Source organism: Sphaerodactylus townsendi, unplaced genomic scaffold (assembly GCF_021028975.2).
Source record: "Sphaerodactylus townsendi isolate TG3544 unplaced genomic scaffold, MPM_Stown_v2.3 scaffold_18, whole genome shotgun sequence".
NCBI lineage: Eukaryota > Metazoa > Chordata > Lepidosauria > Squamata > Sphaerodactylidae > Sphaerodactylus > Sphaerodactylus townsendi.
This window is the reverse complement of record NW_025950341.1, coordinates 1145311-1288946: the sequence shown is the minus strand read 5'-3', so window position 1 is coordinate 1288946 and position 143636 is coordinate 1145311. Positions and strand designations below refer to the sequence as shown.

General features: G+C 41.8%; 1 protein-coding gene across 1 annotated transcript; it reads left to right on the top strand.

Moving 5' to 3' along the window:
- The first annotated feature begins 35554 nt into the window (after positions 1-35554).
- Positions 35555-141312, top strand: PLA2G4A (phospholipase A2 group IVA). Its single transcript, XM_048482461.1, has 18 exons — positions 35555-35684; positions 59974-60106; positions 77583-77664; positions 85695-85843; positions 88484-88597; positions 93220-93257; positions 95131-95272; positions 103189-103325; positions 106761-106983; positions 108644-108758; positions 115822-115959; positions 117174-117266; positions 119594-119662; positions 121534-121776; positions 130890-131074; positions 135855-136050; positions 137172-137329; positions 140289-141312. Exons 2-18 carry the CDS (start codon positions 60074-60076, stop codon positions 140415-140417), a joined length of 2244 nt encoding a protein of 747 aa, XP_048338418.1. The 5' UTR covers positions 35555-35684; positions 59974-60073; the 3' UTR covers positions 140418-141312.
- The last annotated feature ends 2324 nt before the right edge of the window (positions 141313-143636 follow it).

Below are 143636 nucleotides of genomic sequence, written 5' to 3'. Positions count from 1 at the left end.
ACTCTGGCAAAAGGCTGAAGGGGAAATCTCAAAAAGGGCTGCCTGAAAACTCCAGCTGATCTCCAAGCTCCGGCGTCAATCTCGGGCTGATTTCAGAGCTCCAGCCTGAAACTCTTTACACAACTTTAAACGCCCAGAAAAGGAATCTATAGCCATTCTTCCTCTTCCCTCTCCTGTAAACAAACATCAAGTCTGATTAAAAAAACCCAAACATCTGGGGACCGCTAAAGGTTGCCCACATTTTTTTTTGCCATTATGGTTGATCTTCCTAGGATGGCATTGGATAATGTTTGGTTTTGGATTTTGCTTTGGAGCAACACGACTACCTACATCAAGAATGCAGTTTAAGTACTGTCCTTTGAGTAACTTGGGTTAAGAATCACAGTCCAGTTATTTTTGAGACTTGTTGTGGGGGAAAAATGTATTTTCCCTGAATGAGGGGGAGGAGTTGCTTTGCCTCCTCGCTTGAGGTGAGTGGTTCTCAGACTGGAACCCAAATTTGAGTCATGAGTGAATCTTCAGGTGGGTCTACAGGCTAGGAAAAAGGAACCAGAGGAACAGACTGAGCTTCAAAAGGAGACACTGAGAGACCAGGATACAGATCTGGTTTCTGTCCAAAAATAGCCATGAAATGCAGCTTCCCATTCTGTAATTCAGGGTCTTTATTACTAAACACCAAAAATGTGCTCATCATTAACTGATGTGAGATCTCTGCATTTTGTGTTGCATGCCACAGAGCTCTTTTCCAAAGGGATGCCAAAAATCCAGTTAGTTTAGAAGTTGGGCACACTTCAAAAAGTTTGAGATGCTCTGTCTTAAGTGATGATTTGGCCCACTATTGTAAAGGATTCAATGGTGTTGATGAGAAGGGCAGCCGCCTGGCCTTGAGTACATTCCACAGCCCGGGCGATGGGCCAGCTTCTCCGGCGGAGACCTTATCTCTGCGAGGGAGATGAGACCTCCGTTCCCATGGGAATCCGGGAGGGGGGATGGGATGGACAGAGTTATAACCTGTGTTTCTGGCGGGAGATCTTATTCCTGCCACTGCGTGTACTTGAGCTTTCTAAGATGTCTGAATAAACGGTCTTTTACACCAAAGAGCCTTTTATTTCTGCTTCTATGGAATTCCTTACATTGTGGCAGGAATCCTAAATCATCTATATTCCTAGTGCAGTGGACCTCTGGTGCCTCGGCATGGAGAGTGTTGGATGTTTCCTGGGGAAGGTGCGGTAGCCTCTAAAGAGGCCCACCTGGGTCCCTTCTGGATCTGGAGGAAACCGGCGGGAGAACGGTTCTCGCTTTGGTGACTCTTTCCCGCCCTCAGATCAGCATCGAAGTCTTCCTTTACTTCGCTTTTCGGAACGGTGGACGTGTAAGACAACCATGGTGAATTTCTAAGTATGAGCCGCTTTTCTTAGCGCCGAATTATGGATCGAAATACCGTGGATCGGATATATCTACCCGCCAGATGGGATTGGCAAACCTCAGATGCAACCTACGGAGGAGATTTGGGATTTCGACTTACCTTTCTGGCGGCAACTCCAGGAGTCCATTGAACGATTCCTTTACCCAGATTTTAGTGATGCTTCTAAAGAAATCCACCGTGGCATGTTAATTAACCGGCGACTTTCACCGCATTAATTGACTATACTAGGGATTGGGAGGGGTATCCGTACAGATTGCCTTCCGATCGGACCCTTCTGGATCCCGGATCATTGCTGCACCTGAGGATATTCCTGCGGAGCCACCGGTGGGTATGATGCCCTACGCGTCCAGATTTTAATTTATGGAGTCCGGAGAAAGCTCTGCCCTCCCAGCCGGATCTTGTTCCTCCCATCGAAAGAGAGCTTGGATGAGGAGGTATTGACTGCAAGATGCCTATATACAAGAAGCTATTACGGGCCCTTGAACGCCAGCCATGGGAAGAGGAACGGGAACAGCCGCAGTAAGAGTCGCGAAAACCTGCAGAGAGACTGAGCAGCGCAAGGAAGTCCAACTCGAACTGGACTGCGCTAAGGGATGCGCTTCAACGGTAATATGAGAATCTATCAGTCCATGATAAAGTCCTGGAACACTCTTAACTGAACTTATAGCGCCAACGCGAGATACCAGGCCTGGCGCACTCAAAGTGAATCCTACTGCAGCTGTTCAACGGGACGAACTACTAAACCGAACGAGAGAAAGCAGCTTTTGGTATTTACCATTTTGTGATGCATTGACTCCGCATGAGAGAGCTGGCTGCCTTGGAGAGGGAACTGATAAAGCTTGTGCAGACCAGGGCAACCTGGAGTTGGAGTTTATTGTCATTGGTACAGACGGTGTTCGGCGGGCGACGCTTGTTGGGGTCCAGCCACCTTCCAAGGACCGGTTCGAAATACTCCAGCGGCACGGGCGCTTGATATTCCTTCCACTGATTCCGCCCTTAAATCAGCTTCGCTTCAGCCCGCTTCACCTGCTACAACCGTACCTGCGGCCGTGGAAAGGGGTTAATACAGACCCCCCAACACCTGCCCGCTTCGATGGGGACCATTCTAAACTTCCCTACTCTATCCTGCAACCTCGATGCCCACATACGGAGGACTATGATGACGATACCTGGTCTGATTAAAAAATACGGGACATCGGCCCAGTTCCGGATGCAAAGTACGAATTGGTTTGTGACTCTTTTGAACCTGCAAGATGAAGATTCTCGCGACGGTGCCCGTGATTCCCTCCAAGCCTTGAGGGCTCGCTTCTAAGATCCGTAAAAGCGCAGGAAAATGAAGTTTATCCGCATCTATCAAAACTTTATCCAGCAAGTAAACTACTACGGCAGAATTTTGCCCGCGAATTTGCGTGCGGCGGCTGCCTCGACTTCCAGAGTACCTGAGCGCATGAAATGCTAATACTTCTCAGATACCGTCGATATAAGCTACAGAAATAGTGTTTTTAATTCGGGTCCCCCGCATCATTGCTGATTGGATTACATTGGGATCCTAAGTATGGCCCTGGCTTTGAGTATTTCGCATTGAGGTTTTACCGGTTTACCGCGCCCACTGCTTCGCTTCCAGCCTTTACCGAGACTACCGCCGGCTGGGATTGTGTCTTAATTGATATCCCAGCCGTTCACTTAACTGCTGTCTAAAACAGAAGCCAGTCCACTCCGTCATACAAGACCTTATCTCCGCTGCTTTCACCAGTAAATCTGGGCCAGCTCTCAACGGGCTCATCCAAAGCAGTCATCAATGGCTTACCCGGAGGAGGTGGACGATATAGCCTGTCTTCTGTTCTATCGGACATGGGTTCCACTCCAGACGCCGTGAGTGAAGGCAGCCCTAATATAATCCAAGCTGGCTTCTGGCCAACCTCAATAAGCATGCTAACGGCATTATATCCCCAGCCCTGGATTCCCAGCTGCCCCCATTGTTTTAATGCGGTCCCAGCATGGAGGAGCTTTAGGTCTAGACTCAAATCCTCTATTAAGCCTATACCCTTCACCCAAATGGATCGCAGTCCTCGAGTTTCAAGGACCAGCCCAGTCTAAAATTTAAATCGGTTCTCCTCCTCACTAAGTACTGTAATTCATCAGAGAGAAAATTAGTTTTATCCTGGAATTTAGTGGCCAAACACTCCATAGTTCCAAGTATTAAGGTTACATGAACCAAAAATCCTTTGGAAAGAAAGGATCTTGGAATTCACTGGACCTCTACAAACACACATGAACTGGGGGGAAAACTCGTACTTCTCCTTGACACACATTACAATTCCCTGGCTTCACTAAATATCATTCCCGCATTCCTACCGAATGTATGGTCCAAACGGGCGCACTAAGATCTGGCCAGGGCATTTCAGGTGAGCGCAACGCGCGATCAGCCGCCACCCCATAGAGACACTCGACTGCAAAATCAGATACATTGGCATTTCAGGGCTTAAACTGGCTCCAAAGGCAGAATCTACAGTATGAGTCCCGAATGATGAGAAGGAACTTCGCGGCCCTCTTAGATAAGAACCTCGGCCAGCGTCTATACGGCGGGCTACTTCAAATATACATATGCTGCTTCTGGCTCTTTGTTTGTAAAGAAAGATGGGTATTCTACGGCTCTGCACAGATTTCACTGAGGTCTCAATGCAGTCTCCCTGTTCCAATAAATACCCTTTGCCTTTTGATCAAGGACTCTTTAGACGCATTGGGCAAAGGATGCATCTTTACTTGGTTAGTTGGACTTGAGAGTAGCTTTCTACTACAGGGTCCGAATTGCTGGCTAGTGAACACTTGACTGCACGTAATACGGCAAAAGTTTGGACAGTTTGAATACTTACGCCATTCAAGGGATTCCAATATGGCCCTTTACTTCAACGAAGCTCTAAGGATTTATTGTACAAGGGAGTAGCGTATACTTGCATTAATTTAATTATCCGTTTACTAGCATGAACCGGAAGTACTAAAACGCTTTTGCTCAACAACTCCCTCTCTACAAACTTTCCGCGTTGGTATTTCCAATTTCAAACCTCTATTAATTCATTTTAAGCTACCGGATCCTCGCCGGTGGGCCTACAAATGGATCCTGCTAAGATTGATGCAGTCCTCCTTAATGGCCGGCCCCCACTCAACCGGTACAGAACCTAAATCTTTTCTGGCTCTTTTGCTTAATTTCTATCGTGGATTTTATAATTCTGCATCTAGCTGAACTGACTTCTGCTGCATCTCTTTGGCGCACTAAGGGTAAAGTGATCCGTACCGTCCGGGCTTTTCCGGGGCCCCTCTTTCCTGGTCTGAAGAGTGTCCGCCAGCCTTTCAGCCTTTTAAAGTCCGGTTTTACCACCGAACTCTATCCTAAAGCAATCTCTTGGACCTAGATCTCCTGCTTGTGGTTCACGTGGATGCCTCGGGATGTGCTGCATTTTGAGCAGCTCCTAGTTTGCAGACGAAATAAAGATGATAGGCTGGTTCCGCAGCTTTCTATTTATCAAAGAAATTCTCTGGCGCTGGAACCTAACTGGATCTGTGATAAAGCAGACTGCGGCCATTAAAGTAGCCCTCTCCACCTTCATTGAGGGTAATAAACACCCCTTTCAAGTTTGGTCGGATCGACAAGAACTCTGGCTGCCCTCTCCACTTCAAGATGCCGTCCGCAAAGCAACTTCGCTGGGGTCAGATTTCTCTGCTCGTTTCTTCACGGTCCATTTTTTTCCCCCCGGAAAAACTAATAAACTGGCTTTTTATCTTTCTTATTCGGGGAGGTGGAGCAGGCTTACGGCACTTTCCACGCACTGTTCCCAATTGGGGCTGGCTGCTGTCACCCGGATCTCAGATATTCTCCGCCAAAATTTTACTCCGGAAGCCTGGTCTTCCTACGGGAACTTGAGGAGGCGGGCGTTTCTCCGGGCGGAGGCGCGACTTTGCGCTGGCGCTTTTGAGAATGGCGCTTAAGGCGGGGGGGGGGATTGCTGGTATGGTGCTCTCCCTCCCTCCGCAAGGTTCTCGAGGTCTCCGCCACGCATGCCCGCTTCGGGCTGGGATATCTTTGGCTTTCTAAAAATTCTGCACGGTCTGGCCACACTTCTGGTGGCGCTGCGATGCGTATGAGACATTGAGGACGTATATTAAAGGTTGCTCTGTTTGTGCATAGCTTTGGCGACCGCTCCGGGAAAGCCCTATGGTTCGTTGAAAACTCTCCCGGTGGCCTACCGGGAAGCCTTCTACATGGATTTTATTACAGATTTGCCAGAAACTCATGGCAACACGCAACTTGTGGGTGGTGGCGGACCTATTTTCTAAACAAGTTTCCATTCTATCTCCATGTGCTTCCTAATCCCCTCCGGCCTTCGGAAAGCTCAATTGCCTCTGTTCATTCCAGTATATTTTACTCGCCTACACTTCTGCTTAAGGTGGTCTCCGACCGCTGGCCCTCACCCATTCTGTTCAAAGTTTTCGAAGAAAGAATTTCCGGCGGTTGCTTCTACCACGCCTTCAAAGTGACGGTGAGTCGGAGAGAACGCACAGAACTCTAGAGTAGTATTTACATTGTTATACCCAACTACCACTAAGCATAATTGGTGCGAGCTCATTCCGCTTATGGAGTACGCCTTTATACACAATGCGCGGTCATTGCAGTACAGTATAAAACCCCTTTGAAATTGTGTCTGGTCGCTCCTTCCCACTGCTGCAAATCTAATTCGGAAGCATTTGATCCTCCAGAGTTTCAACAATGGATTTCCCATCCTTTGTGAGGGGTGGAAATCGGTCCAGACCGCCTTTACAACAGGCTGCTAAGGACTCTGCAAGCGGTATGGATAAGCACCTCAGCTCGGATTCTCCTTATGCGTGTTCAAGTGCATTTGTCTACCAAAAATCCTTGTGAGACGCGGCATAAATTCTCTCCAAAACCAGGCAAAAGATCTGTGGGACTCCTTTTCTAGGATTACTAATGGGATTACCGATGTCACCGCCCGATTGGATTTGCCTAACTCTCTTAGGGTAAGTAATATTCATCCTAGTTCTCCATTCCAGTTTATCTCAAGGAGGCTCCTGCTTCTCTGTATGCTCTGGCAATTTTAATCTACTGAGAGACTTCTAATCGTATCATTATTGATGGCCACAAGCATTACGAAATTGATTTTATCCTGGAATCTCTCATGACCTCGCAAAACGCTGTACATATTTAGTCTCCTGGGTGGGATATTCCTCTGGGCATAATCAATGGGTTTAGTTCCGAAAATATTGATCGTTTCCCGTACTCTTTATTTCTGCCTTCCACCGCTTCCATACAAAACTCAGGGGAGGGTCTTTAAGGGAGGCAGAGTGCAAAGGATCTAATGGTGTTGATGAGGAAGGGCAGCCACTTTGGCCTTGAGTACATTCCATGCCAGCCAGCTTCTCAAGCGGAGGACCTTATCTCATGATGAGACCTCCGCCCCATGGGAATCCCGGAGGGATGGGATGGATGCCAGGAGTTATAACCTGTGTTTCTGGCGTGAGATTCCCATTCCTAAGTAATTGCGCAGGTAATTTCTGAGCTGAAGATGTCTGAATAAACCCTGGGTCTTTATTAATCTCAAAGAGCCTTTTATTTCTGCTTCTATGGAATTCCTTACAACTATCCCCTGGTGCTCCTTCTCTGCCTTCTTTCTCTCCCCCATGCTTCCTTTCACTATCCCCTGGTGCTTTTGCTAGCTGCTCCTTTATTCCCTTTGGGGTGGGGGAGGTCCAATTCCATGGGCACCCAAGTTTGTTTTGCTTTTTTGGGTGGGAGCTCCCCACCCAAACTTCACCAAACTTTGGGGTTTCTCCCAAAGAGAGTCATCTGCAGCTGTGTTCCAAATTTGGTACCCCTCCCTAAAAGAACACTCACCAGAGCCCCCTCCATCTCCAGCTCAGTGCAACGGGAACAAAACTGCAAGCCCCTCCTCCTCCTCCTCCAACTGTTTCCAATAGAGGAGAGAAACAGCATTTTTTCCTCCTGGAGAAAAGCAGAGAAGCATGCCCTCCCTTTCTGATGCCTCCCCCACCCCTACAGCCAACATCATAACAGAGCCACAACAAAATTAACCCATCCACCAAAACTAACCACATGACAACCAACACATTACAAACCCTCACAGAATCAAAACAATACACACACAAACAATACAACAGTCCATTATGCATGCAAGGCTTACCTCATGAGCTCTTCACTGCACAGTGGGCTTGTAGTGGGGTCTCCTAGTGTTTCTTTGTTTACATGCAAGGAGGCAGCCTGCAGTGCAGTTTGTCTGCTGAACTCTGTCAGCTCTCAGCTCCTGGCTATCTTAATTCCACCCATCAAATCAGTCTTATTTACATTCAGTCAAATCAGTCTCATGTTTGCATTTTACTACAGCACACAGGGCTGTCACACAGTAGGGCAGGGCAAAATCACTGATTGCCACTGCTTTTCTCAGAGTTGTTATGAAGAGCTTACATAAGACAGATAGCTCTTTACTTCAGGAACTTCATAGTCCAAAAAGCCTCTCAGATTTTTCTGCACAGGGAGATATCCTCCTCCCTCCTGAGGCCATCAAGATAGTTCACCCAATCTGAGTGCAGTGTTGCCTCAGCCATCCCTGTTTCTAGGTCTCTATGTCTTCTCTGATTGTAAAGAATAATTACTCCTGATGGACCTGTGCTTTAAAATTAACTTTTCCTCTGCAGTCCATCACAGATGGCTTTCAAAAGAGACAGATTCATGGAGAAATAGGTCTCTCAATGGTTATTAGCCATGATAGGTAAAAGGAAATCTACATATAAAGAGGAAATGAACCTCTGAATACCAATGAACCTCTGAATAGCCAAGATGCAACATCACTGAAAATTCTTGGTCTCTTTACACTGTCCAAGGAAACTGATTGAAACAGGATGGTAGACTATATCAACCACTTGTCTGACCAGCAGGAGTCTTTTTATGTTCTTAATGTTGCTAGATACTGTACAGATCTGAAAAATCGGCCCATAAAAACAATTCACTGTAGACAGAAAACTTCATTTGTAAGGGGTGATGGGTTCTCATTTGCTTTCTGCTTAATGAGCTAGTTTCTTAATGTAAGGATTTTTTTTAAAAAAATGTGTATCTTCTTTTAACAAACTGAAGTGGTATAGTCCTTGGAAGGCTGTATCACATGCTTTCCCCCACTGTACTGATTGGCTGAGAATTATAACATTTGAAATACACAAACTGAATACACAAATCCTTCTGTGGATGCTCCAGGAAGAGAGGCAAGAATCATGTGAGCATATACTGACTTTTATGTAGATATCTTGTGACATTAGTCACTTTAAGTCAGGGTCTGCAACCCATGGTTCTGGACTCAATTGAAGCTCAGTATGGGAAGAAGAAGAAGAAGAAGAAGAAGAAGAAGAAGAAGAAGAAGAAGAAGAAGAAGAAGAAGAAGAAGAAGAAGAAGAAGAAGAAAGAAGAAGAAGAAGAAGAAGAAGAAGAAGAAGAGTTTTGATTTATATCCCTCCTTTTTCTCCCGTAGGAGACTCAAAGGGGCTTACAATCTCCTTTCCCTTTCCCCCTCACAACAAACACTCTGTGAGGTGGGTGGGGCACTTAAGAGAGCATTTAAGAAAAGAAAACCTTTGAAGAGGCATAGGCGAAATGTTAGAATAGTCAGTATGCGAAAGGAATGCTTCTGATTTTTAGAGATGCTTTAGAGGAATGGAAATGACACAGGTTGAACAATTGCTAGTAATCAAAGTATGAGCCCAACTCAGGTTTATGGGAAAGCAGATAAACAATCACTCAGAATGCTCTGGTGTGTATTTATTATTGTGAAACTTCACGAGTGCTTCTTCCTGATGAAAGACACTCAACAATCTGCATTTAGACTGCAAAAACTTTATGGATTATTAGTCAGTGTGTCAGTTATGCAAACAAGCTTTGTTACACTGGCTCTTTGTTGATCTCTTGTCCTGATACAGTCAAACCTCGGTCTTCGTTGCCCTCGGAGATCGATGGTTTCGTTCTTCGCTGATCGCCCCTGGCCGTTTGGTCATTAAGCTCCTTAACTATAAAAGTTGCTGACCCCTGATGCAGATGTGTGCTAGAGGGGAACGATCCAGTACTGCTTACCACATGCTGCCAATTGCCACTGGCAGAGATCTGAACTGATACATTTTTTTTTCTGCAGAAACGATCTTCTCTGCCAACATGAGTAGAAACAAGGGAGGAGCTGACTGAAGGGGTAGCAATCTGTGCCAGCACCTTCTCTGGAAGCCTCGTTTTGCAATTTACTTAGAAACTGGAGCCTGTAGAAATGAATGAAGTAAGCGCTTTCTTTTTTACGAGTTTTCAGACACATCTCTGAGTTTCTGCAAAATGTGTAATGCACTCTATGCAGCTCAAATATGACTAATATTCAACAATTGCCTAGCAAAAAATGCAGCTATGGCGGTGGGGAGTGGGAATCCATAACACATATGCACATACCATTTCAACACAGAGAAAAAAATCTCTCCTGCCAGAAGGCAAAGCACAGGATTGTTGTCTTCTTGCTGAAGAAATGCTTTCTCTTCTAATTTTAGGAGTATCCTGTCAGGCTGGTTGATAACAAATGTTTATACCTACCATACCTGCTTTAGGTTCACCTGGCCCAGCCTACAGGCAATCTTCCCAGCACATTCGTGAAAGACTAAAAACAGAAGTTCAGCACTAAGGTGGGGTCCTCCTTTGCTTGCTCCAGATACCAGGATGGGGTTGTATTTTCAGGTTTATAAAGGTCTGTGAGGACATATGCAGTTTAATAGTATTGGAGAAAGCCTTTGGTTGGTGATGCAACCCTCCCCCCCCCCTTCCATTGTGCACTGAAACAGGCACTTCATTCAGCCTTAATCTGGTACACTTTGTGAGTTCAGATTACAGCGAATGGTTATGCTGTTCAGCATTATGTAAGGAACATCACACCTCTATGTCTGATTCAATCACATGGCCCAAGGAATTTACAACCATAAGGCCAGTAGGCCACCAAAAGAATTTTATTTCTTCGAACAAGAAACCCAGTACAACATCTTACATTCATTTATTTGGGTTTTTTAAATTTTTGATGTAAGGTAAATTTTTTAAAACAATGTCTTTATGTATCATTGGGGGGCGGGGGAATTCAAATGGTGTTATTCTTCCCTGCACAGGCACAGAAAAGGGTGCGTCCCACCATGACTAAAGACAAATTGTCTTTCCATTCTTGGCATATGCAAATGGGAGACATATACATGCTTCCCATATCTCCAACCTAGCCCACTAGTTACATACACTATAAAGCTCATTCCTTTTATAATGGTCTTTGGCACCAATTGCACGTGGGCTGAGCGGGATGTGTGTTTATAAAGAAAAATGGCTCTGCCAAACCGTGTGAGCACCCTTCTACATGTAGGTGCTATGCTTGCTGCTGCATTGAAGTTTTTAGACAGTCTTTCAAGACAGCCCTGAATACAGCATTACAGCAATTGAATCTGGCTGTAATCAGAGCATGTGACCAAATTGTGGCCAAATCACACTTTACATAGAAGGCCAGCAACTGCACCCCTGATCTATTGGTTGAAGACCAAAAAAGACCTGAGATTCCCTCTGTGAATGCTGATCTGATAGCATCTACAAGCTATGAAAGAGAAGTACCCCACCCCACCAACCCCAGCATAGGCTGACTTGTCTTCAACTCTCAACTAGCTATGCTGTTAGCTAAACAGATCACAGCCTCCCATTCTCTCATTCAGAATGTGCATTGTCTTGTCTGATTCAGATGAAAAGGCCATGATTTGCCATGGTAGGCTGGTATGTGTCTTCTGCAATACATCCCAGGAACCACAAGTAAATTGTGGGGTAGTAGAAGTGAAGAATGGCTAGATGTATACAAGAGAGATGCACAATGACTTTCTAACTCAAGTAATGGAATAGTGGAACCTCAGTTTACTATGCTGCCCCCTTCCCATCCTTTCCTTTCTTCTGGCAGCCTCCATATCTTTCCCTTTCATAGAATCACAGAATTGGAAGAGATCACAAGGGCCATCCAGTCAAACCCTCTGCCATGCAGGAACACCATCAAAGCACTCCCAACAGATGGCCATCCAACCTCTCTCCAAAAACCTTCAAAGAAGGAGACTGCACCATCCTCCAAGGCAGCATATTCCACTGTCGAACTGTCCTTACTGTCAGGAAGTTCTTCCTGATGTTTACATGGAATTTCTTTTCCTGCACTTTGAATCTATTACTCCTTTAGTCTCTGGAGTAGCAGAAAACAACCTTGCTCCCTCTTCAGTATGTCATCACTTCAAATATTTAAACATGTCCATCGTGTCATTCCTTTACCTTCTCTTCTCCAGGCTAAGCATACCCAGCTCCCTAAGCCTCTCCTCATAGAGAGTCAGGTGGTGTTTTCCTAGAGGGGGCCTAGGGACCACACCCTATCAAGTTCTCTGTCAGCACAATGGCCAATTGCCCAGCCATGCTGGTAGGGGCTGATGGGAATTGTAGTTCCTGAACATCTGGAGAGCCGCAGGTTCCCTACCCCTGTCATAGAGCATGGATTCCAGACCTTTTATCATTTTGGTTGCTCTCCTCTGGACATCTTGAAGCTTGTCAATTTCTTTCTTGAATTGTGATGCCCAGAACTGGACACAATATTCCAGGTGAGGTCTGATCAATGCAGAATAGAGTTGTACAATTATTTCCTTTGATCTAGACACTATATTCCTATTGATTCAGCTCAGAATTGCATTGGCTTTCTTAGCTGCCACATTGTACTGTTTCCTTGCTTCATTCTTTCCTTCCCACCTAACAGTTTCCATTTACCTACCTTATCTCCTCCCAAGCACCTTTTAGCTATAGTTATTATTCTGGTAAAGGCAGGGATAAAAAATGTATGATAAATAAATAAATCGACTGGCACTCACACAGCAACCCTGTAATGTAGGTTTGGCTGAGAGTCTGTGACTGACTCAAAGTCACCTAGTGAGTTTCCACATAAGATTGCGGATTCAATCTGGGTTTCCCAGTTCCAAATCTAAAACTACACTGCAGTAGCTATTGTGCTGACCCAGCGTAAGTCATGAATGTCGTGTGTTAGCAAATCGTCTGGTGATTGCTGTTGGGACTGGCCCGATGAGTCCCTGCCCTTTACTGGCAGAAACCTAGGATGGAAGTCTGGCAATATTGTTGGGGTTGCTTAGCAATGGCCACTGAAGGCAATCATTTCTTAAAGCTACAGACACCACTTTTATAATTTTGGAGGATTTAACCCCCGCATTTAAAATTTTTTATTATTATTGGTTGATTTCACAGCTGCCAGTTCTTTAGCTGGATGTTGGCCTTCATTACAATTCGAGCCTCACCCAGAGGCCTAGCAAGTTGTAATGTATCAGCATAGTATTCTGTGCAGATCCCAGCAGGGCTACCTCTCTGAATTTGGATGGATGTTAATTTTAACAACTAAGATGTGTTCTCAAATGCTACACATTATTATTGCATTATTATTATTTTACCATGACACATTATTATTATTATTACATATTATTTTACATACTATTAGTAGAAAAGTAGTATAGTGCAGTGAAAGTAGTAGTAGTAGTAGTAGTAGTATTTTTAATTTTGCTTACTATCACAGATGCCAGTTGTTTAGCTGGTTGTTGGTCTTTCATTACAATTTGAGCCCCACTCAGAGGCCTAGGATGTTGTAATGTATAGGCGTAGTATTCGTGTGGATCCCAGCAGGCTTGCCTTCTGAATCTGACATGCTGATGTTGTCAATTTGAAGATTTCAAGTGCTGCCTTATTGTTGCTGTTGCTGTTGTTATTATTATATTTTTCTGCAAACCTGATGCTTTTCTCAGGTTTGGAGAAAGATCTACCTTACCTGACTTCAGGATCTGCATTTTAGTATTGATATACATGGCTATATTGAGAATTAGATATATTGATGTTGATGATGAGTGAGATGATGATGTTAGGGTCACAGTTAGGATGAGATGATGATGTGTTGATATGTTGATGATGTGTTGATGATGTAGTAATGTGAGAAATAAATTATAGTGCTTGGATATCTTAGATTTGAGGGTCTTAGGAAAGAGATTGTAACTCTGTAATTTATAATGCCAATAAAGGCTTTGGAATTGGAAAGAGATTGCACCTAATTCCTAATACAGTAGATTGTATGTTGGACTGCAAAAAGGCTCAAACTCGCACAGTCCTGAGGCTGTACGTCTCAATCCTACTATGATTCAGTTTTTTTCCAAGTCAGAAGCACTGATTAGAAACCCTGTTGCACAAAGTAGTTCATTGGAGAAAGTGGGAATAATCAAAGATAGCATTAGAGGATTTCTATTTCTCCAAAGAAATTGCTATTGACTATCCATACAATCTTCTAACTCCCAGTTAAGTTCTTGGAAAGAGGACGTAAAGAAGCTGTAGTATAGCATACATTTGAAGTTCAGGCTGGGAAGAAAAAATGCCTCCCAAGAGAGCAAAATCCTGCCCTATGCCAGTATTGCTATATTTCAAAGGGCAGCTAAGACCAATTCTGAAAATATAAGCTCTTTGTGGCTTCCCCTTGTTTTCTGTAGTTCTGAACAATACTGTCTGTATTGTACTACGACTTGTCCTAGGTGCCTGATAGTGCCCCTTAAGTAACATGAGTAGGGTTGGTGAGTGAATTGTAAGGGAACTGTGCAGAATGGAAATTCCTATTTTTTTTTTCAGTATTTGGATCCAGATTTTTTCATCTGGTAAGGAAATTAAAGGATTTCTTTCAAAAAGAACTTTTTTTTACATTTGACCTATGTCTGAGATTTATTTGAATTGAATTTGTGAATCATAGATGTGCACATGCTTCATATCACAGAAATGATCTGGAATTTTGTCTTCCGTTGTTCATTGACATCTCAAATATTCTCTTCTATATACCCTTCTTTGGCTTTTATTTCCAGAAGTGGTTGAATCTGTGGCAGGCTTATCCTAGCACAAATCCTGAAGAGACTCCTGAGCAGCTCCTGTTGTGGAGCTTGTTGTAATAATACAGGATGTTGTGCTCTTGGAAAAGTAGCAACATTTCTTTACAAGGACAGAAGTTTCCCTAAGTAACATCCAATGCCAGATAAGCAAGTTTCTCTTGTCTGTGTTTTGAATGTATTCTTGATTTCCACTCTACACAAATGTCTGGGTAATCGCCTGGAGCCTATTTTATATGCCTAATAAAGGTTGTTGTTGTTGTTAATTGTGGCAGGCATAGAGGCAGACACAATGGGCAAAGTTTTCTGTGGAAACCAAAAACAACTTAAAGATTGTTACTGCCCCCTTCTGATAATTTTTTGTTTTGTTTTACAATGTGAAAATAATATAAGTGATGGCAAAGAACCAGGATTTGCTGTGGACATACCATGCTATTTCCCTGGGTTGGAAGTCCAGTGTTCATCACAGATTAATTTACAATTTGCATCAGTCAAAAGGCAAGGGAATGCTTGTCCACAACTGGCAGCCATTGCATCAGTCCATTGTTTGCATCAGTAGCTGTAGAACTTCACTTTGGATTCTTTCCATTGACCAGGCTGAAGCAGGGAGAATGAACTCGGTTGTTATCCAAAAATAATTTGTATGTGCTAGATTATTTTTGATGTCCGCTGAACATTTGGGAAAACGCTCTAATAGCTGCAATTTAGTCCCAAGTTTATAGCGTGTTCATATGTGCAACTTGTGTATTTTCAAGTCCTGGTAACAAGAATCTGGAGAAAGATTTTAGATATTCCTAAAGTTGGGATATATAACCCTGAATGTGGGATAATAGTTTTTTTAAATGAATTTTCTTCTTTGGGAACCACTGAAGAGCTTTCCACACAATGACAACAACCTTTAGGTTTTTTTTTTAATTGCTGCCGTGCCTGAATGCTCAGTGCAGCTATAATAAGGCTTTCTCATAGCTTCCCTGCCCAGTTCCTGGCTGGCAGCCATTCTCTCTCCTGCTGAACAACCAGGGCATTTGGGGGTTTGCTTTTTTTTAATGCCAACTTAATATTTACATGCAGATGTGCCTGTCCACATATATCTCTGCAATGAAAGGGGCTAGACACTAACTTAACTTTTTTATTATATTACATTTCTAGACTGCCATCCCCCTTTTGGGGAATTCAGAGAACCCACTACGCATATTGTTATGTTGATATAACAATATTCGGTTACAACAATATTTGGTGTTAGTAAAGCACATTATAATTCTCAACCATTTATTTCCTCAGATACCACTTGGGCCAGATTGCTGAGAGATAACTGGGGGATAAAAGCATTTTCAGAATGGGATCTGGCAATTTCAGTGTGTTATTGGACAATTCTGCCAAGGGCCAGTTATTTGCTATATGCTCATCACTTCCTTATGATAGTGGAGACTTAGAGCTGAGCAGTCTCACAAACATCCTTAAGCTGTCCTAGGGTGCCATCTTACATTCCAGATGGCCAGGACTCCAACACAGTAAGTATTGGGATATTTGGTTAATATACCAGAGTTTGCCCAGTCATAGACGTTTGATAATGAGTGCAGCAAATTAATCCCAAGAAATATGTTGCAAAAAGTAAAACTTACATTTATTCAAGTAGATTCTGTTCATATTCAGGTTGCAGTCAAAAGAAAGAAAGAGAAACCTAATCTAAATAATAACTTTCCCTGTCACCAGTGGCCAGCTGATCTGGCATCAAGTATACAGAAGTATGAGGCATTATTTCTACAGTAGAGACTTGTGAGTCCATGATAAGCCATGTGAAAAGTAGTAAGAACAATGGACACAAAAAGAGAGAAGAGGTCAGAGGACAGCTCGCAGTATAAGACAAAAAGAGAAACAACCAGTTCAAGAAGATAACCCTTATTATACACACTTATAACTCTTATACACGCTTAGAGTGGAGATGGTCCAAGCATGCTGAATCACTCACTCTAACAATAAGATAATAATGGAAATGTAGAAGTGCCACTGTTCCTGGCTTCAGATGACAGCATTGAGATGTAACTTAAACAAAAGCCATTGCCCACTGTATGAGTCGTATCCTGCAGGCTATCTTTATTTTATCATGCATAAATTTAACCACATACTGTATTTAGATAATCACACTACAGAAGGATTTTGCTAAGCCCCTAGCAATGATTGCCCAACAGAATTCCTGGGTTTTACTGTATTTTGAGCTAAGGCATTTAACTTGCCCCTCCCATCAGTTTCATATAAGCAGACATTTCTCAGATGATGTTACACAGCCGATCAGCTTTGGTCAAGCAAGTGTATAATGCTGGAACTTGTCTGAATTCTGTAGATTTCCATTAAACTGAAGCATTCATGTGGCACTAATAAACCGTACTGCAGTTTAGCTGCTTATTGTTTCCATAATTACAGTCACATTCAAAGTAGCTGTTAATAGTTAATTTGAAGTTCTCAGGGAAGACAACAGAAGGAGTCCTGACAAAAAAGAAAGCTGCATCAAAAGTGAGAGACTTTAAAGTTAATTTTAAAAATGCAAATAGTAATAAGTCACGAAGGCAATTGAATTGTTAATGACATTTTATAACATTGTGTTGGACCCCGAACACCACCAGTGGAGTGAAACTGATAAAGACTTCTATGCAGCCCCCAAGCATCATAAACTTTTGCTCCTGAGAGGATCTAGGGACCCTTGTGAATAATGTGGATAAGACTGTCAACAAGCTTTAAAAATGCCCTGTCTCTTTAATGGAGGCCTCATGTGTGAAGCTTTTCATGGTATGGAGGCAGAGGGGGGAACCAGCAGGTTCTCACAGGTTCCCAAGAGTAGGTTACTAATTATTTGTGTGTGCCGAGAGGGGGTTACTAATTGGTGATTTTACACGGATTTTGCCTTAGTTACACCCTCTTCCTTCAGCAGTAGCACCCAGAACTTGAAGCAGTCTAGCAGGAGATGCACTGCATGGCAGCCTGCGCCTCTGCATTCGCCTCCACCTAAGGATTGCATGAAAGCAGCTGCTGCCCTGCCACAGCCCTGCCCAGGAATGCCCCACCCTGGAATTCCGGCCACGCCCCTGTTGTGCCCCGCCCAGCCCCATTGGTGCTACGCCACAGTTTGAATCCCACCACCATGGGAACCTGTTACTAAAATTTTTGGATCCCACCACTGTATGGAGGTCAATAATAATATCCCATTAAGCTGCTATTAAAGGGATAGTGTAAAAGGGAAGGTGACATGGTATAGCCCACTCCTGTCAACCGGGAAACCAGTAAAGAAGATTTACAGAAGAGGGCTATGGCAAACTACCTCTGCTTCTTACTTGCCTCGAAAGCCCCTTGCTGGGTTGACAGAAGTCAGCTGTGACTCGACAGCACTTTAATTACAAAAAGGAACAATTTCAGAAAGTAGACATGTTGGTCTGCAGTAGAATAGCTACATTTGAGTCCTCAGAGAACAAAAAGATTTCGGGGGTATAAGCTCCCTTCACCAATTTTTTCTCCAGGCTGTTGGCAACACTAAATATGAGGGCAAATTGTAGATCTACACTGGGAGGAGGGTTGCCTATCCTTTGCAAATTGCCTATCCTTTCTCCACCGCAAACACACTGTGGTGCTGAGGGAATGACACCTTTGGTTCCACTGCATTTTCTTTCAGTTGTACTGATGATAAAGCTCTAAAGCAGTAATTTCAGATCCCACTCTGCTTATTATCTGAAATCACAATTCCAAGATTACCATTCCCAAATTTGTTGAATGAGCTAAGAAGAAGAAGGAGAGGAGGAGGAGGAGTTTGGGTATATACCCTCCCGTTACTTTCCTGTAAGCAGACTCAAAGGGATTACAATCTCCTTTCCCTTTCCCTCCCCACATCAGAAACCTTTTGAGGTCGGTGGGGTTGAGATAGTCCCGAAGAACTGTGACTAGCCCAAGGTCACCCAGGAATGTAGGAGTGGGGAAACAAATCTGATGCAGCTGATAAGAGTTGGCCACTAGTATGGAAGAGCGGGGAATCAAACCCAGTTCTCCAGATTCATGTCCACTCTGCTCTAATCATTACACCAGGCTCCAGACCTGCGGCTTTCTTCAGATGCTCATGGACTACAATTCTCATCAGCCCCTGCCAGAATTGGCCATGGTGGCAGGGGCTGATGGGAATTGTAGTCCATGAACATCTGGAGAGCCGTAGGTTGCAGACCCCTGCACTACACCATGCTGGCTCCTTACACTGTAATACTTGATGCATCTTTTTTACTCCTGAAAATCTTTCAGGCTGAAAGCTCCTAGACTGGCAATTCTCTGGGGTTGTATCATAACATGGTTTATTATTTCTTTAGTTATTAAAATGTTTATATTCTGCCTTCCCCTTGTGAGTAGAAGAACTGTAAGTTCTATCATGTTCTGGAGTTTTTCTAAAATATCTGGCAGAATAATGTGAGAATTTCTCTGTGAAGGTAACAGCAAAATGAATGCTGGTAGATGAGAATGGGTACTATAGACTGAATGTCTGATGCTAATACTCTCTTGATCCTTTCTCGCATTCTGGTAAAGTGCATTTTTCTGCCTTGCTCATCCTTTTCAAGGTCAATTTTGATGTTTGAGAGGATATCAACATTGTATGTGGAAAAAACGACTTGGACACAATTTAAATAATAAGTACCAATAAATAATAAAGAAATAAGTATCCATTTCACCAACTGTGAGTGAGATGATTTTTTGAACTTGTGATGCTGATTAATTAGAATAACGTTCAACTTTCCCCATGGATTGCAATTTGCATTTCCTCAGTTCTCACACCAATTCTGTAAAGACTATCCTTAAAAATTCCTTGCCAATGGATAACTTAATTGAAGTATGACTCAACATTATTTCATTTTTTTCCATCCATTTCTCATTTCCTCGTATGGTATCAGAATAAGTCATGAAGTTATTGTACAGGCATCTAGAGGCACATCTTATTTCTTCAGTCTGTGCTTTTCCACATCTTGTTGCTATTTTTTATTTCCAAGTGTAGAAAATGATCATATTTCTTTCTTTGTTTCTTTATTTATTTATAGTCTGCCTTTCTCACTGAGATTGAAGGTGGATTACACAATATAAGAATGCAGTCAATAGATGAGACATCCATAACGCCTGTAATTGGATTAGGACTGTGGAAATTAAAACAAAGAAAAAATCTGGGGCAAAGGTTAAACAAAGCATAAACATTAAAGAATTCAAAAATTACATAAAAGGGTAACATATACAGCAACAGAAAGTACATGCAATGATTATTAGTATAGCCCACAGTATCTTTCTCTCTATTAAAGCATTTTTCTTGAATTATTCTAATAAAACCCCAATAGCGATGAAAATATTTCCTTCTTTTTTTTCTTTCATTCTGTTTCAATATGTTGTCTTTGAGAATCATTTAATTTCACCCATTTAAATTGCTGCTATTCCCAATCTACTTTTTAACATGATTTTTACGACATCGTCACCATTTTTATGCCATTGATATGAAATTGACACAAAAAATAACAATGGGCAGCCCCATCCAAGAGCCAGGCACCCAGTTGTAGCTCCTTATGGCAGGGCAGGCTCAAAAAATGAAAGAGCTTTACCGCCACAGGGAAAGCCTCTATGGGCCTTGTAATATATACTGCCACTTAAGCTAATTCTAAGGTTGTGAACCTAAAGGGCTATCAGAGATCGCAGCTTGATTGTCTACAGAGGATTCTGGGCATTCGTAACTCAAAGGCAGTTGGTGTTGAGGAAAGAACTGTTGGAAACATTAGAGTGAGCCCGTTATTTTGAGATAGATCTGTGCTCTGGAGTCTGAGGGCCAGTTCTGTGAGAGCTGAACCACTCAGTGTAAGGGCCAATAAGAGCAGATTTCTGTGGAGGAATCTCACAAAAGTCTTGTAGGTAACCATTACACAGAAATCCTAATTAATCACACCAGTGACTTGGTTTAGTGTCTCCAAGAACTCACCCAGATATGGGGCAGTGAATCTCCTGAGGGTCATGGCAATGTAAATAGAGAAGGGATTAGGCTTTCTGGAGAAAAAACCACAAGTCCTTCTCTTGTAAGCTCCTCGTGAAACCTACACAAGGGAGATGGTGTAGGAGTTAACTGTTTAGGACCTGTGCCAGTTACGCTTAACTGAAGCGAGGAATTGTTGCCAGCACTGGAATGAAAGATTTCTGAACACTAAAAGAAACCTTTTCAAGGACTAGGGTCGATTCCCCACTTCAAAAATCAAAGTAGATACAAACCAGTCCGGTTTGATTTGGGACCTTTGGACCGCGCTTTCACGGTCCCCACTGCAGCTTGTGGCTACCAAACGTCCCTGATCCAGGCGACGCAGCAACCAGGCAGAATTGCCCACTGATTGCGGATCTGCTGTGTGATCTGCTCAGGGGCTTTTCTGATTGGCTACCGCGTTGAGCTGGGGCGGGATTTTTTTAATTCTCCGCCCATCGAATCTACGTCTGCTTGTGGCTCCAGTCTAGTTTGTAAGAAGTAACTTCATTGGGCTTCTAACAGCGTGTGCACAGAACTGGGTTTCTCTGCTTTTGTGCTGCTCTCCCAGCTCGAACTGGCTTTAGAAGATAGGTGCTGTGTGAGCTTCGAAGGGTGGTGCTGCATTCTAGTAGTATTTCGCCTTCGATTAGCTGCCAGATACTGTGGCTGGCATCTTCAGAGGAAGATCCTCTGAAGATGCTGCGCCACAGATGGTATAAAACGTCAGGAGAGAATGCTGCTAGAACACGGCCATACAGCCCGGAAACCACACAGCACCCAAGTGATTCCGGCCGTGAAAGCCTTCGACAATACATGTTTCTGTACACTTGCCTAGATGTGAATCTGCCATGGGGAGTTGCCTCAGCCTTGGCCTCCCGAGAACCGTCACGGCAGCCAGCATGCCTCTGCTTCAGACCCACTTGCCCTGCGTATGAGGTGGAAGCCTATCGGAGAGGCTGCCTATCCCCCGTGAAGCGAGGAGGGAGGAGGAGGCACGGGGAAGCAGCTGGGGCCATGGCGCGGCCCCAGGAGCGAGTAGTTGCGGCGGGGCAGGCATGCACAAAACAAGCGATAACGAGGACGGCTCCCTGCAGAGGAAACAAAGTGGGGAAGTCCCCCTTGCCTGTTCCTTGCCTGCTCTCTGCTCCTCTCTGCTCTCTGCTCCTGCCAAGCTTGTCTAAGTGCTCGGTCTGGCCATTTTAATTTCCCCCTCAGCGCTAGTCTCTATAGCATCGCTGCAAGTGATTCTCTTTCTGACTGACACAAGTTTAAAAAACGCTTTCTAGACCGGTTTTTACTGGGAAAATCTTTCCAAGCCAGCCCCACGTCTCCACGTGTACACGTGGATTTCGGCTCCAAAAGTGTTATGGTAATTGAGGAATCACATATTGTTATGTGTCACTCACATATTGTTATGGTAATAATTGTGATTTGAAATTTAGGGAGTGAAGTGGAGACAAAATATTGTGTTTTGTGTAAGTTGTGCTTTCAAAGCTTTTTGATCTGTCACTTAATCTGTACAGAAATCTAGTCACAATGAAGATGGAACATCTTGCCATTAAATTAAAGGAGTACGTGTAGAGGTAAGGGAGTCAGATACAACAGAGGACAGAGCTCCAGCAATTGTATAAAAATTAGGATTTCATTAAGGTGGAGGTTAAAATAAATCATCATGTTGATAGACCTGTTTTGACTCCGCTGTTAAAATTACAGCATTCCAAATATATAAACTCCAGTATTGTTTAGGCCCGTGGTGGCAAACCTTTGGCACTCCAGATGTTATGGACTACAGTTCCCATCATCCCCTTCCAGCATGGCCAATTGTCCATGCTGGCAGGGGCTGATGGGAATTGTAGTCCATAACATCTGGAGTGCCAAAGGTTCGCCACCACTGGTTTAGGCTGTTTCTGTGTAATTATATTAACATTACATCGATGAAGGATAATGAACTTCATGTGTAGTAATTTTCAGTAGGTGTGTAAAAGTGTTATTTATTTATAAATCCAGATGTTTTATTTCCAAATAACCCTTTCCATTTCGTTCTGATTGCTGCAAGTTCAGAATGTTGAGGATAGTTATATATTGTCGACATGCATTTTGAACTCTCTCTCTCTCTCTCTCTCAGTGTGTGTGTGTGTGTGTGTGTGTGTGTGTGTGTGTGTGTATATATATATATATATACACACACAAACATTGTTGCTTAGAATCTTTTTCTTCTGTGGTATGTACTGATAAAATTGCCAACGTTTAATCCTAATGCCACTCCTGTACCTTTATGTGACAGCAGCCATGCCACCAACAGGTGCAGGTTTACTTTGCATGGAAATGCAGAGACAGGTCTATAGGAGCCACCACCCTAATTATGCCATAATGATGTCATTCTTGGTGACCAACTATCTGTGTTGGGCAAGTCATGGCAAAATAGGCATCACAAAGGTGTGAGCTTCCTCTTCTAGCATTAAGCCCTAGGTTATTCTTTGAATAAACATCTGGTTAGACCCACAGGACAAAGATCTCTCTGTTGTATTGAAACTGGGTGTGAAGAGGAACATTTTTATCATTTCCCTATGAAAATTCATTGCAAATACTGTCAAGCCAAAATGCACTTGTTTCCTTATAAGCCTGCAGAAACACAGGCTAACTGTTGGAAGAATGCTGCTGAAAGTAAGTGAAAGCAAAATGTCTCATCCATCTTTCCCCTCTCTGGTTCACATATTTCATTACAATATAGCAGTTTATTAATTCTATGCACACTTACCAGGGAGTAAGAAGTTAAACAGTGGAGTTTGCTTCTGAGAAAACATCCATAGGATTGGGCTGCACATTTTAAAAATGGTATTGCTCCTTTGTCTCTGGAGCTTAACATGCAGAAATGAAGCAGAAAAAATGATATTTTTCCATCATGGAGGCAAAGTAATGGAGAAAGTTTAATTTCCTAATTTCTAGTAACACTGATTCTTGGCGATTTTATAATCACTATTCTTGGCAGCCATGCCATGCTGCCTGAGAATGGCAACACATAGATTTGAAGCTTTGGAACACAACAACCAGAGCTTTAAAAGTCAGGATTTCATGTAATACGTACAGAGACTGGGCAGAATCCTCACATTGCCCCATTTAGAGAACATGGCAACCATGCATGTTGGGAGAATCACAGGTAATATGCACTCCTGATACACATGGTTGGAAGGCTTGATTGTAACATCTGAGATGGGCTACTGTACCCTACTTTCTGCCACACTAGATATGGTAGCAGTTCTCTGACTTGTACATTTATTGAATAGAGAAGTATAGTGAGTTAGCAAGCACTTATTTCCTCGCTTTTCTACTGTTTCAATCAGATGTAAGTGAAAACAGTGCACTTAATAGTTGCATATGGTGACCATGAGTCAGTCACCATTCTCTCAGAACTCTGTCAGCCCTCATGGAGGTAGGCAGCCGCAATGCACTTCCAAACATCTCTTGCCTTGAAAACCCTTCAGGGTTGCCATATGTCAGCTGTGACTTGATGGCACTTTTTGCCACCTAATAAAAGAGAATTCCAGTGGGTATGCTAGCCAAATTGGTCTGTTCCCTTTCATAGTTGGGGTAATTAGCTGAGAACAGACTTGCTATGTGAGAGGTGGGAAGGGGGAGTCTCCACCAATGTACATATGTAGCGAAATGTCCTTGTAGCTTCTATCTATAGATCTGTTTATGAGATCTGTAAAAGTAATCACAGAACAAAAATCTAGAATTAAAAACAAAAGTTGGGAAGCACCACTAGTGTAACATTTAGTTGAACACAGACATACAGAGAAAGCCATCTCTGAACATCTCCTGCCTAGAAAACCGGTCAGCATAGATCAGCTGTGACTTGACAACACACATACACATACATTAAGCTACAGCATTCTCCTTTCAAAAACGAAATCTTAGCTGCCTGAGAAGATTCATACTCCTGAGAATCATAAGCTGACAAAATGAGAAAAAGGAAATTAGGCAATAATGCAGTGAAACTCTTCAAACAATAGTCTACTTAATTGATGCAATGAATCTGCTTCCTTTCAAAACTGCACCTGCATTGAGAACTAAATTTCTACAATTGGATAGTGAATATTTTTCCATTGAGAACCAGAGCCAGTGGGGCTGAATGGTAGTTAATGGATTTTTTCCTTCTTCTGTGGTCAACCTAGTTTGTTATAACTTTTCTTTTTCTTAATGCAGAACTGTAATGCATCTAAGTACACTAAAATTTCCTGTGTGGCTTCTATCAGATTGGCATTTGTTGGGCAATACATTTCCGACAGTTTTGTGAATCATGGCCTGGCATTTTAGTCATTTTGCATTGCAGTGCTGCATGCTCACAAAATTTGGATTATTTTAGGTATTATTAGCAATATCATTCTGATGGGATTCATAGGTTATCTACCAATCTATCTATCTATCTATCAGGGACGGGGCGGTATAAAAGCTTAAAGTATAAATAAATAAAAATAAATAAAAATATCATTTGATTTTGAATTTTGGGCCAGTGGGAAGCTCTGATGGGTCGTTGTACTGATCCCTTAAAGAATGTGACTAAAATATATCTTACCTGTGTTGCAAGTGCGGTAAATTCCCTTCTGACTGTCAGTCTAGAATTTGTCTTCATTGTTTATTCTTCTGTTATTCAGCAGAATGTCACAACATGTAATTTTCCATCCTGTTCTTTAAAAAAGCAAAAATCAGCTGGGTCTTGAAATGTGAATTGTTCCCAGTTGTGCCCCAGTTCTTGCCATACAACACCTATTTCTCTGCTCCCAAATGGTTCATTTGATAAGCATCCTATTATGATAGAAATATAGATGAAATTTTATCCACTTAACATGCCTAAAAAATTTACTGCCCAATTGGCGGGTTGAGCCTGGATTGGATGATGGTTGTACACAGTATAATGCCTCACCCCATTTATCTTCTTGTACCATTACAATTATCTGGATTGAGCTGATATGCTTGAAAGAACAAAGGAGTGAAAGTATGTCATAATTTTGAGGAAAAAGAAGAATCTTTCTGCTCTGGACGAAGAATCTCAATGAAATTTGGGACAGAGAATTAAATTATTTGTAGTTGTTACTTAAATGGCAGCTATGTAACCAAGGCCAATTACACGCCCTAGGGATGTAACCGCAGGGGCCAATTACAGCGCCCTAGGGATGGCAAAAACGCCGTCCCTTGGGAGCTGTTTGCATTACTGCGCCCTAGGGATGGCAAAAACGCCGTCCCTAGGGAGCTGTTCGCATGGGGGGTGCAGCTGCTTTGCAGCCCCGCTGCCCTCGCTCCTCCCCAGTGGCGCAAAGCTGCCATTTTCCCACCACGGTCCCCGAGCGAGGATTTTGGAAAACGGCGGCTTCCAACTGCTGCCGTTCGAACGGCAGTGGCTGGAAGGCACCATCCCTCCCCCCTTTCCCAATCAACTTGCCTTCCCTGCGACCGTCCAGCGCGTCGTCGAGGCGTGGGGACACACACCCCTGCCCTGCGACTCCGGAGTGGTCGGTCAGGGCAGGGGGTGTGTCCCCTGGCCTCGGCAATGTGCTGGTCAGTCGCAGGGAAGATATGTCGATCGGGCGACGGCACTCCGCGGTGCCATCTTCCCTGTCGGTACCGGTTCCCTGTCGCATGAATGGTCCGGGGGGGGGGGGTTGGTTGGTGTCATGTACACCGACCCAACCCCCAGCATGGCCGTGCGAAAGCGGCCCAAGTTAGTGCTAGAATAGAAAGTTGTTATTTATTTTCTTCCATATAACCCTCCCTAATAGTTAGTAAACTCATTTATATGAAACCAGCAACTGTGTACTGATCTCTTTTATGCTGCTTTGCTAAATGTATTAAGCTAAACACCCAACAAAGATGGCAAGAGGAGGAATGGGGTGCTTCTGCTGGGCCCTGCAAAGCATGGGCAGCTTATCGCTGATGCTCAGCATGGCCAGGCTTGTTGTTTGGGGGGGGGGGGGTCAGGGATGGTGTTGGGACTTATGGGTACGTTTGGGAGGAGTTGGGTGGTGATGAGGGGTCTGGTGTCAGGGAGCATTATGAGGACTCCTGTGACAATGGTGAGTGTGGTGACGGGAAGCATTGGGAGGTGTGGCATTGTGTGGTGATGGGAAGCATTGGGAGCATCAGGCAGTGGTGGGAACAGTTACCAAAGGTTTACTTTTTGTGCAGGATCTTGTGACAACTGGGGGTGTTGAGAGGCTTCGGGCAGCATCCAGGACCATTGGGAGGCATAGGGCTGTGTGGGTAGGTTTGGGAGGCAGCAAAAAGGCAGCAAAAGTGAAAAATGGTGGCACAAGAGAGTTGATCAGTCATCATGTACAACTCACAGGGCTTGACTGGAAATGAGTCCTGTGCTGAAATCGGTTGAGAGTTCATCGCTGTGACATGTGGAAGCTTAGACAATTATAGGTTAGGACTGCATCATAACAGGCTCTGAGTTGGTTGGATTTACTGGAGGGTTTTCCACGCAGAATCACTAGAGGGTGCCCTAGGTTTAAGGCATTAGATAATAAAACAAAATAAGAAATTGATTGATTTATGTTATTCATAGTTCTCTTTCCTCACAGGGATTCAAGAAAGATTACACAGGAAAGCCCTCTTGAATAATTCAGTTTTGCATAGCTTGCTGAAAGCCAGGAGAGTTAGAATCATAGAATTAAACAATTGGAGGGGGTCTAAAGCCCATCCAGTCCAATCCCCAGCACCATGCAGGATGACTTAAAGCATCCCGCGCAATAATAATCTAACCTCTGCTTAAACACCTACAGGGGGAACCCACAATATCCCTGGGCAAATGATTCCACCACTGAACTGCCCTTATTGTTACAAGATTTTCCTAATTTCCTGCTGTTTATCTCCACACTCATAGTTTAAACCAGTTTGGAATCCTATCTTACACTACAAACTGAAATTGACCCCTCCCCTCTTCTAAATGACAGCCCTTAAAAAAGAAAAAAAAGTAATTATGTTCCTCTCACTTCCTCTTCTCCAGGCTAAACATCCTCAGTTCCTCTTTCTCTGCAAAGCTGGCTGTGCAATCCTCGGCCGGGGGGGGGGGGGGCAGGAGGGGCAGGGGGGGGGGACTGCAGTTGGGGATGGCATAACTGCACCACCTCCAAAGAAGAATGGAGAGAAGAGGAGAAGAACCTGAAATGTAGCAAAAGCCCAAAACTTAATGATGTTCCCCAATGGACTGTGCACGGTAGTTTTATGGCATAAATCACTGGCAGTGGAAGGGGACAGTCCCAGGCTGAAAGTCCTTAGGGAGCTGACTAATGTCAGCTCTGCCCCCAGGAATGCCCCACTGGTGCTGGAGTAAACTCCTGTAGTATGGTGTTACTGCCTATCTTGACGATGCAAGTGCCACTTACACCATCTGGAGTGACAACGACACCAGTGGTAGGATCATGCTGTTTCCACAACTCTTTCCCACCCCTCCCCACATGGGTTGCACTTTTAATGTCTGAACCCCTAATCTTTGTTGTTCTCTTCTGCGCCCATTGTAAAGTTTCTATGTCCTTCCCATAAAAAGGCCTCCAGAACTGGACACAATACTTCAAATGTGGTCTGACCAGTATATAGTGGTTCTATCACTTCTTGTGTCCTAGACACCATGGTATCAATTTATATACCTTAAGATCAAATTTGTCTTCTTTGCTGCTGGCTGCTCGTGCTCAGTTTGCAAAACCCCAAGATCCTGTTCACACATGCTGCTACGCAGAAAACTATCTTCCATCCAGTACATGTGCATAACATTTTTAGTACTTTGATGCAAAATCTTACACTTATCTCTATTAAATCACATCTTATTCACATTGTCCATTACCCCAATGTATTCAGGTCTGATAGAGATAAAATACAATCTTTCAGATGGCTACCCATCTTGCTACCCAGATGTTATCTGCAAATTTAATAAGTAACCCCTTTGCATCTTCATCTAGATCATTCATTAAAAATACTTAAAAGGTCTGGGCCCAAAACTGAACCCTGTGGCGCCCCCTAGATACTACCCTGTAAACAGAGAAGGAGCTATTAACTAATATTCTTTGGGTGCAATTATCCAACCAATTTCTTATCCACCTGACCATCTTAAAATCTAATCCACAGCCCTCCAATTTGCCAATCAAAGCATAATGGGGAACCTTATCAAATGTCATTCTGAAATCCAAATATAGAATATCCACAGCATCCCCATGATCTACCAAACCTGTCTCCTGATCAAAAAACGAAATGAGATTAGTTTGACAGGGCCTATTATAGGCAAATCCATACTGACACCTTCTTATCACCAAGTTGTACTAAAGATGTATACAAATAAGCCCTTTAAAGATAGGCTCCAAGATTTTCCAGGGAACAGAGATTAAACTGATCTCTCTATCATTCCTTGGATCATCCTTCCTACCCTTTTTAAAAATCAGGGCAACCTTTGCTTTTCTCCAATCACATCATCTATCCCAATGAAGATAATAGATAACAGTTGTGCTGATTCCTCAGTTAAATCTTTAAGTGCTCTCGGGTTGACACAATCCAGCCCAGGGAACATATACCCATCCAAAGCATCCAGACACTTCTGAACAACCTCTGAACTTATATCCAAGTGTAAATTCAAATCCTACATACCGTTGCCTAAAGTGGGCCTCTATTGGGGAAATATGTCCGTACAAGAAATCTTGCCATGATGGACCTTTGCTCCTGGTGCATGGCAGAGACTTTGTGCATAATGGGCCAATGTTCTATAAATAGGATTCCACCACGAGAATGTCTTTCCACTGCCTTCAGAATGTCATCTCCTCAGGGAAGTCTTGGAATTTCCCTTCTCTGAAGAAAGTTTATGGAGCACTACTAATGAGTCCTTAGAACTAACACCAGTCCCCAGGATACTTTGCTAGAACATACGATGTAGGTTTATGCCCCAGACATATCCCTAAAATAGATTTATTTTTTTATGTGTCATTGGCATGCATTACAATAAATTCTGAATAAATATACCCAGGAAATTGGTTGTTTGAAACAACTAATGGGCTGACTGAACACTTCCTAAGCCTGGGGCAAAGTTTAAAAGAAAGATGTACCAATGTAATAATCAACTCTGGAAAGAACTAGTTATTCAAAGAAGCTTACCATAAGGAAAAAAAATCTCTATGTGTGACCCAGTACTCAAAACATATTCTGTTATGTTTAATAACTGCATACCTTATCAAACTACATTTCTCAGTGTACTTCCTGTGCAGCAGTTGTGCTCCTCAGATAACTTCTCACAGTGCCTTATCTTAGTTTGGTGTATTCCATGACAGAATGAGGGCATTTTCTGTAGCCAGGTGGATGTGACAGAATGGCCTTCCTGAACGGATAAGGACAGTGCCTTTCCCCCCGATTTTTGGAAAACACTCCAGTGTTCTTTTTCAGAGAGCTTTTGCGGCGGGGTCAAATTGTCAGGGAAGTCCTTGCTGTGAGTTATTGCATATTTTGTCTGGAAATTCTTGTATATTTATTTTTATTGCAACTTGTTGTTGCCATTGCAAGCTGCCTTGAGGCCAGGTTTATCAATCTCCAGGTGGGACCTGAAGTTCTCAAGTAATTCTAATGGATCACTATGCTACAGAGATCAATTACCATGGAGAAAATGTCCGCTTTAGAGGGGTAGACTCTATGGCGCCACAGATCCCCTTCCCTTACTCTACCCTCACTAAGCACCAAACCCAAGTCTTCAGGAATTTCCAAAGTTGGTTTAGCAACACCACTTTAGTCTGAGGAGAAGGGTGGGCTGTAAATACATTAAGTAAACAACTTTAAAAAGCTCAAGGTTGACTGTACAGGCAGAAGGGAAGAATTTTGCTGGGGGCTGGTTGTATTTCAATTCTGGATTGGGAGCAGCAGCATTAACTTTGCTCAGAGATGGCTGCATGTTGTATCTCTTTGTAAGTCTCAGGACACGTACTCAGAACAGCGAAGTTATTATGGAAACACAAAGATGGAATCCTCACTACACAGAGAGTATATGTAAAGAACTAAACCTTTAGGGGTGTAAGAATGATACATGCCACTAACCTGAATTTAAAAATGTGTTTCAGCTATCAGCAGTTTGAGAAACACTTCTAGCCAAGACTGAAATGTATTTCTGAGAAACATACACTGTAAACATACGAACTAAAGAACAGAGCTTGCTGGATTCCATTATGTGTTAGCACTTAAGTTCCCAGTGAAGTGCTCTAGGAATGTGAAGAACTTCAGAGAACAGAAACCTGACATTGTTCTCATACCTACCAGACAAAATGTCCAAAATTATTGAGCCCCTACCTTTCCTGATATATAATGATTTGCATGTTTAGCATTTTTACATTGATCTGCACTTGCACTTTTATTAAACACTTGTATCGAGTCAGGTCATATTAAGAACACACTGTGCAAGCCTAGCAAAAAACAATTTTTTTAAAGAGTTCAAGTCTAGGTAATGTTGCATGTCATGAAAAAAATGTTTCCGGTCATTTTAATTAAAATGTATCCTTTTAGGAAGTCAAATAAGTGTGCTGTTACTCTTTAACTGTAATACAAGCACCAGGGAAGCCAAACTGAGTATTCGGAAAACTAATGACCTGTGATATAATGAATACAGTGCCAAGGGAAAGTGTAATATGCAAGAAGCATTCAGAGGTCACCCAAGGGTGTTCATATTATCTGTGAAATAAATAGCCAGTAATAAAAGGAGTGGTCAACTTTTGATATGAACGTCTGTGTGTGAAAAAATATTAAGGATCTATTGGTAGCTTTGTCACCCTGTTCTTGGGTTTTTCAAAATGAAATCTATTGTAAAAGGCTATTGTAAAACGTACCATTGCAACATTTATTCATTTCAAATGGAGAAAATTTGATACTGTTGAAAGATTGTGGAATTTTGGGTCCTTTGTTATTTGTATACTAATTACCCAATACTTAATTTTAAAATACATTTTGTAAAAACAAAGCTGAATTTTTTTGATACCATGGTTTTGCTCTAAGATGCTGTCATTAACATCAGTCAAGAATCCTCAATGCCTTCTAGATTCTATTTCAAAAAGTCTACAAACTGCAAATTTAACTATTACACCATGCCCTGAAATATCCCCTCTCCCACACACTTCCTTCATTTTGTTCTTCCCTTTTAAAAACTGAATATACAGCCAAATAAAGAGTTCCGGGGAACTTGAAAACTGGCTAACGTATATGTAATTTGCCAGTTTGGAACACATTCCTTTCAGGATCTTAATAGGACTTGTGTATAATTAACTGGTTGTATAATTAGAACCCTAAAGTGTGTACACAGTCCCCCACCTCTTTCCCTATAACCTTCTTTAAAAAGAGGGGGAGTCAGTAACCTTATTCCAAAAGTTAAAGGTGATTGATAAAAGTTTGTCTTAAGTAGCCTACCCATTAAAAACAACCTATAGTATAAAATATGGGGATGAAAGCCACTGATCTTAAAATCCAGCCTGAACAAGAAAATCTTGCTGTGGTTCTGGAAGCAGGGTTGGCAACTCTGGGTTAGGAAATACTTGGAAATTTGAAGATGGCTCCTTGGAGCAGAGTTGCCAGCTCTGGGTTGGGAAATACCTTGAGATTTGGGGTATGGAGCCTGAGAAAGGTGGGATTTAGAGAGAGATTTCAATTAGGTACAATGCCATGAAGTGACCATTTTCTCCAGGTGAGCTAATCTCTGCCACCTGGAAATCAGTTGTAGTAATGGGAGATTTCCAGCCACTTCCTGGAGGTTGGCAACTCTGCCTGGGACAAAGAAACTTCTGGAGGGGAGGGACCTCAGTAGTATCAGGGTTTGTGTCGGGATGGCAACTTGACCTCACTTCTGGGTATTTGGTAGAAGACTTTGTGGCATTGGTGCGATGCTTTTTTTAAAAAGAGATTTTCTGTTGTCAGGCAGGGAGACTAGAACAGGGAGTCTCTGCTATTGGACAGGGAGGCTGGAAGATCTCCCTATTAGAATGTTATAAGAAGCCAGCACACATTCTAGGACACTTGTTCAAGGTCCTCTTGGCTGACTGTTCCATCTGGAAGCAGAATAATACTCTGAAGGTCCAAAATATTTTTTATATAAATAAAAAGATGGCTCCTCATTGTCTCAAGGCTCAATAAGGGGATTAGACCACAGCAACTTAAGCAGCATTAACATTTCCTTTTTCATTTTGGACTGACTGATTGTGAGTCAAGTTCAAGTTCAACCTTTATTATACATAAATATCAAAACAATTGGCAGAACAATGTCACATTTGACAAAAAGCATTTTAAAATTCTCTGGATGAGAGCACCTGCAAGAGATATTGTATTCCCTAAAATCTCAACATCATTACTGTTTAGCAATTGTGTTATATAAGCTTTGGGAGAGATGTTACACATAGTTTGTGATAACAGAACTTCTCTCAAGAGGTTATAATTTGGACAGGAATGTAAGATATGTTCCAATGTTTCAACCTGGGATCGACAATATGGACATACCCTGTCTGAAAGGGACAAATTCCTGAATCACCCTTGGATAAGCGCAGGGGAAAAGACATTATATCTAGCTCCTGTAAGAATCCAATATTGCCTGGGCTCATGAATCAGTAGTAAATATGAGACCATCTTTCCAGCCACAAGATTGATGCCAAGAGATAAGGGGGAACCTATCGATCTTGCTTGATTTTTGAGTCAATTCCACCACCTTCTTTAGAAAATAGCTAGTCATCTGACCAGCTAATTCAGATGTTTCTGAGGGGGTAAAAATGAACAGCAAGATTTTTTAAAAATATATATTTATAACATTTATATGCGCCTTTCAGAGACATGCTCAAGCAGCTCAAAAATACCGTGTTTCCCCAAAAATAAGAAAGTGTCTTATATTAATTTTTGCTCCCAAAGATGCACTATGTCTTATTTTCAGAGGATGTCTTATTTTTCTGTGTTCTGTTCGTCGGGCATGCTTCCAAACAAAAACTTTGCTACGTCTTACTTTCGGGGGATGCCTTATATTTCGCACTTCAGCAAAACCTCTACTACGTCTTATTTTCAGGGGATGTCTTATATTCAGGGAAACAGGGTAAACAAGATAAAAATAATAAAAATTAAAATAATTTAAATTAGCAACTGTCATTATTTTAAAACGACTTTAAACTAAGACCTGAGTTGGAGAAAGTGGTTGAAAGGGGTGGAGAGCCCGGAAACCACACAGCACCCCAGTGATTCTGGCTGTGAAAGCCTTCGACAATACATTGATGCAATATTCTTTTTTAAAAAACTCAAGTTCCTTATTTTGGGCAGCATTTCTTGTTAAGTGTATGTGGAAGCTCAGTTCAGGCCCTGTTTTCACGCATGTGTCCTTACGAACAGCACTTTAGAGTTTGTTGTGGAAGCAGCACTATACGTGGATGTCCCTTAACTCAGAATTGGTGGAAAGTGCTGTCAAGTCACGGCTGATTTATGGCAACCCTGTAGAGTTTTCAATTCAAGAAGTGGTTTGCCATCACCTGCCTCCACGTGGCCTGAGACAGTTCTAACAGAACTGTGTGACTGGCCCAAGGTCACCCAGCTGGCTTCACACTGAGGAGAGGGGAACCAAACTCAGTTCTCCAGATTAGTTTGCTGCTGTTAACCACTAGACTGTGCTGGTTCTCCCTTCTCCCATTAGTAATATAAAAAAGACAGTAAGGAACAGGAGATAATGCCTAGCTTTCCCAACACTCTCACCAACAGTGTTATGATGCTTGGAGTTTTGTAGGATCATAAATGGAATACAGTTTGTGATGCATCTGACTGAAACTCCTTCATTGCTGCTTCCTCAAGCTCTCTCTTTGATGCTAAAGATCCACCCTGCTGATGAATTTTGTGGAATTCAGAAGCTTGCAGTCTTTTAAGGTGTGACACTTTATTTGCTCCTAATCAAAAACTCATGTCAGATCCCAGAAGTTAAGCAGAGATGGCCCTGGTTAGTACTAGGATGAGAGACCACCAAGAACTTCAGCATCGATTGCTATGCAGAGGCAGGCAATGGCTAAAACCCTCTGAAGATCTCTTGCTTTGGAAACCCTATGGTGTCGCCATAACTCAGCTGTGATTTGACAGCAAAAAAGGAACAAAAATATGCATGCACAATGGTTGTCTTCATATTTCAGAAGGGTAGGCCCTGTGGGGTGTGCCTGAGGAAGCAGGGTCCCACTTAAAACCCTTATGTCACTTCTGTTCCTGTTCTTCAAGGAGTTGCAAGACCCTCCTGTTCTGTTCTATCACGTTCTGCTCCTGGTCTTCAAGGAGTTGCAGACCATATTCTGGTCTTCAAGGTGTTTCAAGACTCTTAGTTGTTTCAGATTACATTATTTCATTATTAATATCCCCCCCCCCCCACACTTTGTGGTGGGCTAAAGGGAGATAAAAAGTATTGCAAATAAACTAGCTTTTAACTTAAATGGGCAAAAGCGGCCCATTTGAACTGTAAGAAATGTAAGTATTCCTTGCGGAAGGAAAACGTCTCTTTCAGAATGTCATTCAAGTTTCTCACTCGCTTTTCTCACGTTGCTCTTTATTGTTATGGCCCACGTGTGCTCCGGTAGATCCAACCTGAACCTCCTCCGATCCATGTTGCCCGGTGAATGAAAAGTGCCCCGCAAATGCACACAGGCCGCGCGGAAAGATCCCAAGAGCGCAGCGCGATCGTTCACTCGGAAGCAAGTCCCGCTAAAAAGTTGAGGGGATTTACTCCCGAGTAAGCGTGCGTAAAAAGTGCCTAATTGCAGAACACTCGCGAGCCGGTCCTGCTATGCTCGATCGGGCTTATTCCGAAACGAGGCGGCTCAGCAGCAATCAGCGTATGGAACGAAACCGGATTTGTCCGCGGGTAAAGACGAATGGGGAGCGGCGCTAATAATTCCTCCAGACGTGAGCTCAGCTTCCCCAGCTGCTCCGACGCCATTAGCGGGAATCCCTGCAGCCTCCTTCCACACGTGTGGAATGCCTGCCTCCTCCCTGCTAGTCATTCGGCGGGATGACGCGAGCCAAGTCTCCGGGGAAATCAACTTTTTTCGGGCCACCTTAAGGCAGGCTCGGCCCCCGGCACGACGGCTAACTCTCCGGCTCCACCCTCGGAAAGTGCGAGTGAGACCTCTTCCAAGCCGCGCAGCCAGCGGGGGTGGGTGGATGGGAAAGCCTTTCCGAAGTGCCGAGCGAGAGATGCGCCAGCTGCTGGGGATCGCGTGCAGCGCGGGAGAAACCGTAAGTCAGATCAAGGTGGGGGCTTTCCTGGCGATCCCTTAGCCTCGGGGTGAACTTATGCGTCAGCAAAAGCAGATGGGATTGCTGGAACTTGAAGTGGTTGTTGTTCACTGGCGAAAGAAGGAAGCTTGCCCAGCCCCTAAATACTGGAGAAGAAAGTCGTCCTTTTCCTGGGTGAAATCCAGGCTGAGTTTGGTGGGAAGTTTGTGTTCCTACAGGGGATGTGCAAGTGGCTAGCTGAGAAGGGAGGCAGGGGCTTTGTGTCTGAGACAGCGTGGTATAGTAGTTAAAAGCAGTGGGCGCTGATCTGATGAACTGGATTGGAGACCCCCCTCCTCCACATGAAGCCTGCCAGGGTGACCTTGGGTGACCTCTCTCAGGACTCTCTCAGCCTTGGTGGCTGTTATGGGGAGAGGAAGGGAAGGAGTTTGTAGCTGCTTTGAGATTGCTTATGGGTAGAAAAGTGGAGTATAAATCCAAATTCTTTTTCTGCTGTAAAAGCAGCATGGTCATTCCTCTGGGGTGAGAGGAAGCCACAGACCCATTTGCAGCAGGCCATCTTTGATCTTTGTGGCCTTTGCGCAAGCTTTGATGATCCTGGAACCCTCTGTTGCTACTGGGTGTTTAGATCCTGCTTGACTGATCCACAAATTTAATTGCAACTGTACATCATGACCTCAGTTCCTCCATCTATAAAATGGGAAGATGTAAAATAAGGAAACAGGTGTTCCCCATCCTAAGCTTCGTAGCCATGGCAAGCTGTGGGTTTGCAGAGTGGAATAAATCTTTGAGGCAGGACAGCTTTGATACCATAGAAATGCTTTAAAAAGTTATATTCCCTGTCTACTCAAGCATTAACTTAAGTTGCACATTACTTGTTTGTTCTTCTCCCTATATCTGTGACCCTGGTGGGGAAATTAGAAACATGGCCTGTAGTTTCCTTTACTACTTGTTAAAAATCTTAGGGTTTGTACTCTGTAGTGTTGTTAGGAATTTAAACTATGTATGAAATAAGGTGTAAAAACTGATTGCAGTTAAGATAGCAGAGGGAATAGTGCCTAAAGCCCCAATGTTAAAAAAAAGACTGAAATTTAGGATCACCAACCTTTGGGTGGTCCTGGGTTCAGTTCTGTTAAAGAAAATAACTTATTTGGAAGGTGGACTCTATGGCATCGTATACCATTTGAGTATTTTCGCTCCCTAAATCCTTCTCAGGTACTCCCCCAAATTAGGAATTTTCTAATCCAGAGTTACAACTGTACTTCAAACCCATGTTCAACACAGAACTTACTGCGAGGATGCAGTCTAAGAATCTGATGTTTATATGGGGAAAAAGTTATCAGTATGTTAGCATTGGCTTCTCCCACTAAATTCCTTCAAAGTCATGTCAGTAATCTTTCTGTTATCTTTTAAGGTGATGCTGAGCTATTGAAAATAATTAATATTTTGAATGTTTTTTAAAGGATGCCAAATAGGAACCCAAAGCAGCTTACAATATTTCTCTCCCCTCTTTCATTTTATGTTTATAACTAGCGGGGCCCGGCCACGCGTTGCTGTGGCAATTGTCCTCCTCATCACAGTCTGCAACCCACACAGATGTCCATGCAGGTCCAATGATCCCCAGCATAGCCTTTTGGGGTGGTCAAATGGAATCCCTCTTCCCCTTTTCAATTCACTTTGTTATATGGTGGTGTCCTGTTTTTTAGCATAAGGTAACCCTTTCCATTCCACAATGGAACTGCCCAGAGTGCGAATCCCGCTATCCATGAGGCTGGTTGACACGCACAGTCCTGGCTTGGGTAAGGCAGAACTGGGGCAAGGAGGCTATCCCAGTCAGGCAGCAGAGGCAGGGTGGTGAGGCGCTCAGATCGAGGCCAGCTCCCTGGGTTCTTAAAGGGCCATGTGCAAAAGAAGCAGAGCCGGTAGTGTTGGTTTGCCCCCACCCTGCGGATTTTCTTAGAAGAAGAAGGCAAACTCCAGCTCGCTTTTAGTAAAAGAGAGCTGTGGCGAATATGGGTGAGGAAGTGGGTAAGTGGTGGTTGGATGTAAGGGAGTGGGTAAGTGGTGGTTGGATGTGAGGGAGGGCAGAGTGAGGTATGTGCGGATGATCTGGATGTGTGTTGTGTGTTAGCAGTGGGTGAGGCACAGAGAGTGAAAGTTACCTGCGTGTGAGGGGGGGAAGCCCCACCTGGTGTCTCACATGGCAAAGTGTGTATGTGTTTCACTTCCAGTCATATTACCTAACTGTGTTACCTATTTACTGTTTTCACTTGTCATCTCTGCCCATGTGCACGAACATTCTAAGCTCTCATACCAAGCCCTCAGGCCACAGACAGACAGGCTGCATGAACATTCTAAGGGTGACAGTTAAACACAAACAGCTTCATGGCCTGGTGCACCAGGAAAAAGATGTTTTACCTGGCTCAGGTATGGACTTTTGGCGATTTGAAGGTCCAATTACCTGCCCGCAACAGGGAGGGACATCATGTGAAAATTTGGGGGTGATCCGTCCAGCCGTTTCAGCATTAGGGAGTGACTAACAAAGTCACTGTTAGCTTTTTATATATATATCCCTGGGAAGTACACTAGGCTGAGAAAGACTATATCACCCAAGGTCAATCATAAGCTTCCATACAGGTTTTGCACCCTTTTTGGGGAGCATTTTTGGGGTTTGTGTTTAAAGACCCAGATTTTTTTTAAAAAATGAAAAAAGCCAAACCCCCATCCTGGAAAGGGGATGCTTCCCTGACTTTTTTGAATTTTACATTTTTTTTCAGGTATATTTAAACCTGATCCAAAAAAAATTCCAAGCATGTGAAGTCCACATGGGAGTCAGAAGTGGCAAGTGGTACAGAACTTGCGCCCAGTGTTAAGCTCTGCACTGCCTGCTGCTCTGAAACTACATGTACTTTTGAGGCAGCATTTAGCTCTACACCATCTCCAAAGTTTATGTGGACTTTGGAGGCAGTGGAGCAGAGCTGAATTCTAGGCCTGGCCATGCCGAGTCCAGCGTTTAGCTGCCGGCCACCTCCAGGCCCATGTGAACTGTGGCAATGGCCAGGAGGGGATGAGGCCTCCCCATCTCTTTTCAATCATGGTTGGGGGCAAAGCTGTTTGAAAAATGCCAAAGAAGTCAGTATTTTTTGCAATCTGCTTTTTGGCTTCCTCATATTGCTGCCATTTTTTTTCAGAAGAAAAAATCTCTGCAATACCAATAAGGTTATTTGGGGGTGGTATTATATGCCAATAAAGGCTTGGTGCTACTACTGATCCAAATAACTGGAACTGGTTCCAGTTATGACTTTGCCATTTGTTCACCCCCACTTCTATGATGGAATGGGAATCTGAAGGTGAGTCTCTCAGACTCTGTCCAAGACTCTACAATCCCACACTGACTCTCTTTTCTGTTGGTGGCCCTTTATTTGGCAGGTATAGTAAAAGGATGGAAGCTTAATTAACTGAGAACAGTGGTTTTGAACACATTGCTCAAGATCCTTGGGTCACAGAGCTGTGCTAACTGGTTCCCTAGACCTTTACAAGCCATCGTTCCCTAGACCTTTACAAAGCCACCGTTTCTTGCTGCCTTTGGAAGGATCAGCTGATAACATGGCCCCACTCCATCCACTGTCCCTAGTTCAGTGGTGGCGAACCTATGGCACGGGTGCCAGAGGTGGCACTCAGAGCCCTCTCTGTGGGCACGTGCAAACAGAGCCCCCCTCCCCCACATCTAGGCTGGCCTGGGCCACTGGGCTCGATTATTAGCATTAAACCTAAGACCTAGTTTTGGGGAAGCAGTGTAGGTAACCCTGCTAAGCGCTGTTAAACCCCACTGATCTTCATGCGAAGAACTAAAGCGTGATCCTTTACCTGGGAGTAAGCTTGGTTGCTGGCAATGGGGCTTGCTTCTGAGTAAACCCTCCTAGGGTCGTGATTCACCCATTGGAAGAGTTGCGCGGTTGCTTCAAAGCAAAGCCACTGACTATCACCAAGCTTACTCCCGAGTAACGCATACCTCGGAGCCAACCATTTTTTCCAAACTAAAACCTCAGTATTCAAGTTAAATTGTCATGTTGGCACTTTGCGATAAATAAGTGGGTTTTGGGTTGCAATTTGGGCACTCAGTCTCAAAAAGGTTCGCCATCGCTGCCCTAGTTGGTCCTTCAATTTTCATGCCTGTAGCATGGAACCCCCACTCACTGAGAATGCTAGTTTTTCATGTCGTCTCTGTACCACAGGTGTTGACAAGTATTGGATGACTTGGAAAGTAGCTGGTTTGGGCAGGGAGGGTGGGCTAGAGAGAGAGGAAGCCAAGTCCTCTGAACGTACTTATACTGACTTTTTCCTCAGTCCTTCTAGCGCCTGACTTGCATTTCCTGCCCCCAGTTTTCTTTGCAAGCTGTCCCTGCTCCTGATGTTTGATACTGATGAAGTCATAATGTTGTCTCCTCCTTTTCCTGTCACAAGACTGTTTCATTTGGCTGTGACCACATACAAGTATGTGTGAAAGGTTGCCCCAAACCGGGTACCTTACCAGTAGTGCCCTGAACCAGGGTTCTTTATCCAGATACTCTCACACAGCTGAGATTTTTAAAAAAATTATTAAAAGGAAAGGAAAAGAAATAATAAAATCAGTTCTCTTGCAGCTCTAGACAGTTCCAAGTATAAAAAATATATATACAAGGCTATGCAGCCTAAGACAGAAGAATAGTAAAAAGACAAGAACAATGGGAAAATCTTAAGAAAAATCTTCTATGAAAGTGGTGTCAGGGGTTTTATAGAATTGGCTCATCTAGACTGTTTGATCAGTAATTAACCAATTGGGTGTTGAATGGAGTCGAATCTTCTAGAATCTAGATGATGAGGGAGATGACCCCCATCTGAGCATTCTTGGCAATTAAGCCCTATCTGTCCAGTTTAGAATGTGGCCTTGTAAAAGCCAGTTCTGTTATTTAAAGAATAACACCACTTAAACTAAACACAAACACAGTTTACAACTTTAGCGAGGCCAAATGGTTGCATTGTAAACAACCTTGCAAAACCAAATGGTTGCCCCATAAAAGACCCAATATACAAGATAAGTGATCTCTAAGTAAATTTAAAGGAATATATACACTTTCTTCGCAGTATGATATCACATAGTTGTAATTCACAAATTCTCCTGCTTCTGTCTGGGGCTTGAAAATGGGTCCTGGGTCTGGAAGGGCTGAAGATAACTGGCTTGGTGAACAGCGGGAGCATTATTATTGCCTGGAACCTTTGCACTTAATCTTGGATTGTTGTTGAGGATACTTTGTATATGTCCAGAAGCTTGTACGTGCACAGCAGAGGGATTTGGGGCCAGTGTTGCTGAGTTTTTAGTGAACCTTGGAACATTGTCCAGACATGATGGTGTTACTTCCAGTTTTATGTCAGAAGTAGGGCCACCAGTAGGGCCACCAATCTCCAGGTGGTGGTTGGAAGTCATCTGCTATTAGAACTGATCTCCAGGCAACAGAGAGAAAAAGACTGCGTTGGAAGGTAAATTCCATGGCATTATACCCCACTGAAGTCCTTCCCTCCCCAAACCCAATCCTCCTCAGACTCCACTCCCCAAATCTCCAGTTCTTGGTGGTCTCCCATCCTAGCCAGACATGTTGCCACCCAATGGTGTGATGATATCAGATGTTTTCCTTATTTTCTCCTCTGCTAGCCTGTCAAGCAGTGGTGGGAGCATGGGGCTTAGACCAAAGAGTGTCCTAGCTTCCCTAGCTTCACTGCCAATGCAGACTAGTAGCATAGTAGCATAACTAGTAGCATAGATGACTTAATGAATGGGGTTCTTTTTTAAAGTAGTTACCAACACCTGTTTTGCACTGGCAGCTTAGGTATGAACCTCCATGTTCAGATATAGTATTCCTGAAGCAGCCTATTTCTTTCATGTCTTGGTTCATGAAGGTATCTGGTGGCTAATATGGAAAACAGAATAGTAGAACTTAAGTTTGATCCTGCGGGGCACTGACATTCAAACACATTGTGTGATAAAATCTGTGTCTTGCCAATGGCTTCTAAAACAGCTGTTGAAGCAAATGCTGTGGAAATCAAGTATGGACCTGGGACCCAAATACAATGTTGACAAGTACTTGCCTACACAGACATAAGGAAGTGGTATATACTGTAGTCCTTGGAAAGAACTTGTGAGATGGGAATATTGATCACAAAATTGAGAAGTGGAGCATGGGGCAGAAGCTCCTGTGTTTCTGGTGGTATGTGAAAGGCATCCTATGATGTTCACACTTACCTCAGAATTGTATTTGTTCATATTGGTTGTTTCTCCACGGTTTCTGCAAAACCTATTTGATCAAAGGTCACAATAGGACACCATGGAAAATTAAGTTTCTGCCATTAACCCTCTTAGAGTAGTAGCAAATGTACACAGTTTGGAAAATGGAATTTCTAGGGAAAATATAGAGCAGGGGATGGGGGAAATATCCTTTGCTCCCAACCTCTGATCTTTCCTTCTAAGGGTTCCTTATCAGTGTTTTCATTATTGCTGCCAACATGAATTTAGGGCATGCACATTTGCTGAGATTAAGGGAACAGATAAAAAGTTAAATGGTTGCTTGTTTTTAGTCCAGGTCAACAGGCCACTTATTTTATAACTGCAAATTCCACAGGGAGGGCAGCTGAATTAGTCTGGGACAGCAAAAACAGCCAAGAATCCTGAGCTTTTAAACAGTCTTACTATGGCATAAACTTCATCAATTTGTTAGTCCTTAAAAAACTGGTGATATGATGATGCAAAGTCTTCACAAATAGGAAGTTTGGGACTTGGGATACTGTTAAACCAAGGTGAGCAAAATAGCATTCCCGATATTCAGAGGAAGTAAGTCCCATCGATTTCAGTGTAGAACTCATGGGATCATAGCTTCAGTGTTACTGGTTTGAACATTAAGGATACTTCCAAAAAATCTAGCTTAGTTTTGTTGTCTGGTATGCAATACAATCTCAAATTAAATTGTGTTAAATCTAGTATCCTCCGTCCAAGTTCGCATACTTTTTTTTCCGTTTTGAGGAGCACTGACAATTCTATTTCAGTCTTCCTTTTTAAAGAAGAGTATATTTTGTAAGCCTTCTGACCAAGCACTTTCACCATTAACTTGGAACAGCCGCTTATGAAATGCAAAGAGAAGTTACAGGCTAATTCTGTTAAGCAAGAATTTCTTACAAAACGTCTTGTGGTGAAAATTATTCCTGAATAAAGTTAAAAGGGTTAGAAAAATGTCTCTCGGCAACAGCTGATGATGCTTTATAATGGATACCTGGCAATATACAATAAAACTAACGTTTCTCAAAAATTGAACCTTCTTCTTCACATGGCTCTGTCTGCTGGGGCTTCAAACCACTGTAAAGGAAGAGGAAAGTGTAAGAGGAGGTTATCTTGGCTATAGATATGGACTTTGTTATTCCCTCCATTCAGAGAGCACAAATATCTCTCATCAGGATTCTTTGGGTATGCATAACAGTTAAATTCATATAGAACTGATACAGATTTTTTAAGATGAATTATTTTTGAAGAAGAAGAGGAGTTTTGCATTTATATCCCCCCTTTCTCTCCTATAGGAGACTCAAAGGGGCTTACAGTCTCCTTGCCCTTCCCCCTTCACAACAAACACCCTGTGAGGTAGGTGGGGCTGAGAGAGCTCCGGAAAGCTGTGACTAGCCCAAGGTCACCCAGCTGGCATGTGTGGGAGTCCATAGGCTAATCTGAATTCCCCAGATAAGCCTCCACAACTCAAGCGGGGAATCAAACCCGGTTCTTCCAGATCAGAGTGCACGTGCTCTTAGCCACTTCACCACTGCTGCTCCTGAAGAGAAAACTATAAGTTTCCTTTGAAGTCCAGTGTTTTTTAGGTGTTTTGATCATAATATAGTTATTCCTCAAGAGCTAAGTGATCTGGAGAAAACACTCTTGCTGGATAAGGCTATCTGACATCTATATCTGACATCTATACTCTTGCTGGATAAGGCTATCTGAGCCCTTCGGGGGAGGGCGGTATAAAAGTGGAATAAATAATAATAATAATAATAATAATAATAATAATAATAATAATAATAATAATAATAATAATAATAATAATAATAATAATAATAATAATAATAATAATAATATATTACAAGGTATGACTGGCCCAAAGACACTTAGTGCTATTGTAACACTCCAGTAGGTTTATCTGGAAAGTTCTAAAAAATTCCATCCATTACAGAATGTGGTTGATAGGAGCAAACCTTTTAGAACACATTAATTAGTTTTGATCCAGTTCCTCAGGATTTTGGTTTATTTCCAAGACCAATTCAAAGTTGAGGTCCAGGGCTGCTATGTCTACTCTTCGGCCTTTTATGCATGCAGTGCTTACCCCATGGCAGCTTTACTGTGGGTTTTGCCTGCTTTTTTATTTGTTTAATTAGAATTCCCTTGCTGTGAAGTGTCCTTAGCTAAGCCAATCCTCCATTTTGCCCACCTGTTATCTCTGTGCAACCTCTAGCTGGGGAGGTTGCTCTCTGCTGCCTTTGTGTGTGTGTGTGCCATCTTGGCTCCAGCATTATTTTGCTAGACCATGTAAATTTCAGGTAGATTTCACCAGTCTACTTTTCCAACAATAGACCGGCAGCGTTATTTTTTTTAAAAAAAGGAAAACTCTTTCAATTGCTCTGAATTGCTGCTCTGAAGAGTGGGAGAAACTGCTATTGGTTGGCCAGGAGAAGGTGAGGAGGAGTAAGAAAAGCCGGACTTCCCTGTAAAGGAAGAGGAAACTTGCGCTTTCGAGGTTTCGGAAACTGCAGAGATTCTCTGATCTGAGATACGATGAGTTCAGGAGAGTGGAAAATATGTGCATAACAGGGAATCCAACCAGAAGGGGATCTACACTCAACACGAAGGTGACCACAAGTGCATAAATAGTCTTAGTCTGCCTGTTCCATGGTTTAAGTACTGTGTCCTGCATTATGTAGCCTTTTTGATTGTGGCACTGTAAGTTTAGGAGAGGCACATTTTGTCCCAGTCCTTGTAATGTCAATGAGTTTGATCAAGATAGCCATCATATGCACACATACCTTGGCGTAAGACGTATCACGCGTAGTTGTACTTTCTTCCCAGTAGATATGCATACAATCATATTGTGTGACAAGAATATTTTGGCTGGCTTTAGGTATGAGTTGATAGTAACTATAGTGGCAACTTGTGAATGATGGTTGCATTTTGCACTGGTGGGTATTTTTTTTTAAAAAAGAAAACTCTTCCATTTGCTCTGAATTGCTCCCCTCCTTTGTATTTTGTTTTAATTTATTGTATGCTGCATTTTGAATAGCTTTTTATTATTGCTGCAAACTAGTTATGTGTGTGGGCGGCTTAGGTTTGGATCCATCTAGCTTTTTCTCTTGATCCTATTGCCCTTCTTACTGCTACTTCTGTTCCATGTGGCTTTTGTACATGCAGACCTCATGCCCCTCAACATAGCCATGGGGGGCGGGAGTTAAAGAGGACTCCACCTACTTTTTCCATCAGGAGAATACCTGATTGGATTCAACCTGTAACACATGTTGGTGAAGCTGCTGTGAAAGGTTATGAGACCTCATGGACAAATGGCATAGGAAACGCATTAGGAAAGGAGGTGATAAGCAAAATTACTTCTCCTCGTTGTTCCACCAGTGTAGTTTCTGCTGGCACAAAAGACCACATTGGTGGAAGAAGCAGTGGATGTACAGGATCCAGCCCAGTGAACTTGGGAGTTGTGATTTGAACCTGGTTCCCTTCCTCACAGTCACTCTGCTATGGCAGCTGTGTAGGATATTGCACTACCTCAGGAGTGAGGTTATTTTACACAAATCAGGTTTAACGAGTAGAAAATGCTCCATTTCTATATAGGCCGCCTAAGTACCTTATTTGAAACCTTCATCTTAGTAGAAGCAGTGCTACTGATTGAAGCCAATGACATTTCTGCTTCAACAAATGGTTTTGTACAAACCTTTACCTTGTTGAGATCCAAGGCTTTGTGAAAGTTGGTATATTTGTCCATTGTTTTAACTGCACAGTATTAAAATTGATGCAAGTAATAAGTCTAGTATTGACATGGACACTGTTTCTTTAAGAACTGTTTCTTTAAAAAGCAACAAACAAAAAAGCAGTAACAAACCTCGTTGATCTAAAAAAGGATCTTACTTGGAGAGCTGTTTTAGAATTTTTGGAAAAAAATCATGTTTAGGTTTTGGAAAAATTCATGTTCAGCTGATTCTGTGCCACAAAATTCCCTGTCTGACTCTAGTAAGGTCAATCGTTATAAAATACAGCAGCAGTGAACCATTATATCAGATTACAAGGGAAGGCTGGGATGCCACTGTTCCACATGGTAGTAAAATTTAAGGGAACTGTGGCGGAATGGGCTTGCTTTGCCTGGCAGGTCCTATTTCACTCCCAAGCCTTTCCCAGGGATTGCCAAGTTTTCCTAGAGAGGTCTTGCTTTCTCTCTGGGTAAAGCACTGCCACCACCTGACTGTTTGAGGAACTGCCCACTGGGGAGGGTCAGGGCTCCCCAACTTCCTTTACAACCGTGAGGCCTAGCCACAGTTTTCCCGGTTCCCCTTTCCTGGGTTCCACAGGGTAGATTGGAGATCCTGGAGGAAAAGCGGCTTATCAGCTGCCAACTTCCTCCCACATCCTATTTAGATAGAGCATCCAAGATGATGTACAGAAAACTGTTCCACACATCTAAGGTTCAAAAGTATATATTCAAAATAAAATGGTTACAAGTAGGTTTTAGCACTGCACCAGATTGAGCAAGGGTTTCCAAAACAAAGGAGATATAAATGCAAATCCTCTATTCCTCTCTCTAAACATATCCTAGCAGTTGTTAAAAATAGGGTAGGCACTTAAAGTTTAGAAGGTTACAATTCTCAAAGAGTTCCCATTACCTGGGATGCTGTGAACTTCCTGGATGAGCACATGGTCCCAAAATGGCTGTTTTCTCCACAGCTCAGGCAAGGGTTCCCTTCAGTGACCCAGCAGAAAGAGACCTCGCCCCTCTCTTCCCAGAGTTTTATCAGTTCCCAGACCCCACACCTCTTTCAGGGTCAGGCTGGATTAAGATATCTTCCCCCCGTCGGTCAGGTAGCTCTTCCTGATGTCCCTTTGGCATTTTTAAGTCCTCCAAATCTATGATACCTGATGGGAGAAGGGGAGGGAAAAAAGGGGGGCGGGGAGCCATTCCTCCACAGGAACCATGACTAAAATGTTTTATAAGTGGTGTTTCACTCCATAAAGATTAAGCAGGATTTGTGGCTGTAATAAACAATGGTCTCTTAAATGTGTTAGAGTTGATACAGAGTTTCAACTCATGTAATGATCATATCCTGAAGTTTATGAGTAGTGAAATATGGTATTTTTTTCCAGACTGATTTAGAAGCTCCAATTTAAATCAAGCTCCAATGTAAATTATTGCATATATTTTCAGCCCCCACCCTCCCTTGGTTACAAGCCTCTTTTCCCCTACTGAGGGGACACACACAGCCTACTAAAGTTTTTGGGATCTAGGTTCACTTTGGATTATAAACCTTTCCCCTCAGTTACCAGGTGTTCTAAAGGTAGCATAAGCTTTGGGTTTGCTACTGTGAGATAAATTTTGTGGTGCACAAAGAGATTATTGAGATAGTGAGGCTGGCAGATTTATTATTTAAGAAGATTTATTTATTTACAGGCTGGTTTTAAAGGAACAAGCTGGCACCACAAATCTCCAAGTAGCCAAGATAGAAACTTGACTAAAGCCCCAAAATTTAAACTGGGGATGGCTTCAGAGAGTAGTAAGACTTTTCTACAATGCTTTCAGGCACAAACAGACCTTTACTGACTAGCCAGTAAGTTAGACCCTCTCTCACTCACGAGATTCCACCCATACCAGTCTGCCCTTTCCCCAGAGTTGGACTAAATTGTACAAGATCTGCTTGTCACCAGAGATGAGCCACACTGCTAAGTCGGACATTTTCTTCTCTCTCAGGGACAAAGCTAAACCACTCTGCCACACTGCCAGGTACAGCCACCCTCCACTCTTCGTGCTCTTTTCCCTGAGCTGTCACGGCATTCTCCCTGAGTCAAAACTTGAAACACATCTATGGGATCATCTAAGAGGGGAATTTCCCCTTCAGGAGCAGGACAGCCTCCTGTCCTTCAAACACCCTCCCTCCCCATGATATATTTATTATGTGTTCAGTGAGAGGAGGTTTTGGAAACTGCAACAGGTCCCAGATCTGAAAGATTTTATAGGGAACATTCCATCCATAGTTGAGACGGTGCAAAATATATCTATGAGCATACAAAATTCTGGAAAGAAAATCAGAATTGAGGTTTATATGTTCTATGCTGGCAAATCTCCTTATTCTATCAGATAAAATTAATCTATGTATTTAATTTAAATCGTTTTATCTCTTGCCTTTCCACCAAACCTTGTGATATGTTAAAATGTTAAACTAAGAAAAAAAACTACAGAATCAATCAAAAAGAAAAAAAAGCAGGAAAGCATTTAAATGACTCAGGAATCACAGTTAGCAATTTAAGAACAGTAAGCACGGTCACTATTGGGAAACCAGAGAAGAACTAAAGCAGTGCGGCATTTGTAATATGAAGCACACAGCAAAAGGTAAACTAACTACTTAAAATGAGGAAGAATGGTAAAAGTATTGACTTATCCTGGTGCTGTCATTCTTTGGGACACCCTTCACTATAGGGAAAAGATAGTTCCTTAATAAATGGAAAGCAAGAAGAGGAACAACCCCCCCCCCCTTTATATACATATTTACCAGCTTTACCTCCAGAAATGGGGCACCTGGAGAAGGTGGATGGACATGGTGTTTTCACGTGTCTTGTATGCTGTCACCTCCTATTGGTTAAAAAAAAGTTGACATCTAAGCAAGGCAGAAGCCACAGCTGCTTTAAGCCTTAATTCCTAACTATGGAGCGATTGCCCCAGGATGCAACAACTAGTTTAAACAGAGCTGTCTCCTTTAGCGTATATAAAATGTTTCTTTCCCTATGGACTTTGGTATCCTTTCATTGCTTAATAAAGTAATATGTTTACCTGTGCATGCTAATGAAGATGATTTCAGGCTGCTCAGCCTGGGGAGTCAAAAAGCTATTTGAAATTAAAAGGGTGTGGAAATGGGCTAATTCACTTCTGACAGATTCTTCTGAGAACAAGAATTCTTTTATCAAAACAAGAGGCTGAAGACAGTTACAGCAAAGACAGTTACAGCAAAGCTAGGTGAGAAATGGTTCCTCTTTCACATGTTTAAGTTGTTTTCTTCTCTGGTAACTCCAAGTCTTGTCTTTTTTATTCAGATATTTCCTTATATTTCCGTGTATGTGCCAAGTAGTCATGGCATGAAACTCAAATTCTTGAAATTCTGATCACTTGCTGACCTACCTATTGGTTTCTTCTAGCCACTCAGACAGAATATCTGGGTTTGGCGCACATTAATTTTTTTGGCTGGAGCTTGAAGATACCCAAGTCTAAGGGGTTTGAATGGAAAGTGCACATGCAATTAGGATTTTCTTTGCTTTGCTTTCACAGCTAGAGAGATGGGCCATGTATCAAAGGGATGTGTTCTTGCTTTGTGGCAGAGGGATCAGTTATGGAAAAATTTCTATAAAAGTTTGATGCTTGAGGAAACCTCTCAGACACATGCCTATGTAAATCCTAGTCTGTGCATTAGGTACTTATTTTATGGTGCCATTTACTGTGTAATTATAATCCCAATCAGAAGTACACATCTGAAGATCACCCTTTCATGTTCCATTTTTAGAAAAGCAGTTCTAAACATTCTCCCCATCTCTCTCTGGGTTCCACAGCTTTTTTTCCCTACAATCTGGTGAACCAGATGTGTTTCAGCACTCCTACATTCTGGCTAGATGACCTTGGGCTAGTCACAGTTCTTCGAAACTCTCTCAGACCCACCTACCTCACAAGACGTCTGTTGTGGGGAGAGGAGGGGAAGAAGAAGAAGAAGAAGAGTTTGGATTTATATCCCCCTTTTCTCTCCTGCAGGAGACTCAAAGGGGCTGACAATCTCCTTGCCCTTCCCCCCTCACAACAAACACCCTGTGAGGTGGGTGGGGCTGAGAGAGCTCCGAGAAGCTGTGACTAGCCCAAGGTCACCCAGCTGGCGTGTGTGGGAGTGCACAGTCTAATCTGAATTCCCCAGATAAGCCTCCACAGCTCAGGCGGCAGAGCTGGGAATCAAACCCGGTTCCTCCAGATTAGATACTCGAGCTCTTAACCTCCTACGCCACTGCTGCTCCTTGTAAGTTACCTTGAGTCTCCTTACAGGAGAGAATGGTGGGATATTAATCCAAAACTACTCCTCCTCCTCTTCTTCTTTTTCCTTTCCAGTGGTAGGTATTTTTCCTTTCCAGTGATAGGATATCTCCTCCTCTTTTATTAGCAATAAGGTCCAAAGATGGTGACCATGATTTTGTGACTTAATGTACTAGGAATAGGAGGGCAGCTGGTAGGGTTGCCAACTCCAGCTTAGCAAAATCCTGGAGATTTGGAGGTTATATTTGGGGAGGGGAAGGAATTCATCAGAGGGGTAATCCCATAGAGTCTGCCTTCCAAAATTGCCATTTTCTTTGTGAGAAATGACGTCCACAATCTGGAGATCAGTTGTAATTCCAGCAGAATGCCAAGGACTGCCTGGAGGTTGGCAACCCTATGACTTGAATTACTATTATCTTTTTCTATTTACAGGCCAAGGATGGCATAGCTCAGAAAGGCAAAGGGACACAGCTAATAGGACCACAAGGAGTGATTTAGATTAGAAACATTAACTATTTTGGTGTTGAGAATCTGTCTCATGACTGAAAACCTTCAGTTAATCAAGAGACACTCACAGCTTTGAGTATAATAAAGGCCTTTCACTAGGTGGTTCCATGGAACAAACTCTGATCTAAGGAGGGGTCCATTTCAGTGGGAAAAGACACTTTGTCTTCAGCTGAATAGAATTTCTCTATCAGGATATAGATATGCTTAATCTGGAATTATAGCCCATGTCCCTTCATTCTGCAGGTGACAACTCTGGCCCTTTGAACCATGTTGGACTGAAGTTCAAAGTCAAATATTGATTTGATCCAGTCAGTCAGTTCTTGGACTTCTGGTTGCAAGTCACTGGCAAAATAAATGTTTTAATTTGTGAAAGCAAAACTGAAGAACTGTTACAGAGAGTTTATATTGTTGTGTTATCTCTGGCTTCTTGGAGGTCTTTGACATTTGTAAATGTTTTGGCTATGCAAAGCAAGCAGCTTTGCTCACTAGAGTACCTCACTGTTTTCTTAACAGGAGTTTTGACCACACACACACACACACACACACACACACACACACACACACACACACACACACACACACACACACACACACACACACACACACACACACACACACACACACACACACACACACACACACACGTACATAAGTACATCTGTGTGTCTATATAAACTGCATACATCTGTCTGTATTTTATTAAAATTTGCCCCAGAGTGTTAGAAGTGTATAAGAGTATATATTTTATCTGTATATATCTGTATATATTTTATTTTAATTTGCCTCAGAGCGTTAAAAGAGAAAAAGCTATTATAGCAGTCAAGTCTACCACTGATGGAAGTCAGTTTCAGATAGTCAGTAAAGTAGAGACCAGTGGTGGCGAACCTATGGCACGCGTGCCAGAGGTGGCACTCAGAGCCCTTTTTGTGGGCATGCACACTGTTGCTCCAGTTTGGGCATTCGGCAGTGGCATAGCGCCAAGGGGGCAAGGGGTGTGCGACACACGGGGCGTGTGCCCCTGCAGGGGTGTGACAAGGGCATTCCGGGGGCATGGTGGTGGTGTTTCATGGTATTCTGGGGGTGTTCCAGGGCAGGGTGGGGGCATGGCAGAGGCGCAGGGCACACGCATGCCCCGGGCACAGTTTCCCCTTGCTCCACCCCTGGCACTTGGTCTCTAAAAGGTTCGCCATCACTGGTATGGACAGTCTGTCCTTCTCATACCTTAAACGGGTCCTAATATTTTGGGACCTCTAGTCATAATAAGTTTATTTATTTAGAAAGTTTTGTTCATTTATTTAGAAAATTCCAGGACCTGTTTAAGGTAGTTCACAACAGAACAATAAAATAATACCAACAAGCCAACAAAACTTCAACAAGCTATGTCCAAAAACCCTGGGGTTGCCAGGCTTCCTGTTATGATGGGAGACCTCTTCCCCATCACTGCTCCTCCTAGTCAGTATTTTTATGTCAAAATGTCTGGCATAGTTATCCAGTTTTTAATTGCGCAGTATGTCTTGGGGGAGAGGGTGGTGGGAAGGTGTTCATATCTGTTAGATGAGCAGAGGTTGCCTGTATGTGTCATCTGGTTTGCTGAACTGTTGAATAACCTTTTCCCTACAAAGTGTAATTATGATTCACCGTTGAGGTTGAAACTTGTCTGTCTGGGCAGGTGGGGAAATCCCTCATAATTATTTTGAAATTCTGCTATACTTTCCATGCAGAATGTTTCTCAGCAACCTGAGACTAAGTTTTGAAGGCATCCTGCCTTACACGCTTTTTTTTTAAAAAAGCTGTTAAATCTACCATAAATCCCTAATCTGGCACTTTTTAATTTTTAAAAAAGAAATCATTAGCTGTTTGAACCATTTCCAGTTTAGAGAGGCATGATTGGCCCATGATGGAGATCTATTTTTATTTTTTTTACTTTATTGTATTTCAGATTTATACCTTGCCCTACCCTAGCAAACTGGGCTCAGGGTAACGAACAGTATCATCATAGCACAGTACACCACAAACAATAAAACCATCTAGTCACAATGCGTTTCGGTATAAAAAACATATGTCATTTAAATCAATAGCTTGGTTATGGCTTTGCAGAATGCAATACAGAATGGAGGGAACCTCTACAAGAACCTCCTCTCAATTCAACCCGGAAGCTCCAGGAGACTCTGCCCCCACCTCTGAGTTCTTGATATGTCAGGGACAAGGCAGGAAAAAAGGACAGGAAATATTTTTTTTAAATATGTATTTCATAGCATTTCCAGTTGTGATCTTATGAAAATAGAGTGGTGTCGCTTGGCTTCTGTCTTCTGGTTTGCAATATTGGTATTAATTTCAGATGTGAATTCTGCATTTTGGTTTATCCTGAGTTGAGAATGATTATGTGACATGGGTGCACTTAGCTAGGGGTATGAGTTTGGAAAAAAGGTCCAGGACCTAAATCTGCATAAGGCCAATTATGTCTAACATTGTTCACTTGAATACTCTGTCAGCTATGTTGTGGTAGACCATCTCTGGCATAGGGGTACATCTGGGTCTCTTGTTATTTGTTGAACAAAATTCACATGTGTGTTGCTGTGCTGGGGACTGTATGTGGGCCCAAGCCTTGCTCTGTCCCCTGTGCATCTGTATAAGTATAACCGCTGTCTCTTTCATCTCCCCTTTGCTTGTGGGCACAGTAAAATCTGCTGAGATAAATGCTGCAGTTGTTTAGCATGAGGACAAAAAGATAGTCTATCCCCCTGAACTAAACCACAACATAAACTGATTGTGAAAGTTCCCTCAGTTTCAAAAATTATTTGTCATGTGGCGGGAGCAGGGGGTGGGGGGGTGGGTGGGGGTGGAGTCATAGTTCTCAAGCATTAAAGGTAATGGAGACTTTTATAACTGTTCTGAAATCCAGTTTGAATTGGTCACATGCTATATCAGATATGCTAAAGTGACCAAATGTACGGAAGGGTGGGAACTTGGCATTTTTAATGGATACTTAGATGGAATTTTGATGTGCAGCTTGCCAGAGGCAGATGTTCATATCAAAATTCTTCCATCTGCCCAGCGTTTAAAGACCAGAGCCTTCTCCCCGTTTTTGTATCTGATGCCCTCACTTCATCAACAGTGTAAGTTACAGATCACTTCAGAAGCAAGTAAGAACTCCAGTGGCATTTGACCAACTGTTGATGCACTGAAGGAAAGCCCTAAAATCCTCTGTGGAGCAATGACTTATGCAATACTCAGTCCAACAGAAGGTGAGAAATATGGGTTTCACATTGCCCCCTCCAATGGTTTTCGATTAATCATTTCTTGTAGTCATCAGTTGTGGCTGTGTGAGCCAGTCATGCTGGTTAGGTTGCATTCCCTTTAAGATAATTGTCATTTGTCTTTCTAAAAAAGCTTAAAACCATTCAACACAACTCCAACACAGTTTGTGACCTATCAAGCTAAATGTATCCCACCAGCCATATATTGAGATCTGTCAAATTTTTGGTAATCTTTCTATTTGGGCTTCATGGATTCCCCTCTTCTGTTGCAATCCTCTCTCTCTCTCTCCCCTCCCACCCCCCCCCCCACCCCCGCCTTTCAAAGTGTTTTTGGAAGCAACAGAAAGGGGGTGGAAATTCCTTCTCACTGAAGGGAATTCCTAACATCAACAGAGATTTCTTGCAGTATCCAAGCTAAAATGTAGCTCTACTCTAACAATTCTCTGGTTGATTGAATTTTCTGTGCAAATGAATGTTTTATGGCCTCTTAATTTTGGCCTGTAGCTTTGATTGGAATGGAAGCCTAAATAAATATAATCATGGCTCCAGAATGCTATTATTGAAAAGGCGCCAATTATCTTAGTAATGCTCCATAGTAAAATGTCACTGCTTAAAAAAAAGAAAAAGAATAATAATGTACTTTCCCATTCCATCCATATGAGAGTTTCCCTTAATGCAGAGATTTATCACTGGCTATCAGATATAATGCAGGCTTGGTTTGTGTTATGTGTTTTAATCAAAACTATTACCTCTTATACAAACAAAGCACAAAATACTGCTTCAAAGTGATGTCAAAGCTGAGTCACAATGCTCGGAAGTTCTGAGTGATGCCTGACGTACAAGAAACCCTTTCTTCTTTTGTCTTTGGTCAACTTAGTCTTTCTATGGCTAATGATCTGACATAATATCTGCAGAGATTAGTAAAACCTTTGTCTGTATTCTCATAACTCTCCTGTGAGGCAAGTCATTGTCATTTTCATGTCCCCAATCAAAAATGAAAGATGAGAGGGCCAGACAATGAACCAAGGCCACTGAGTTAGTCCTAGGTTGAGGTTTGAGCATGAGATACACAGGAAGATTTTGTATTACCCTAAGCTGATGTGCCATGCATATAAAATGTAACAAGTCCAAGATTACTTAGCATCAGCTGGTGTGATACAGTGAATAGAGAATTTGATTTAACCATGAAGCTAACCAGGTAATAAGACATAAAAGTGGTTATGAGGATTAAATGGAGGAGGGGCAAATTACATATGTAAGTGTGAGCTCTGCAGGGGAAGAATCGGATAAAGATGAGATGGGCAGTGGAATATCTGTTATTACTGACAGCAGAAGTTAGAGAATCTAGAAGCACAGTGTATCTGTGTGTTCTGTGCTGCATATAGTTATCACCTTGGGTTTTCTTGAATATTCCCAGTGCCTTTCCATAAACTTTCCCTCTGCCCTGGTGTATCTCAGTTGAATATCCACTCCCCACATATTTAACAAACTTGCAGGGAGGTCCTTAATTACTTACCGGTACATTAACCCTTTACATAATTGGACACAATAGCAAGTGTTGTGCTGCAGGAGAGCCCTTGCTCCCATTTCAAGCCAAGCAAAGGGTTCAAATGAGAGATACTGGAGTTTGTGAGAATCTTCTGGCTTTGCTCAATCCCCAAGGCATTATCTTGGGTGAGAGCAAGAGAACAAAATGAGGTACGTCCAGATGGCGTAGCTTCTCAGGGTCCCCTCACACCCAACTAGTTCTTGGAAATTTTGTATCTGTTCTTGGCAGCTCTGACTTGATTTTATAGCTGTTAATATATAAGTCAAGGCATCTGTTCAGCATGGCCTTTTTTGGCAGGGCATTTCAGATTACCCACTGCTGCACATTGGCCAAAGGTGGCAGAATGGCAAATTGTGCAAAAGGCCATCTGAATCTATGATGGCACAAAGGCTTCCTGCACAAAATATACAAGCCATAACATCTGTAACTACTGGATTAGAAAAAAGGTACACTGAAAAAACGCATATTGTCAGTTGTTGAAGAAATGCGGCATATGTACTGGGCTTCTTTTGTGCATAGTTACGAACAATGCTAGGCTCATTCCACACATGCAGAATAATGCACTTTCAAACTGCTTTCAGTGCTCTTTGAAGCTGTGCGGAATGGCAAAATCTACTTGCAAACCGTTGTGAAAATAGTTTGAAAACGCATTATTTTGCATGTGCGGAAGGGGCCCTAGTTTCTGCTCAAATCATTTGTCTTTAAACTATTCCACTAGTCAAGTCATGTCAAATCAAATATTTATTGTTTGAGCCATTGGCTATAACAATACAGAGATACATGCAGTTAAAACATTTAAATTAAAACAATAACTTAGTTTTACATTAAAATATGAATTATTTATATTTGCAATCTCTAAATTAACATTCCCCATCAAATACTTTCCACGTCAGATGTTTTTGCAGCTTCTTCAGCTAGTCTAAGTTAACCTCCAGTACTTTGGAACATCAGTTCAAATAGCGCTTTAAATACTTTGCTCGTAATTTCTTAGCCGCCAGGGCAAAGAGAGCCATCTTGTAAGAAACATAGGAATCAATATCAGATAGTAAGAAAATCAGTTTCTCATCATCGGACAAAAAAGCTGTCCTAGGTAGTATTGGCTCCAAAAACCTTTTCCTTATATCTATTCCACTAGTATTTCTCATGTCTAATGCTTTGCTGCCTTTATTTCACCATTTGAAATTCCTCTGATGTTTCACTTCAAAATACTATGTTAGCATTGTTTTGTGACCTCTTTGTTCAACCATTCTGTAATATTCACCCCTTCACAAAAAGTGGTGCCATTTTTTGTCAAACTCTTAAGCATGTGTATTTGCCCCTTGCCTGCCCCATCATTTGCCCACTCTTGTTACAGTCAAATTTTAGCTTGAAACCTATGGGAGGAGCATGGAAATGTTTGTGCCATAAAGTTCCTTGCATGTTGGCAGAGTATAAATAATGGCACATGATAGGAAAATGACTGCAAAAACAAAGGTTCCTTAACAGAGGATTATGTTCATTTTGGAAGTGATAACAACAAATGCAATAACTCTTGTTCGTTTGGCTGTTCAATAAGTTGTCCTATACATACTCAGATGACAATTTTATTTTTAAGCTGAGAAATGGAGCTTCTATAGCATATTGTAAAATGAGTGAGGAGCAGTTTTCAAGAGATGATGTCAGTGGTGTTTTCAGGGATTAATGTAGAATGGCACATGTGATTTGTTGTTTTTATTTGTGATGTGGAAAAACACATCTGTGAAACTTGTAAATGTCACCAAAGTTAAGAACTGTTGTATTGCAGAAAGTATGAACTGCATGACATCAAAAACTGGAGCCACAGAACTTCATCTCATCATAAAAGAGGTGAAACTCCGCATTATGAATGGTATAAGATCATGTGTTTGGCGTCAGATAGTTTGTTATCAGATAGAGACTTGAACTTTGGTATGTACCTTGTACCTTGGTATGTTGTACATTGTACCTTGGTATATTGGTTGATCACAAGGAAGTTCAGTGTCTGACTCACTTGGAGTGCTTTTGGCCTGCAGACGTGTATCTTTGGTACACAATCTCTCCTCTTGAAGCACAGTCTGTGGGATTCACATATATGGCTCTCTATGCAGAGATCAACTACTGAGAAAAAAGATCTTGGATTGGATCAGAAGCTAATTTAGGAATCACTTTGAAAGGAGTGTGGACCAAACATCTGGAATGGTGGGTAGCTGAAGATAAAGTTGTGCAGTAGGAGAGGTGCAAGCACTGGCTTTAGGATGTCCCTGATGCTTTGAGAGCAAACTTTGGTGCCTTGTTTCAGTTGCAGTGCAGGAATGTTTGGCTTCCAGTGCGAGCAAGCAGGACGGTCATCTGAATGATTAACAGTGAGATTTTTTTTCTATTTTGTATTGCTTAAGGAAAGGAGTACTTTAGTTGGCCTAGTCATTAAGATGACTTGTTAAGCTTATAACTGGATAGAGAGCCAGTGTAGTGTAGTGGTTAAGAGCAGCAGTTTCTGATCTGGAAAACCGGGTTTGATTCCTCAGTCCTCCACATGAAGCCTGTTGGATGACCTTGGACTAGCCATGGTTCTCTTAAAACTCTCTCAACTTCACCTAAATGTGCCTGTTGTGTGAGGGGGAAGGTAAGGTAATTGTAAGAGTCTCTCTGAGACTCCTTAAGGTTGAGAAAAGCGGGATATAAAAACCAACTCTTCTTCTAGAACCATGACAGTATAGGGCTTCATTGCAGGCACAAACTCCCCAATGTCCAGGATCTGTGCATGATGTTTTTGGTGATTATAGCAGGGGTATTCAGCAGGAACAGGGTCTGGAGTGTTTATATGTTTTTTCTTCATTCTGGGAGTTAGTGGAAACCAGTCTCATCCTCAGGACACTTAAGTTTGTGAGGTGCTGTGTGGTTTCCAGGTTGTATGGCCATATTCTAGCAGCATTCTCTCCTGACATTTCGCCTGCATCTGTGGTTGGCATCAAGATGCCAGCCACAGATGCAGGTGAAATGTCAGGAGAGAATGCTGCTAGAACACGGCCATACAGCCCGGAAACCACACAGCATCTCAGTGATTCCAGCCATGAAAGCCTTCAACAATACATTTAAGTTTGTTCGTAAGATCTGGGCTGATCAAAGATGGGAAAAATATCTTACTGTTCTTGCCACTTTTGATTTATCTGGTTTAGTCTATTTGCAGAATTTTATAGTATTTAATGGATTTTTAATATAATGGTGTTAATGTGGATTTTTAAAACCTTCACAGTTTGGAGGTGCAATGGAATTTTTGTTTAAACAAAATTTCTGAACAATATCTAGTTACCCTCAAGTTGAATTACTTCAAAAGCATCTTTCATTCATATTAGGTAAATATACAATTTCAGCACTTTCAAAATACTGAATAATTTCTGGAAACATTACAGAATTTCAAAATGCTGAATAATTTCTGGAAACATTACAGGAAGGGAAGCCTATTCCTCATCTTTTGCATTATTATACTTTCTTACATTCTTAAGCAAGACACTGTGCTGAACTTAGATAAACCCAGTTGCCCTGGTTGAGTATGCTCAGCAGTACTGCTTCTCTATACATTTAGTATGATAAGATCTTAGTTGAACTGATATGTAAAAATAAAGATTTGCCAGGTTGTAAGAAAATAAGGGCCCTTCTGGATCAGACTCATGGTCTATCAAATTCAGCATTCTGTTTCACACTCTGGCCAACCAGATGTTGCAGCAAGACTTGTAAATTGCTGCTGTTCAGTATCGGCATTCAGAGAGTTACTGCTTCTGAATATGGAAGTTCCAATTTCCATTTAGTCGACTAATACGTAAGTGGACCTCTTCATAAATTTGCCTAATCCCCTTTCTGAGCCAACTGGCTGTATCTTTAGCAGTGAATTCCACCATTTTTCTTTCAGTGAGGGAGTATTTATTTTGGTTTGGATTTCATTGGATGCCCTTTATTTCTAGTATTACTGCAAAGTAGAGAAGGCAAAAGTTCACTTAACTATGCATAATTTTATCAGTCATAGTTTCCTTCCCTCTTTGTTATCTTGTCCCTAAGTTAAAATAAAAGTTTTTCCTCATAGCCTAGATGCCCTGACCCCTTGAGTATTTTGGTTGCCTTGTTTTGCACCTTCTCCAGTGCTACAGTATGCCTTTAGAGATACAATGACCAGAACTATATACAGTATTCCAAATGTAGTTGTACCATAGAGCTATGCACAGGAATTAATTACTATGCAAACTGTTTTTTTATCACCTTTTCTAATAATGCCGGTCAGAAATCTTTTTCACCACTGCCATCCATTGAGATCCTTTTCATTGAATGAACTATTATGACCCAAAGTTCTCTTCCTTGATCAATCACCACCAATTCATTAATGTATATTTAAAGTTAGGATTTCTGAGAATGCTATCTTGAAGGACTTAGGCTGTAACTTCCTGTCTCCAGGATCATGTGACTTCCTAACATTGTTGGTGCTGACCAATGATGACTGGCTCTTTCACATACTGTCTACTTCAGTCTTTGCCCCAAATAGGCAAATCAACATATACTCCATAAATGCCAATTTCTCGCTCAACTCTATGTTCCTAATAACTGAATTATACATGAAAATTGTAATACTGTTTTGTTTGTTTTTCATTTTATAGTGCTAAGAAGAACGCTAGTCAGACTGTCCATTCTGAAAAAACATTGCAGCAGCTGATCTTTTCATTTACCACCTGACCAGGATCAGTCACTGGAACCAGAATGTCCTCTATAGATCCTTATCAACACATTACGGTAAGAAGAACTGACTGTTTCTGTTCAATGTCAAGGACGAACTACAACTAATTATTTTAACAAGGCTTGTAATATTGGTTGAAAATGCAGGTTTTGTAATAGAAATTTTAGATAAGGTAAGGGAGGGTTTGAAAGAACCTGAGAAGTAGTAACTTAAAAGCAGTGAGTTCAAAGAACTTCAATTTCAGCTTGCTGGAAGAGAGGTCCTAGAATTTTTATCTAAAAAGGATAGCACATTTTGTGTTGGACAGTGTGCGCGTACACGGTTTTAATCCCCCCTGCTTTTAATGATTTTTTTTTTTGCTCCCCAAGGTTTCAGCACTGTCACCACATGTAAGTGGACAACCCCGAGCCTTCTGGTGTCTTTCTCAGGCTGAGCTTCCTAACTACTGCTCCAGCAGATTGTAACCCCAGTAGCTGGCAGGCTACATTGGGATTGTCCCCAAATGACTGCTGTGTTCTATTCAGGAAGGGATCTATACAAGAAAGAGGGGGATAGTACCAGCCTTCAGGTCACTGAAGATTGTTATCTGAATGCAGTAACTGTGTTATGTGGGCCAGCTCATACCCTTGAGCAACTTTCAAAGTGTTGCCCCAGGACTGTGCAGAGTTCCTGTGGGTTTTGTAGCTAGGCATCTTGTGAGAACCAGTATATCCATGTTCATTCTATATATGGACCTGCTGTGATTTTGTGGGTGACATAGGCTCCATAGGTCCTTGATGCCATAGGGAGACTTGCAGTAGTGCCTATGTGATTTGCAATACCCACTTCCCAAGACACTTCTATTTGCAGCATTTGCTTTCACTTTGACCCACCCAAAGCTTTTGATAGTTGTTTCACTGCAGTTGTGTCTATGGGAGCTCCTCCAGCTGGCCATGGGAGCCAGATGGGGCACAGATGGACCTTTGGATAGCTCCTGCTAGAAACCATGCTGAGCAAGATAGAGATCAATGGTTTGCCTACACCAGTGTGGTGTAGTGTTTAGACCCAAGTTCAAATCACCGTTCTGCCCTGAAATCTTCCTAGATGATACCAGGTCACTCTGTCTCTTCTCTCTCTCAGCCTAACCTACCTCATAGAATGGAGGTTGTGGAGGGGGGAAAGATGATATGTGTTGCTGTGAGCGTCTAGAGGAAGGGCAGGATAAAAATGTACCTAATAATTACTGCAAGGCAGAGATCTAAACTTCATCCCCAATTTTCTCATGTATTAATTTCCCTCTCCCAAATGTTAATGTTATCTTTTTCCCTCAGGGGAAAACCCCTACTTTCCCCCCCTATATCATCATGCACAATCCCAGCTGAGCTCCACTTCTGTGCATCTTCTGTTCCCAGTCTGAATCATTAAAAAGCAGCACTCAGAGAGCAAAGATAGTATGAAACTAACAATAGGTGGCAAATGTGCGATCAGTTGCTACCTGAGCAGCTAAACAGTTCAGCCTGACTACGCTCCATTACCTATCCTGGATATAACAATCATGTGGATGCCAGTGTAGAATTTCAGGTTTAATGGTTGGAGTTTGCAGGAAGCAAACCTGAGGAACCCAGTTTGGTGCCTCTGTTCCAGGCCATGATGCTAATCTCTTGCTGAAGTTTAAAGAAAAAGGCCTCTGCTGTCAAGGGAAAAATGCCAAGAGTGAGATGGTTGTTAGCTGATGCATTTTGGTTTTAACATGGCAGCTCTATGCTCTGTGCACTTGGCATAATGAACCAGAAATTCACACTGATCATGTGTCTGGAAACCATGTGGGTGTACCATTTCTAACAAAAGGGCATCCACACATTTGCTGTCCTGCAGCATGTATGGCAATGGCTCTGCTAATGGCTTTGTCAAGCTCCAGTAAAAATTGTATTGATCATCAATGATACACAAACCTACTTTTGAGATTGGTTATGGTGGTTTTTCCGGGTTGTGTGGCCGTGGTCTGGTGGATCTTGTTCCTAACGTTTCGCCTTCATCTGTGGCTGACATCTTCAGAGGTGTATCACAGAGTGCCTGTTACACACTTCCCTCTGTGATACACCTCTGAAGATGCTAGCCGCAGATGCAGGTGAAATGTTAGGAACAAGATCCACCAGACCACAGCCACACAGCCTGGAAAGCCCACCACAACCAGTTGAATCCGGCCGTGAAAGCCTTCGACACTACTTTTGAGAGCCTGGATTTTCCACAGCAAGGATTACACTTGATGGTTGTGTTTGGGTTTTGATTTGTTTTGGCACCAGCGTACTCAAGACAGAAACAGTATATTCTAGTGGTAGCATTTATTTATTTATGGTAGCATTTGTTTAACTTGCCTGTTCTCTCATATTTGAAAAAAGAGTACTCCTTTCTTTGGAATTTAGAATGTCGTTTTCATTGAGTGTTTGCAATGCTGTGCGGATTTACATTGTGGAGTTTTGTTCATACCCTGTCCTGCTGGGCGTTTATGGCACTTTTCAAAATAAAGTAGAAAGCAATGCTCTCATGTAAACTCAAAGAAAAGATATGACATGGCATAATTGGTCGATGTCATGTCCTGGTAGAACCCCAGATGTGACATGACATCAGTGCATTAGCCACCATTCTGGAAACTCTGTGGTGTTACTATGGAGTTCCCAGAGTGTCATTCGATGTACTGTTGTCATAGCTGAGTTTTCATTTAGATGTGACACCATCACATCATGCCACGCCTTTTCTACCCCCCCCCCCCCAATGATTCTCTTCCTGGCCAGAAAGCAATGACAGATTGCAAGAGACTGTTTACCATCCTGAACCAAGTAAATGGCATCTCACTCCCTGTAGAAGCACCAATGAACTGCAGTCTTGTAGCATCTGAAAGGTTAACTGTTTTTTTGTTCTAGTATTAACTTTTATGGACTAGAACCCACTTTTTGAAATTCGTGTCCTGGATCCTCACTGGGCAGATATTTTGAAGAAATAAAGTTGTTAATTCCAGAGTCAAATGGCCATAACAATCAAATGCATTGAGCTGATTCAGTCTCCCTGATTTTGTTTGGCTAGTAAACAAATTCCAGGTCTTGCTTGGCCAGCTAACACTTGGGAAATCTCAAGGCCTTGTTAAAATTGTCTCTTGGTGAGTACCTTAGCAGTTTCATACTGGTCTCCAGGCTCTTGTTGGAATAAAAACTTGTTCATTGTAAGGTGCCACAAGACTCCTGCTCATATTTGCTGCAACAGATTGGCATGTCTATTGCTGTAAAGTTACTGCCTTTTTGTAGGGTGTTCCAGAGTGAGGGTCATATAACTGAGTTGATTTTTGTGACCCTTTAGTAAGCAAGACCAGTGACTGAACAAAGAACGGGAAAGGTTGAATAATCAACAGAATCCTACTCTGTGGGTAAAAAAGTGACAGAATCCAGTAAATAACATTAACAACAGTAAATGGTACATCAAAACAATTCTTTATTGACCATAATTTCAATTAGATGCAAGCTCACATATGCAGAAGGATTTCCATGGAAAGCAGCTCCTTTGCACTCATTCCCATTTAGAAACTTGCAAAATACCAGCTAGGGTTTATTACAATTTTTCGGAAGCAACTGTGAGCAAAAACCATGTGTGATTGGGGTTGCAGCCACTGGTACGGTCTTCAGTGTGCTGCTAAAAATACCCTTCTGTGCTTCCTTGAAACAATCTTTTATCAGCTGTGTGGCTTTGGGCTTTCCTTTTTACTCAGCCACATGCTTATAATTTACTACTGCAAACAGTCTCGGTAACTCCCTGTGTGTCTTCACCATCCCAGAGCTTTACTACTGGCAGCATAATGCTATGGGAGGGTAGTAGTGGTTTATAGGGGGAGGGTCGGTGAGAACTTTCAGTTCTATTGAAATGCCAAGACAGTGATTGTAACAGAGATAGCCCCATGCTGCCACCTCCTGGATAGTGTGCTGCTCTGAATGTAAGACCTGGAATGCTGCACTCTGTAAAGCTTATTTCACTAACAAGGGTAATTTGCTGCAGATATGAAGTGCAGATCTGTATTCTTAACCAGGTGGGGATGTGTTTGGATGGCAATCTAGGTTTGATATTCACAAATTTTGACATGTGTGATGTTCAACCAACTCCAGAAGTGCCAGGCTTTTGTCTGGACAGCTATTTCTGTGTTGATAGTGGTTGCAAGTTTAAATAAACTTCCTGCAGGCAGAAAACCGGTATGGTTTTTGGTGGGGGAGTACTCTGATGCAAGTAGGCTAAATTGGGGGAGTGTTCAAGCGTGCTAGCCCCCAACCTGCAGCCTGAAATGATACATTCCATGAAGGTTTTGCCTTTTGGTTCTGCAGAAAATATAAACAGTCTGAGGGTGTGCGTAAGAGGAATGGAAGGGCTTGGCCTTGCTTGTCAAAAATTTTCCTCCACCAAAACGAGGCTGCTGAGGAGGGTAGCTACAAAATTTCCTGGGTCTGGCTGGCTTTGGTTGCTTAAAGAGCCAGGCAGTCCACTTATCTTGTTTGCTTCAGTATCATGGAGGATCAAAGGAGCTGTCAGCCTGACCCTTGGGAAAAGAGCTGCCAACTTTTAAACAGGCCCTACTAGCTGTCTGTTTAATATCAGTTTGATCTGCAACAATTACCAAGTGGTGCACACCACATTCGCTTCACCAATGTAAAACAACACTGCAGAAATTCTAAACTCCAGTGAACACCCACCCAGACCAACCTCAAGAAATGAAAGGGGAAGAGGCAACACTAACAAACCCCAAGTAGCCTGTGCAACTCACAAGTGGAACAGAAGTCCTTCAACAGATAAAACCAACAGAAAATAAAGGCAAAGGCAAAAAAGGAAGCAACCAGAGAAAGCAAATTAAGCAACAGAGCTGCCCCTACCCAAAAAAGGAAAAGGAAACCATTAAAAGCAAATTAAGCAACAGAGGCCCCCATCAGACCTCCCCCCCCCCGAAGGAAAATATCCCAACAAGAGATGGGAATGTTAAGGAACCCCTCAAGCAAAATAGTCTTAAAAAAAACCAAACTGAGCCCCCCACAAGCATCCAAAAGTTTGAAAAAAATTCTACCACAATGCAAGCAACACAACAGCAAAAGCAAAGAACTAAACAGAAGGAAACAAAAGACCTTTGGACCTTAGCAGACTTTTGACTTCATCCCACCACAACCTACCACCAAGCCCTAAGGACAATAGAAAACTTTTAAAAATGGCAAAATATACCTCCTTCAAACCAATCAAAGATCTTCTCCAGCTAGGCAGTATCCAGTGCAGCTCTGGTCGCAGGCTCACAGCAGACTTGCAACTAGCAGCAGCAGACCTCCAGAGGCTCACAGCAACAGCTAAAGCTCAATGTAGCGGTGTATACTCTCAAACCTCTTTCTGAAAGGGAGTCTAGCTGCAGCCAGAGCCTGCTTTTAAATTCTTAAATGTTGGTGTGTAGCAGCTGGGCTGTTAAACCTGAATAAAGTGAAACTGAAATGTATTGTCGAAGGCTTTCACGGCCGGATTCAACTGGTTGTTGTGGGTTTTCCAGGCTGTGTGGCCGTGGTCTGGTAGATCTTGTTCCTAATGTTTTGCCTGCATCTGTGGCCGGCATCTTCAGAGGTGTATCACAGAGAGAAGTGTGTTACACACAGTGTCCAGATGAAATGTTAGGAACAAGATTTACCAAACCATAGCTACACAGCCTGGAAAACCCACAACAATCAGTTGAAACTGCAACCTTTCCAACGCATTTGTTTTTGTGGTTGTTAGTGAATTTAACATCTTAAAACATATTCCAAACTGTGTAATATATTTATTATGTTACCATTTCATCTACTTAAATATACATATTGTCTACTGATATTGTTGGGGTGATAGCAGGTATGCAGAGGGAAGACCCCAAGACTATGCTCTCCCCTGGATTCAGGCTTGCCACTCTGTAGTTTCGACTGCCGTATACCTCCCCCACCCCCCATATTACTAACATTTTATGTTGAAACTTCCTGTTGGATTTTATTTTATTTTTTTTACCAATAGTTGATTTGAAAAATTAAAGGGTATAACCTTATCAAGTATACCACAAATTCCAAAAGATAGAACAGTATTTCATTGGATGATTATTTGTTTGATTTTTCTACAATATCTGCCATGCAATCCTGTTGGGCAGATTGAATGGTCTACCTGCAGCAGAATTGAATGGGTACTATAGGGGAATTCTGTTCTCTAATAGTCTCTGTAGTTGTTCTTGTGATAAGATTGGAACTATTGATCATGTGCTATTCTGTATGCAACGGGCTTCACTTGGAGAATTATGGATTACCCCTATTATGAGAACGAAGCAACTTGCTTCTGAATCAAAGGCAGTCTCCTTTCTGTTAGCTGATATCTGCCTGGAAAATTTCAGGATTAGTAACAAAATGCTTGTCTGCTGTAATATCTTTAAAGCATTCTCATGGTCAAAATTGCGCTTTATGTTTTATACGTTTTCTAATATGGTTTAATAATATTGTGTAACTACTTTTAATCTTATTGGTCGAATCAAATCTCAGGTCAAAGGAGGTCTATTAGGAAAAGTAAAGTACAATTTCTCTTTGGGAAATTCTTGGACTGTGTTGAACTGATGAGAGTTTTCAACTGTGATAAAAGCTTACCAAGAATTAATATTTATTACGTTTTGTTGTACAAATGTTTAAATGTGGGAACTTTTTTGATTTTACCAAACTGGTTGCCATCAGAAATTTTGCAAAATTAATCCAGATTGTGTATTTGGAAATGATTTGGCATCTAACTCTTCCTGTAATGTGATATCTGTATTTAATGTTATTGAACAATCAGTAACTTGTATTGTCCATAGATAGTCATGTTCAACTATCTTCTTGGCACTCTGCCATAGCCAACATTGAATGGGCTGATCTGAGGACCACACCAAATTATCCATTTGGCAGCAGTGATGAGAGATGTGTACAAAGAACACCCTAGCGTACTACACATTTGTGGAGAACGCACTGCAAAATAATTTGCTGACAACCTGATTCTAAGTCAGGGTTTCATACAAAGTGAAGTAGTTCCTTTTTTGCAATCTATGAAAATAATTCCTCAACAAAAGCCAGAATCCCACACTTTTCTGATTTTGTTAAACCTTTTTGAACCAGAATTTATGTATTTTTTAAATAGTTCCATCAGCAATGCAATTCTGTTGGATATTAATTGCTATAAGGTATTTTTGGTACCTCTTGTGTATGTCTCTACTCTAAATACTCTTTTCCTCTTGCTTAGTAATTGAAGGGCTGGGGAGAAGTTTATTTTCAGCTCAGAGTAAAAATGTATCCTTTCTGAATCTAACTATGTACAGCTGGGACAATGTTGACAGTTGATATACAGCAGAAGCTGCATTATCTAAACTTTCCTCATTTGCAGCACTTACTGCAAGTGTACAAATGATGACAACAGAAAGACACTTTAATCCTCCCTAACATGAACTACACTTTACAATCCTTGCAACACTGAAAAAGTAGGAATTTGCCTTATCTATCTGGCTCACTGTTTTCTACTCTGGCAGCAGTTCTTGAGCATTTCAGGAAAGGTCTTTCCTACCCAATGTTGCCTGAGATTCCACATGCCAAGTACCTGCCCTCCCCCAAAGGTGTCAGAAAGGGGAGTCAGTGTATTTATGTAGAGAGCTGACCACACCCACATTTTGTATTTTTTGAGTCTCCTGTACTGTCTTCTGGACAGGGCCCTCTGTCTATCCATTATTACAAGGTAATTATTATTTTATTATAGAGATCCAGAGTTGTGCAGTGGTTAAGAGCAGTGGACTATCATCTGGAGAGCCGGGTTTGATTCCCCACTCCTCTACATGAACAGCAGAGTCTTTTCTGGTGAGGTGGATGTGTGTCCCCACTCCCACTGCTGAGTGATCTTGGGCCAGTCACAGTTCTCTCAGACCTCTCTCAGCCTCACCTGCCTCACAAGGTGTCTGTTGTGGGGAGAGAAAGAGAAAGGACTTTGTAAGCCACCTTGATTCTCCCTACAGAAGAGAAAGGCAGGGTAGAAATTCAAACTCTTCTTCTATTTTATTTTATTTTTATCCCTCTCTCTTGTGCCATAGTGGGCTCAGAGTGGCTTAGAACAATTTAAAACAATAAAATGTATAATGCGACAAGTAAAAATATGACTCTTCAACTAACTAGGATGGAACAATTCAGAAATTCCTAACCCTATAACCAAAACAAAAACTCAGAACCCCCTAAGCAAAGGAAGGGAGAGAAAAGGAGGCCAGCTAAGATGGAAAGGCACTGTTAAATCTGCCAGTTCTTGATCTCAAAGGTTTTTTCAGTAGTTGCCCCCACAATTTGGAGTAACTTTTCTTAATGTGTGTGGAAGAAACATACCCATTCACTCTTTTTAGGAAGCAGTGGAAGGCAAAACCGATGAAGGGAGAGTTTGGTTAGCTGTACTGTGACTTTTTCGAGCAGTGATTGGTGTTCTCATTTTAACATTGGTTTGCGTTGATAGAGAAGAAAGGAGGGGAGAGCTTCAAATGTCTTAAATATTTAAATAAAAAGTAACAACTTAAGTCTGACAGAATCCAAAACAGAAAGTGTGAGTAATTTATGAATGAACGACAATTGAGTAATAAGCTGATTTACCTGTGGTGGACTGTTTTACTCTTTCTTCAATGGTTCTGTGACCTGGATATCCAGGCTAGGTTGATCTCATCAGATTTTGGAAGCTAAGCAGGCAAGATGAGTCCTGGTTAGTACTTGAATGGCAGACCACCAAGGAACTCCATGTTTGTTATGTTGAGGCAGTCAATGGCGAGGTGCCTCTGAATGTCTCTTGCCTTGAAAACCCATGAAGTTGTCATAAGCTGACTTGACAACAATAAACAAACAAATACATAAATTGAAAAAAATCCAAATACGTTGCCAAAGGTTGAATGAACTCAGTCCATTTCTTGAAGCTTTTCATCTAAAAAGCTCAACTTTTCTACCATGAATAAATCCTACTGCACAGATGATTCATTATGGGCAAAATATAGTCAGAAGGCAATTTGGTCTGAAATAAGTGTTGACCACAGGCAAATGACAGTCAAAACTGCCCCTCTGGGGTCATTCTAACACACGACTGAAAGCAGCTCCCTCAGATGTCCAGCAGAGGTCCTTCTCAGCACTGCTGTTGGAATTTTTTCTCCATTGGTGAGGGTGAGGATTGAACCTGGGATCTTCTGTATGTCACCATGTGCCCCACTGCTTAGCTGGTTCTGTTCACAGGGCCACAAGAGCTACATCCATCTTAAAACTATTGAAGTCAGTGGGTTTAGAAGGGTAAAACTTTGCTTAGAACTGTATGGTTAGAGACTGAATAGTGAATATAGACACCTTGTGAAGTAGGTGGGGCTGAGAGCAGGCTTCGTGTTTAGGAGCAGGAAAATAAATCCAGTTCGCCAGGTAAGAGTCCACTGCTCATGTGGAGGAGTGGGGAAATCAAACCCAGTTCTCCAGATTAGAGTCCATCTGCTCTCAACTACTATGCCACACTGTAGGTATTCTAATACTATTGTCTGTAAGAATGATGGCATAACAATCCTGTGACCTGCATAACAGTGTTACCGGTGGACCCCCAGAATTTATTAGAAATATATCCTGTTGAACCCTGACCTTATATGTGTGTTTGTATTAATAACGGATTTGTTTAGGCTTTTAAGCCCCCCCCCCCCCCCAAAAAAAAAAAAATGAATCCAAACCAAGTCTTGGCCTGGAAGAATGCAATTGTGTAAACCTTTAAGGAAAAAGGCATAGGAATAAGGATATTACTCAAATAACTCCTTTCTTGTCTTTAATTTTGATCTATGTATACCTTTAGACATGTTGTAGATTCCTTGGTATTACATTGAAATTTTTTTCCTGTGATGTTACCCGTGTATATGTAGTAAAAATATATCATTGGTATTTTCCTTCCCCAATATGTGATTATATTGCTATAAGAGTAAGAGGTTCTTTAGGGCTACATTAAGATAGAAAACAAGGAGTCAAGTAGAAATGTTTCTTTTTATTTCTTTTTTTATTGTATTAATAGAATAAGTTTCTTAGGATTACAGTAGTTTTAGTTTAGCTAATATTAAGTCACCAAGAAGTGAACTAGAAGATGCAAAGTGAGCCAACTCCCTCCTACAATCAGATAAAATAATCAATTTCAAACAAAGACCCCTTTGGATTTACAAACTGGTCCTAACAAAGATTCTCCAACTGTTGAGGGATATCTCTGCGCCTCACCATTGGACCTTTCAAATTTCCTTTGTCAAAACAGCAAGGCAGGAGCCTCTGGACAGAGGAGGGCTCGATTCTCAGGTCTGATATTACTCACTTTGCATTTCGTGAATGGACTATGTTCCCCTCTTAGCTCCAGCATTGGCACGAAGTCTCGCGAGAAGACGCTTGACAGCGAGACTTCACGAACCCATTCAGAACATTAGAAACGGACTCCCACATTGTGTTTCTAATAATTTTCTTTTGTTTTAGGGTACAGGGGACTGCCCCCTTAATAATAATAATACCCTCCTTTGATGTATGTAATAATACCCTCCTTTGATGTATGTGTATAAAAAGGCCGACGCTTATCCCAGGCAGTGAGGTCTCCTCTTTAAGAATAAAGAATCTGATGCTTTCGAAGAATCCCTGCTCCTGCGGTCTCTCTGTTCACTGCCTAAGCTGAAATCACTTTGAAATCACTTTCTCGTTACCTGGGCAGTGGGTAACAACAGGGTCAACGGATTTATTTTTTTCTGAATTGGACCAACTCTCTCCATCCTCAGTATCTTTGGATGTACAATACTTAGTTCTGGGGCCTTGCTCTCCTCCTAGGTCTAGACTTCATCTATGGGCACTGCTCCTTTTCATCTTAGAGAATCTGCAACCACATTTATTTTCCAGGCTTATGATGAATTGTGGATGTATATTCAGATAGTATGGATTCATTTCCATAGATCAACCTTTTTGATTGTGGTTTTTAAGTAACCACTGTAAAGCATTGTGATCTGTATAAACTGTGAATTCCATATCTATAAATAGGGGTAATAAGCTTTGATAGCCTCCAGCATAACTGAACATTCCAGTTCTGTTGCTAAATATTTGGTTTCTCCCTCAATCATCTTCCAGCCACCAAAAGCTACTGGTCTAAATCTTCCCAGTTCATCTAGTTCTAGTGAAAACCCAGAAAACCCAGAATCATCGCAGGTCACAATAAATGAGCAGGATGCAGCTGAGAATTACAAGACTGTATAATTGAGCTGACCCTCAGTGATTCAAATGCAGCTTGATGATCTGCCTCCCACACAAAGTTATCCACTGGTGTAGAAGTACTGCCCTCTGCCTTTCCTTTGACAAATCTTCTGTAGAAACCACAGGAATCTTTATATTTCCAGGAATCTTTATATTTCCTACACAGTTGTTGGCATCTACCTGTTTTATTTTTTAAAATCACAACCAATTTTGGGGGTTGTGACATTGGCCCATGTTCACTGACAATATTCCAGCACGTTTCTGGCACTTATTTCCTGCTGGTTTAAATCCAGACTCTCTGAATAGTTTCAGAATCCTTTCTAGGTGCAACAAACATTCTCCCCATGTTTTATGGAAACAAATGAAGTCTCCTGGGTAAGTGAGGAGATCTGCACTTTTCAGTACTTCTGAAAGGTCATCAAGTACTCTTTGAAAGGTACTTAGAGCATTCATGATCCCAAAAGAAGAAGTGAGCTGTGAGTCATGAAAGCTCATACCCTGCTGGAAATGTTAACCTTTAAGCTGCTCTTGGACTCTTGCTGTTTTCTAATGATCCCAAAAGGCATTCTGCATTACTGGAAGAGTCCATAGGCAAAAACAGTTTTTCCTTGACTTCTGGAGCCACTTGAATTTGATGCTATCCTGATATTAAATCGACTAAACTTTGGCTCATTCCACACACACAGAATAATGCACTTTCAAACTGCTTTCAGTGCTCTTTGAAGCTGTGTGGAATAGCAAAATCCACTGGCAAACAGTTGTGAAAGTGGTTTGAAAATGCATTATTTTGCGTGTGTGGAAGGGGCCTTCGTTCCAGACATTGTATCCAGCGTATCTGCTATGTTGGGCCATGGATAGCTATGTGGAACAGTTTGTTTTAGACTTCTGTAATTCAACAAATCCTCTAATCGCCATTGGGCTTCTTCATAAGGACTATTGGGGAAGTGCAGGGTGATGTCAAATGTTCTAGTAAGTTTCCTTTCAGTATGTGCTTTGATATGCAGTAAGGTATTCAACATGGAGTCTTCTTTGCTGGTGTGGCTTTAGTGCAGTCTGAAAATATACTTGATCATATGTCCCAGATTCTTCTTTATTGCATTGAAACACACTTGCATACTCTTAAGATGGTAATAGTGAACCTTTTGGGCTTGGCATGTGAAAAATTCATAAAATGATTCTACAGGTGTGACAATCCCTCCCCCACAACAAAAGAGAAACAGTTCTTTACATATTCATTTATTTTCTCAAAAATACAGTCCATTCATGTGTGGTGCTATGTTTTATATAAAGAAACAAATAATTACATGTGATGCAAAATCAAACTGGGAGAATAGTTGTTGTCTGGCATTGGGGAATGCTTACAAGTTACCCAAAACATTGTAATATGTCACCCTTGACACCCATGTCATAGATTCACCATCACTGCTCTAGGAGTTTCTGTAGCCATTGCTTCTTAGCATCACCCTTTACTGCTGCTTCTGTCAAATCAGTATCCAGTTTACCAACTGATTTTGCTCCTGCTTAGCTCTTCACTTTTGCATCTTGAAGAGGCTGGGAGACACCAGAGACACTATCCTTAAGGTTTGATTCTTTGTGAGTTGTACATCTTTGTCAGTCACATTAAGTTCTCTAACCCAGAACTCATCTTTTGGCCCTTCTTGAAATGAAGTTCTACTGAATGACAGGCTTGGGTGGATGGTGTTGGTTTCAAACAATCTGATACTTTACTTGTAGCAACTGTTTGCCCTCAGGGTACTAGGCTTTACCAACACTTCATTATGACCTGCTATAGAAAGACAATAGAAAGACAGTCTTGTTTCTTACTATGCTTACTATGTTTCTTACTATGCGTAATCCTCTTAAAAACTTTGTAACATTTATTTATTTATTTATTTTTTCGATTTTTATACCGCCCCATCCCCGAAGGGCTCTGGGCAGTGCACAGTACAATAACCACCATGTATAAAGTAAAACAGCTAAAACCATTAAAAGCAGCGATAAAAATGAAACTAAACATAATAACTGGATTAGTGTTCAAGATGGTGCCCGACAGTTTCCTTTTAAATCCTCTATTGAGAGGGAAGAACAGCAAGTCCCAAGATGGCAAAAGGCACAGATGTAAAAGGCCGAGGGGGGGGGGCACCATCAACGGCTGGTTCCTCCAAAGGCCCAGCGGAACAGCTCCGTCTTGCAGGCCCTGTGGAATTCAGTAAGGTCCCGCAGGGCCCGGACAGCTGGTGGAAGAGCGTTCCATCAGGCTGGGGCCAGAGCTGTAAAGGCCCTGGCCCGTGTGGAGGCCAGCTGTATCATCGAGGGGCCAGGGACCACCAGTAGGTTGGCCTCTGCTGAATGAAGAGGCCGTACAGGGACATGTGGGGTGATGCTGTCTCGAAGATACGACGGTCCCAGGCTGCGTAAGGCCTTAAAGGTCAATACCAACACCTTGAAGATGATTCGGAACTCTACTGGGAGCCAGTGTAGCTGGCGCAACACAGGCTGGATATGATCCCAGATGGCATTGCCTGTGAGCAGGCGTGCAGCCGCATTTTGGACCAGTTTCAGTCTCCGAATCAAACGCAAGGGAAGGCCCGAATAGAGCGAGTTACAATAGTTTAATCTGGAGATGACCGTTGCATGGATCACTGTGGCCAGGTCAGCCTGGGAGAGGAAGGGGGCCAGCTGCCGGGCCTGGCGAAGATGGAAAAAAGCAACCCGGGTTATATGGGCCACCTGGGTCTCCATTGATAGAGACGAATCCAGGTGGACCCCCAGGTTGCGTACGGAGGGGGTCGGTGCCAATGTGACCCCCTCCCACACTGGCGGCTGAAACATCCCCCTCCCCCCATGGCCTAGCCAGAGGATCTCCATCTTCAATGGATTCAGCTTTAGCCTGCTCTGTCGCAACCAACCAGCGACCGCCTCCAAACAATGCTGTAGAGCTGCAGGGGCGAAGGCTACTCCCCCCTCCATCAACAGAATGAGCTGAGTGTCATCTGCATATTGATGACAAGTCAGCCCAAAACTCTGTACCAGCTGAGCAAGGGATCACATGTAGATGTTAAATAACAGCGGGGATAATAATGCCCCCTGGGGTACACCGCAGTAAAGCGGGCACTTCCGGGAGGCCTCATCCCCACACCTCACTTGCTGATTCCAACCCTGGAGGAACGAGACAATCCATTGGAGGACAGTGCCCCGCACTCCAGAGGCGGCCAGGTGGTGGGTCAAAAGGTCATGATCGACCACATCAAACACTGCGGTAAGATCTAACAATACCAACAGTGCCGATCTGCCTCGGTCAAGCTGCATACGGAGTGTATTTGTGACGGTGACGAGAACAGTCTCCGTCCCATGCCCAGCACGGAAGCCGGACTGGAAGGGGTCAAAAGCCGATGCGTCATCCAGGAAACCTTGAAGCTGCTCCAGCACCACTCTCTCAATTACCTTCCCCAGAAACGAAAGATTCGAGACGGGGTGGTAATTGGCCAGATCCCCAGGATCTAACGATGGTCTTTTCAAGAGTGGGTGGACCACTGGCTCCTTCAACCCATCCGGGAAGATTCCTTGCTTAAGAGAGCTATTGATAATACTCAACAGATGGGGCCGTAGCTCCGCTCGGCAGGTTTTTACAAGCCATGGATCCAGAGGACAGGTAGTAGGTCTAACAGCAGCTAAGGTCCTGTCGACAGCGGCTTCAGAGAGCAGGGAAAACTGGGCCAAACAAGGGCCTGAAGACGGCAAGGGGGTCTCCAGTTCACTAATTGTAGCCAACGTGGGGGAAAGATCATGGCGGAGCGACGCAACCTTATCCGCAAAGAAGCTCATAAATACCTCACAGCTAATATTCAATGTAGAATTTGAAGAACCTTCCGATAAGGAAGTTAAAGACCGAATTATACGAAACAATTGTGCCGGGCGGGAGCTAGCGGATGCGAGAGAGGAGGAGAAGAAAGCCCTCTTCGCCTCCTTCGTCGCCATCTCGTAGGCTTTCATAAGCGTCCTATAAGATGTTCGTGCAGCCTCGTCTCGAGATTTCCTCCACATTCGCTCTAGACGTCTAAGCGCCCGTTTCATACGACGTAGCTCCTCCGTGTACCACGGGGCATGTCGAGAGCGGGAGTGTAGAGGACGCCGGGGAGCAACTACCTCGATGGCATCAGAGAGCCGGGAATGCCAGTCCTCCACCTGCTCATCGAGTGTGCCGGTGTGTGCAGGGTCCCTCAGAGCATTCAGGAAACCAAGTGGATCCATAAGTCTCCGCGGGCAGGCATAAATCCGCCCGTCGCCTAGATGGGGGTGATGTGGCAAGTCCAGCCGGACCTTCAAGGCATAATGGTCAGACCATGACCATCCTCTTCACCTGGGCATTTAGATGACCGCCCCCCCCCCCGACTGTGAGAGAAGCTCCCGAGGTATCCATATATGCCTCCCTTTTTCACAACAACCCCCCTGTCTGGAAGTGTAAGCTGAGAAAGAGAGAGGTGGATTCTACTCAGCATAATAATAATAATGGGTTATATCTGTTATTTTTGAATCTGGGTCCATTTTTTTCTTTTGCATGGGTGCCTGTTTTCCATGAAGGAATCAAGTTGAGGTCGGGGTGGGGGGATCTTTTTTTTCTGCCACTTCACCTGAACCCATTATTTAAAAAAATTTTTTTTTACAATGCATACATAACTATGCAGAAGCAAACATCCTGTTTTTCCTGCACTCTGATTCGCTGTTCCATCACCACAGTGGGCTCAGAGTGGCTTAGAACAATTTAAAACAATATAATGTATAATGCAACATGTAAAAATATCTGTCTATAAGATGACTCTTCAACTAACTAGGATGGAACAATTCAGAAATTCCCAACTCTATAACCAAAACAAAAACTCAGAACCCCCTAAGCAAAGGAAGGGGGAGAAAAGGAGGCTAGCTAAGATGGAAAGTCACTGTTAAATCTGCCAGTTACTGATCTCCTTCCACCCTTTCCTGCCCTCTGCTAAGGGAACACTTATGATTGGTGGAGAATCTACAGCAACCCTGTGAGGCAAAGTAGTACCACCCCCTCCCATTTCTCCAGTGTGGAAGAAAAGTTTAGGGCATTAAAACAATGATACATGTAAACATGAAGCATGCAACATAATGGGGAACTTTGGTTTTCCAGATATTGCTCAACAATGCCAAACTGGCTGTAGTGATTGAGCAACCTAAAACATGCTCAGAGATCTTTGCGTAATACCAGTGTGGCGTAGCGGATAAGAGAAGTGGACTCTAATCTGGAAACTGGGTTTTTCCCCAATCCTCCACGTGAGTGGTGAAGTCTCATCTGGTGAAGTGGATTTGTTTCCCCACTTCCGTACATGAAACCTGCTGGGTGATTTTGGGCTAGTCGCAGTTCTCTCAGAATTCTCTCAGCCTCACCAACCTCACAAGGAGTTTGAAAGTCCTTTTGAATCCCCTTACAGGAAAGAAAGGTGGGATATAAATCTAAACTCTTCTTCTTGGAGTTATGTGGGAGATGTAAAAGGGGTCCTCAGCAGCAACATAAACGAAGAACACTTGAAAACTATTATGACGATTTGCATGTTTCAAGGCAGCATGGCGACTGGACAATTGGGCCTGCAACAGAATTCAGCCATGAATCTCACTGGTTAACCAGTCATTTTTATCAGCTTAACCTACTTCCCAGGGCTGCAGTGAGGGTAATATATGAAGTAGGAAGAATCATGCATGCTGCCCTGATCTTCTTGCAGGAAGTATGGGAGGAAAACGGACAAAGACAGATACAGTTTTATATTAGCATTAGATGTAACCTGTAGCCTATATTTATATTTAATTATACCCTTTTAATGGGAATTACAACACAGAATGGGGGGGGGGAAACCTTCATAAAGTAACTTGCTTGTGCTCTTGCTGACTAATCAAGTGTCTGAGCTTGAAGGGGAGGAGCACTCACTCATTGAAACTAAAATTAAAAACATAAAGGTGTGTGTCTGTGAAGGAACAAGCAGTTGCGTGGGAGCGACTGCAATCCCAGAAGCTCAAGGTAGTCCATGGGTTTGAACTCACAGCAAAGCTGAAGTGGGACTTTTCCACATCACAATGCTTTGTGTACCAGTAAGCACTTCCCTCCCCTGGGTTTGGGGTGGTAAAAAACAGAAGGATCGGGAAGGGAGATCTGAGGCAGATGGGAAACTGTCTGCAAGGGTTTCAGTCATTTATTTCCCTGCAGCATTTTAATTTCCTCCTTCACCAACTGTTCTCTTGCTTACAGGTGGAACACCAATATTCACACAAATTCACTGTGACTGTAAAGCAAGCCAAGAATGTGACCAAGGGTGTTCTCGGAGATATGCGTGAGTGTCTCTTCCATTTTATTGCTGCTGTGCTTTCCTCCAACCACCCCTACCCCCATTGTTTTCTTTTTCTTTTCTTTTCTTTTTTATTGCTTTGCATGTCCTAAGTTCTTATCTTAAAAAGAAAGTGCTTCTCATTTTAGGGCCAGTTGTTAAACAATACTGGGTTGTTTATTAGTAGGGTTTTTTGTCAGATGGAATTCTGTGGAGGGGGGGGGGAGGAGAGGCTTTTTAACACTTTGCTGCCACTTAGAAATGCAAAAATAAAAGGTACGAAGGCAGTTAATAGTGGTCAGTGCATGCTCCTGAACTTTCCCTAAAGGAAAAGCTGTCTGGTAGTAGTTTAGGAAAGGGGAAAAAATGCAAAGGTTCTGCTGAGTAATTGATGTAAGATATAGCAAGACAGAAGTAAATACAGGGTCCAAGTGTGTACTTTTCTTTCTTTTTCAAAAGCAATTATAGTCATTCTTTAAAAGTATGAGACTTGAATATATGGATCAATGATTGTTTCCTGCATATTTCTGTTACTATGCAGTTTCTGGCTCTACTAAAAAGAGAATGTTTATTTACTGAAGATTGAAAAATACATGGGTATTTAATTTTGCTACTGAGGAATTTTGGAAGTGTGTGTGTGTACTTTGTTTACTGAATCGCTTCATCTCATGTTGGGCCTTCCTCTTTTCATGCTGCATTCAACTTTTCCTAAGGTTATTGTCTTTTCCAGTGATCCTTGTCTTCTTTTTACGTGAGCAAAGTACCATGGCATGATTAGCTGATACCATCTTAAATAGTTCTTTTTTAAAAGGAAGATGGCTATTAGCTATAATAGCTTATACTTTCCAAGTTCAAGAGAGAGCATAATTATGGATATTAGTTGTGTGTAATTAACAAAAGGTTTGGGCTGATTGGGAGGTGTTTGGCTACCACTATTGGAAACAGCGTACTGGACTGGATGGACCAAAGAACCGGTATGATGTCCAAATCCCCACTCAGTCATTAGATTCATTGGGTGACTTTTGAAAGGTTGCTGTCTTTCTATCTCTGCTAAACTGCTTGGTAGTGTTGTTGTGATGATATAGCATAAAAGCATAAAAGCATAAAACCTCAAACAAATGGGCCTTTGATCTCATCCATTGTGGCAATTCTTGTAGAAATCAGATGAAAAATTTATTCCTGAGTATGGATGAGGAAAAGCATGATGTTCAGGGCTCATCTAAATGATCCAAGGGACACAAACCATGACATTGGATTCCTGACATGGCTAGTGTCTCCTCTCTTGATATACTGTATGTGCATGCTCAGGAATTTGAAAAGATAAGGTCTTCTCACAAAAGACTGGGGTTTTTTTGGGATAAATTAGCTTTCCATCACTTAGTGGAACATGTGAACTCTTCCATGCTCCTCGTGTGCCAGAAATACTCTGTCCCTCATTGCGGGTAGATGTGCTGTATACACAAATTAGGAGGGTTTCTGATCTGACTCTGGAACATTTGTTGATTTTCAATGGAGATGGATTGGGTTTTTATTGTTGAGCTCCATTCACACGAGAGTCCTATGGAATCCTGGATTTTATTTCACTGAGACCCTTTCAATAGTAACAACCCTGCTGGGTACAGACCAGGTAAGAGAAGATGAGGCTGTTTTATGTACTTTAACATCATCATTGGTCAGAACTGAGTCATATGGCTACCATTAAGACCACCAAGGAACTATTTACTCTTGCACAGGTGGGCTTGAGGTTCTTTGTTTTTCCCTGCTGCCACCCAAAAACAACAACCAATCAGAATGCAGGACACCCGGTTTTTCTTCCGCTTGTGGTGTAAATACAAAAGACCTGGGCTTGTGTGAAACATACTGGAGTATTTCCTCCCGGTCTTCACACAATTCCTTCACAGAAATGGGCAGCCATGTGAAGGGAGAAGCTGACATAAAATATACCCAGATTGAAGGATACCGATTGTAACCTGGTATAATTGTGCCATGCAGAAATGGCCAAAGGCTGTCCAGAAAGAGAAATGCTTCAATTTAATCTAGATGGTCCATAAAACAGTAACAGTCTCACCTCTTAGGGAATAGAATATTACAATGTCAAGTTATCAGATTCAAAGGCCCTTCCTCAAGTGTTCACCAATCTCACCCCAGTTCATGACAAGGCTCAATTTAAGTTGTTGGTTATGATCTATAAAGTCTTAAGTGGCTTGGTACCAGACTTGGTACCAGACTTGTGGGAGTTTCTTCAGCCATATAGGCTGGCCTAATTGCTAAGGTCACAAGGGGGGGGGGGTTTGCAGGCAGTCCCTTCCCTCTCTGAGGTGGGGGAAGTGGGGGCTTTCTGTAGGATAGCCCCCACTTTATGGAATGCCTTCCCATTAGAGGTCCAACATTATATTCCTTTTGGTGCCTAGTTAATACCATTACCCGAGTATTTGACTGATTGATGCCGTCTACCCCAAACCACTGAATTTTTTAGAAAGTGCCCTCCACCTGTACATGGGAGGGAGGGGGTGTTAGGAAGGGGGTGGGTTTGGGTATTGCTTTTAGGTATGATTTTAGAAGATTTTATCTGTAATCATTATGTTGTTATTGTAATTAAGGATGCATTTTTAGATTGTGTAACCTGCCCTGGGATGTATTTGAAAGGTGAGGTAGAAATTTACTAAATAAATAAATATCAGGTCGGGCAGGCTCCTGCAAGGTCTTTCCCATCGATTTCAGGGCTTGCACAAGCTGAAGACTTTAAAGGTCAGAACCAGCATCGTTTATGACACCTGGAAGCCAGAGCTGCTATGAGAGAACTAGTTCTGTATGTTCCTTATCATGGATTCCAGTAATGATCTTACCTGATGCAATTTAAATTAGCTGTATAGAACATATTACAATAGTCGAATCCGGATGTTACCAAGGCAGGTTGGATACAGCCTGGATCAGTTTTCTCTAGGAAAGGCTGCACTTGGTGGATCAACCTAAACTGGGAAAAGGCATTTCCAAGTATAGAGAGGCATCAAGGTGTCTTCCTAGTAGGTCACGAACATGTTCCTTTATATGTGTGTATCCTCACCTAAAACAGGCTATACACTTACTCCCCCACCATACTCATCACCATTCACCACCATGGATTAAGTTTCAGTTTATTCAGCCACAATGAGTTCCCCACTGCCTCCCAATCACTTGGTATCCTACTGCCTCTCTTGGTTTACATGGAAAGAAACGATTACGCTGTGTGTCATTCACACAATAGTGACATGTACTCCGAATGTCCAGGCGATCTCTCTCAGTGTCTGGTTTTGTGTGGATGTCAAAAAGAATGGGGAAGCCACTTCCAGAGAACCTGTTCAGGTGGGGAAGTTTTCTGTGCCCAAGTGTGCATCCAAAGGGGGATGCAAAAATGTAATAATTAACTTCTGTGGTCATGTGAACTTTAGTTACATTAGATGCTTTAGTTAAGCCAATGTAATATATAGTGTCATCCTAAATAGGTACACCCTTCTAAGCTGGTTGACTTCAAAGGACTTAGTGTAGTGTAACTCTGCTTTGAATGGCACTGATAGTATACTGACTTGCAACAAAGTGTTTTTAGATGTAAACAGGTGATGATGGAAAACTTTTCTGCCTCAAAGCAAGTTTCATTTAAAGCAATAACAAGTGGAAGAACCCACAAGGACTTGCCTCTTCCTTTTTTCTGCCTCCTCCTTTCCTGTTTCCTTTGTCCTTTTCCACTTACCAGCCAACCTACTTTTAACTGCTCTGCAGTTGTCAGCTTTCCCTCCTTCCCTTACCCTGGCAACCTCTTCCTGGGAACACTCTGGACATTTCTGGCTTTCTGGCTGGGTGATCATGGCTGCCAGGACTGGCCCAGTTATGCAGGGCAGACAACAAAGTAGGGACGTGTGAGGGCAACTTACGTTCCCCTGTGCCTTCCTTCTTTTCCTCCTCCTGGCAGCCGCCATATCTTCAGCTTTCTCTATTTCCTTCTTGCCCTCTATCCCATCAACCAACCTCTTTTTTTATCTGCCCTTCATCTTTAATGACATTTATTTTTTTTCCATCAAACCGCGCCCCCCCCCTTCCAATACACACACTATTCTTAGCGTTGCTGCGTGCTGTGCTGCTTAGGACAGCATCATCAGACTCGCAGGCTTGTCCTAAATAGCACAGCACTCAGCAACGCTAAGGAGGGTGTGGGGGTGAATGGGACTGAAAAGCCAGTCTTTGGGTCCCATCCCCCCCCCCCAGCACCCTTCTCAGCGTTGCTGAGTGCTGCACTTCTTAAGACAAGCCTTCGAGTCTGATGCTACTGAGTAGCACTCTTGGACAGCCGAATCGATACAAACCTATCCAAATAGCTTGTATTCAGGGCAGCTTGCACTCGGGTGGCTTGCATTTGGCCCAAATACAAGCCGAATCCACCGAATCGCTAAGCCTAGATGAGATAATGCCTTAAAAGCATGATCTGAAACATCTCTTTTGTCTTCCTGCCCAGGTATTTTGTATTATATGGGTTGATGAATTGTTCTGATGAACCTTAAAGCTTTCACTCCATTTTGTGACACTTTGGCTGGTCCTAATAAAAGTTATTATATAGACTTTGGTTTGTTTTTGGATTTTGACTTTGAACCAGCAATGCTTCAAACAATTTTTGTCTCTGTAGAGGAAACCTTCAAGTACCAGTTTGGTGGTTTTCCAGGGATTGCAGTTTACGGCAGCATTACGTAAAGTTTTAGTGTAACATAAAGTTGTAGGAGTGGGGAAACAAACCTGGTTCACCTGCTATTATCCACTACATCACACTGACTTATGGTAAGGTCCACCTGCTATTATCCACTATATCACACTGACTTATGGTAAGGTCCACCTGCTATTATCCACTACATCACACTGACTTATGGTAAGCAGATATATAAAGGAACTGAAAAATAAAGGTCTATGCTTCTGAGTGGTTTTTTAGTTAACACATTAGTGGAAACAGTAGTAAGATGTAGAAATCTTAAGTTTAGACAATGAGGATTTTTTTAAAAATCCCTCCTAAATTCTCATGCAGGGTAGATTTGTCATTATGGCTAGAAGGAAAAGTCTCACTTGACTGAGAGGCTGAAGAGTACCTTTCATGAGGCTCCACACTTAGGCTCCAAACTTTCCAAGCCAGACAGAGAGTTCCTTGTCTTCAGTCCCAATGTCTTCCCCTCAAAGGACTGAGTGGGGAAAAATGACCTTCCTGGTGACACTCTAGGAATTTCCCCATAATTCCTGTGGTATTTAGAGACCAGAGGACATTCACACCCAGTAATGGTATTACACCCTCCCCAAAACTCTACCCTCTCCCCCTCTCCCAATTTCCTGTGCTGGAACTCAATCCCTGCCTGGTAGAAATGGAGGGGTGAGGAGCCCTGCTAAGCAAAACTGCCAAGGCATAGTAGGAGGCTGCTATGCTGCTGCAACCCCAATCTTGCTGCTTCATACCCAAGTAAGTTGTGTGGTGGGAACCATCTCATCTACTTTTTGAACCCAACACAGCAGCTATGCCACTATGAAATTGGTCACTGAATGTTATTTGCTCAGGCTGGACCTCTTTCATTGAGTGTATGTGATGGCAGAGGGGATGTGAACATGGTGGGGTAGACACTTCAGTGAGAGTGTACAGTTTATGGAGATAGTTTGTCATCAAGTCTAAACGACAAACTATAGTTCATTGCAAATTTGGAATTCTTTAATTGTACTACAGAAGAAGAAGAGAAGAATTTGGATTTATGCCCCACTTTTCTCAATCGTAAGGAGACTCAAAGTGGCTTACAAACTCCTTCCCTTCCTCTCCCCACAACAGACACCTTGTGAGGTAGGTGGGGCTGAGCAAGTTCTGAGAGAACTGTGACTAGCCCAAGATCACCCATATATAGAAGCAGGAAAACAAATCCACTTCACCAGATAAGAGTCTATTGCTCATGTGGAAGACTGGGGACTCAAACCTGGTTATCCAGATTCGAATTCACCACTTTTTACCACTTCACCATGCTGGGAGAAGTAACAAGCAAGCACAAGGATTCACTAGGATCTCTCCGGTTCCGGGTTCTTTCCCATAATGGCAGCAATATTCAAATGTGCCAAAGCCTTCCAAAACAGTCACTTAAGAACTGGGCAGGGGGGGGGGGGGGTCCAAGGCAGCTTGAACGGGGTGGCATCATAACTAAATATGTTAAGGGCAGACTTAACCGATTGTCAATTTTGCACCTGCAAGACTGATTAATGACCTCTGGGGACTCCTGTATTCCCATGATCTTTTTACAGAATAACTACTAGATCAAACTGAATGTATTAACACTAATTTAAGAAATGATACTCATTCAGTCCAGATTGTAAGATAGGAAAGAAAAAAATGTTTAAAATTGCCAAAGAGAAGAGAGATCTGGTAGTAAAGAGGTTTTTTCCCCTTAAATTTGAAGAAAGCTAGCTTTTAAAACCCTCATGTACAATAAGATGTTCTTATCAGAAATATCCAGGCTCTCCTATGTGGATTTTCCTGTTAGATCTTAAAATGATGCAACTTTCTGTAAGCTGCATAATGAAGGAGGGCAAATACTTCAACACTTCCTACATATTAAAAATCTGTATGGGAGCAGCAGTTTTGTGCTATTTTTAAAGGTCACATTATACCATTGCTCTACTAGTGGTTCAATTGGCAGTCTTTCTCTATAGTCTCCTTTTAAGAGGTTGAAAATGTAATAAAGGACTGTGGGAAGATAATTCTGAACTGTTGAAATCAATCATGGATCCCAGTAATAAATAACCGGGAATGAAGCAAGATAGTATTGTTGCTCCTTTCAGTTTTTTTAAAAAAACCAATATACATTATGGCCTTTCTATTAAATGATAATTTTTGCCTGTCTTGTACTAGCAGGGCAAACTTCTCAGTTTTTCTTTATATTGATGCTTCTATCTTATACTCAGGTGCTATTATCCTACTTGCTATGTTCACAGGCTATCTGTCAGAAAAATCTTTTGACCATAAGTTATAGTGCTGTGGGTCCTGCTGAACATATTCACTGAAGGAAGACTTTCTGTCAGCGGAGTAAAAATTCCTCATAGTCCCTTACTCACGACAGTCTGAAATGTGATATTGGTGGGTAGAGGACACCTGAAAGGGGAGTTAGTAGTAAAAATTGCTCTCTTCCTTTAGTGAAATATGGAATTCAGCTCAATAAAACCAAAGTAGCCACATTTTCCCAAGAATGCACAAAGCATATATGGCCCATAGGTCCCCAGATGAATTACTGCCAGTACCTGACGCTGTTATTATCCAGTATTGGAACTGGAAAAAAGCATGTAGTAAAATATGATACTGTTGATCTCTGGTATACTGAGATTTAAGTTATATGAGGCAGATGAACTATGCTTAAAAACAAAGCTTATAGGGTACTGAAATTTTGAGTCTTTTATGTAGCAACAACATAGGAAATATTCCATAACAAAATTCTAAAATTAATTCTGGGAGCCATAGTGTGAATAGTATGGGGTAGTGCCTTTGCACTACCAAAATTCACACTGTGTGCCGCAAATCTCACCTGGCCCTAGGCACCATAGTGTGCCTCTTTCAGTTGATGTTGATCAGGGAAAGGACTGATGGATTTCCCAAACCAAACTGGAAACTCTGGCTGTGGTGTTTCTGACTTTTAAGGTCATTCCCAGTGAGGAAAACAGCAGCTCCCTGAGGAAGAAGGTTTGATTCCTTCTTTGCTCACGCCATGGTCCTGATCTGAATCAAGTTCCTACATACCTTATCGTTCTGTGCTCAGAGCAATGAACATAAAACTTTCAGTGTCTTTTTTGGTTCGGCCCTGAGATATCACATGGCATCCATTAAGTCCAGCTTCACAAGGTCACTGTGTAGGAACAGTTACAGTTACTCAAAACAGTAGAGTGGTAGACAGGACTGAAGTTGAATAGTGTATGTGTATGTGACTTAACCTCATATGACTTAACCTCAGAGTTTAAGATGCTATTGTTTTGAATACCCTAAACATCTTCCTTTTTTGTTCCAGTTGATACACCTGACCCATATGTGGAGCTGTTCATCCCGACAGCCCCCAACAGCAGAAAGAGAACAAAACACATCAATAACAACGTGAATCCAGAGTGGAATGAGACCTTTGAGTTCATATTGGATCCTAACCAGGAAAATGTTCTTGAGGTATCAACATAAATTATATTGGTGTGTAAATATGCAGGGCTGTTAATATTATGCATTAAATATAAATGCAAGATTGGAGTGGGGAGAACACTTTAGAACAAAATACAGTTGGAATTGCAGTAAGTTTCCTGAAGATAACACACTCTGCTGATTGTGGATGACTGCAAATACGGGACAAAAATTCTGATGTGATATGATTCTGTAAGAGTGAGTTTTCATGTTCATTACTAGCTAACTCCAGTATCAAGAGGGAATTTGCTTGAATGAATATAGATAGAACAGCACAAACAGCATTTTCATAACCTCTCCAAACACAATGATGTGCTCTGATTGAAGGTAGAGTTAAACCTAAAGCATCAAAGATTTACAGTAAAAATGTTTTTTGAGAGACCCCTCCCTTAAGAGACCTTGAGAGACCCCTCCCTGTTGGTTTCTTAGCTACTAATAAACAAGTCCGGAGGGAGAGAAAGACAGGGGATTTGGACCACAACTTCTGGTGGCTTTAGCAGAGTTTTCCATTTTAAAAATTCTATTTTTAAAATTTTGGCCGTAAGCAAAGCGAAGTAATTGTCAACTAATTAGAGGCCATGGAACTCTACTGGTTGGGAGGGGGTAAGCATGTTTCAGTTTAAGATGGGAAAAACATCTCTCAGACAGGTATTTGTGACTCTGAGTATCTGTTTAGCCAAGATTTGTTTTGTTTTTTCCCATTGGATTTGGATAGGCTTAGGGAGAAAAAGCTTATTTTAATTGAGAAGTAAGTATCCTAGTAAAAGCTAAACACTCCATCTGTGCCTGGAGAGTTTCTGAGACACTGTGAGGTGAAAGGGGGAACGCACACCTTTGAGAGAACCTGTGTTTGGGTAATCAGGTCAATTAACCTTTTAACCTGGGATAAAGGTTCTTGAGAAAGGGAGAAAAAACTCACCTTGGTTGGTAGATTGGTTCAGTTACAAAATTTTTAATAACTCAGGGGGAAAGGCTGTAACTGCTTGTTCACAATTGGGAGCAATTTTCCCCATTTAAATGGAAACTTTCCATGTATAACACTTACTGTGCTGAAAACTACTTTTCCTATTGAATAAAACATGCTATTTTGCCTTCTCCCATGTCCTCTCTGTCCAGTCAAATATACCATGAAAGGGGGACAAAAGTTACCTCAGAAGAACATCTCATTAAAGAAGAGACTTGTGGGGAATGTGCAGTTTACATGCTACCAATACTTCATCATAAACTTGTGTGGCCCATTCTCTTGAATATGGATAGCTAGTGATTCAAACATAAAGCGAGGGTAGTGTGAGGATTTTGGAAAGGTTCCAGACAATCACAAAGAACCCTTAGGGGATTTAAAACACAAACATCTAAATATAATAAAGCCTAGAGCCTTGGACAGAGATGCCTCAGAGTTTCATTCTACTCAGCCTCCTCCTGTAACTGCCACACAACCTTCCTGTAATACAAGGAACTCAAGGTGGCTAACAATGTAAAGCAGTATACCCAAGTAAAACTAATAGAACAAGTTAGCAGTAAAACATTCAACAATGAATAAAATAAGTTGTTGCCCTTAAGGTATATTTATTTATTTGTTAGATTTATAGGCTGCCTCACCCCCGAAGGGCTCGAGGCGGCTCACAATATGGCTGTTTACAATGACAGCAAATAAATACAAAAATATAACTTAACCCCATTAAAATCTAATAGCAGCAATTACTTTAAATGAATAGAAATTAAAGCAACAAAAGTTGTTAAAAATATATATACGATTAAAAAAGGGAATATGCAGCTGGATTATTTGAAGTAGGAATGTGCAGGACTTAACCTGGTACCTACAAATAGTAAGTACTAAGGTTGTCACTGCAAAAAAGGCACTGTCAGAGCTTCTTAATATCAGAGCATTTGGAAAAGGACATTTGATATAGATCTTAATGGGATGTGGAACACTCAGTTCTTAAAGATACCCAGTTTCTAGACAATTTAGGACTTTATAGGTCAGTGCCAGAAGAACAGATACAGGTTTGTGTCTTGGGAGATGGAACCAGAAAGTTTCAGTAAGGAATGGGAATAGAGGCAGGAATTGGATGACCAAATAAAAAAGAAATTTTCAAATGAGTTTAATTGAAACATTCAACTCATTTATGTTGCCATATCTAACAAAGGTGTACCAACACCTGTTTTACAAAGGTGTTGGCTCTAATTTGTGGTATTTTAATATCCTGAACTCGAACAGAGTTCTTGGATCTGTAAAATAAATTTCTTCAGTGGCTATTGGGCTTGAATATTGGGTTGTATTTAGAGTGAAAGGTTGAGACATGGCCTTTACTATTTTAAAGAACTAGTCTAAAGTATGACAAGGGCTACTCAAAACAAAATGGAAGGTAAACCAAGGTGACATCCCCTCTAGACAAGTATGATAGGGAAACTAATATCAGGGATTTGTGTCGCTATCTGCAAAACTTGGGATAAATAGAGCAAAAATTAACTCTGCCTGTCTTGATCATTCACAGTGAAGACTCTTGAGGAGGAAAAACTCTGAAAATTTTAGATATATGGATAAGAAATAACTTTCCTTCTTTTATAGACTGTTTAAACATATTGTCATAAATGAAGTACAAGTCACATCAATAAGGTTATGTTTTGTAGATCACTCTTATGGATGCCAATTATGTGATGGATGAGACTGTTGGTTCAGCAACCTTTCACATTTCAGCACTGAAAGTTGGAGAAAAGAAAGAAGTTCCATTCATCATCAATAAAGTAAGTTCCACATTTTTGTCAGTAAAATTCTCTTAATATCACTGGCCATATTGCCAGTGCTCATATTGTGATGAGCTTAGAATGTGTAATGTTGACTTGCTGATGGCAGCTTAGAATCCCAGATAGTCATCTCAGATGCTTCTATCTTTGCTAAGGATTTTGGAATGAACTAGTAGTTATGCCATAATGTATGCTATGGTTCATCTTTGTGAACCTTGGGACTGCACATGTGCAGGCCTGCGTTCGGAGAATTGAAAGCTTTAATTTCTCTTCTGTTGCTTTAAGAGCACTCACTCTTGCTCCCTTTGTTCATATGGGAACTTTTCCACCTGAACATAGTGCTTTAAAAGAGAAGGGGTGGAGTGCATCCCTCAGTTCTTCTTTAGCTGCCATGGAATTAGATCATTGGATTGTAGCTCTGTCATTGTCATTCTGGCCTAACAAAATGGCTGAACTGAAGAAGGATACTGTATTTTTCCAAAAATGTACTACATGTACTGCATGTACTAAAGGTGGCCAAGTGAACTTGCATAGGGAATGCTTCCTGTACTTGGGCAAGACCATCATTCTGTTGACTTGTAAGGCCTGCCTTTCCCTCATTCAGAGGGCTTGCCAAGTTCGGCCCTCCAACCTTAAAGCAACTTTATACAAGAGGGCTCTTCATCCTCTGGAGGTAACCAACAATCCATCCCCATGCACCCTCTTTGTGCTGGCCAGCACCTCAGCCTCTGCCCCACTGTCTATCACTAGGGCCATTTCTGAACCCCCAGCTAAGCAATCACAAAAAAAGGAAGCAAGCAGACAAGCACAGGGAGAAGAAGAGACCACTATCAAGAGAACATGGGTCTCCAGATTTGAAGGTGCCTTGGTGCCATTCTCCATCCAGAGCCTCTGTCAGAACCAAGGGGGAAGAACTCCACAAGGAAAAAGAAGATTTATATCCCCCTTTCTCTCCTATAGGAGACTCAAAGGGGCTTACAAACTCCTTCCCCTTTCCCCCTCACAACAAACACCCTGTGAGGTAGGTGAGGCTGAGAGAGGTCAGAAGAACTGTGACTAGCCCAAGGCCACCCAGCTGGATCTGTTGGAGTGTACAGATTAATCTGAATTCCCCAGATTCTCCACAGCTCAGGCAGCAGAGTGGGGAATCAAACCCGGTTTCTCCAGATTAGAGTACACCTGCTCTTAACTATTACGACACTGCTGCTCATCCATCCCAGTTCATTAGTGACTGGCTTGTTCAGAATAGAACTTTTTAGCTTAGACCTCACCCTGAAGGCTTTTGAAGAAATGATGAATTTCTAATTCAAAAGCCTGTTAATGGCATATCACAGTATTTAAGATAAAATCTTCAAATAAAATAAAAGTAAGATAAGGAAAAAAGAAAGAAAAAGGAATACATTTGCTTTGTACATACAATTGCAGACCGAAATGATGAATTCTGATCATATGTATTGAAACAATCACATGAGCAAAACTCTGTTGGCTTCAGTGCCACAAAAATAAAATTGACCTGATTGTAGTAGAAGTTCATTGACACAGTCATTGACCAGAAAGGAATATAAATCGGTAAAACACAATTCATCGAAACTGCAAAATTACAATTACTTAAAACACTGGGACCAGAAAATTTATAGTACCTATGGGAAGAATAAAAGAACATAAAACCTTAAACAATCTACTAAAATTAAGACTTTTGATTAGTCTGTACAGTAGAGCAAGTTTTATACACTCATGCAAAAAATTTAGCCGTTTGAGCTGAAACCTGTGGGTTTTCATCCAGTAGTAACTTCTATTCATACTGAAGCAGAATGGCCAGGGTACCTGTTGATCAAACAAATAATAAATTTAGCTTGAGCCACAGTATAATAGTGCCAGCGAATTAAGACAATCCTCAGATTCTGCCTTCCCTAGGTTACCTGGGCATAGCCTTTCTGAAATAGGTACCTTTTAAAAATCTGCCCTCCAAAATTGCAAATGGAAGTGCAGAGCATCAGGTCAGTGAAAATGCCTTTGAATGATTACTAACTTCCAGAGAAGTGAGATAGGCAGCAGGAGAGATAGTATATCTAGATTTGAAAGGAAATTAAAAAGGTGGAAGTTCTCTCTAAATTGGCCTGCTGCTCACAATTCTTTACTCTCTACTTCAAGACCCTTTTCACCTTTGTGCACCCTAACTGGAGTAGTTCATGAGGAGAAAAACCCAGTTTCTCTAGCTTGCCTCTTACACCTTAAGCCACGAATGATTGAAAATTACCTTGGAAGATCAACCCAGTCTCTCTAGTTTGCCTCTTACACCTTAAGCCATGAATGATTGAAAATTACCTTGGAAGTTCAATGGGCTCAGTCCTTGGGGGTTAAGACAGAATTTGAGCCATTAAAAGATGGAAGAGAGGCACGCAACCACGAGCCTCAGGAAAAAAAATCAATCAGTACAGGATGAAAACCCAAGACCGTGTAACATGTATGAGCTTTTTGGTCAACTGCAACTTGGTGTCAAAAGTCATTTCATAGTGTCTTCATTTAATGATGCCAAACTTCACATAACTAGCTCTCCACAAGCTGAAGCTTGCAACTTACCACACTTTATTTCTATTAAGCTGTCTTCCTTCCTTAACATTCTCCAATAGTGGAGTTGCTTGCCAGTAGACATGTTTTCTCCTGTGTAGAATTGTCTGATATTGATACCTTCCAAGCAAGAGAACAGCATGACAGATTTCAGGTAAAGAAGAGATGATGATGGCAAAATGTGGACAGATAAGAATATGAAGCAGAAACCTGGAATACTATTCAGTGCAAAAGGTTCCTATGTCAATTTATTTTTGGAATTGCACTTTGCATTAGATTGTCTGGATTTCCACTGATAATGTTGAAATCCTACTACTGTTTCCTCTTTGTATATCCAAGAGACTTCAAAGGGAGTGCTCAAGAGTTAATAGCCTGAGAGCATCATGGCCTTGATTTGTTCTAGTTGGCAGAAGTTTATGTTTTCTGGTGACAATTCTCTTCTCTGGAATATGTATGAGCCCAAACATCAATAAACCACCTGCCAAATTTAAGGAGTAGAATCCCTTAGGCCAACATGGTCCCATATACACAATTTTGGGATATTGCCCTGGATTAGCATTCTCTTTCAGCTGTCAATTGAATGACTTTTAATAAGTCATTCTTAGCCTCAGTTTCCCATCTGTACAAACAGGAATAATAGTATCTTGCCCTGAAGGGTTGCTGTGATTACTTGGGTGATATGGTAGTGTCCAATGGAAATTGGGTAGGATGTGCATCTAAATGTGAATAATATCAAAATTTTAACATAGGAGCTTGGTTAATATTTTCACTGGTAAGGAGAAACTGGAAGGAAATTGCAACACTTAATGAGTTTCTACTGTTCTTTATTACAGTTTTCCTTGGTAAAAGCTTTGTGATGAAATATCATGCTGTCTTGCCTCAGTGTGATGCCTTAGGAAGACAAAAGTGTAGCATATCTTTGGATTTTTAAAAAGCCTATACATCAATTCTAGAACATAGCTATCCTGGGTTTGTGTTGTGGAGGGGAGTAGCAACCCAGGGATATTGGGCAATGCCCCTAATGCCTATCTTTTATATACAACCTTTTCCCCAAGTGGAAATGCAAAGTGTCATGCATCAATCTCTTCTCCTTAATTTTATCCTCACACCAACCCTGTGAAATAGTTTAATCTCTCTGCATGTGAGGCTGGCACAAGGTCACTCACCAAGCTTCCATGGCAGACTGGAGATTCAAACCTGGGGTCTCCTAGATCATTGTCTAAGGCTCTAACCACTACACCACACTGATCCTCTTTTTAGAGCGAGGAAGAAGAGAGATGTTTGCTATCACAGTACATTATGAACCTATTTAGGGCTTTCTTTGTTTCTATAGGAGTTCTAACACAGATGTATGTCAGCCAACATTCAGGTTTACAAAAGGATGATGCTCATGCTTACAAAGATAGCTTACTATTTTATTTATGTAAAGAGTAAACATCATAGGTGCAAGGAGAAATCTCTACCTAACACCTCTAACAGTGCTCTCCAACCTATGGCCCTCCAGATGTTCACAAATTATGATTCCCATCACTTCTGCCAATTGTTAGCAAGGGCTGATGGGAATTGTAGTCCATGAACATCTGGAGGGCCATAGGTTGGAGACCCCTGCTCTAAAAGTTCTAATAGGATTAATAAGGTATCCATGCCTGCTACATCTCACTCATAGAAGAGTTTGACTGTGTAAGATCTGCCCTCTCTTCACTACCTGTTTAAATTTCACTTCCCCGTCCCTGCAATGCGCCTACCATGTCTTTGCTTGTCTTACTTTAAATGTAACAGAAGAACGCTTTTTTGGTTGTATTTAGCATCTCTCTCTAGTCTAAGCTCATGCTGAACTTGAGCTTTCTAACACTGTCCCTGCAAGTCCTGGTTGTTTCTTTATACTAATTTTTGGTTATAACTGCTTGTAATTTTTTGCAGCTTGTGTAGAGTTCTCTGCAAATTTGAATGGTTGCTAGATGGAGTTAGTATCAGGTTATGTTTTTGTTGATAATTTAATCTCTAAAAGAAGAACTTCTTGACATAAATGTAACCATGTAGCATTTCTTGTTCAGGTCACAGAAATTGCATTGGAGATATCTCTTGAAGTTTGGTAAGTAATCTTGATAAACTGAAAATAGAAATATAGGAAACACTTTCATAAGCAGTCACTCTTCAGGAGTTTTTGTTTTACTGGGGTGGTGGTGGTGGTGATGCATTATAAAATGGAGACAATCTTGCTTTATAAATAACTTACAGTGCTATCCTGTAGTACCATAGTCAAAATTTATTGCTTTCAGTGGGCATAGACTTGGGTACCTTAGCATAGGATTGTGAAAATATTCAGAAGAAAGTGAGCATGAACCAGTTGATGTCCTGTTGATTTAGATAAATTTCAGCATGTGCATAAGTTTCCTGTTGAACTGACTGAAACTTGACTCACTCCCAGCATTTGCAATATTCCAAAACCAAAAGATTGCTTCTTCAAGAATCAATGCTGCACTTCTGTTGAATGTATGAAGGGAGCTCTGGAAATATGCCTATGCACCACCACACTGATGGTACAACTACTGATGTGCATGGGAATACAGAGAAAGACATATATTGTGACTTGAGCAAGCTTTAAACAAAAATGAACAAGCTAAGGTGGGATTATGAGTTGTGTGGCCATGGTCTGGGCATGGGTCTGCAACCTGTGGCTCTCCAGATGTTCATGGACTACAATTCCCATCAGCCCCTGCCAGCATGACCAATTGGCCATGCTGGCAGGGGCTGATAATAGATCCATGGTATCTGAGGCTTTCCGATTACAGAATCAGTCTGGGGTTTAGCTCCTAATGTCACTCCTGCATCTATGACTGACATCATCAGAGGTAAGATATGTTTCTCTCCAGCACACACTGTGACATACCTCTTGCCATGACATACCTCTGAAGATGCCAGCCAATGCAGGAGAAGCATTAGGAGTCACACAACCCAGAAAACCTACAATAGCCAATTATTCTGGCCACGAAAGTCTTGAACAATACTTTGGAAAGCCCATAGTCCTAAAGAATCAAAGTTATCTCAAGTGTCCACCTATAAAATAATTGTTAGAAGTTCTACATGAGACTCCTAGGATCTGAAGTTCCTACATGAAACTCCTAGGATCTGAAGTTCCTACATGAGTCTCCTAGGATCTGAATTGTGATGAATGCAGCCTTTTTTGAGCAAAAAGGTTAAGGTTTTGTTTTTTACATTCAGGACTGGTTCATTCCAGTTTTTCAACACAACTGAACAACGCGCCTCTCACATTTTGATGGCATTGCATAATTCCCAGGTTCTTTGGCTTTGTTGACCTGAGTGTGCCTGAGTTAAAAATCCTGCCAAGAACAATTAAAATGATTCAAAGGGAGAAATCCAAGCTAGCATCTCTCAGTCTTAGTTTACGCAGGAGGGCATAATATAAGAGGGGAACCTTAGGGGAAGTATAAATAAGATTTGGATGCAGTTTTTTTTAAGTACAGTGGCTTATTTTGGACAATTTATGGTGCCTTTGAATGTTGCATTTTTTTAAAAAAAATCCAATGACCACTTTATCTGGAGTTAACTAAAAGACATAAAGCCACTAATTTAAAATCAGAATTTAAAAATGCTGGTAGGCAGAAGAACAGTTAATCCAATGCCAGCCTGAATATGATTGTTTTCAGCTGCTTCCTAAAGGTCAAGAATGGGAGAGTTGGGGTACCACTTCCATAATAATGGGACCGCCACTGAAGAGTCGTGCCCTTCATGTTCAGTATACCTTCACTGGGAAAAGCAACTAGGTGATTTTCATTGCCATGCTCATGCTGCACAACTTCCCAGATCTTTCATGTCATATAGAAATGAGTCAGGATTTTGCCTTTCTACAGATAAATTAATGCGAACCTGACTGCCTGGTTAACTTTGAAAAAACCCCAATTTTTTAAAATTGGCATGAAACATGTCTGTTCTCTGCCTGTTAGCTCTTCGACAGACCTCCGCTTCAGTATGGCCCTGTGTGATGAAGAGAAAGCTTTCCGACATCAACGGAAGATGAGAATAATGCAGCATTTGAACAGTTTCCTGGGATCTTCAAAGGCCAACCACTTGACCTCTGTTCGTGATGTACGTTTGGAAAACTTGGTGTCAGCTCATATCGGTTAGCCTTGTTGCTTTTGGCATCTTAGTCTGGGCAAATAATAATACTCAGGCATAGCTGGGTCTGTCTCTTAACATTTGGAGCACATCCTCTCATTAGATTGTATATTTTTGCAGGGTCTGGTTTATTTTCCTGCATTTTGTATCTTTGCAGAACATTCAGTTTTCTTTTATCAGCAAACACTGTCACTCTGGAATAGCCCTGGAAAAATCTGGATTGAACCTGGGACCTTCCGCATGCCAAGCAGATGCTCTACCACTAAGACACAGATCCTTTCCTTGTCACATGAAACTCCCATTGCCCTCTTGTCCTGGCCCATCCCCACATCCACCTGCACACTAGTGATGGAAAGCACTGGTAGCTTTCGCTGTCTTATAACATGTAACTCAAAGTAAAAAGCTTGAACCCTGCCCAAAATTACCAGCTTCCACCAGTGGCACATGATTTGCCGATCTCCTTCCTGCTGCAGCCCCAAATGGCCCCAGAAATACTGCTTTGGGGAGATAGAAAACCCCCAGGAGGGGAATTCGGGGGCCTGCTGAATCCCAAGGTAGGACATTAGTGAAAAATCACCCCCTCTCCTTCCACTGAAAGAAATGTCCAATGCGATCTAGCCAAGTGTCACTGGTGGTGACTTTTTGAAGTTTACTCTTTGGTGGGATATTCAGCCTTTCCTTTCTGCTCCTACTTTTTTTATGAATGTATGGACACGTTGAGCAATGATTTCTCTTAATTATTATCTTTTCACTCCCAGGCTTATGTGTCTGCAATTTCCCCTACCTTCTGCTTATTACGTCAAGAACTGCCTTCTATTGACCAATAAGCTACTGTCTGAAAAAGACTTTCAGAGTTTAAATGGTGTCATTAAAAAGAATAAGAAGGGAGAGTCTGTCATTATTAAGAAAAAGCGCTCTTATTCAAAACTACCACCAACTGGTAATAATTAAAGGGAAGAATAATTTTTTAAAAATTAAAGGAAGGAATAGATGATAAAATAACTTTTCTATTCTTGTTTAGCTACACTTTGTTGTCACACTATCTCTTGTGTAACATGGTCTGTGCCACTAATTCCTTCTTGCACTTTGCTCCCATCAACATTTTGAGTATCATTAGCTTAGTGTCTGCCCCAGTTTCAGCCTGTGTCCTGCTGTTCTGGTATTTCTTCCAAACTCGTTAGTTCTGCAGTCCCATTTGTGGTGATGTCTAGAATTTCCTGTTTCTTTATCTCTTTTCAGGTTGCTCAATCAATAGGCAGGTGACCATTTCTGTTCTGTAGATTCTACAGCTAGTACTGTCATGGACAGGTCATCTCAGAATGTCTGGACCAACTTTTGTTGGGAACTCTACTCTATACAGATGACCAGCAGTCAGTTGAGTATAGCAGAGGCAATAAAAAAAGAAAAAAATATTTCCCTAATGGGAGCTTTATAAAATCATAGAGTTAGAAGAGACCACAAGGACCAGCAAGTCCAACCCCCATGCAGGAACACACAACCAAAGCACTCGCGACAGATGGCCATTCAGCCTCTATTTAAAAACCTCCAAAGAAGGAGATTCCACCACACTTTGAGGCAGCATTTACTGTCAGGAAGTTCTTCCTGATGTTTCAGTGAAATCTCTTTTCCTGCACTTTGAATCCTCGTCCTAGTCCCGTGGTGGCGAACCTTTGGGACTCCAGATGTTAAGGACTACAATTTCCATCAGCCCCTGCCAGCATGGCCAATTGGCCGTGCTGGCAGGGGCTGATGGGAATTGTAGTCCATAACATCTGGAGTGCCAAAGGTTCGCCACCACTGTCCTAGTCTCTGGAGCAGCAGAAAACAAGCTTGCTCCATCTTCAACATGACATCCCTTCAAATATTTGAACATGGCTGTCATTTTATCCCTTAACCTTCTCTTCTTCAGACTAAACATACCCAGTTCCCTAAGCCTCTCCTCATAGGGCATGCATCCTCCTTTTGGTTACCCCCTTCCAGCTTGCCAATATCTTTTCTGAATTGTGTTGCCCAGATCTGGGCACAGTGTTCCAGGTGAGATCTGACCAGTGCAGAATAGAGTGGTTCCGCTAAGTCCCTTGATATATACACTATACTCCTATTGATGAAGCCCAGAATTGCATTGGCTTTCTTGGCTGCCACATCATACTGCTGACTCATGTTAAGTTTGTGGTCTATTGAGGCTGCTAAGCTTGTTGTAGTGTAGTGGCTGAGGGCTTAAGCAGAGAAGTAAAAGATTGCCCATTTCATTCTTGTTCATAAAATGCAAGTAACAAGCTTGTGCAGCTTCACCTTTGCTCAGGGCTACTTAGGGAGGAAAGAAGGAGTTCAATGCAGTCTCCTCCATCTGATTTCACTACTCAGAATTGAGTTCTGAGCTTTGTTGTTGTCATGTTAAATGAGAAAATATGTGTTGTATTGTCAAATACTTTCATGGCAGGATTCAACCGGCTTTTGTGGGTTTTCTGGGCTGTGTGGCTTTGGTCTGGTAGATTTTGCTCCTAACATTTTGCCTGCATCTTTGGCTGATAGAGGAACGTCCTGGTGAGAGGAACACATCTCACTGTGACATGTTTCTGAAGATGCTAACAGTAGATGTGGGCAAAACGTTAGGAGCAAAAATTCCCAGAACATGGCCACACAGCCCAGAAAACCCACAGTAGTCAAAATATGTGTTTTCTTTAAAAAAACTATTCTCCTTGAACAAAGCTGGCTTTAGAATAATGAAACTGAATGGTGGTTCCACCCCTCTCTCCCTTCCTTGCCTGACCCAAGTCAGGTTGAGGCAGCCTATTTGCATTTTGTGTTCAGGATGAGATCTTGTCTCATCTGTCTGAGCCCTTTGAGCTCTGAGCGAAACTAGATGTTTTGTGGGCAAGATGTCTAATTTGGGCAGATAAAATGCTGCAGAGAGACTCTGCATCAGAGTCTCTCTGCTTCAAATCTCTCTTTTGCCTTTATCTTCCCAATGGTGTTTGATAAGGCTCAAACTTCCAGTCTTAACCCAACATTTGAAAGTTGGGGAGAGTCACTCAGGTTCACCTTTAAGAGTGCTTTTTAAAGATTGCACGTGATAATGCAAAACTCTTTGGACACTATAGATGTGCATAAATGCTAAGCATTATTATGATGAAGTGTGTTTACAGGGTCATGCTATCAACTTCATCACAACCCAGTCCCCACAATAACCCTTCCCAAGCAGTCACACCCATGTACATAACCTCCATCTTCGCAGTTAGCTTTTTGGTTAGCATTTGGGTGCCTGCCCATAGAATACCTGTCTTCTAAAGGATGTTTTAATTAGGAGCTGGAGGAGAGTCATTTATCCCAAGAGAAGAAGGAAACCTCAGCCAAATAGAAGAAAGGCAGTGCTTGCAGGGAGGATAAACTTGGCCTTAAATTGGCCAGCATTTTATCTGCGGTCTGCCCTTCTGATCACACTCCCATCTGTGTCTTGCTGGTGTCTTTCTGACTATGATGAAAATGTGCAAAAGGAAACTTAACAGAATTGATGTGCAACACATTCATGATCATTTTGAGAAGTTTAATCTTCAGGACACACAACTGAATTTAATAGTTTAGTTACCTGCTGTTCCCATACATTAGCAAAATAAGTAAGGCAGGCTGGGATCTTATGGAAGTGATTCATTGCTTCTTGCTGGCTGATGTGTTTTCAGATGGATATCTGGAAGAACGTTGTGCCCTTTTATCCTCATTAAATTTCTAACAAAAAATTATAAGTGTTTGTATCCAGCTTGCTCGATCTTTCATGTACAATCCTCCCCCACCCCCTAAAATAGGGCACACAGAACAAAGCACCGCATCCTGATACCTTTCAACTTGCTGACTGTTTTTTTTTTAAACTTCTTAATTAGGGCTTAATTTGAGCATGGTTTCTTCTCCGGATCAGGAGTACTGATGATAACATTAAAATCATGTACCTCTGAACTTCTGCTGAATGACCATGAGAGGTGGCTTCTGGGCTGCTGGTGTGAATCTTGACATCTCTTATTTTAAAACGAAGCACTCTGCCTGCTTCTATCATGGCTGGTTTTAGCATGTCAGCATATATAGTTCAGTCAATTGAGAGCTCTAATTCTTAGCATTTATACAGCATTTATACAGCATTTATACAGCATTTATACAGCATTTCAGCATTCACCTGCATTACTTTCACAATCCTTTACAGCCACCTTTTAAGATATGTCAACATTTTTATTCTTGTGATAAAAATGAAGATGGGATGGGGGTTAAAAGATAAGCAGCTGGCCTTAATTTTAACCATCAGGATCATGACACAGGTGAGATTTGAAATAGAATATACTTTCAGTGTCACCATAAAGGGTGAAGTTAAAACCCATCAGTAAATGCATGGAGGGGTCAGATTGTTAGGTATGCTATGAAGAGAGCTAGAGGACACTAGTAAAATCAGCGCTGTGAAAATTGAAACTTGACCCCGAAAAGACAATAATAAACCTGGTTTGGAAAGTGGAGGTCTTGAAGGACATTATGCTTCCCACTTTCGGTGGGGTTCAGCTGAACCTTGCCAACTGAGACAAGAGCTTCAGGGTGATAGTGGATCATACGTTATTGCTGGAGAAGCAAGTTGATGCAGTTGCAAAAGAAGCAGCAGCTTTCTTCCAACTCAGCCTAGCTTGGAAAATGGCCCCTTGCTTTGATACAACTGATCTGGTCACCTGGATCCATGTCATGGTGATACCGAGACTAGACTACTGTAATGTAGTGTATATCGGGGTACTCTCAAAATCAGTTTAAAAACTCCCAATTAGTACAGAATGCTGTAACTCAGCTATTATCAGGAGCTAGATGGAGCTTGCATACGTTCCCCATTGTACAGTCACTCCACTGGCTGCCAGTGGCGGAGCTACAAGGGGAAGGGGGTGCGCCGTGCATCAGGCGCATGCCTGGGGGGTGGAAAATCACCCCCAGATCCCTCCCCTTCCCCCCTCCCCCCCCAGATCCCCCCCTGCGGTGCCACCACACACCCCTTCCCACACTTACCTTAGTTCCTTTCTTTTTCCTAGAACTTTTTCAGGCTAAAAAATAGACCTGTTCATAGTACAGGCTAAAAACGGCCTGAGGAACTACAGTTCCCAGGAGACCTTGAAGCTCACAAGTATAGTTCCCATCAGGCCGTTTTTAAGCCTGAACTGTGAATAGGCCTTTTTTTCAGCCTGAAAAAGTTCTAGGAAAAGGAAAGGAACTAAGGTAAGTGTGGGAAGGGGGGAAGCTGCAGGGGGCGCCACGGGGGGGAATGCGAGGCGTGGAAAATATAGGCTGTGCACCGGGTGCAGTTTGGCCCAGCTATGCCTCTGCTGGCTTCCCATCAGTTAACAGGCTCAATTTAAAGTATTGGCTATCACATGCAACACCCTTCCTGGCCTTGAACCCACATATCTGTGAGTCTGTCTCTCTCCTATGCTCCACCATGAAAACTTCACTTATCTAAAGTCTTTCTGCAGATACCTACCTGCAAATGAATAAATCAACAACTGCCTATACAAGAACATAAGAAAGAGCCTGCTGGATCAGACCAGAGTCCATCTAGTCCAGCAGTCTGCTAATCACAGTGGCCCACCAGATGCCTTTGGGAGCTCATATGCAGGATGTGAAAGCAGTGGCCTGCTGCTGCTGCTCCCGAGCACCTGGTCTGCTAAGGCATTTGCAATATACATGTGCCTTCTCTATTGCAGCCTCCATCTTTTGGAATTAAGTACCTGAGGAGGTCAGAAGGGCTCCCATTCTCCCGACTTTCTGAGCCAGTGCTGTATAGTTAAGAGCGGGGGACTCTAATCTGGAGAACTGGGTTTGATTCCCCACTCCTCCACATGATGTCTGCTAAATAACCTTAGGTTACCTCACAAGTTGTTTGTTTTGTGGAGAGAAAGGGAAGGTAAGCTGCTTTGAGACTCCTTATGGTTGAGAAAAGCAGGATGTGAATCCAACTCTTCTTCTCTTTTTGCAAACTGCAAAGCTGAATTATGCAAGAGGGATTTTCTGTATAGGAAACAGGGTAACACTGTACACAACGATGCACAAAATTATTTGGATAAATTATTAAGGTCTGTGGTCTGTACTACTGTGAATATTTTGCTGTGGGTTGACTCCCACTGTGTAATTGTGCATCATTTAGTGTGTCATGTTTTTTATGCATTGCTTCACTTCTGGTTTTTAAACTTCTGGTTGGTTCTACAACCCTAATCCTACTGCATTGTTTATTGAATGTCCTATCTTGTTGATGATATTGACTCACTCTATGTAATCTGCCCTGCGTTCTGGTAGGAAAGGATAACTACAAATAATATAAACAAACAAATAAAATGGACCTGTTCTTTTGAGTATGCACACTGGGAGTGTTTATATTCACAGATGGCAAACATAAGACTTTTAGAATATCTCACTGGATAGCTATTCCACTGTTCACCAGATTTTTTAAAATTCTGAAGCTTTTGAAATTGCCTTTATCTGTTTTCCTGGTTTGCTGGGACTTAATAGTTGGTCGCAATTTCAAGTTCCTTTCCTTTCCTAACCAAAGAATATTCACTGAAAACATTCCTGGATCCAACTGTTGAATGATTCAAACCAGCTAGTATTGGAGAAGAATGGTGGGTGGAGAGGAAAAAGATGAAAAATATACACAAAATGTTCTCAAGGTGTCGTCATTTTTCTGACATGTGTCATTTTCCAATAACCTACATTGTTTTCAGGTTGTTTGTAAGGGATTGCATTTGTTTCTGGGTCAGCAAGAAACAATTTATGTCAGTAGGACTTCAGAAATTGACAAGAACACCAGTCATGCATTCTATGTTGAATGGCAACCTAGCCCACGCTAGCGCCTTCAGCAAATGTCAAATAGTATAATTCTAAGCCCATTGTGAAATAGTGTGTTTCCATGCCCATTGATTTCAATGGATTTGGAAGGGTGTACCGCTGCTAGCATTATTAGAAAAGACTGGCATCTCTGAAAATTGGTAGGTAAATGTAGAGGAAGGAACTAAATACATGGGCAACGCAATCCAGATGGGGGAGGGAGCGTTGTGGTGCTGGAGAGACAGTGAGGTGAAGGTGGTACCCTGCTGCCTTGGGCATCATGGAAAGAAGGCAAATTTGGAAATTCTCCTGCTGTCCAAGCAGCCCCATAGCTGAAACAGGCTTATGCCACAAGAAAGGGCTGCATAAGTCTGTGAGCTTGCAGGGTAGAGTTCCTGAGCTGGAATGCGGGTGGAAGCTGACTAAAGTTGCCTCCACCCCAGGAATGCCCCAACCTGCCTTCCACCTGTGCTGGCATCTCCTTAGACGCCAGCATAGCTCAGTGGGAGAAATGCATTGGCATGGCTCTATGGTGCTCTCAGACAATGTTTCAGCCCCCCCCCCCCACTGCATCTGGATTGGGGCATAAGTGTGTAAATAACTGTTTTTGTTGCTTGATTCCCATAAAAAATAAGGAAAAGCTTCTTCAGGAGGAGGAAAAATGGAATAATAAATTGGGGCAAAGAGAAGAGGCATTCAACCATTTGTTGATTCCTTAGTAGAAATCTCACTCCCAGCTCCATCTCTCTCCTCAGGGTTCAGTTTTTTTATTATTGAGGGGAGCAGGTCAGTCTTGCGAGTGTTTGAACTGGAGTGGGAAATTACAGGCATGAGAAAAGTTAAGCACTCCTCCACTGCCACTTTTCCATTTTAAACCCCCTCTCCCACCTAGCATGTCTTTTGCGGGGGCGGGGGGGGGCACAGTGACATGTAGTTTATCCTTCAGTGTGCTCTTTAATCATAGAATCATAGAGTTGGGAGAGACATCAAGTCCAACTCCCTGCTAAACAGGATTATACAATTTAAAATGTAACCTTACTGTATACTTTATCCAGGTCCCGGTGATTGCTATATTGGGGTCTGGTGGTGGATTCCGTGCCATGGTGGGGTTCGCTGGTGTGATGAAAGCACTGTATGAATCTGGAATTTTAGACTGTGCAACGTATATTGCTGGCTTGTCTGGATCTACATGGTAGGTCTCTGTTTTGAAATTTTATCTTCTTGGGAGACTAGGAAATAACATTCAAACAATACCTCACTTGTTTCACAAGTGTGGATATATGTGGCACAGCAAAATCAATTTGTTTTGTTTTGAACACTTAACTTCCTTTTCTTTCTATTTTGTTATCTGCTGCAGCACTATGGCCAACTGTAATCTCTAAGGCAGGTGTCTTGAAACTATGGCTCTCTAGATGTTCATGGACTACAATTCCCATCAGAACCTGCCAGCATGGCCAAGTGGCAGGGCTGATGGGAATTGTAGTTCATGAACATATGGGGGGGGCATAAAGGAAGCACCTCTGCTCTAAAGGAAGCACCTCTGCTCTAAAGGAAGCAAATCAGCTTTCAGTTTAGAACTGGAGCCGTAAATGTCAGAATTGTAATTTACAATGTAAAACTACCAATGTTGAGCCTGACATTAAGAGAGCAGGAAGTGGCCAGACACCTCTTCATTGTGTCTGCCTCAGGGCTTTTGCCAAGGGCCCCTTCCTTCTCCCTTCTCACTAACATTGCTGACTCTGTTGACAAAAAAGAGAGAAAAACTAGCTGAGAACCCTCTCCCCAAGGATCATTTTAACTGAATGACATTTGTCTTTTAAGCTGTGTCTTGATTCTAACAGGTTGCTTTGAGAATCAATTTTTGGCTGATTAAAATACATAAAATTAATCACCTTCACATAGGACAAATGTCATAAACTTGTATTGTCGAAGGCTTTCACGGCCGGAATCACTGGGGTGCTGTGTGGTTTCCGGGCTGTATGGCCGTGTTCTAGCAGCATTCTCTCCTGACATTTCGCCTGCATCTGTGGCTGGCATCTTCAGAGGATCTGATAGAGCCCGGAAACCACACAGCACCCCTGTCACAAAATTAATTAATTAATACAAATAATTCATCTAATTTTTACAAATTTCTCCTCCATGTATAATTTGGAGAACTGGGGGCGAGGCCTGCAGAAATCCAGTTCATATGATGGCTGATTCTCTCCTCCCCCCCACCCCATTTGTGCTCCTACTGTTCAGTGTAGCACTGGTGAGGGACTGGGGATAGGATGTTGTCATAGCATCTTCTCTGCATAATTTCTCTATCTATGTAAGCCAGAACAGTAGTATGTATAAGTAGGTGTTGTGGTTTGGGAAGCAGTGATGCTTAAAGGAATACAAATTAGAAGTATGGCACATAAGGTATGGCATATTCATGATATTGCAAGGTTAAAATTTATGATGATGATGATGATGTCACAGTGTTGTGCTTCTTGCCACAAAACATTGTTCATAATAGACAGGCATTATAATAGACAGGAATTTTGTGTGTATTAGTATGATCTAAGAGCTCTAACTTGCAATATTGCTCTCAATATTGCCCTCAATATTGCAATTTTCATAGCTATGCCTCATAGCTATACTGGCAGGGGCTGATGGGATATGTAGTCCATGAGCATCTGGAGAGCTGCAGGTTGCAGACCCTTGCACTAGAGCATTCCACCAGGTTGGGGCCAGGCAAAAAATATTCTGGCCCTAATTGAGGCCATATTAAACAGATCAGCAAATATATACAGTCAAACCAATACTGAAAAATTTGAGGCCAGCCAGATATCTTTATGTAAGCCACTTCAAGAGCACCTCTGTTGGAGAGAATGGTATAGAAATATATTCCATGTATGAGCCAGTGTGGTGCAGTGGTTAAGAGCATCGAACTAGGAACTGGAAGATTCAGGTTCAAATCTCCCCTTGTACCATGGAAGCTCACTGGGTGAGCTTGGACCAGTCAGTCTCTAAGCCTCACCTGCCTCACAGGGTTGTTGTGAAGATAAAGTGGAGATGAGGAGAAGGATGTGAGCTGCTTTGGGTCCCCATTGGGGTGGCGGTGGGGCAAAAGTTAATAAAATAAAATATATGTAGTGTGTGGGCTACCGTAGTGCAGTGTAGGGCTAGGATTTTACTTCACATCATTACATGTATTCAGTAATGTCTTTTAAAAACTTTAGTTCTATTGAAAAAGTACAGATAAAAATAATAAATGAAGTAGTACAGCAAACTATCTTCAGAGGAATGCAGCAAAGAAGGAATCTCCTTCATTTAGAAAGGGGCAATATGCTAAGAAAAGCGTCTTGCACGCTTTATAGATTCTTAGTCCACTGGAGGACAATCAATACAAATACATACAAAGGAATATAGAGTGGTGAAAGTTCCCCCCCCCCCCCAAAAAATAAATCTATTATTACAGCAAATAAATGTATATAACTCTACCTTTGGTAGGGATATAATTGTAGGGATATAATTGGTAGGGATATAATTGTATCAGTGTAAGTTCAAACAGCCTTTGTTATCCATTTTAGCTGCTGGCTGTGAACAAATTTTGTTTGTTTTTTCAAACAAAGCTACTTCTTGCAAAGTGGGGCTGAATTGTTTTTATTCTGTGAACTCCTTTCTTCCATTTTCAGGTGTCTTCGTGCTTTTGAATTTTGCAGGGTGGTGTTTGAAATGACTGTGGCAATTAGAAATGCAGCTTTCCCCCCAATCTTTTATGTAGTGCTTTCTATTTTGACTTCTTTTATTCATTCTGCTATATCACTAGACTAATATAGCATTTCAGTGCTATATTGATAGCATTTAAATGCTTGCAGCTGTCATTGAATTGCTGTATTAGTCTAGGGCTATAGTGCAAAGATTTGAACATTTTTTAAAAAGCCACAATATTGCACTGTGAAAAGGATGTGGGGGGCAATAGAATGCACTGTGAAAAGAATGTGGGGGGGGGGAGCAGAGTTTTTCAGACATGGCTGATAAATGGAATAAATTATTCTGTCTGGAACCTCTGTCCCCATGTCACTTTACAAGGAATTGGGCCAGCAAGAGATTACAACTGGTTTTAAACCAGCAATGGGAAAAGGGCCCTGGTCAATAAAAATTGAAAACACAGCAAAAAACACATTGTCTGATTCGATCTTTTCTTCGCTTCCTTGATTCCCGGGGACTTTTGCTGTATAAGGACTCCTTCATTTGTCTACAGTTATTTCTGTTTGCTGTTGGCATGGATAGAATGGGAGGGAAAAACAGTCTTGGAAAAGGGCTCTGTTCCCCAGAAGAAGGAAGAGAGGAGGAAAGAGCCTGCCCAGTGATCCTCCAACTACATTGGGGGATGGCGGGGGTTGGTATCTTTCTGGGGGCTGGGCTTTGGGCTCACAGTGGCAGATCATGTCTGTCCTTCTGAGGGCCAGAGCTGCCCCCTTTCTTGGGCTTGGGTAGTGCCTCCTAAGCTATTATACAACCAGGAATTTTTCCAGTGGTTTTAATAGTCAGTCTACCCTTGCCTTTTTGAAAGGCTAAATAGAGCTCAACATGGACTTTTCTGTTGTCATTTTGGGAATCATGAGAGACTTTTATTGCTGTGTTGTTATTTTAATAGGTACTTGTCAACATTATACTCTCACCCGGATTTCCCAGTGAAAGGACCAAAGGAGATAAATGAGGAATTGATGAGCAATGTCAGTCACAACCCGTTAAAGCTGCTTACACCTCAGAAAGTCAAGCGATACATTGAAGCCTTATGGAAAAAGAAGAGTTCTGGCCAGCCTGTTACAATTACAGATATCTTTGGAATGTTGATAGGAGAAACGCTAATCCACAATGTAATTTTTCTTTGACTACCTATCAAAACAATGTCAGTTCTGGTGATGGGGACAAAAGCCCTCGGTTTTTGTTTTACATCCATGAATTCAAGGTTATGAATTTGTCATTTCTGGTCTTGTCTTGTCATTCTGTTTCCTTGTTTCTCTTAAAGTGATATAGAGTGGTACGAATGGGTCAACCACAACGCTGCACACATCGGTTAAATCTTGATCACAGTTGCCCACAAACTAGTTAGGCCAGATTTAATCAGGCATATTCTAGGTGAGGCCAATTTACATCAGGGCCAATTTAAATAATATCTACATAACTTAATGTCTACTTAACTTACATAACAGTATGCACTTAATTTACATAACTTTAAATCAACGTAATTTACAGAATTTAATATTATTCAAGGCCAGTTTACATAACTTCATATCTGCTGAAATCCAAGATGCAAGCTTATCTGGTTTGTATATTACAGCATCTGCAACTGTGATAGACATCCATACATGTATGTGCTTGCTTATCCCCAACTTTCTGTTTCCCATTGATGGAAGGCAGTTCTATCATCAGAGGAAAGGGATGATAGTTTTTGCTGATTTCTCCTTCATGTTGCCCAGTATGTTATTCAGTGGCCTAGAGGAATAAGATGTGTGAGTGGAAGGTTTAAGTGAGCAGCCCTAGAAGGGGAAGTGGGAAATTCTTGCTCCGCAAAATATGCTTTACTTACATGTATCCTAAAACACACATCATTATAATTCACTGCTTTGATTAAAGTCTAGTAGAAGGGAATGCATACATCTAGACCAGTGTACTTCGGGCTATTAAAAATCCTTCTCCTTGGCTTTTTCCATGGTCTATGGAAATATTTAGGTTCAGATTGCACCCTGCTTTTGGATGTTGTTCCTGTAACTTAGTTGTCAGGTTATTTTTTGATCCAGATCTAATTGCCCCATCTCTGGCTGGATGTGCTGTCCTAGGTTCCTTCCTTTTCTCATTGCCCAATAATTTGTTTGGCATTACAGAATGTTTTTCAAATCTACCCTGATACCTGCTAGTTACCTGACTAGGACAATCCCTTAAGTTCTTTAGTATTGTCAGCACACTAGACCACACAGATAGATCTTGGTTTCAGGTCCATGTCAGAGTCTGTGTGTGTCCCAGATTCTTGGTCAGGCTTAGAGAGAGTTAGAAAGAAGAAGAAAAAGAGTTGGATTTATATCCCCCCTTTCTCTCCTGTAGGACACTCAAAGGGGCTTACAAACTCCTTTCCCTTCCCCTCTCACAACAAACACCCTGTGAGGTAGGTGGGGCTGAGAGAGCTCCGAAGAGCTGTGACTAACCCAAAGTCACCCAGCTGGCATGTGTTGGAGTGTACAGGCTAATCTAAATCCCCCAGATAAGCCTCCACAGCTCAAGCAGCAGAGTGGGGAATCAAACCCGATTCCTCCAGATTAGAGTCCACCTGCTCTTAACCACTTTGCCACTGCTGCTCCATCACACACATCTAACTAACACATCTTAATTTAGCCATGCTTAAGGATGATCATTCAATAATGTTCAGTATGTAATTCTGTTGTCTTTTGTCATGCTGAATGATTTCACAAAACCTTCAGAATACCAGCTGGATCTTCAGCTCCAGTTTTTAATGCTCCTTCTGTTCATTCTTTCTTATAGAGGATGGACACTACTCTGAGTTCTATGAAAGAAAAGGTCAATAAGGCACAGTCTGCTCTGCCCCTCTTTACATGCCTCCATGTTAAACCTGATGTATCAGAACTGATGTTTGCTGGTAGGTGTTCTGTTTTATCTAATCTATGTTAATCTGTATTACGTTGAAACAGTGTGTATCTATTCCTGTCAGTATCCATACCTGTCAGTGTCAGTATCCATACCTGCATGGAAGCATCTCAGCGCCAACGAAGTATGACAGCTTCCATAGGTCTTATCGATGGATGCAGGTGCCATTTTAAAGTGATAGGAAATGCCACATGTGGAGGGCTGAGGTAGTCATGTCCCACTGTTCCTTTTCAAGTGCCAAAATACCTCCTCCTCCCCACCCCCCAATGGCTGCGTTGGCACTTGATTGGTCTCTTGCCACATTTCTAAATTGGTTTAAAATGGCATCAGAGTCCATGTGGCAGACCTGTGGATGCTGTCACATCTAGTTTGGCCCTAGCTGTGTTGCAAATCCTTTCAACTTCTAGCAAAGGCCCTATGGATGGATCAGAATGATGTTCATGTATCACTGTGTAATCTAGCACCAACACACTGATAATGTTGGCTAGCACTGAATTGTAAGAGTTGTCACAATATGAAATTACTAGGAATGGATAAGGATTGTTCCTCATCTATTTTTTTCTCACATTTTTGTGGTGTGCACATATTTACAAAAGCCTGACCTGCAGATAGCAAAACTAAAACTAAAACTTTGGATTCTGACGGGATCCTAGGAAATGAATCCTTCTCTATTCATTGTATATATCACCATTCTGTCTTTTTGTGTGTTTGTTTTCCACAAATTATAACAGATATACGTTTGTATATAGATATAGGCCAGTGATGGCAAACCTTTTTGAGACCGAGTGCCCAAATTGCAACCCAAAACCCACTTATTTATCGCCAAGTGCCAACACGGCAATTCAACCTGAATTCTGAGGTTTTAGTTTAGAAAAAATGGTTGGGTCTGAGGCGTGCATTACTCAGGAGTAAGCTTGGTGGTAGTCGGTGGCTTTGCTTTGAAGCAACCGTGCAACTCTTTCAATGGGTGAATCACGACCCTAGGAGGGTTTACTCAGAAGCAAGCCACATTGCCAGCAACCAAGCTTACTCCCAGGTAACGGATTGCACTTTAGTTCTTTGCATGAAAATCAGTGGGGTTTAACAGCGCTTAACAGGGTTACCCATACTGCTTCCCCAAAACTAGGTCTTAGGTTTAATGGTAATAATAATCAAGAGCCCAGCTGACCCCGGAGGCCAGCCTAAGATGTGTAGTGTGTGATGGGGGGCGAATTCCCACATGATGAACTCTGTTTGTGCGTGCCCACAGAGAGGGCTCTGAGTGCCACCTCTGGCACCCGTGCCATAGGTTCGCCATCACTGATATAGGCAGTGGTGGGATTCAGCAGGTTTGCACCATTGGCAGAAGTAGTTCTTAAAATGGTGCTTGTAAACAACCAGTTGTTAAATTATTTGAATCCCACCACCAGAACCGGTTGTTAAATTATTTGAATCCCACCACTTCATATAGGACATTTTGAAATTTTCACTCTGACCTCCTTCTATCAGTCTTTTTCCTGCATTTCCTATCTGGCATATTCAATGCCCATGTTTCTTTCCCTCCTTATTAGATTAAACATCTTTCCTTGAAAAGAAACAGGGTCATAGAATATTTTGAAAATTTTAAAAATAAATCTAGTTATGTTCCTTCTTGTTGGATTTGGCAGTGACTTTTCTTTGAAAAGTTAGGATGCGGTATTTCAGCCCAGCCACAAACCATTTTCACAGTTCACATGATCTGTAGTATTTATTATTCAAATGGGTGTTGATCATGCCCAGAACTGTAAGTAATTATTATGAACCAAACATAATTAAGATGATTGATTTCTGGAAAGCACGCACTGAGTCACAGTGTATCAAATAAAACACAGGAATTGTTGACTAGAACAAACTCTCCAATGGTACCTGTGTAAAATTGAGCTCTTTGTTAAGACTTGTTCACAGATGGTTGAGCTAGAGTTGATGCAGCCTTTTCTTACCTGTAGATTACTTTTAAAAAATCACTCAGTGTGGGTGGCTTGTTCAGGCCAGTCCATTTTACTGGAAGGTTTCTCATAAAACTGCAAAACCTTTGAACGGTGTTAAAAGGGAAATACAAGAAGTTGGGGTTAGGTTCAGAAAATAGCAGAAACAGCTGACTTTTTCAAGCAAGAACCTTCAAGCAAGAACGTGTGAAGGAGAGGAGAACAGCTGTAGTACTAGTCCTATGAAATTACCTAAGCATGGTTTGTCTTTCTTAAGCTTGGTCTAAATACCTAAATAGTGGGGGGAGGTAGGCAACCTTTTTGGTCCAGGTGGCAGAGAAAAGAATGTATAATCTGTGAAGATAATGGCATTTCATCAAGCAAACGGGAACAGAAAAGAAGTGATTGTACTTGGCTGGCACACTTGGGAGCTTCGTTCCCTGCCCAGTGGCACTTCTAAGATCTGAGGTCCTACCTCAGTTATTTGAGTGGAGAAACAGCCCAGCAAACCAGACAAAATGGTCTGATATGCCACTTTTCAGCAAAAATGTTGGGAGTTGCTACTTTTGACCTAAGCCATGTAAAGGATGCAAGGCCAAACAAGAATGAAATAGTGGTTCAAACTGCATTTGCAAATCATGGTTTATTTTAACCATAAGTAAGCATTATATATACACTCAGTGACATAGGTATAGATCTTTTATGGGGGGTTCGGGGGAAAGGCCACGCCCCCACCCGCCCCTGGGGGCATGGCCACACCTCCCCAAGACCCACCCCTGGCCTCAGTGCTTATAAAAGCAGCTCTCCAAGGCCAGAGATGGCAGATTCCCCTGCTCTGCCTGCCCCGCCCCGCTCCCCCACCGGCTGGGCTCCCAGCTGGTAGCTGGCAGTCCCTTCTCCCTCCCTTGCAAGCAGAGGGGTAGCTAGGGAAAATGGAGCCTGGTGCAAAACCTGAGGTTTGTGGGGCCCCCCCATGGGTGGCTGCTGTGATGCTGAAATCCACCCCCAAACAGCATCACTTTCAATTATGTTTAAGTTAGGGATCCCAGATTATCCTTTTAAAACCATCTTAAAGGGAGAATCTGGGGTCCCCAGTTAAAACAACATTGAAAGTGATGCTGTTTTGGGGTGGATTATCCCCCACCCTGAAACAGCATCACTTTCAAGGTTTAATCTCAGATTCTCCCTTTAAATCCTATTGGAATCAGTGGGGGATGGGGCACCACTTTTGGGAGTCCATATCTTTGGACCTCCTGAGCCAACCTTCACCAAACCTGGGGGGTGTCAGTAGGAGACTTTTCTGATGATACCACCTAGGTTTAGCAAAGTTGGTTCAGGAGATCCAAAAATATGGACCCTCAAATGGGTGGCCCCATCTACTATTGTCTCCCATTGGAAACAATGGGGGATGGGGCACCCCCTTTGGAGGTCCACAACTTTGGACCCCCTGAACCAAACTTCACTAAACTTGGCTGGTATCATCAGGAGTGTTACTTGATGATATCCTGAAAGTTTGGTGTAGCTATCAAAAAAATGCACCCCCTGCAGGCCAAAAACCGAAAAAACACTTAAAATAAAAAAAACACAAATGGGGCGGAGCTTCGGACATGCAATGGGGGGGGTTGAACCCGAGAAACCTCCCTTACCTACGTCCTTGTATACACTGAGAAAATAACTAAGGCAGTGTGCTCACATTTCTTTTCTGTTGAAGAGACTCACTGCTGTTTTCTTTTAGAAGTAACCTCTAGAGGCAGGCCTCAACAAGTTACACTATGATGTCACTATACGTTTGGGATCAAAACCAGGGTCAAGGCAATAAACCAAGGCTAATACTTTGCATGGTAATGTGACATATTTTCACTAATTGAAAAGATATTCATATTAGAATGGGAAATTCCCACATGCCATTTTTTCCAGTTTCTTCTTTTTTTGGACAAAATGTGATGTTGTTTAACTGAAATAGTCATATATTTTCAGTGGCGTACCTAGGCAAACTGGAGCCCTGGGCAAAACCTGAGTTTGATGCCCCCCCCATGGGCAGCCACCCTCCCCCACCATGACCAAACAATGATTTTTTCCACCAGGTCGTTTCAAAGTCACCATCACATTATAGAACATACCCCAACTCACAAATCTGAACACAGCAATGGGCCATGACACACAGCAGAAAAATTTTTGAAAATATTTTTAAAATGCTTTCAAAATGTTTTATTACTGCTATGAAAACATTTTATGGTGTTGTATCTAGTCCCCCCAATTGGGGGAAACAGCATCACTTTCAATGTTATTTAAATTGGGGATCCCAGATTCTCCCTTTAAGGTGGATTTAAAAGGAGATTCTGGGCTCCCTAGTTTAAACAAGTGATGCTGGAATCCACCCCCAAACAGCATTATTTTCAATGGTGTTTAAACGAGGGAGCCCAGTTTCTCCTTTTAAATCCACTTTAAAGGGAGAATCTGGGGTCCCCAGTTTAAACAACATTATTGACAGAATGACTCTTTGTTTTGGGGTGGAGTCCTCCCCTGAAACAGCATCACTTTCAATGTTTAAACTGGGGACCTCAGATTCTCCCTTTAAATCCATGCCAAAGGGGGTGGATTTACTACTAATAATAATAACCTTTATTAGGCATTGAGGAGAATAAAAGAAAGAGAAAGAAAACAAAGCATTGCTTGGGAAGGGGTGGATTTAAAAGGAGAATCTGGGGAAATTTAGGGGGTGCCTGTTGTAAGGGGTGAAATGATTAAGATATCAGCACCAAAATTTCAGAGTATCTTCATGAGACCCTACTGATGATACCACCCAGGTTTGGTGAAGTTTGGTTCAGGGGGTCCAAAGTTATGGACCCTCAAAGGTGTAGCCCCCATTTCCTATTAGCTCCCATTGGAAACAATGAGGTATGGGGGCACTCCATTTGGGTGTCCATAATTTTGGACTCCCTAAACTAAACCTCACCAAACCTGGATGATATCATCAGGAGAGTCTCCCGAAAAATCCCTGAAATGTTTGTGCTGCTAGCCTAAAAACTGCGCCCTCTGCAGGCCAAAAACCAAAAAAACACTGAAAATACAAAAATTTCACAAACAAACCTGCAGTTTTTGCGCCCCCCACAAGGGAGTGCCCTGGGCAACTGCCCACTTTACCCAATGGCAAGAACGCCTCTGTATATTTGAATATAGTTGTAACTGAAATTCTGTATTTTCTATGTTTTGATGGCTTCTCTGCCACCAGGTATTGTCACTGGGAAACTCCCTAGTTTTTGTAACTTCTTTGTAATCTTCTCACATTCATCTTAGGAAACAAACAGATAATAAAGCAGGCCTTGGTCTGAGATCTAGCTTTGTGGTTTGTATGGAACCCCTTATGGGGAAAAACAGATAATTAGCATCATTGCTTCTCAGTAGTTCCACCAGAGCTTAGAACGTACTCTGACTTGTAGTGTTTCTGCAGATGAAAGGGTTTCTGACTGTGGAACATGCTTTTCTTGGCTCCAGTAGGAGGAGATAAGAGAAAATACTGTGCTGCTTGGGCAGAACTCCTCCTGTCTGCAGAACTGCTCTGGTGGATCCAAGTCATGGTCTCCTAAGAGTAGGATGTTTCTTTGAATACCACTTTTACCCAGTTCCAAATTCACTAGAACTAACATGGAAGTATTACTACACTGCCACTTGCTTTCCAACATGTTTCTTTCTGAAGGCTGTAATTGATTTTGAGCCAGTTCAAATATTATGGCTCTACATGAAAGCTGCCACAAGAATGTTTTGGCATGATAGCTACTTCCACAAATCAGTCCAAAGCTTTGTAAATTGTGTTCCATCCTGATAGGCCTGACTTTGCTCAGTGTCTCCATACTATTCTTTACCTTTAGGGTTGCCAATAAGTATGTGTTTTCCCCAGTGAACTTCTTGTGGAGACATAATTTTATAATTAGCCCTAAAACGAAATGACTTCTGGCCAAGAAAGAAAGAAAGAAAGAAAGAAAGAAAGAAAGAAAGAAAGAAAGAAAGAAAGAAAGAAAGAAAGAAAGAAAGAAAGAAGTTGATTTTATTTATCCATAACTTATATAATGGAAGTCCATACTCATAACTGTTATTGGCCTCTTCCTGGGTAGTTGATGTTATGTCTGTATGTTTTTATTATTGTTTATATACTTTGTCGAAGGCTTTCACGGCCAGAATCACTGGGGTGTTGTGTGGTTTCCGGGCTGTATGGCCATGTTCTAGTAGCATTTTCTCCTGACATTCCACCTGCATCTGTGGCTGGCATCTTCAGAGGATCCTCTGAAGATGCCAGACACAGGAATAAGATGGAAATAACTCTCAGGAAAATTCATTTTAGAACACACCCTTCTAACCTAGGCTCCACCACAACCCATGTTCTACCTACTTTATTTGCAATGTTTTAATGTTTGATATTCTGTTGCCCTGGAAACTCTACCTGGGTGGAAAGACAGTATAGATATGTTTTATATAAATGAAATAACATCACTCAGTAAGAAGCTTTTTGTGTTGGATTCTGCTTCTTCAACAAGTATATGATAGAATCCGAATGAATCCCCAACATATTCATTCTTTTATAATTAACTGTGGCTTCATTATTATTATGTAGCTTTGCTTCTTGAAGTTTTTTTTCTGTTGTCTTTAATGAAGAGCCAAGTCATCTATGATTATGTCATTTACATGCAAGGGACATGATCCAGGTCATCACAGAAGCAGTGTTAGTGCATGGAGATTCTCAGCAAAGCTCTATTTTCCAACCTGTCCTGTTTGCATAAACAAGCAGGCAATAAAAGGGGACCACTGGAAGAATGGGCATGCTTCCAATCCCATTTATAGCATTGCCTGGAGAAAGATTCTTGTGCAACTTATATCAGAAGGAGGGAGAGTGTGTGTGAATATCTAAGTGGTATGCAAAGGTTCCCAGTGACCCCTGATGGCTTGTTATGCTGCCTGCATGCACACCTGTGTAGGAAGACAGGAAGGAGACAGATTTCTGTTGAGCCTTTAAGAACCCTCCATCCATGGGGATCATACCTATTTTGTATTTTGTTTTGTTTTGCTTTGTTTTGTTGTGCCCTAAGCAGCGTTCTCTATTTTCTTTCTTCCGTACAGATTGGGTGGAATTCAGTCCCTATGAAATTGGGATGGCTAAATACGGCACCTTCATGCCTCCCAATTTGTTTGGCAGCAGATTTTTTATGGGAACTGAAGTGAAAAGATACACAGAGAACCCCTTGCATTTCTTAATGGGTAAGCAACTGAGTGTCCCCCCTCCTGCAAACCCCACTCCTAAACACTGAGCAACCTTTAAACCTTCCAGTAAAAGCTTACTGTTCAGTATTTAAGGTATGGTTTGTTTATTTCTGAGAACACTATAACAAAAGGAAATGTGATCTGTTTGTATAGCACTTACCCTCAGTGCTTCAAGTATCTCATAGCAAATTTGACTAAAATAGGTCAGTATTCCCACAGTGTGCTGTGTTAAGATGCTGGTCTGAGATGCTAATTTGCCAAGCGGTTTCATGGTTGAGATCTGAATTTGAGACTTGCTGATATTTTTGTTTGTTAAATTGAGTGTCACAACCTGTTTGAATTATCCTGCTTGGTATGTGGATGAGAGAATGGTTTTGACTGCTGTTTTAGTTTATAAGAGTTCTTGGGATTAGCACTGTGCATTGTTTTCCAATGCATCAAATCTCATTTTATAGCCAGGTCAGCAAGAATATGTTATGCAATGTAAAACAGGTTCTTTAGGAATGTTGTCAGTTCACCATACAGACCCTCTTCCTCTTATTTGTTGCTAGTGAGAGCTGGTCTAGATATTAGGTTCCCATAGTAAATTTCTCACTCTTCCAGAGTATTATTTATGTGAGCTGGACTACTGGCTAGTTTGCTTGCCTATGGCCCGTTCAGTGGCTGATGCTTGCAAGATAAAGCAATCAAGAAAAATCACCCATGTCCATGCAAATGCAACATTCAGATTTGCTCCAGATCTTTATGCAACTTACCATGGAATTATCTGTCTCTCAAAACAATTTACAGTGCAGTCCTAGCAGAGTTATAAACTTCTAAGCCCAGTGACTTCAATTGCCTATTGGTATTTGTATATACTTGCATTACTTAGCAAAGAACTTATTCCTACTAAGATTTATGGGTGAAAGTGTTATCCCTTTATGTGCTAGGAATAAAATGTCAGGGATGTGTTCAGTGTGCCACAAAGTCTCATTTGTATTTATTAAATATTCTTTGAAGTTTGAATTAAGTATTGATGAAGAATTATAGGCTCTTTTGCCGAGTATAATGGTTGTGTGTTGTCTTGGAGTATGACTTATGATAGTATGACTGAAATATCCTTTGTGAGGTAGAAATGAATGATAAAATATCACTTAATACAATGTTCAGTGTGCTTCACTTGCGTAATTATTATCAAATCTTAAAATTAATGAATATTTTGTTTTATTCAGGTATCTGGGGAAGTGCATTTGCTATACTATTCAACAGAGTCCTTGGAGTTTCCAATTCCCAAAATAAAGGGCCGACAATGGAAGAAGAACTAGGTATTATTATTTTTTTAAGTGACCTGCAATAATAATAAAAGTTACTCCCCCCCAGCATGTTGCCAACTTTTGTTCTTTCCTAGGAACAGCAAATGTTCATGAGGAAGAACCCAGGAAAGGAAGTTAGCAGCTTAGCAGACCAGGGAAAAATCTTGCACTCTTTTCCTGGGTCTTCTAGGGGACACTTGAACTACTCTGCATCAGATTTCAAGCTGTTGGTAGCTTATGAGCTACCTGTCAGAGGCCATTGCTTTAACTACTAAACAATATTGGCTCTCTAATGCTTTTCCTGGTGGCAAGGTGCAAAGTGTGATTAAGAGCACAGTGTCAATTTTACTAGTTGTGCTTCATTTTAATGCAGCCTAAATGTAAACTCCCTCTAATAATTTTGTAAAACTTGTCCAGCTTGTTCATTGGAAACCAGCTGAAGCACTAGGATTGTTTGTCCTTTAATATGGAATTTCACAAATCTGAATTATGAATGTGGTTGCACCAACATGTTGCTCAACCGTGCTATCCTAATTGAACTCAGTAGTTTAATGTGTTTAAGAGGCATTAGGACTTTATATCTAATTGGCCAAATGCATCTGCAAAACCAAATTAACGCATTGAAGCTCTTGGTTTCAACTGTTTGAATTAAAGCCAAGGTGTTTAAAACCAGAGTATGTGGCTTTGAGTCCTTTTTAGGTTGTTTCTTTTGTCTTGTCTCCTCATCCCACATAAATGTCTGCCACTTTGCTTTATTATATGCTGTTAGCATTTAGAACAGTTTGAGCATTGCTGAGTAACAGTAGATCTGGGAAGATCGCATGAGAAATATGTAAATCTGCCGTGACATAATTGTGATAAATCTGCATTGGACATGCACGTAGATGTAAATTGTGCAAGAGCTCAACTGTCGTAAAAGCTGTCTTAGTCAAATATACTTTGAAGGAATCTTTCTGTTTATATTCCCAAAGGCGTATCTCTCCCAATTCATCTGTGCAAGGGTTTTTTGAGCTATTGAAAAGTAAACCTACAATATTCTCTTTTCAAGTTTTTGTGATTTAGCAGGTTCTATGATGAATCTGTAGCAGTGTTCATGAGAAAATAGTCTGTTGGAGTATCCACACAAATTCTATAGAAATTAATCATGAAACTTTAATGAATTAATCAATCCTGAAAATAATTAATTAATTAATCATGAAAAAGCCCATTTGTCATGAAATTAATCATGAAACAAAAACCCATTTACATCACTCGACAACATGGGAATTCTGGGGGGAGTTTTGCAGTGACTGTGCTCATTTCTCCAGGGCTGAGGACAGAGGATAGGAATTGGTGAGAGGATATTTGCCCACCATTCATTGGAGTCCCATAAGGGGCCATTCTCTCACCAATTCTGTTTAACATCTTTATATGACCTCTTGCCAGGCTAATCCGGAGTTTTGGACTTGGGTGTCATCAGTATGCAGATGACACCTAGTTATATCTGCTGATGGAAGGTTGACCAAAGGCTGCCCCAGAAGTTCTAGCCAGTTATTTGGTGACTGTGGTTGGGTGGATGAAAGAGAGCTGCCTGAAGCTGAATTCAGTTTAGACAGAGGTCATGTGACTGGATTGCTGAAGGTTAGACTGGATACACTGGCTGCCAATCCTGGACAGAAGCTTAAGTCTTTGTCTAATTTGGAGGAACCAGGTTTGATTCCCCGTTCTGCCGCTTGAGCGGTGGAGGCTTATCTGGGGAATTCAGATTAGCCTGTGCACTCCAACACACTCCACCTGGGTGACCTTGGGATAGTCACAGTTCTTTGGAACTCTCTCAGCCCTACCTACCTCACAGGATGCTTGTTGTTCCCCTCCCCCCCTTTTTTGGGGGGGAAGGAAAGGTGTTTGTTAGCTCCTTTGAGTCTCCTTACAGGAGATAGAGAGGGGATATAAATCCAACTCCTCCTCTTCTTCTTGTCTGAAATATTTATGATACAGCCAAGTTTTGGTTTGGAATGGGAAGAACCAATTCCACAGCATCCTTTACCAGTCAATATGGCAGACTATGTCTGTAGTATATTAACCCTATTGAGGAATGATGCAGATGATAATGGGGGGTGTCCGCTCATTCCTTCACTAATGCTTTGAACGCAGCTTTATGTTACTTCACTGGTGGCTTCTGCAGCAACATTGGCTGGGTTCCTTGTTGCAAGGTATGAAACCTGCAGAGCAAACAGCCTTGGGGGCAAGCAGTAGGCGCACACAAACCCAGTGTCAGAGCACATGCATTTCTGGCTGCTTCCATTCTCATGCAGCCTTTTAAGGCAATAGCATATTTCTTCTGCCTTTTCTTTCCACAGAAAACATCAGACTGAGGCATATAGTGAGCAATGATTCAGACAGCGATGATGAGTCACAAGGTCCAAAAGGTAAGAGAAGTCATCAAACATGACAATTTCCACATGCCTACCAAAAAAATTTAACATTTCCCATCAAAGCAGGGTTTAATGGAAAGGAAAGAATAAGATTGTACATTAGTTGAGGTAAATGAAAGGAACAGGCAGGTTTTTTTGATGAAATGTTTCCTGATACTTGGTTCAAAGGGAATTAAAAACAAAGTCATTTAAATGTACATTTATGCACCCAGCAGAACAAATCTGCCTAATGTGAATGAGAAAGGGGTTTAACAAGTTAAAGTACAGGGAGGAGTCTGTACTTTCACTAGCTTTTGTTTATATGCACTTTGGGTATTCTTCAACATACAAATACAATAGGTAGCCATGTTTGTCACCAATAGAACAAGATTCAGGTTCAGTAGCACCTTAATGACCAAGTAGATTTCCAGTTTATAAGTTTTCAACAGTTCCCTTTGACAGATCTGTTGAAGGGAGCTTTGACTATACACTGGAAATCTAGTCAGTCTTTAAGGCACTACTGGATTTGAACTTTCTGTAAAGTATCAAGTGGTTCTCTATCAAAGTATAACAGGTCTGGTCCTTCTTGGAGAGAAAGCGACAGAGAGGGTGCAGGTTTGACTAGTTGCTGAGTTGGTAGGTCAGTTTTGGTTCTTCAGATGTTCATGTTTTGACGTCATATCAGCCACGAACCTCTGGATTGGGAACCTTTATAATCCAATGAGGGGCCAGTCATCTTCTGACCACTTGAACACAGTACTAAATGAGTTGTCTAGACCTTTCACATATTGCTCTCAATTTAAAATAGTGATAAAAAAAGATTTGGCAAATAAAGTTTCCCTCTTGCCTAAGAATTTTCCCTCCTGCTTATCCATTTAGTCAAACTAGCTCCACTTTCTCATGCCACCCATTGTCATGGAATGTTTTACTTGCATTTAACATTAATTATGTGAAGAGAATATGGCATAGCTCAGCTGATAAATATAGCTCTTATCAGACCAGATTTCCTTGAGCATGAATCACAGGGGGAATGGGAGATGGAAGTGGAAATGTCCAACCTTGTGGCTGGCCATTTCCACTTTAAATTCCACAGTGATTACTAAAACCTGTTTTTTTCTTCATAGGCTACCGGCAGTGCACCTAAAGATTTTGTGTGGGTTTTTCCCCCTTTTAGAACACCATTAGTTATTGCCTGTAGGCATTAGTTATTGCCTGTAGGCATTTGAAAACTTAATTAATATGCATCAACTAAAGCTTTCATTTATTAATTGTTGGGGTCAGACCATCTGTGAGCCATTTTGGATTCTCAAATGCTGTTTATCTCTGGTATGAGTGTGTAGAGCTGAATATGACTTGGGAAGATCTTATGAAGTTGAACACTATCATGTAACATGGCCCAGACAAATGGATCTCCCTTATTCCTGGTGTCAGTTCTTCCTTTGGCCCTTGGTGCTGGTGGATAAAAAACAACAACCCTGACCTTGTCAAAAGATTGATCCCACCATTATAATGCATAGGAAGTCCAGTTAGGCGAGGCTTTCTGCTGTGCAAACTGCCTTTTGCCCCATGGCAACCAACCAGCATATATGCATTTTTTTGTTAAGAAGTTCACCCCTTTCCCTTCCAGCTATTTTTCTTACTTGAATGACTCCCCAGCTATTACCTTTCCCAAACAGGATCCCAGTGCATGTTTGCAAGCCTAAATATGTGCTTGGGATTCTGTAAGGGGGGGGAAGTACCCGGGGATGCCCATTTAGAGCAGAAATATGGCCAGTCTCTGTCCCTCCTGATTTATGGCTGATTTATAAAAACATCGTCTCATGAATATTGACTTTGTCATGTTTTGTGTACTGACCATCACTGCTCTACTCATCTTCTGCATATAGGCTCGGAAAATCCTAATGCTGAAAACGAGCATCAGCGCAGCAGCCAGGAAAGCTGGGTCCAGAGAATGTTTATGGCCCTTGTGGGGGACAGCGCCCTCTTCAACACCAGAGAAGGGCGAGCGGGCAAAGTGCACAATTTCATGCTAGGCTTGAATCTTAACACATGCTATCCATTTTCCCCTCTGACTGGCTTCACTACTCAGGAATCCCTAGAGGAAGATGAACTGGATACTGCTGTGGCAGGTTAGTACATGGCAGTCTTCATTCAGCTGTTCTCACACCAAGAAACTAACATGTGATGCTCATCCTATGCATGCATATTTGTACACATCCCACTAAACCTCGTGCATTTTCCTCCCAAAGAAATGTATAAGAACAAAACCTTTGCTTGAATACAATATTTATTGCCAGGTTCATGTACAGAAGGAGTTTACTTGTTCCTCTAGGAATAGGATCCTTACAGGTCCAGTTCTGTGCAGCGTGGAAAAGGGCAGTGATCTGTCACAGGGCTTTGGCTCACTCTCAGTTGTTGGTGGTATAAGGCGATGGGCACTTCCTGAAACCACACCCCCAATGCTTGAGAGTTAGATTAGCCCCTACAGTGTTGCTGCAGGGCTCAACTTGGACCCAGCTGGCGGCGGCATGATAATAAAAGCAGCATGTGTAATTTGCTGGGTGTGGATTCTTTACTGGGTGTGCCTGTTGTGAGACAAAACAAAGATAATTTAGCAACATGGCAGCATGAAGCTATTTCTGCAATGGAAGATGATCTTGTAAAACTTCATATCCAGCTTTCTTTCTACTAAATGAAGTTTTTGTTTAAAAAAATTAAAAATAAAATGGATCAACATCAATACAGAGGAACAATGAAGCATGTAAATGAAACCTTAAACCAGAAAACCAGTGGTAACACATGATCACACAGGGAGCTGCCTTTTACTGAATCAGATCATTGGTCCATCAAGATCAGTAATGTCTACTCAAACTGGCTACGACTCTCCACGGACTCAGGCAGAGAAAACTCTTTCACATCCCCTATTATGTGATCCTTCAACTGGAGATGTCGGTGATTGAAGCTGGGACATTTTCATGCCAAGCAGGTGCTCTACGGTTGAGCCACAGACTCTTCCCCACCCAGGACCATCTTAACAGCATTATAGGTCCCTGAGCAAAGCAGTGTGTGAGATAAGTACATATACATGCACATGTGGTTGCAGAGGTGACCATGATACTAAATCAGAGGCAAATGACAATGTCCGGTTGTTATCATAAAAATTAACATTAATATTGTTCATTATATTTAGTAAAACACATGCTAAATATACATTTTTATAACAAATATTTGTAAGTTTAGTGTAGTATTTATTTATTAACAACAAGTCACAACATACATATCCCTGTGAGGGCACTGGGCAACTGCCCAGCATGCCCATGCATTAAGACAGCCCTTCCCCATCAATCCAGAGATTGAAATCAAATTAAAAAAACAACATAGTATGCTTATTTATATATTTATGGCACTGGCATCTCACCCTTCGATGCTTAAAGAGGCTAGCATTTAAGAAAACATTTCCAAATAGCAAATAAAATGAACTGATAAAATAATGAAACAATATGAAACAATAAAACAAATCAACACCTACCCCTCAATTCAACCAGCTAGGTCTTGGTAATCTACCCCAGATTGACCCCCTCACCCAGGATTGACTCCTGGGTGGCATTTTTCTTCCCCTGGCATTCAATATCTGTTCATGTGGCACTTGAGGCATTTTCTGTTGGGGGAAGGACTGGAAGAGGGGATAGATCTTAATAACCATGGTACTTTTGCAATATTCTGTAATAACTATTTTCTCTTTTTTTAAAAAAAAGAAGTCATCAAGGAAGATGGAACTATTTGTCATCATGGGATTGTAAATTGTACCCAAGTGTTTAAAAGCTCAGATAATGCCAAAACTCTGAGGAGAGCATTTGTTAATACAATTCACTCTTCTAAGTAGCCATATCATCATTTCCATCTGGGTTCTGCTAAATGTTTTTTTAATCTGCTCATAAGTGTTTACAGCTATTGACTCCAATTATTTACAGAGAGTACCAAAGTGGGCATCTAAGAAGAATTTTGGGGAATGTGTAAGTTGGGAAAAGCAGTCAGATGGCCTCTGTAGGCTTGAACTGGGCCATTTCAAAATGTTACTTGACTTCCTATGCATGATGTCATATAAGGAGGTTTTGTTTTTGCCCATCGGCCTATGGCCAGGCCTTATTTCAATTATTTCCTGTCCCAAGTCTTCATGAATGGAGCAGTAGTCAGTTAGCGGGGGCTGAAAAATCAAAGCACATGTTCTTTCAGTGGGATTACTTTGAGTGTTTCTTGGATCCAGTTTGAATAGGATGGACTGTGATTTTCCTTACTGAGTTGATCCTCCTTGCCTTATTGACATGCAGTTAAGAAATGAGATGTATTTTAGACTTCCATGCTGCTCTTGCCTCTGCACAGTTGATCTTAATGACATTAGGTAGCCAAGGCCAGTCACCATTGTTAGCTTAAAGTAAGTTTCATACAGATACAAGGCACACTATGTTATGAACCAACAAGTTAAGAACAAAGAAGAAAATAACAAAAAAATGTGTAATTAACATTTATTCCACAGTGTACTCAATTTTTAAGTTAAAATCACTCTATAGTCATTAAAAACTGAGACCATTTATGCACATGTGGTCTCCTTCTGGGGCCTCTCCCTGTAATGCACACATTTAAAAAACCTTCCTTCACAGAAAAAGCAAAAGGAAAAAGTGTTCTTTTTGCTTTCTGCAAATATTCTCACTTCTTCTGGCTTTCCCCACCCTCACAACAGCAGTTCCTCTGGCAGAGATAGAACCAGAAAGTGAAGGGGGGGGAGCGGGGGGTATATCCACATAGCTGGGGGGGTACTTCACATCAGGAGAATCCTGTTTGCTAAGAAAGAAGTTGGGAAAAACCACTGCAAAGCACACAACCATGCAGAAAGCTGTAAGTGTAAAAAAGACCTGAATAATAATTTAAAAATTCATATAGATAATGTAAATGGTTAAACAAAACACATAGCACAAGGACATAACATATTTCAACCAAAATCAGTCTTCCTCTGAGGTCAAACATGCATGCATATAATCCTAAAAATGTCAAAAAAAATCTTATTCCAGCCGGGAAGGTTGTATATGAATCTAAAAAATATTAAAGTTCCCAATCAATGTATTCAATAATTTTATATGCACTGAGGAAACCACATCCATTCAAGGCAGTGCCACCAAACCAGAGTCATAGGAAGGGAAAATGGCGCCTGGGGCAAAATGGTATCCACGTCCTCACCACACACACCCCTGTGCCCCCACCCCCAAACACATCTCATTTACCTCTTACAGTTAAAAGAACAGCCTGCTCCAATCCATTGGGGCTTCTCCAGACTGTGGAGGCTGCTCCAAGCTGCGGAGGCGGCCTGAGGGGAGGGATGGGGGAGCAATTCTCCATGCCTGCGCCCGGGGCGTTTGTTTTCTCCAACCCATGGTAGCTTTGCCTATGCACCAAACCACCATTTAAAATAAAGTGAAGCTTACAATATAAGTCTTAAATAGTTCTGTATACACTAAGAATCATTCTCATTCTTCTGTTTTGGTTTACACAAACAAATTCACTGTGATTTCTGCTTCAATTTGGGAGACAATGGTGATTTTTGAATACCAACAAACTGAAGGGAAACAAAACCCAGCCCATAAAACAAGCTAAAATACACACACACACACACACACACACACACACACACACACACACACACACACACACACACACACACACACACACACACACACACACACACTTTTTATTGCACAGTGCCTATTCTGGATTGTGCTGTTAATATATTTTAGATTCATATTTAACAAAGCTGGAATAAGAATATTTTTTTTGCCATTGTTAAGATTGTATGTATGCGTAACACTTTGACAAGTATTAACCTGGACCAAATCCTGCTTAGCTTCTGAGATCTGACAAGATAGGGCTTGCTGGGCCATCTATTTCAAGGCATCCAGAGATGCCTTTTGTCATTGGCAAACTAATTACAAATTGAGATATGTTGATTAGTTCATGCAAGCAAGTGTACCACAAGATAAGCACAATACTGAATAGTGACTGTCACTGCCAGTTACTTCCATCAGCCAGCATGGGTGTAGTGGTTAGAGTGTCAGATTAGGATCTGGGACATCCAGGTTTGAATCCCCACTTTTTCCCCGGAGTGTCCTTGGATTGGTCACACACTCTGAGCCTGATCAAGCTCACAGGGTTGTTATGAGAATAAAATGGGGGAGTGGGGAACAATGTAAGCTTTTTTGGGCTCCCGTTGGGAAGAAAGGTCAGGTATATAAATACATTTGTGTGAAGAAGTAATTTGCTCTGTCTGCCAGCCAGTGTCATAGAGTGACCAAGCATGGAATTTTATCCCACTCAGCCATGAAGCTTGCTGTATGAACTTTCACCAGCCGCTTTCTGTTAACTTATCTCAGAGTTTGTGTGAGGGTAAAATGGAGAGCTGGGGAAAATATGTCCACTGTTCTAAACTTCTAGGAGGAACAGCAGTCTAAAAACTACATGGATGTTGACTTCTTGTGTTATGAGACAGAATTTTACAAACCACTTCTGTAAGCCATTCATAATTTGTAACCCTCTACCAAACCCCCTTTTTCTTATCCTCAAGTGTATTAGATATCAAGGTGTTCCTCCTCCTTGATTACCTTGCTTGTTTTTAGGTACCTTTTCCAATTCTACAGAATCATTTTTTAGAAGAGGCAGCCAAAACCACTCCAGCAAACACACCATGGACATAAAGAGACTTTACACTACAGACCATTTTAAAATCTTTTCCCCTTATTCCTCAATATGGAAGTTGTCCTTCACACTGCCTTTTCAGACTGAGTTGGCATTTTCTTTGAGCTGTCCACCAAACAGTATTCATGTAAAAGCTCTGAGCTGGATGTCTTAGGTTAGCCTGATCTCATCAGATCTCAGAAGCTAAGCAGAGTCAGGGCTGGTTAGTACTTAGATGAACCCCTAAGCAGAAAAGGGCTGTGTCAAACCACCTTTGTTGAAAACCCTACTGGGTTGCCATAAATTGGCTATGACGTGATGTCACTTTACACACACACGTGCGCGCAAAGTTCATCATCCCCATACATGAAGAAGAGCTAATTTTTATACTCCGCTTTTCTTTACCTTTACGATGTTTCAAAGCAGTTTACAATTGCCTTTCCTTTCAGACCACAGACACCTTGAGAGGTAGGTGGGGCTGAGAGAGTTTTGAAAGAACTGTCACTAGCCCAAGTCACTCAGTAGGCTTCATGTGGAGGAGTAAGGAATCAAACTCAGTTCTCCAGATTAGAGTCCACCACTCTTAACTATTACACACAAGCACGCCTGTTTTGATTGCAAGTGCCTTAACACAGAACATGCATAGCATGACTTTGTTGTTGTTTTTGGTTCTGACATTGAATTCTGTTTATGAATCTCTGGTTACAGGCAGGGCGACCTTTTGTAGTCTCTTTCCTTACAGGAAAGCATTCTAAGAGAAATAATGTTTTAGGCTAATCCTTGCACACGTTTAAGCTGCAGGTTGTGACAAGAAGCACCTGGAAATAAGAAATGGGGCTATCAAAGATCTCTGTTTGTTGGCCTGTTTGTTGGCCTTCCAGGGCAGTTGGTTGGAGACTGTGTGAAACAGGATGCTAGACTAGATGTACCACCTGTCTGATCCAGCAGGGCACCTCTTATGACAGCGATGGCGAACCTTTTCAAGACCGAGTGCCCAAATTGCAACTCAAAACCCACTTATTTATCGCAAAGTGCCAACACAGTAATTTAACCTGAATACTGAGGTTGGCTTCGAGGCGTGCATTACTCAGGAGTAAGCTTGGTGGTAGTCAATGGCTTTGCTTTGAAGCAACCATGCAACTCTTCCAATGGGTGAATCACGACCCTAGGACTCAGAAGCAAGCCCCATTTCCAGCAACTGAGCTTACTCTCAGGTAAAGGATCATGCTTTAGTTTAACAGTGCTTAACAGGGTTACCTACACTACTTCCCCAAAACTAGGTCTTAGGTTTAATGCTAATAATCGAGCCCAGAGACCCAGGCCAGCCTAGATGTGTGTGGGGGGGGCACTCTGCGCGTGCCCACAAAGAGAGCTCTGAGTGCCACCTCTGGCACCCGTGCCATAGGTTCGCCACCACTGTCTTATGAGAATACTGAAATTAGCATATCCATAAGGTTGATCATACAGATCAAATTAATAATGAAAACACAGATTTATTTTCATCAACCCATGTTTCCCCACTAAAATTTCCCAGTGACACATAATGCAATTAGTGCTTTCTAGAAGCAAACTCCTTCAATTTGAAAGAAACCTCCAGGCATGAGAAGATGAGCTTGGTTCTGTCCTGCCTCAGAAAGAACATAACAACTGTGGCATAACAGAAGGACTAAATTAAACAAAGCTCCACAAACAACATTATGTCAGATGACAGATTTCTTCTGTTATAATAATTCTGTGTAAGAGTGCTTGTGGTTTGGTTAGTTCTCATGTCCCATCTGCCAAAAGCCTATTCCTTAAAGAACCATCACACAGTTCCTTCAACTGATTAGAAAATGCATCTAGTGTCTTTGATGTAAAATACCTTTAAAATACATTATGTGTTTACTTATCTAGTGATTGCGTCAGTCGGCACTGCACATTGGAGCACTCCACTTAATGGGCCGTTCTGAATGAAGCTCAATTGCTTCCTGATGGGATGCCCTCAGACACGTACTGCACTCTGAGTTTGCCCCTATCGCTATGTTAAATTTAATTGCACCAATTCCGTTTTTCTATTACTTCCTTGAATTTTTTTAAAAATAATAGGATCATTTTAAAAGATTGCTTCAAGGTGCAGTAGGCAATGCTGAAAGTAATGTGTGGCTTTTTATTTGCTCCTTGTTCCACATGGCATTTAGATCCTTGTATTTGTGATAGCATACAGTTTAAAATAAAATGTCTAATATACCCCCTTTTACAATTTGACCATTTCCATTTTTAAATTTTCAACAATTTTTTTTGACTAAAATGTACCGAGAACTTGAGTTAACGTTGCATTTCAATGTTTTATAATACAAACACATCTTAAACCGGTTTGAAACAAACAGCATGCACCAGAGCAACTGTGTGATTCACCAGACAGAATACAGGGCTTTGTCCAATTCTTCATCTCTTCCCTGGCGGGACTTGTGGAATTTGATGTCTTGGTCTCTGCTGAATGGAAATGTCAGTGTTCTATTTAAACAAGTTTACTGGCAGAATGGATTGCATAGTGAAATACTTCTGCATACGTTGAGGCTTCAGTCTAACACAGAGCTATGTGCACAAGCCCACTGAAGTCAATGGGCTTATGTAAACACAACGTCAGAGTGCAACCAAGACATTATCAATTGATGGAACGGCAATCTAAATAAGTAGGTAGGGGATTGTGAGTATTAATTTGTAATGGCTTATGGGTGTTAGCACTCTCCGCAGGCACATGTGCTGAACAGTGTGGCATACCTGATCATTTTGCTTAGCATTCAGGGCCAGTTCTCCAATCAAAAGACTGGAGTGAGCCTGTGAAGTTTGTCACAGTGCTGCTGGGCTCAGCTTGCATGCCTGATCAAGTATAGCTCTAGTTTCTTTCCTCTCTCTTTTGTTCACCAGCATCTTTACAGAAGCCGTTGCGGAAGTTCTGTCACACAGGTCAAAAAGGTGTCCTACTTTTGCCTTATTGCCCAGTGGAATTCTAAACAGGATTGCTGGTGGTGGAAAATGCTGTCAAGTCCCAGCTAACTTTGAGTGAGCCCACAGAGTTCTCAAGGCAAGAGAGGGAAAGAGGTAGTTTGTCATTGGCTGCCTCGCAACCCTAGATTTCATTAGTGGCCTCCCATCCAAGCACTAACCAGATTTGACCCTGCTTAACTTTTGAAAAATGAGATAAGGGCCACCCAGGTCAGGGCTGCAGAACAATAGTCAGCCAGGAAATTATATTTGCTGGTTTTGAAATGAAAGAAGTAATTGATCAGTACTAACAAAGTTACATTCTTCTGTCCTCCTGCTCTACCAATTTTGCAATCATCTTTGCTTGTTTCCCTCCCTCCAAAGAGCCCTGAGTAGGTTTATATCCCCAATCCTACGAGAGATCATGATTGGCCCAGCATCCCAGTTTGCTTTATTGCATAGTAAGAATTTGAACATTGGCTTCCATGGCCTAAAGTCAGTGATCTAGCTTCTCCAAAATGCTGGTTATTATTAACAAGTGTATTTTAATGAAGCAGAGATATTTTTGTGGAATCTGAAACAGTATTGCTCTGGTGAAGAGCATACCAATGGTATTGTGCAGTGATCTATAGATTGAGAGCCTACAGGGGTATAGTGGTTAAGAGTGTAGAACAGGGGTAGGGAACCTGCGGCTCTCCAGATGTTCAGGAACTACAATTCCCATCAGCCCCTACCAGCATGGCCAATTGGCCATGCTGACAGAGGCTGATGGGAATTGTAGTTCCTGAACATCTGGAGAGCCGCAGGTTCCCTACCCCTGGTGTAGAATCTGAAGGACACAGCCTGAAATTCCCACTGATGCCCTGGAAGTTTGCTAGATGACTTTGGGCCAGTCCAACTCTCTCAGCTTAACCTACTTAACAGGGCTGTTGTGAAAATAAAATGGAGGAGAGGAGAATAATGGTGCTTTCCCCACTTACCATTTGCTGCACGCTACTCCGGGAAAGTAGCGCGGGGTCCAGCGGCGCTCCCCACTTGCAAGGGCGGCAACCATGCAGCTGCCCCGACGCTGCCGCCCTTCAGCGCGCATCATTTTTGGCGCTGAAGAAATGGCACCTTCTGACTGTGGGAACACAACCCCGCAGCAGAAATCACTCGTGCCGGGAGCACGCTGGGAGTAGCGCGCCGCAAATGGTAAGTGGGGAAAGCCCCATTGTAAACCACTTTGGGTTACCATGGGACAGGAAGGTGGGGTAAAAGTGAATCAGATAAATAGATGAAAGGATAGGAACTACGTTGGTCTCATCATGGTAAACATGCATTTCTTGTATTTTTGCCTAATGGTGCCCAATAGCTTATGTTCTTTTAAATGACTAACAGTGTGGTCCTTCGTAGAACTACACTTTCTCAGTCCACTGAAGTTAGAGGGGCTTAGAGGGGTGTAACGCTCTTCAGGATTGCCTCATAAATGAGCTTTTCTGTTATTTGTAGCTTTGATACAAGAGATTGTCTTGAGTGTTCCTAAGCCAGCTTGCTTTCTTTGTCTCATTCTTACTAGATCCTGATGAATTTGATAGGATATACGAGCCATTAGATGTCCAGAGCAAGAAGATACATGTTGTAGATAGTGGACTCACTTTCAACTTGCCCTACCCACTTATCTTGCGACCACAAAGAGGAGTTGACCTTATCATCTCATTTGATTTTTCTGCACGTCCCAGTGATTCCAGTCCTCCTTTCAAGGTGAGCAATCTGGGCTAATACAATGCAAAAACCTGTGTGTATACAAATAAAGAAATCTAAAATGCTTCCAGAAATAAACTGTCTACAAAATTAGAAGGCAATGGTGCCAAGTCCCTCCACTTCTTGCCTATAAGTACTCACTTGGATATTTTCAGGATGAATTGAACATTGTAGAAAATAGACTGCAGTAGCTTTGCCTATGTTCAGCTGCTATTGATTTTGCATTACAGATTTACTCAAATATTAGTTTTCCACTGTTTCACACTTCTTACAAAAAGAACATGTCAGTCCTTTGTACACTAAAGTACACTGTACTCTGTGATGGTTAGAGAAATTATTCTGTTTTTCCAATTGTGTTTTGCCTAGATGTTAAGTGTGTTTCTGACTAATGAAAATGAAAGATACCTAGTGGGAACGTCGGGGTGATTCCTAATCACATGACCCACTAGAGCCGTGGTGGCGAACTTTTGGCACTCCAGATGTTATGTACTACAATTCCCATAGCCCCTGCCAGCACGGCCAATTGGCCATGCTGACAGGGGCTGATGGGAATTGTAGTCCATAACATCTGGAGTGGCAAAGGTTCGCCACCACTGCACTAGAGGAAAAATGAGAGTAATTTTCCTCCCTCCCGTTACTTACTCTCACTTTGTCCCCACACTGTTCCCAGGGGCCCACTGATCCCTCAGGTCATTGTTTCATGGGAACAGCAGGCTGTAGCTGGAGGTAGGAAAGTTTACTTAGATAGAGCTGCTCTGTTCATGTTGAATAGGACCCAGGCCATAGTGTTTCTAATAGTCTAACAGTGGTTAGGATGTTGGGAAGCTCTCGTATTATTTTCCTTCCCTTTTTATCTTTTTAACTCAAATTTTATATTCCCTTTTCATTTAAGTGTGATATAGGGTTTCATCTTCTTTGTGTTCGACGCCCACCATGGTTAGCTTAAGTCACCATTCACAACCATGGTTAGGTTTCAAAAATGTGGTTTGAGATAATAAATATAAGGGCTACCATTTGTGCAGATACAGTATTGAATCTTTGTTTAGCCTGACAGTGAAAGAGAAGAGGCTATTTGAGTCCAAGATGGGGAAGAAGTGTGTCATCCCATAAAGTGCTGCTGGGCTCCAAGCCATGGTTGGGGAGCATGACATCTGCACCAGGTCACACTGTATTTGTGCTAGAATTACTGGTTCATGACACTCCAAAGCCCTCTTCCTTCTTTCTCTGAATTATTGGATTCCCCCAAGTCCTTCCTTGCACACCTTATATAGTTAATCCTATTCAAAAAGGGGTGACGGAAAGTGTGGGTGTGTAATTTACACATTGTTATTTGTGTGTGTGTCAATGAACTTGTGACCGCTCACCGAATTTGCTTTCTAGTGGAGTCTCTTACCCCACTAGAGATATCATCAGAATGATCTAAGTTTATCCTTTTACGATGATGGCTGACTCAAAGACAACATGAGAGATTCACAAGGCTAATTCCGTAGTGCTTCTGCAAATCTGGAAAGAATGTGGAAGTTGGGAAGCAAGCCATGGTCTCCTATGTAATTTCCAGCACTGTAGAACAACTGTTTTCACTTTGTGGGGAGAGTTCCTCCATGTCATATAGACAGTCTCTCTCCTTCAGTAGCTACTTTTGCAATATTTGGAAGAGAAATAGATTTTTCACAACTGGTGCCAAAATAAGCAATGTTGGTTTCTATAAAGAGCTGCTGTCTAGCACATTTTTAAACCCCACCCTTCCTCCAAGGAGCTCAGAGCAGCAAACATGTTTCCCCTTTCTCATTTATATCCTTGTAATATCCACATATACACATAGAGTCTGGCCTAAAGTAATTTGAAAATCTGTTCGTTTTTGTAAGCCATTTTGTGTCCCCTTGTTAATCAAAAAGCTTCATGCCATCCTAGGGAACAGAGTACATTTAACTTCTGAACTGAATGTAAAAGCAGTGTTGAGGAGGCAGGGCATAGGAGCAAACTGGATTTCCCTTTTCGCAAATCTTCATACGTAAGATCTTAGGATCTGCTGACATTACATGACCACTCAAATGCCCAGAGCCACAAGAGAGTGACCCAAGGCAAGACACAGTCTTTGAACCCCTCAACTAAATGCAGCTGGTATATTGCATCATGTTATAAATAACTTTGAACAGCAACAAAATAACACATTACATATTTTGGCACGTTGTATTTAATTATGGTGATAAGTTCATTAATAACTATGAATACAAATTTCCTAAATAGGCACACACACTTTGCATCTCTGCAAATAGCCACATTTAATTTCAAACCAGAAGTACAGATCAAAATATATTATGTTCTGGTTCCGTTGCTGTGATTATTAGTAGCCGGCCAAAAACATCACTTTCACCCACACACACCTTGTACAGCTTGTGTAAATGTCCTCAAGATAGTATTTGATTTGAGATTTGAAGACACTCTGCTTTTGCTCTGAGAAGAGAAGAAATCTCTCAGATATATAACAATTTCTCATTTTCTCCTTGCTTATAAAGAAAGCGTCTGTCTTATTCACAATTGTGGTGAGATAATCTAGTTTTCATTAGAATCCGACCCTTTGCATCTTCCGACTGACAGAGTCCTTATAACATGGTATTAAGTAAGGATTTGTAAAGCATCTAGTTTGCTGAGCTTGTTATAGGAGAAAGTTGTTATTATTTTGTTTTGCATCTGGCTTCGTGTGCACATTGTGGGGCGTTAGCATCTTCCATAAGCCTCTCACTTTCATAGTACAGGCTGTGCTCTTACAAGTCCAAAGATAACTTTTCATGCTGATAAACGTACTATCAGGAAGTTGCACACAGCAAAAGTTTCCTTTGCTATCAGCAAATCACTAAGTGAAATCCTAACCAGAGCTATTATCCCCTTTTAATGGCCTAAAAAGAGTGCAATTCTGCCTAAGATGACACTGCTGAAGTGTTTAGAATAATTTGTGATTGGATTGTTATCTTGGAACAGCTACTGTTACCAGGAAAAGTAGTGATTTAATAGGGGATCCTGTCCCATTACCTTGGCATGGAAAGAGAGAAGAGTAGGTTTTTATACCCCACATTTCTCTACCTTAAAGAGTACCAAAGCAGTTTACTATCATTCCCTTCCTCTTTCCACCACAGACACCTTGTGAAGTAGGTGGGGCTGAGAGACTTCTGAGAGAACTATGACTGGCCCAAGGTCACCCAGCAGGTTTCATGTGGAGGAGTTGGGAACAAACCCTGTTCTCCAGACTAGAGTCTCTTACCCTTGACCAAAATGCTGGCTTTCCAGTGCAAGATAGTGGTTAGAATGCAAACAATATCAGGGAAACTCAGGTTTAAATCCCCACTATGCCATAAAGCTCATTATGTGATCTTGAGCCGGTTCCCATCTTTCAATTTAACCTGCTTTCTGAAGTTGTCATTATATGCCTTCATGTTATTTTGCAAGTGGTGAGCCAGTTTTTCTCCACATAGAAACTGGTGTTTCAGCTTCCAAATTACTCTTCCTTCTTGGGTCAGTTGTCCAGAATGGTCAGCTGATGATTCTTTTTGTGTACATAAAGTGCCACCAAGTCACAGGCAACTTATGGCCACCCAATATGGTTTTGAAGGCAAGAGACTAACAGAAGTGGTGCTATTCCTCTGTATAGTGACTCTGGTATTCTTGGTCTTCCATCCAAGAACTACCAGGACAGACCCTGCTTATCTTGTGAGATCTAGCCTGGGCCATTCTTAATAGGTGCTAATTGTTAAGCAAAAGACCCCTTCTAAGTCCAGAAGAGTTTGGTGTAGGTGATTCCTCCTGTGTAAATGTGTGTGGGGGAGAGGTGTGTATTTGAGAGAGAGGGGGTGGGACAGTAGATTTTGAGTTTGGAAACAAGTGCTGTGTTTTCTCTGAAGCTTCTGAGAGATAAGATCTCTCTCCTTGAGATCTGATGGATCCTCCTGTACAATAGTGTTTCTGTGCCTCTGTCTTTGCTCTATATGGCTGTAAGTAAAACAAATAGCTAAAATAACACCTTAAGTCTGCAGTGTTCTCTCTTCCAAACGGAACTGATATAGGTAGTTGTACCCTTCCTCACATTTTTTTCTAAGTAGATAATATATAACAATGGTGGAGTGGGATTGTGGAGAATGAGATGCTGAAGTCCTCAATGTACCTTTTATTCATGAGCCACAACCCTTCTTTATTGTTGCTTTGGCAGCCATTTTGCACTCTGTCTCATTCTTCTTTAAGAGATTTCAGCCAATGAGGGATCATGTAGTAGATGTGCTGATATCCCAAAACTATGCACTCAGTTAGACTTGGTGGTGTGCAGATGCTTCCTGGCCTTTCCTCAATGGGAGTCCTAGCCACTTAGGAGTTCATTCCAGGAATCTAACAGGTTCTTCTTAGTGCTTTCACAGCAGTTACTAAAAATATCACTGAAAGATAGCACACACAGCATTATATTCATCTGTACCTTCTCTGGTTGTTCTGGATCTCAGTGAGCCGCTTCACTGAGTGGGTCTTTCTTCAGAGCTCTATGTTAGTGGCAAACATGTTTCCCCATCCACATAATACTAGAGGAATTGGGGGGGGGTTTCCATTTACCAAGGACACAGATTCTACACAGATGTGAAATTTCTGTTATCTTTACTCCTTACCCACACATTCTTGCTATTGTTCTTTTTCTGTAACATGCATAGTAGTGATTATCATATTGAATACATTCCACCTCATACTTTCCTTTTCATTACATCAGCTTGCTGTGAATATACAAACCTTTGATTTTTCCCCCCAGGAAATTTTACTTGCTGAAAAATGGGCCAAAATGAACAAACTTCCTTTCCCCAAAATTGACCCACATGTGTTTGATCGTGAGGGATTAAAGGAGTGCTACATCTTCAAACCCAAGAATACTGCATCGGACATCGATTGTCCAACAATTATCCACTTTGTTTTGGCTAATATAAATTTCAGAAAGTTCAAAGCACCAGGTGAGTTGTCAAAAGCCCCCCCTCTCCAATAATACTGGATTATGTAGAGATAGCATAGCATATTTTCTAAAAATAGCATATTTTCTAAAAATTAGTGTGACTTTAACAGTTATCATCATTCTTGTAGCTCACTGCATATCCCAATGTTGATTATTGGACACCCAGGACAAGTATGTGTGCGTTCATATCATATGCACTCTCTTTTTTGCAGAAGAGACTTTGCCCTTGTATAATTTAAAAACATTGACTTGGATCCCACTAAGACCCGCTGTTGGAAGGATTTCTGTCAGCAGAGTGTGACTTCCTTGCCACCCTTCTCCTCCTGCTAACCAAATTGTCCCTTCAAATGCTGCTCGTGGTGGTGGTGGTGGTGGTGGGAATCAGTGGTGGGATGCCCCCCCCACCCGGAGCAACATGAGGGAAAAGTCAGAAAAAATTGCCTTTCCTTCCATCAGCAGAAATCCTCCACAGCATCCAAACTACCAAAATCTCTTTAATCGACAGTTTCAAACATCCTTATACTAAAGTAAGGTGTGGTTGGCTAACTATTTGTTGAATGGACAGTCCACCATATATTAAAGGTATGTTGTGGCCAACCACATCCTTCATAGCATTGACTAACAAACGAACAAAACTAAATACATGGAAATCTCACTGTTCTTTTTTTTTTTTACTTTATCCTGAGGCTAGTCTAATCAAGTAGATTTTGTTCGGTTTATAAAAGTTGTCAGCCTTGAACTCTTGTCATGTTTGTAATGGGATGGAGTTCCTAGTAGAGACCTGCTCAAAAGAGCTAACAATTGAAAAAAAAAGGGGGGGCAATAAAACTGCAAGTTAAAGCAATTCAATCATAACTTCATAGCAGCAAAACCATTCAAATCCGCAGCCATAAAAGTAGCAGCCAACGAAGACAATAATTCTTCAATAGCATAAATTGGAATTCTTCATCAGTCTAATAACACTATATTGCAAAGTAACAATCCAAAGCAGATCTCTGGTTGAAGGAACCTACCATTTAAATTCTGCTTTGTTTTATTCAGTGCTACTAAATGGTACTATATTGTTTGCCTTCTGGACACTTTGCATCTTAAAATGGTTGCTTCTTTGTGGTTTACTCATAGGTGTTCCTAGAGATACCCAGGAAGAAAAGGATTTTGCTGACTTTGATATTTTTGATGACCCCGATACACCATTCTCCACCTTCAACTTCCAGTATTCGAATGAGGCTTTCAAGAGACTGCATGACTTGATGGAATTTAATACTCTAAACAACTTAGATGTAAGTATAATGGAGAGTGTGCTTTGATTGACACAAGGGGACCTTAGACGCCATAGCATTTGTCTGCATAAGTGCAAGACTAGATGTGCCAGAAATTGCACACACTCAGCTAACTAACTGCAATAACAGAGGCGATTACAACACAATTCTTCATAGACTGCCCCAACTTAAAGGTAAGGAAAGGGAACAGCAAATTCAATGATTTGTAACTTACTGAGCTGATGTGTAAATCCAGTTGAACTAAGTTGTAACTTACTGACCTTGTGTGTAAAACCAGCTCTGCCATTTTCCCCTCAAGGAATAGGTATGCTGGACCAGGAAGGTAAAAGAAAAGCACAACTGACTTGTAAATCCAATGGTCAGGCTGACTCTGAGGACAGACTTCTTGTTAGAGCAAACTCTTTCTTGATATACATGACAATATTATTTAATAAACACTGAATAGGGCAAGTAGGGGGTGAATAATCCTTTCCAACTCTCACTGAGGCTAGGTTTCTGCCACAGCTCCTGAAATGGACGTGGGGTAAGGCACCCTGCCAGGTGAACAGGCAGAGAGGACCAAGGGATGTCTGAGGACAGTTAAGCCCTTGTTATGAACTACTACCTCCTCACACACACACACCCCAATTCTCTTTCCAGATGCAGATTAAAATATGTAAATTAGTATGGAAAGAAAATATCAGTATTAAAATATTTAAGTTAAGTGAAGAAGTTGTAAGAAGCATTAACCTATTCTTAAGCAAATTAATGGTATAATATTACCATTTTAATGTTTATTATTCTTCTAGTTTTATGTCAAAGGGTTGACTCCAGTGCACAGTTTTTTGCCAGTGCCGTCAGCCTGAGTGATGAGAGATTTAAGTTTTCCCCCCGCTTTGCTATCATTTTAATTAGACAAAGTATTCCCTGCCCCCCAGCCACCGGTGGCCAAGCTCTTCTCAGAATGTGATTAGGTTACGCCGCCTGCTGCTGGCTATATTTCATCCTTCAGCTTGAATTAATTTTCAGTGTGTACAAAAATAAAACACAAATACATACACGGATAAACCAGGGTGGGGCAGACTGTGTTTTTAAAATAAGAGATAACAAGATTTGACAGCTTGCATTGTAATCTTTATGCTAGCTTTCAAACATAGTTTTCTTCAAAACGGCTACATCTTTTAAATTAATTCAGAGGCTGACATTAATCTGTAATTATCTATCCAATGATTTATTAAAATATTTAACTGAGCAGTTTCCTCCACTTTGATTAGTACTTCTATTAAATTCTGGGCCAGAGCTGTGTATTTCTTTGAAATCCCTTTAATTACATTGCCCCATTAACAATAACTGAGTATTTGGCATGGATAATAATCTTAGCAGCTGTTACCCTAATTTAGCTGTAAGTATTTCATATGGAGTCCCAAATCCACATACCCACAATGAATTCCCCTGTGTATAAAAGCATAAAAAGGTAACACTAGTGATCTTTTTACACACACACATCCTATTTTGAGTGTCTGCTATCTGTACAAGTTGGGTCATCAGATACTTTATACCATTTGCACATGGCAGTGCCCCAGCAGTATAATTGTAAGAATCATATTATGCAGTCTTTCTATATGTTTTGCAGTGTCAGCTTTCATCAGTACATCATATCTGTGCCTGGTACATTGCCCCCTTTATATATGCATGTGGTCTCACTCAATGTGCTCTAACTCAACGTGATAAACAAGCTGGGTTCCAACTCTCCCTGGAAGCTAAAAATGAGAGCTGATGAAATTTTGGCAAGTTGACAGCTTGGGAGTTGGCCGCTCAGGAGTCGACCATGTCTGACTGAGTGAATCTGTAGAGAAAAACTGCTTAGAGCTGGCTGAAAATAGGACCACAGTTAAAAAGTTCATTCTAACAGGGACCTTACTTCCTACAGTGTTATATTCAAACCATAAATAAAAGTTAACTTCTTGTTTCATTTGACCCCATGAGCTGTATCTCAGAAAAAGAAAAACATACCATTCCATATATTGTCAAAAGCTTTCACGGCCAGATTCAACTGGTTCTGGTGGGTTTTCTGGGCTGTGTGGCCATGGTTCCTAACTTATAGTTTTACTTTTTTAGTGGCAACCCCAGGATTATGGAACAACCTCCCCATCATTTTCTGCCTTTAGGAGGTGATAAAGATAGTTGTATTTAGGATTACATTTTATTACTAGTAGCCCTAAATTGCAGTTGACTTATTTTATCCCTGTTGAAAGCCATACTGAGCATCATAAGTAAGATAATTAATAAAGGTTTTAACTAAATAAATATCTAACAAATTCCTCACAGTCCCACACACAAAGTAATGAATGATTTTAAGTTATAAAGAACAGTGAAATTCTTTGCATTGAGTGTTACATCCATCTCTCCCCCCCATTTTCTGTAATACATGGGCATATCTGGTTGGATTACTGTGTCTTAGTTCTTTTCTTCTATAACTGGCAGGCAGTTACTATTTGTTTGTGCCAACTTTGCTGTAGAGTCTTACCATGTATGAACAAGTATGTGAATCAAAATGCTCTCCTAGCTCCCAGATCACTGTCCAAAGACTAGAATCATATCCACAGTTTACAGAAATTGGCCATATTGGCTACAGAACAATAATCTACATCTAGCATTCAAGTCAAGGAAAGATGGATTTGGAAATAAATCACATTTAAATAGCTGCCGTTGTGTATAAGACATACTAATCGATCTGCCTTTTGGAGTAACATCAACAGCTCCATGTGTGCTATCTGATTTCATATTTGTCTCTTTTAAAGCAACAACCTTCACTTGCAGTAGTTCCCTCCACAGTGTTTACAAGCTCAGAGAAATGATTTTCAAACTGTAAACAGTATTGACTAAACAGTGGTGCCTGCCAGAGCAGCTGGAGAAATGTCTGAGACACCCACACGCTCAGTGCCATCCTCAAAGCAGTGTCTTTTCTTCTGTTTTTCAGATAATCAAGGAAGCAATAGCAGACAGCATTGAATACCGGAGGCTGAACCCATCCCGTTGTTCCGTGTCCCTCAGCAGTGTGGAGGCAAGGCGATACTTCAACAAGCCCCAAAACAATAACCATTCCTAGGGTCAATTCACTGCAGCCTTCTTTGCCTTGAAGCAGAAGGATCTGGATTCGTCACATGGACATTATTGTGAGAAAATAAACATTGTTTGAGAATGAAATGCTGCAAAACAGAGGAAGATGGATACATCAGGAGTTTCTTTCCTGCCTTTTCAATATACATAAGTTTTTAATACAGCAATATGGCAATTCTCTGGTTTTAAGCAATATGAAAACATATATTTTTAAAGTTCCATTTATTTCATGAACAGTTTATTTCTGCAACAATTTTTTTCATGTGACATTTCTGTTTTGTATTTGTGAAACTATAACATTGGACTATAATTTCAGAGTGGAAAAAAGCATGTCTCTCCAAATAATTCAATGTGGACAGGAACTACAGTAAACCAACTTCTTACTATTTCGATGTATGTCACAATAACTTTATTCCTTAGACTGAAACATCATAATATTAAGCAAAGTTTTGTTTGACTGAGACTACATTCACAATTATACAACTATACACAGTTCTTTTATTCTTTCTGAACATTGCCCTATCTTCTTGAACTTGACAATGTGTACTTATTGAAATGCTGTTGGATTCCAGTGCTAAGCATGTTTATTTGATGTAATTTCCATTGAACAGGATACATTTCCAAATATACATATAAAGTGTCGGCTGTTAGGATCTTATATACCGTACATACTCGCGTATAAGCCAATTTTTTCAGCCTTTTTTTAGCTGCAGCATTGCCCTTTTAAGAAAACCATAGACAAGCTGCCTCGAGCGGCAGATTCCCTGTAGACTTAGAGCTTGCAAGAAAGAAAGCCGGCAGCTTCCCTGAAACAACGCCTTAAACTTTGAGCCTGTAAGAAAGAAAGTGTGAGTTAGTGAGGGGGAGGAGGCATTCTCTGCTTCGCTTTCTCCTGCTTTCAGCCACTTACCCTCTCCCCAGACCCGTGCGCACCGCCTTGCCCCTCCTTAAAAAGCCTTCCAAAGGCTTCTGGTGCGCTCCTTTCCTCCAGCTATGGCTCCTTTGCCGGCTCAGCACCGTGCCTCCTGATGGATCTTTCCCACCCTCGGCTTATACGCAAATCAATAAAATTTCCCAGTTTTTTGAGGTAAAATTGGGTGCCTTGGCTTATATAAGGGTCGGCTTATACGCAAGTATATATGGTATTTTAAGGACCATACTGACTGACTCCGGGGCTGAGCCTTCCAAACCCCCGTGAGCAGTATTTTTGCAGCATCTATACCTATTTCAGGATAAAGATGACCCCAGATTTGTGAATTCATCTGCCATTTCCTGGACTGTCTTTCTTCTATCTAGAATGATCTATTTGGGACCTGGTACCTACCTAGTTCTGTCCCCAAGGCACTAGGGTCCAAGTGGAGCATTCTAGAACAAAGCCAGTCCAGAAAATGGCAGAGGAATTCTCAAATATGGGATCATTTTTATGTTGAAAAAGGTATAGTAAATCAAGAATAACTTCAATGTTGGGTCCATCTCAGCCTTGAAACTGTCTCTTATGGAGGCTGATAAGACCATTTGTAGAGAATCTGCTTTGCATGCAAAATATTCCAGATTTAATATCTAGCACATCTATTTAATGGCCTCTACTAGCAGATCTTGGGAAAAACTAAAAGCCTATTCAATTGCTACTAGCCAGAGTAACAATAGTATGTTTTATAGACCAGTGGTCTAATAGTATACAGTAACATTTTTGTTCCTGTAATTTCCTGATTATATAATTATTTGTAGAAGTTGCATTTTTAGTAATATCATAACATTGTTAATAGTAAAGGTACTGGTTAATATATTAATACTATTTCATGTTAGAATTCCTGTGTAACTTGTTAAGAATATGACCACTTTTTCACCTTGGAATTCTGTGAAAAATTTGTGTATGATTTGACTGATAGTATAGTTGAAATGAAAAATCTTACAGTTATAAATGTGGTTAATGTCATTCATTAATCATCTGTTGTTTCAGATTATTGCAACGTGGACAAAAACTCTTGAATCCTACAAGGTTCAAATTTTAGTAGAAATGTTAAATTTAACAATAAATGGAATATTTCTTCATGAAAACTGGGTCAGCATTTTGGTTGGATCCAGACTACATTGTAATTTCTATCAATTGTCACTTCCTGCTACAGATGCCTGATTTGTACTTTGTGCTATTCCTGAGAGTCCAAATGTGCAGTTAGGCAAAGATTGCAGTGGGAAGGGAAGGGGAGAGTTGCACACCTCTACTCACGATGCTTAGGATCCAAGCTAACCGTTTGTGAAGTATGAAGAATTGAACTAGTTCTTTTTCACATCTGCTGCAAGGTTGAAACCTCTCCAAATAGGGGGATATACATATTGTTTCAAATGATAGGCTGTGTGCAGCATGCTTCCTCTTCTTCTGCTTGTGATATAATACATGCCATTCCACACTGGCATATCACAATGGAAATGCAGAAAGAGGAAGGATGACATACCTGGGCTTATAGTTAGAAGTTGTGCATGGGGTGTTCACATAGGGGTTTGGGACATTTTTTGGGTTTGGCTTTAAAAGACCTGGACATTTTTTTAAAAAAACCAAACCCCTATACCAGCTTTTTCAATTTTTCCGATTTAGCAGGGGGAGGGGGATCTTTAAAAAAAATCCAAGCCACAGAGCTGAACGCAAGGATTTGTTGGGCCATACTTGCATTCAGCTCTGCTGCCTCCCCTGTCACCTTTGAAAGCCCACTTGGACATGGGGGCAGGGGAACTGAGTGTGGAGATTAGCTGAGCCAGCTCCTGCACTCAACTCTCCTGGCCACCCCTCCATCTCTGGAGCCCACTTGGGCTTTAGATGTGACAGGGGAGAGCTGTGTTCAGGAATTAGCTGAACTAAACCCTATACATAGTTCTCATGGCTGCCTCACCATCTCCGAAGCCCATGTGGTGATGGGAGGTGGCAGGAGAGAGCTGGGTGCAGGAATCAGCTGAGTAGTAATGGGAGATTTCAATTATCCAGATATATCCTGGAAGTCAAACTCTGCCAAGACTACCAGGTCCAACAGTTTCCTCTCTTGCCTTGCAGACAATTTCATGGTCCAGAAGGCAGAGGCGTAGCAAGGGGGAAAGGACCCAGGGCACTGGTACGTCCTCCACCCCGTCCCACCATGGAATGCCCCCGCCTTGCCCTGAAATGCCCCCACGCCCCTGGAATGCCCTTGCCACACCTCCACAGGGGCATGTGCCCAGT

Bases quoted from the DNA above. Each gene is read 5' to 3' on its own strand.
- PLA2G4A (XM_048482461.1), top strand. From the start codon at position 60,074: ATGTCCTCTATAGATCCTTATCAACACATTACG. The intron at 93,258-95,130 runs GTAAGTAATCTT...TCTGCCTGTTAG, and splicing joins GAGATATCTCTTGAAGTTTG to CTCTTCGACAGACCTCCGCT. The intron at 136,051-137,171 runs GTGAGTTGTCAA...GTTTACTCATAG, and splicing joins CAGAAAGTTCAAAGCACCAG to GTGTTCCTAGAGATACCCAG.